This window comes from Nelumbo lutea, chromosome 7 (genome assembly GCF_056320005.1).
Source record: "Nelumbo lutea isolate HS-2025 chromosome 7, American lotus-T2T, whole genome shotgun sequence".
In the NCBI taxonomy this organism is placed as follows: domain Eukaryota; kingdom Viridiplantae; phylum Streptophyta; class Magnoliopsida; order Proteales; family Nelumbonaceae; genus Nelumbo; species Nelumbo lutea.
Genome location: NC_142690.1, coordinates 7,252,622 through 7,396,800, shown reverse-complemented (window position 1 = coordinate 7,396,800; position 144,179 = coordinate 7,252,622). Strand labels below are relative to the sequence as shown.

Below are 144,179 nucleotides of genomic sequence, written 5' to 3'. Positions count from 1 at the left end.
TGATTGGGAACAAGATGATGCACAGATAATGACATGGCTTTGGAACAACATGGAACCAAAGATTATTATGAACTTCATGTTCCTAGATACAGCCAAAGAGATCTGGGATTATGCTAAAAAGTTGTACTCTGGACAAGACAACACAACTAGGGTATATCAGTTATACCAAGAGTACTTTAATTTGAAGTAAGGAAGTCAAAGCTTAGAAGAGTATTATGCAAGTTTGAGGAACATCCGTAATGAGTTAAATGTGTATCACCCTCTAACATTAGATGTCCAAATCCAACAACAACAACGTGAACAGCTTGATGTGACTAGGTTTCTTGTAGGCTTGAAGGTTGAGTATGAGCCTGTCAGAGCACAGATATTGGGGGATCAGCTCTCCCCTCACTTGAAGTAGTTTTTGCCCGTCTTAAGAGGACATCCATTGAGCCGATGGAACATTCTTCCTTCTCTGATAGATCTGGTTTGGTAGTGATTAAAGGGAGTGGTCGTGGAAGTAGAAGTGGTGGTGGCAACAGTGGCCCTCCAAGCAACTGTGGTGGACACATGTTTAACCGGGCTAGTGGTCGGACTGGAGGCCGAGAGTCAGGGGGAGGCCGTGGAAAAGGAAGGGGTAATGCTCAAAGAAAATGTACACAATGTGGCTTAGAGGGGCACACAATTAATTTTGTGCTATGATTTGCGTGGTCTACCCAACACTTGGGCTAACCATGTTACATCTAAGAGTAGTAGCACAATTACTGAAAGCTAGCAAACTGCCCCAATCCCCTTCACACCCACTTGTGCTTCCGGGCAGGAAATGGTGAGTGTACTGCGGGCAATATATGAGTAGTTCCTTCAAACATCTCAGCAGAACACAACTACACTTGCCCATTCAGGTATGACTTGTTGAGCTTCCAAAGCCTCACCCTGAATCATTGATTCTGGAGCCTCGGACCATATGTCTGGGACTCTTGATGTATTTTCTTCCCTTTCTCGCACCTCCACATCTCAGACAGTTACACTTGCTAATGGTTCTACATCTCCTATTTGTGGTGTTGGTGATGTTGATCTCTCCTCATTGTCTTTTGCATCTGTTTTATATGTTCCTTAGTTCCCTTTTAACCTTATGTCTGTTAGCAGATTAACCATGTCCCTTAATTGTTCTGTAACCTTCTATCATTCTTCTTGTGTGTTTCAGGATCTCAAGACGGGAACAAAGATTGGTGGAGGGCATGAAGCCGATGGTTTGTATTACCTTGATGGTGGTGGCCCTCCAGTGGCTTTTCAGTCGTCTCTTACTCCTCTCCAATGGCACTGTAGACTTGGCCATCCCTCTCTCAAGGCTTTGAAGCTACTAGTTCCTTCATTGAGTCATCTTTCATCATTAGATTGTGAGTCATGTTAGTTGGGAAAACATCATCGCGTCTCATTTAATCCAAGAATTGATAGTCGTGTCTCAAGTCCTTTTGCTTTAGTTCATTCTGATGTACGGGGTCCAGTTAAAGTGGTATCATACAATGGGTTTAAGTATTTTGTAATCATTGTTGATGAATTTTCAAGGATGACATGGATCTATCTTATGAAAGACTGTAGTAAATTGTTCTCTATTTTTCAGAAATTTCATGCTGAAATACGCACTCAATTTGATATTCATATGAAAAAATACTTCGCTCCGATAATGCCAAAGAATACATCTCCTCATCATTTCAGCAATACCTAGAACATCATGGAATAATTCATCAAACTTCTTGTGCTTACACCCCGCAACAAAACGGTGTAGCTGAACGAAAATATAGACATCTTTTTGAAACTACTCAGTCCTTGATGATCAATATGCATGTCCCAAAGCATTTTTGGAGTGATGCTGTTCTTACATCCTGTTTTTTGATATATCGGATGCCCATGTCAATCCTTGGAAGTCAATCCCCTTTCTCCGTGTTGTTCCCCACTTTGTCTCCCTTTCCTCTCACCCCAAGAGTCTTTGGCTATATTTGTTTTGTTCAACACTTGGGGCCTAGAGTAGACAAGCTAGAAGCTCGAGTTACGAAGTCTATTTTTCTTGGCTACTCAAGGACTCAGAAAGGGTACAAGTGTTATAACCCTAAGTTTCATAAATCGTTTGTGTGCCATAATGTCACCTTCTTTGAATCAGTTCCTTTTTTCTTAGATGTCGGAGTCTCTTCTTCTCTTTCTGTGGCTCATCTTCCTGTTTCGGTTGTGGACCCCCTTCCCGTAGCTCCCATTCCTACTGCAGATGCACATCATATGCCTGTTACTACAGAGAGGCCGCCAATTACTCAAGTGTATACTCACAGAAGTGCTTCGGCTCCTCCTCCACTTCAGTACCTGTCGACAGATCCTGCTACTGCTCCTTCTCCCTCTGATCTTCATCTCCCTATTGCTTTGCGGAAAGGTAAACGTAATTGTTTCTTCTCATCCCATTTCAGACTATGTTTCCACTGCTCACCTTTCTACTTTTCATTGCAAGTTTATATCATTACTCCCATCGGTTCCCATTCCCAAGACTATACAGGAAGCCCTTACCTTCCCAGGGTGGCGGCAAGCCATGGAAGAAGAACTCTCTGCTCTACAACAAAATCATACGTGGGAACTCACCACCTTTCCTCCTGGTAAGCACATTGTTGGGTGTAAATGGGTCTATACAGTGAAGCATCTTCTTGATGGCAGTGTGGAACGATTGAAGGCACGGTTAGTGGCCAAGGGCTATTCTCAGTTATATGGTGTGGACTATATGGAGACATTCTCTCCTGTGGCTAAAATTGGTTCAGTTTGGGTGTTGATCTCATTATCTACTATGTATGATTGGCCTCTCCTACAACTTGACATAAAAAATGCCTTCCTACATGGTGATCTTGTTGAGGAGGTGTATATGGAGCAACCACCAGGGTTTGTTGCTCAGGGAGAGGCTGGTAAGGTGTACAGGCTCAAAAAGGCAATCTATGGACTGAAACAATCTCCTCGTGCATGGTTCAGCAGGTTCAGTGAAGTGGTGAAGGCCTTTGGGATGAAACAGTGTCAGGTTGATCATTCTGTGTTCAGCTATAACTCAAAAGATGGAAAAATCTTGCTAGTCGTATATGTGGATGATATTGTCATAACTGGAAGTGACAACAATGGAATTGACAGGCTGAAAAAATTCTTACAGGACCACTTCAATACGAAAGATCTAGGGAAGTTAAAGTATTTCTTAGGAATAGAAGTTGCGAGGTCAAAACAAGGGATCAACCTATGTCAGAGGAAATATGTTCTTGATCTACTTGAAGAAACATGGTTGTTAGGTGTTAAACCAGTAGAGACTCCTATGGAACTCAATGCCAAGTTAAGTGTGGATGCAGGTGAAGAGTTTGATGATCCTGGAAGATACAGAAGGTTGGTGGGAAAGTTGAACTACCTGACCATTACCGGACCAGATATATCATTTGCTGTGAGTGTGGTGAGTCAGTTTATGCAACATCCACGGGTTCCTCACTAGGAAGCTGTTCTAAGAATTGTTAGGTACCTAAAGGATGCTCCAGGTCGTGGTTTGTTATACCAAAAGGGAGGAACTCTTGAGATAGTAGGGTACACAGATGCTGAGTGGGCTGGCTCTATATCAGACAGAAGGTCAACCACAGGGTATTGTACCTTCCTGGGTGGCAATCTTGTAACTTGGAAGAGCAAAAAGCAAACAGTGGTGGAAAGAAGTAGTGCGGAAGCAGAGTACAGGGCTATGGTCCATACCACATGTGAACTAGTATGGCTGAAGAACCTACTACAAGAGATGGGTTTCTCAATTAACAAACCCATGAAACTATACTGTGATAACCAAGCTGTTGTTCACATCTCATCCAATCCTGTCTTCCATGAAAGAACTAAACATATTGAGGTGGATTGTCATTTTGTGAGAGAGAAAGTGATAAGTGGGGTAATAACTACATCTCATGTGAGCTCAGGAAATCAGTGGGCAGATTTCTTCACAAAAGGATTGTCTCGGGGAAGAATAGATTACATTTGTAACAAGCTGGGACTATATGATATATACTCTCCAGCTTGAGGGGGAGTGTTAGAATGCTCGAGTCAGGGGTATTTTGGTCATTCTGATGTATCTTATTGAAAGTGAAATGTCTATTATATCCGAGTTTAAGTTATGTGTCCCATCTTCTATGAGGGACAAAATTGTCTTTCTTGTAACTCAAGTTTTATGAATAAAAGTCAAGTGGGTCGGCTAGGAGAGTGACTTTTGAACATCCTCTCTTCTAGTCTGGCCAAACACTCTTCTCCTCTCCTTTTTTCTTTTTTTTTTTTTTCTTTCTTCTTTCTTCTTCTTTACTTTGACCTAGAATCAACTAGGGTTTATTCACACTAATAAAGATAGATACATGGGTAAAAGAATTGTTGCTTGGAAGCATGTTTATGCATTAAGTACCACCTTGAGATACAACTATATATAATTACTATAGCCCTCTAAATGCTCTTTTGTATATACCAAGATTTATAAATTCTACATAACTCATATCTGAGAGTAGCTGATAAAATAAGTTTTATTTGAGAATTTAGTTTCAAGAATCTGGAACTTAATTTTAATTCAAGAATCTACTCTCATATTTTAGGGTGCCATTTTATTTTAAGAATTTGTCTCTGAACTTTCAGGTGTATAGATGACAAGCCTTATATACCAACTTACCAAGTATCCAAGGAGTGAGTGAAGAGCTTGGGCCTTGAATTCACTCCTCTTGATGTGAGCCTCAAGGAAACTGTTGAAAGATTGAAGGAGAAATTTTTTGCTAGTATCTGAATCTTGGTAGTTCATATTTATGCAAATAAATTAGTAGCGTCATCATCAATTACTGATTATTCTAAACTCTTGAGATGAATAATCTCATGTTTGGGCTTGGGCTTATCAGTATTTTAGTTCTTTATATCAGTTTTCTTATTGCTGTCTTTAGTTATTGGATCCATTAGAGCTTTATGTTATGAGTCAGCTCACTAATCCGGGGCTTTCTTGTAATTTTATGTAATTTTAAACAATATGTTAATACAAGCCATTAGGGCCGGCTGGAGAAGATTATTCTGCCACCCCATTATCTCCATTTTTCTCTTCTCTTCTCCAAAGCCTACAACTCTGAAAATAACAACATCATAAAAGATACTGTTTATCAAAATTGAGTGAGTATTCTTTGGAGAGAGAACATCTTTTATTGGAAGTATTTCTAGGATATGAATAGGCACCCATGTTGGGAACTCAGTATCATTCTAGCTTTTTATTTTGTCATGGTTATCACACTAGATGCTATTAAACATGCAAGAAAATGTTCTTATCATGATTGAACAGGTTCAGGTTAATATTTTAGGCCTATTATTTCAGATCATTATTCCAAAATCTGAAGCAGAATATGGCCCTGAAGGCACTTGTTTGCTGCATCATCGGGAGTAGTTCTCTATATCAATGAAGTAACTAGCCTCTTTCCAGTAAGAATTCAATTCAGTTACCCAAACTTAAGAATTTATACAGCATCAAATTTTAACAAAATTTCAACCTGAGTTTGCTCATGTTGCAGCCCTACTTGCTAGAGATCCCTTTCAGTTCTGAGGCCTGATCAGGTCTTAAAACATATTTTTGAAATGCTATTTTTTGGTGTGGATAAACTTTCACATATTACTATGAAGTAATTTCTTAGCTATTAACTTACATAATAGAAACAGAAATCAAAAAGGGAGATGACAATAGTAGTTTGGAAGTGGAACTAACATATTCTTCATCTCCTCTGCCCCCACCCCTCCAAAACAAAAGTATGATCAAACCATTGAAAGACAAAATAAAGAAAACAATCCAAGAAACTTGAAAAGGGCATTCAGATGCAAACTTTAGTGTAAACACACAGATAGAAAGGGGGTGATTTCCTTTTCTAAATGATAAAATTGTGAAAGGGATTTGCTTAGCTGCTAATAATATAGGGAAAGGGTTTTTCTTAGCTGCTAGAGTTTTCATCTGGAAGCCTTGTCAATGTTAATTTTTGCAGGAAAATCTAAAGGATAAAATGCTCTTCATTTAGATTGTTTTCTTATAACATGAATGATGAAACTAAAAACTGTGCAAACTGTCTGACACCTCTTAATTTCCTAAACTGAACTTGTTAAACTTTGTTCCTAGCTCGATGTGTTTGACACTTGTTTCAAAAACATAAAATGGCTTTTCCTAGAAAACCTATTTCTGTTAGGCCAAACGGATTAGATATGTAAAACACAGACTCGAATTTGATTCATTTACATATCTGGAAATCTAGTTCGATTAAAATAAAACTAAATCTATAAAAAAATTATGACACGTTTACAAATTTAAATATAAAAAAAAAATATGTAGTACAGATAAAAAATAAAATTTTCAAAATCCAAAGTTCCACTAGTTTCAAAGATTTTTAATACAAAAAATGATACTTATTATATGTAGGTATGTATGTAATTGGATTGGATCCTAACCGATTTGATCAAGCAATATCTGAATTCATTCCAATTAATAAGCAGATATTATTCTGGTATCCAATTGATCCAATTATGGATAAATGAATTTCCAGATCCAAATTAAATGAATGGATTCGAATTTGAATAGGATTAAATCTGATCCATTTGCATCCCTATTTTCTCTATAATTTATTTATCCCTAAAAATAATTAAAATATGATGACAGTTTTTAACAAACATGACTATTATAATTAGCATTAGCCTCCTGGGGAGAGGGTGTTGGAAATTATTAGGTATTTACTATTGAGAAGAAATAGCAAAAGTTTATAGCTAATTCCATCTTAACAATAATGCATTTTTCCCATTCAGATATTGGACTGCATACTGGCACACCAAGATTGACTGTTGGCAATGATACTCGTAGATATTAATAAAAAAGCACACTGTTCCTGGAAAGAGTAGTTCATGTTATCTAGCATGCAGGTTTTACTTTTTACAGAGTATGCCTTGGTGGGGTAGCAACTTTCTCTCAGAAATTAAATAATGGAATTATTTTCTTTTGATAATCGAACTTGACAGCTCAGCAGTATGGATGGACCTTCAGAAAATTGCTACTAATCTTGTTTGAAACATGCCTACTTAATACATCAATAGGATGTTCCTTTAAATAAATATGTCTCAAGCATGGCATGCCAAAAGCACCTAGATAAATTGACTCATGATTGCTTTGATGCTAAAACTGACTGAATGTGGGTTCTCTGTAATGGATCTGACCTTATCAATGAAAAGGGAAGCAAAAAACTACAAAAAGAAGATAAAGATCATAATAAATGAAACCAGAGACATTAAACTAAAGAAATCTCCATCAAGCAAAAGAGAAATAGATCACCTTTAAAATCATTGGAAGTCAGATTTGCCTTGTTTTGGGTAGTCATCCATACACAAAAACTTAAAAAGGAGTGGAGTAACTATTTCTTGAACAAAAAATTATTCATTTAAGTATGACATTATTACTTGCATCATCCATATCACTGAGTAGCCTGCAAGAAATACCTTGGAACAAAAGGCATGGCCTCTCTCAACTTGAAAGAATCTTAATAATGTCATAATTTAGAGATTTATTGGTGATGACGTCGCTTCTTGTGGGACATGGCTTTGCCGCTTCCTACTTCCAATATTCTATCAACAATTTTATCTACAATACTGAAATAAGCATCACTCCATGGCCTTCTTACTGCTAGAACAAAAAAAGATACCAAAAGACCTGCGGAAAATCCCAGACCAATGCTCAAGTAAAACCATTTATCCTTGATTCCATTGCCACTTTCATCCTTAACAGTCACTTTTCTATTTGGATCTTCAACTTTGCATTTTATAGGAAGTGGAGGTCCACAAAGACCAGGGTTTCCATAGTATGAAGACTCATCAAAAGTCTGAAGCTGCCCTGGAAATGGGATCAAACCTGAAATTGTTGTTTGATAAGTTGAGATAACTCAAAGAAGCCATGGATGGCATGCTGGAAGGGATGACACCTGAGAGCTGATTATTTGAGACATCCAGAGACGACAGTTCATGTAAGTTCATGATTCCTTCAGGAAGGACTCCACTGATATAGTTCGTTGACAAGTTCAAAACTATTAAGCCTGACAAATTTATTATTGCTTCAGGGAAATCTCCATGTAAACTATTTTGAGACAGGTCTATGCAGGTTACAAGAGAAAGAGTTTTGGTGTATATGCGAAGCTGGCCTTTAATGGACATAACCAAGTTCTCTTCATAGTAGAGTCTCCTGTATTTTCCATAGAACAGATACCGGTTGACATATTGTGGATGGGCCATTGCTTTAAGACCTCCTAGGTTGGCAGGAATCCTGCCAATCAAATTGTTCTGTGCAAGATCTAAAACTTGTAATGAACTAAGATTGAAATTTTGAGAAGGAATTCTTTCTGAAAATGTATTTGACCTAAACCAGAGGATTCTAAGAACAGTCAGGCTTCCTCCAATCCAAGGTGGAATATCACCTGATAATCTGTTGTTGCCAAGATCTAGAGTTTCCAAATTTATGCAATTCTGCAAAGATAATGGAAGCACCCCTAATAGCCTACTATTGCTTAGGTGCGGTGTCTGAAGCTGCTTTAACTGACCAACTGACCACGGAAGTGACCCAGATAGATTATTCTGTCTGAGGTCTAAGGCCTTTAGTAATGAACAATTTCCTAAGCTTGAGGGGATACTTCCCATTAAATAATTTCTTGAAAGGCTAAGGACTTCTAGAAATATCATCTTTCCAATGGTGGTTGGAATTTCACCTGTTATATGGTCGCCTGAAAGGGAAAGAAAGATTAAATTTAGTAGTACTTCACCAATGTTTGATGGGATAGAACTGGTAAGTTGATTGTCAAAGAGATCCAACAATTCAATCTCGACTGTTGGAAGGGTTATGGGTCCTTGTAAGAGGTCGGATCGGAAATCAACATCTGCAAAGGGAGCAACATTGAGTGGGTTTGGCAGCCAACCTTGTAACTTGTTAGAGTACACAAAACAGGGGTATTTTGGTCATTTGGATTTATCTATTTGAGAGTGAAAGGTCTGTTTTATTCAAGTTTTAAGTTGTGTCCCATCACTTATGAGGGACAATATGGTCTTTCTTGTAACTATGTTATTGGAGATAAATACAAGTGGGTTGACTAGAGAGTGGATTGATTTTTTCCTCTACTAGCCAAACCCTTCTTCTTCTTCTTCTCCTTTTTCTCTACTGTAACATAGGACTAAATAAGGTTTTCACATGGTATCAGAGCACATGTAACAAGTTCAGATCTGCTCGTCTTGCTCTTTTATCCTGGTTCACCCAGTTTTTTTCGCCCTCCTCTCTAGGTTTTGCAGATTTCTCAAGAACCATTGGGAGATTAAGGGAAAGGCTGAAAAGGAGTGGTCATTTTTCTCTGTAAGAGGCCTTCATGCCTCCGGTTTGTGGTGCAATGGTTGTTTGTGATGATTGATAAGAAGCTCTCTATTCGATGGTACGAAGAGAGCAGGTTCGGGTGAACAATGTTCAGCTGAGTACAAGTTGGTTCTATAGAGTGCAGTGTAAGTGTTTGGTTTAATGGATGAGTGATTTCAGCCCTTGTATTTGGTGTGTGAATGGTTCTGCAATGTGCAGTACAGGTGTTTGATTTAATGACTAAGTGATTTCAGATTTTGTATTTGATGTGTAATGTATATTTGAAGAAGTTGGTGGTGCTGAAAATGAGATAAATTTTGTGGAGGTGCATGAGGTCATGCTGAATATTTGAAGGTGAATTAGTTAAGATGGCATCGATTGGAGATGGGAATGACAATAAAACAAGCGCTATAATTTCTCTAGATTACCTAAATGTTCAAATGACATCTATTAAGTTGAATGGTGAGAATTATGTGTCATGGGCAAAATCTGTGGAGTTGTTTTTAAAATCCAAGAAAAAAGTAAAACATGTGAGAGACTTGGTTGGCTTCCAAGCCTTCACACTGAATCATTGACTCCTAATGTATTTTCTTCTCTTTTTCAATCATCCACATATCAAACAGTTACTCTTGCTAATGGTTCTACATCTTCTATCTATGGTGTTGGTGATGTCGATCTCTCCTCCTTGTCTTTATCTATTTTATATGTTCCCAAGTTCCCCTTTAACCTTATGTCTGTTAGTAGATTAACCAAGTCACTTAATTGTTCTATAACCTTTTATCCATTTTCTTGTATGTTTCAGGATCTCAAGATAGGGATGAAGATTGGTGGAGGGTATGAGGCAGGTGGATTCTATTACCTTGATGGTGGTGGCCCTCTAGTAGTTTTTCAGTCGTCTCTTACTCCTCTTCAATGGCACTGCAGACTTGGTCATCCCTCTCTCAAGGCTCTGAAATTGCTGGTTCCTTCCTTTAGTCATCTTTCATCTTTGGATTGTGAGTCATGTCAGCTTGGGAAACAACATAGAGTTTCTTTTAGTCCAAGAGTTGATAGTCGTGTCTCGAGTCCTTTTTCTTTAGTTCATTCTGATGCCTGGCGTCTGATCAAAGTGATGTCATACAATGTCTATAAGTATTTTGAAATTTTTGTTGACGACTTTTCAAAGATGACATAGATTTATCTTATAAAAAATCACAGTGAATTGTTCTCTATTTTTCAAAACTTTTATGCTGAAATACATACCCAATTTGGTGTTCATATTAAAATTATTTGCTTCGATAATGCCAAAGAGTACACCTCAATACCATTTCAGGAATACTTAGAGCACTATAGGATAATTCATCAAACTTCTTGTGCCTACACCCCACAACAGAACGGTATAGCTGAACAGAAAAATCGACTTCTCCTTGAAACTGCTCGGTCTTTGATGCTTAATATGAATGTCCCAAAGCATTTTTGGAGTGATGTCGTCCTCACATCCTGTTTTCTCATCAATAGGATGCCCATGTCCATCCTTGGAAGTCAATCCCCCTTCTAGGTGTTGTTTCCCACCTTGTCTTTGTTTCCTCTCACTCCAAGAGTCTTTAGATGTGTTTGTTTTGTTCAAAACTTGGGACCTGGTTTAGACAAGTTAGATGCACGAGCTACTAAGTGTATTTTCCTTGACTACTCAATGACTCAGAAAGGGTATAAGTGCTATAACCCTAACTTCCACAAGTCATTTTTGTGCTCCGATGTCACATTCTTTCAATCGGTTCCTTTTTTCTCAGATACTATGGTTTCTTCTCCTTTCCCTATAGTTCCTCTTCCCGTCCCTATTGTGAATCATCTTCCCATGGTTCCTATTTCAGTTGAAGATTCACCTCACGTGCAAGTTACTACTGAGAGGCCACCAATCAGACAAGTGTATACTCACAGAAGAGCACCGACCCCTTCTCCAATTCAGCCCTAGTTGACAGATCCTAGCATTGTTTCTTCTCCCTTGTACCTTGATCTTCCTATTGCCCTGCGGAAAGGTAAACACACTTGTATTTCTCATCCTATTTGGCACTATGTTTTAGCTGCGAACATTTCTTCTTCTCATCGCAACTTCATGTCATTATTATCATTTGTTTCCATTCCCAAGACTGTCTAGGAAGTCCTTACCTCCCTAGGGTGGCGGAAAGCAATGGAAGATGAACTATTTGCTCTACAACACAATCATACGTGGGAACTCACTGCTCCCCCTCTTGGTAAGCATTTTGTTGGGTGTAAGTGGGTCTACATAATGAAGTATCTTCCAGATGTCAGTGTGGAGTGATTGAAGGCCAGGTTAGTAGCCAAGGGCTATTCTCAGTTGTATGGTGTGGATTATATGAAGACATTTTCTCCTGTGGTTAAAATTGGTTCAATTCGGGTGTTGATTTCATTAGTTGCTATGTATGATTGGTCTCTTGTGCAACTTGACATAAAAAATGCTTTCCTACATGGCGATCTTATTGAGGAAGTGTATATGGAGCAACTGTTAGGGTTTGTTGCTTAAGGGGAGGATGGTAAGGTTTGTAGACTCAAAAAGGCAATTTATTGAATAAAACAATCTCAACGTGCATGGTTTGGTGGGTTCAGTGAAGTAGTGATAGACTTTGAGATGAAACAATGTCAGGTAGACTATTCTGTGTTCATCCATGACTCAAAAGATGGGAAAATCTTACTAATGGTGTATGTGGATGATATTGTCATAACTGGGAGTGACAATAATGGGATTGACATGTTGAAGAAATTCCTACAGGACCACTTCAATACGAAAGATTTAGGTAAGTTGAAGTACTTATTGGGAATAGAAGTTGCAAGGTCAAGGCATGGAATTAACTTATGTCAAAGAAAATATGTTTTTGACCTACTTGAAGAAATAGGACTATTAGGTGCTAAACCAGTACAGAATCCTATGGAACTTAATGTCAAGTTGAGTGTTGATGCAGGAGAAGAGTTTGATGATCCTGTAAGATATAGGAGGTTGATGGGAAAATTGAATTATTTGACTATTATCCAATCAGATATATCATTTGCTGTAAGTACGGTGAGTCAGTTTATGCAACAACCTCGAATTCCTCACTGTGAAGCATTTCTAAGGATTGTTAAGTACTTGAAGGGTGCTCTAGGTCATAGTTTGCTATACAAAAGTGGAGGGACTCTTGAAATAATAGGGTATACAGATGTTGATTGGGATGGTTCTATATCAGACAGGAGATCAACTATAGGGTATTGTACCTTCCTTAGTGGCAATCTTGTAACTTGGAAGAGCAAGAAACAAACAATGGTAGCAAGGAGTAGTGCAGAAGCTGAGTACAGAGCTATGACTCATACGACATGTGAACCAATATGGTTGAAGAACTTGCTACAAGAGATAGGGTTCTTGATTGACAAACCCATGAAACTATACTGTGATAACCAAGTTGTTATTCACATCTCTTCCAACCCAATCTTCCATGAGAGAACCAAGCATATTGAGGTTGATTGTCACTTTGTGAGAGAGAAAGTGATGAGTGGAGTGATAACCACATCTCATGTGAGCTCAGGAAATCAGTGGGCAGATCTCTTTACAAAGTGTTTGTCTCGAGGCAGAGTAGATTATATTTGTGACAAGCTGGGACTATATGACATATACTCTTCAACTTGAGGGGGAGTGTTAGAGTACACAAAACAGGGGTGTTTTGGTCATTTGGGTTTATCTATTTAAGAGTGAAAGGTCTGTTTTATTCAACTTTAAGTTATGTGTCCCATCATTTATGAGGGACAATATGGTCTTGTAACTATGTTATTGGAGATAAATACAAGTGGGTCAGCTCGAGAGTGAATTGATTTTTTCCTCTATTAGTCGAACCCTTCTTCTTCTTCTTCTTCTCTACTGCAACCTAGGACTAAATAATGTTTTCACATAACTGATTGAAAGAAACATTTAACAAAGATAACCTAGAAGAAAGACCCCATAACCAGTTGGGAATAGGACCTGAAATACTAGCATTTGATATATCCAAATACATGACTCTACTTTGGGTTTCAAGCCAAGCTGGGAAAAGGGGGCCCAACTGGCAAGATATCATATCAAGATTATGAACTTGAAATGTGGGGGGGGGGGGGGGGGGCAGCTGTCAGTTGATTGGAGGATACATCCAAAATAACCAAATTGGAAAGCTATCCTAAAGTATCGGGTAGACTTCCATTCAGCTCATTCCCTCCAAGCCCCAAATCTTCTAGGAGAGGCAATCCCCCCAAGGTCGTAAGAATGGGACCTTTAAATAAGTTATATTCCAATCTCAGTTCTACAAGATTCACCAGTTGACCCAGCCATTTAGGTAAATTCCCAATCAGGTGGTTATTGCTCAATCTCAGGTGTATCAAATTTGGTAAGGGGCTCCGAGACATGCAATTTTCTGTTCCCTCAAGAAAATTTGGTAAGCTCTTGCTCAAGTTATTACTGGATAAATCCAAATTTTGCAAGTTGCATAGTTTACCGATGGAGCTTGGGATCCCTCCCTCAACAGTATTGTCAAATAAATCAAAGATGACTAGAGATGGCATATTTCCAATGGAGGCAGGGAGCTTCCCATGCACTCTATTTGAAGCTAAGTTCAGAACCTCAAATTTTCTCCAACTCCCCCTGAGAAGTTGTGTAAAACTAACAGAAAGATTATTGTTTCTAAAAAGATCCAAATATTACAAATTTGGAAGCTCAGAAATACCAAGGGGAATCTTTCCATTCAAACCTGCATTACTCATATCCAATGACAAAAGGCCGCTCACATTCATGATCCAATCAGGAAATTTTGAATCAAAGTTATTAAAACTAAGATCAATAACAGTGAGTGAAGTAAAATTTACAAATTGTAGAGATGGAATGGGGCTAAATATGCTACAACCTGATAAATGCAACTCATTCAACAGTGGAAGGTTATTTAGCACCTGAACTCAATCAGACCATACCGGGAAGAGGTCCACCCCATTCAATGCAAGGTTTCTCAGAAGACCAAGACCGACTACCCATTTAATATCATCAACATCCAAAGCAGAGAATCTAGAAGAGATATCGAGATAATGCAAACTAGACAGATTGCCCAAGTTAGGAGGAATTTTTCCAGTGAACCCAGCATCAGACAAGTTTAAGTAGCATAATCTCTTCAGAGAACCAATGAAGTTAGGAATTGGGACGCCTTGGAATGTATTGAGACTCAAGTCTAAGTAACTCAAGGACTTGAGCCTCAACAAAGCAGGATCAATCTGCCCACTTAAGTTCTAGAACCCACACCTTCTAGGAGAATCAAAGTTGTATGGATGTGGGTTGTGGAGATCAATTGCAATTACAACTCCAGTGCTAGTCACAACTCACCCCCTCCACTGGCAACAGTCATTTCCATTCCATGGGGAGAGCCAATTTTTAGGATCTCTCAAGCCATTTCTGAAGTCAACAAGTGCTTTCCTATCAGATTCTGAGCATGGAGTATCAACATTGCAAATAAGCTTTCTTGACAACAAACACAGAATTAACAAAATCTGGCCAAAAGCAGAAAACATTCCCATTACTTCAACAACCCTAGCTGACAGTCTGCAAATTAGTGTTGTTGAAACTGAAGAGAGGAGAGGAGACTTGTGTGTTTCGGCAATGAGGGTTCTGAGAAGAGTTTTCGAATTGTCTCTATCTCAGCCCTCTAACACTGTTTTATTAGATATATTTGAGTAATTACAAGGAGGCCCTTAGTTGGGCAAGAATTTACAAAGAACTTAAAAAATAACTTAATATTGACAGGATGGGCCCAAAATAACAAGAAGAATAAACAACCTAAGGGCCATTCGGCTCATCTTCTCTACACTCCCCCTCAAGCTGAGCATAGATGTCAATCATGCTAAGCTTGCTGGTATCATGCTGAAGTTTTGCCTTGGGAATGCCTTTGGTAAGAAAATCTGCCAACTGTTCTTCAGATGTGATGAAAGGAAGACACACTTCACCCGAAGATACCATTTCCCTAATGAAGTTTCGATCAACTTCAATATGCTTGGTTCTATCATGTTGCACTGGGTTGTGAGCAATGTTGATGGCAGCTTGATTATCATAATACAACATCATTGGCTTGTCATATTCAACTCCAAGTTCTTCCATCAATGATTTTAGCCATAATAATTCAGAAACCCCATGTGCCATGGCCCTGTATTCTGCTTCAGCAGAAGACCGAGCAACAACCAAATGTTTCTTGCTTCTCCAAAAAACAACATTACTAGCTACCAAGTTGTAATACCCAGAGGTAGATCTTCTATCATCAATGTTCCCGACCGAGTCATCATTGGTGTAAGCTTCAAGTTTCATATGACCATGCTTGGCAAACAGAATACCCTTTCTTGGGGAGCCCTTCAAATAACTTAAGATTCTCTCTACAGCTGCCAAATGAGTGTCTCGAGGAGCATGCATGAATTGGCTAATGCAACTGACTGCATATGCAATATCTGGCCGAGTCATGCATAGATACAAAAGTTTCCCGATAAGTCTCTGAAAGATTCCTTTGTCTTCTAACAATGTCCCTTCTGAGGCTGAGAGTTTATGACTCATATCAATAGAAGTAGTAGTTGGTCTAGCACCCATCTTTCCAGTTTCAGAGAGCAAGTCAAGAACATACTTTCTTTGGGAGATAAGAATCCCATCCTTGGATCGAGCCACTTCTATGCCAAGAAAGTATCTCAATTCCCCCAAATCTTTAATCTCAAACTCTGTATGGAGAAAATATTTTAGATCTTGAATTCCTGAGGCATCATTACCTGTCACTACAATATCATCTACATACACAATAAGGTATACTACCAGAGGTCCACTCCTCTTCACAAAAAGAGTATGATCGGACTGTGTCTGCACATAACCAAAGTTAACAAGGGCTGTTCTAAATCTCTCAAACCATGTTCTAGGGGACTGTTTTAGTCCATAAAAAGATTTCTTCAGCCTGCATACATTCCCTTTTGTATCAGTTCCATACATCCCTGGAGGAAGAGACATGTAATTCACCATTCAGAAATGCATTCTTCACATCCAATTGATAAAGGGGCCAGTCAAAGTGAGCAGCTAAAGATAGAAGAACCCTCACAGATGTCATCTTGGCAACAAGTGCAAAAGTCTCTAAATAATCAATCCCATATGTCTGTGTATAGCCTTTTGCAACCAGCCTGGCCTTGTACCTTTCAATGGTGCCATCAGCTCTGTATTTGATAGTAAATACCCACTTACAACCAATAGGATCCTTTCCTTCAGGCAAATCCACCACTTCCCATGTGTCATTTTTGTATAAGGCATCTATTTCAGATTTCATAGCATCCCTCCATTCTGGAATCTTAAGAGCTTCTAACACAGACCTGGGAATAGGATGAGAAGCAACAGAAGAGAGATAGGCAAAATATGAAGGTGAAAGCAAACTGTAAGAAAGGTGCTTGGAAATGTAGTGTGCAGTGCACTTCCGTTTTCCTTTTCTAACAGCAATGGGAATATCAAGGTCAGGGAAGGATGAATCCAAAGGTGCTGAACTAGTACTTGTTGTCTCTTCTGTGACTGGAAGTATAGGAGGCTCATGTGTTGTAGGAGAAACAACATGCACATTTCTGGATCTTTGCCTTTGATACACCTTGGGATTGAGAACAGGACGAGGAGGTAGGGTACCGGGACAAGGAGAATGGAACGACTGATCCAACCTTGATTCATTTGAGGGAGAGGCAGACACATCAAGGGACTCAACAGGGACAGGAAGAGGAAGAGCAAACCCCTGTGTCAAATTCTCCCCCTGTAGACAATGTCTTTCTGGAGAGGAACCATAAAAAGGGGAAGACTCGTCAAAGGTGACATCCATTGAGACATACCGATTGCCAGACTTTGGATCAAAACAGCAATAACCCTTCTGTTTGGGGGAATAACCGAGGAAGATACACTTTTGGGCTTTGGGTTCAAACTTATGCCTTTGGACACTTGGAACATGTACATAATAGGTGCAGCCAAAGACACGAATAGGAACAGGAAAAAGGTCTTTGTCCGGATAAAGGAGAGTGAAGGGAGACTTAAACCCCCAAACCCTGGATGGCATGCAGTTTATAAGATAGGTAGCAGTAAGTACAGCATCACCCCAAAACCTGGTAGGAACGTGTGAGGCAAATAAGATACTTCTTACAACCTCAACAATATGCATGCTTTTTCTTCTCAACAACCCCATTTTGTTCGGGGTCCTAGCACATGAGCTTTGATGAATAACCCCCATGTCAGAAGATAGCAGAATAGGTTTTTCTCAATGTATTCTTTTGCATTGTCCGATCTGAAGATTTTAATCCTGGTATCAAATTGGGTTAGAACAAATTCATGGAATTGTTTTACAAGTCTTGGAACTTCATCATGGGATTTCATCAGGAATATCCAAGTGAATCGTGAAAAGTCATCAATAAACATGATAAAATATTTGTAGCCACCTATGGAGGGTAAGTGGTAAGGCCCCCACACATTAGAATGCACAATATTAGAAGGAACAGAAGATCTTTTATTTCTCAAAATGATACTTGCTTCTACAATGCTTTGACAATTCACAAAACTCACAATGAAGACTGGACAGACTAATTCCCTTAAACAGTTCAGGGAATAGATGATTCAAAGCCGAAAAAGACAGATGACCAAAACGACAATGACACAACATAATCCGACTAACAGACTCTGAAGAGACAGATCCAAGAGCAACATTTCCAAGATGATCAGTGCATTGTCCCGGAGTATCAAGCAGGTATATTCCGTTCGCCTCATGGTCACTCTCAATCACCTTCTAAGACTCTAGATCCTGAAAAACACAGTAGGAAGGAAAAAAGGTTACACAACAGTTTAGTGACTTGGTTAAACTGCTCACAGACAACAAATTTGTATTTAGTTTAAGTACATGAAGGGCAGAAGGGAGGTACAAGGAATCCATAGCCTTGATGGTTTCCTTACTAGAGATAGGGGAAAATGAACCATCAGCTAAAGTGATTTTATCACGTCCAGGAAGTAAGTCATATGAAACAAACAAGGTAGATAGATTGGTCATATGGTCAAAAGCATCTGAGTCAATAATCCAAGGGATCTTGAGATTACCTGAAGAGGTAGCATGATTAGCAGAAGCCCTTATACCTGAATGAGCAAATGCTGAAGTAGTAGAATTTCCTGAAGGGTCGGTAGCAAAGGTCACATCACTCAGCTGACTGATCATCTTCCCAAACTTTTCATATTCTGCTCTCATGGCTGCCAACTGTGCGGAAGCAGACATCTCTTCACTATCTGGCCCGACAGCTACATTTGCACTTCTTGATCTTTTACTATCATATTTTTTCTAAAACCTTATGGGAACAAGATTAGGATGTAACTTCCAGCACTTGTCTTTGGTGTGCTTCGGCCTCTTGCAGTACTCACATACAACTTCTTTCTTTCCTGTGCCACTAGAAGTTCCAACATTCCCTTTAGGTTTATTCCCCATATTGGCAAAATGATCATTAATATCAGTCCCTTGAACCTGAACAGCCCTTCTGCTCTCTTCACTACTCACCAATGCATAAGCTTGTGACAAAGATACACACTCCTTTGAAAGAATATTATGTTTTGTGATATCATATTCCGTGTTTAGTCCAATTAATAACTCAAAAACCCTGTTCCTTTCAACCAATTTTCTGTAGGTCTCTGCATCATTAGTGGTGTTCCAAATTATAGCTTCTATTAGGTCAATCTCTTGCCATAAGGATTTCAGGGTTGGGAAATATACAACAAGAGGTTTCTCTCCTTGCCTTAAATTTTTTACATCACTTCTCAATTTATATGACCGGGCCACATTGAATTTTTTGGAATAGGTTTCTGCAACGCTGTCCCAAATTTCTTTTGCTGAATTCATCTATAGGTAGTGTTGACTGATTTGTGGCTACATTGAGTTCACAAGCCACCCAATGACCGTGTAATTTTCTTGCATCCACTTCTCGTAGAATGGATCATCTTCTGGGGGAGCCTTTTTACTCCCGAAAATAAACCCCCACTTTCCTTTACTACAAACATGAATCTTTAATGATTGTGACCATGCCAGATAATTAGTTCCATCTAGTTTAACTGTGGTCACAGTCAATAAGGAATCACTTAGAGTCCCCTGACCCAGTCCATATTCAGCACCACTTTTGTTTTCAAACTCTGAGGAGTACATCATGTAAACACTCCAAATATGATTTCAGATGACTTCTACAAGTATGCTGGATAAGAACAAGTAATAACTGAGTTTAGCCGACCACAAGGAGACAACACACTGAGTTCAGCCGACCACGAGGCAACACACTAAGTTCAGGCTTCAAGAAGTAATCAGAAACTCCTAGGCACTGTGCACTCAGCCGAAGTACCTTTTCAAGGTTGTACACTCAGCCAAGAAGAGTAAATACCAATCGGTATTGCTGATACCAAATAGGCCTTTTCACAAACATAATGTGAGCAATAGAGACAACTCCACTGTCAAGGAAGAGAAAAGACTCCAAAAACTGTTTGTACAATCCTCTAAAACAGCCGAACAAGAGTAACAATACACATCCTTGTTACAAGGATGTTTCGGCAGGTTTTAACAGTCCAAGAATAAGAGAAAAAACAACCCAGAAATTTCTGGGTTAAACCAGATTTAATGCAGTTGAAGGTAGTATAGAACAGTTAGGATTTTCGGACACTTCAATAGTCCAAACACAGTCGAAGGTAATGGAAAACAGAACCAGAAAACTGAGCACAACTTACAGTTTGAGCTTCAACAGTCCAAACACAGTCGAGCTTCAAAAATAGAACCGAGCAGTTCCCCTTCCCCTTTTTTTTTCTTCTTCACTGATTCTTCCTGGTCACCGAACCCCTTCTCCAAGAGATTTTAGTCTTAGGCTCGTCCAATGACTTCCAAGAATCAGGCAGTATGTGACTAAGCCTCTAGCCCTAGGACGTTCAAGTTTAGATATGCTCTGATACCATGTTGAAACTAAAGAGAGGAGAGGAGACGTGTGTTTTTCAGCAATGAGGTTTCTGAGAAGAGTTTTCGAACTGTCTCTATCTCAGCCTCTAACACTGTTTTATTAGATATATTTGAGTAATTATAAGGAGGCCCTTAATTGGACAAGAATTTACGAAGAACTTAAAAAATAACTTAATATTGACAAGATGGGCCCAAAATAACAAGAAGAATAAACAACCTATGGGCTATTCGGCCCATCTTCTCTACAAGTGTCAACCATGGTAGTTGATATTTCCAGATTTCCTTTCTGTTTCTTGAGTCACAAGAAACTTTGCCATTGTATTAACAAGATTTGGGGGCATAACAATTTGTCTTCATGAACATAAAAAGATAGTATAGATAAGAATCCAGTTTTCATAAGTCAAAAAAAGCAAGATATGAACTCATCTCTTTGAAGCTTGAAACAAATTTTATATTCATGAAAGCAATTTTGTATTCCCAAAGTTGGTGAATTATATTCATGAGGGCATAACAGTTTGTCTTCATGAACAGAAAAAGATGGTATAGATAAGAATCCAGTTTTCATAAGTCAAAAAAAGCAAGATATGAACTTATCTCTTTGAAGCTTGAAACAAATTTTATATTCATGAAAGCAATTTTGTATTCCCAAAGTTGGTGAATTATGGTTTAGACAAATAACATTCCAATTCAAACGGCTTTGAATATCAAGACTCAAGTTTAAAAGGAGAAAAAGCTCCTTTTGATAGTAAATAATATAACCACGTCATCCATGTTATCAGAGCACGGTTTCTAACAAAATGTGAAACGTGGCATTATTATCCACCGACAAAAGGTGCCAGTTAATTTTTGAGAGTGAAAGTTAAGCAAATTAACCTGCCACGCGGCGTTGGGACGTTGGATCCCATACACCTGCATCGAGAAGGATCCGAATCCAACACTGCAGATGTTAGTACCGCATTTTCAAGCCGTAAGAGATAAACGGCCACATTGGCGCCCCATAAAGCGCGCCCTATTTGGAGATATTCACAGTACACGGTTGGGATGTGCTGGGGCGCAGATGCCAAGGGAACGACTGACAACTGACACTGACAGAATGCGTTTCTGCCACGCTTCAGGATTCGGTCTCCGCCGTCGGCCTTTTTAACATCTTACACATTCTATGCATTCATACTCATCGTGAATCGGCATGAATTTCGAACCGACATCAATTCTGACCCTGAGCTTATCGATCATTCTCCCTAAACATCAATTATGATCCTGAGGTTATCGATCATTCTCCCTAAATAAATATCGGAGTCAGGCGTCAAGAATCAAGCATCAAAGAAAATGAGTGGTGCCGGCAAGCTCGTCTGTGTCACCGGAGCTTCTGGTTACATTGCTTCATGGCTGGTGAAGCTCTTGCTTCAGCGAGGATACACCGTCAAAGCTTCAGTTCGCGACCCAAGTCAGTAATAGCCACTCTTACCATCTATTATTCATGTTTCTGCAACAGAGATTCTATTGGTTTCCACTTTGGGGTTCTTTTGTTTTTGTTTGTAAATTCGTTAGGCCCTGAACTAGTTTTACTTCATCTTCTACTTCAATTATGGACAAGAACATCGGCATACCCATTTTAGGATTATTACGCTATTTACTTACTTGTTTGTGGGAGAGGGGAGTGGTACCCAGTTGAGGAACTTGTCTTATAGGCTCGGATTTCTTCTCTATCGGTTGCTCCGGTAAGTAAGGAGTGCCGACGGTTGCAAGGGATTAAATAGAAAGGGCAAGTTTGTCCAGTTCATTTGGATCAAATTTCCAAATACCCAGTTTGGGATTTAGTTATAATGATTATGAAATTTTATTAAATTCATTCTGTGGAAGTTCTGAGGAATGACATACTGATAACATGCCTTCTAGTAACTTTACTGCTTTTAATATGTGACTTGAAGACTTGTGGAACATTAAATGTTATGGAGGTCGTTAATGTAACAGCAAGTCAGTAACAGACTGAGGGTGCTGGTCTTTTTTTTTTTTTTTTTTTTTTTCTGTACTCTTCTTACAGATGATCCAAAAAAGACTGCACACTTACGTGCTCTTGATGGAGCAAAGGAAAGACTTCATTTGTTCAAAGCAAATTTATTGGAGGAAGGATCATTTGATTCTGTGGTTGAAGAATGTGAAGCTGTTTTCCATACAGCATCTCCTTTTTATCATAATGTCACAGATCCACAGGTTTTTTCCAATACTAATTCTGCCATACTAGCTGTAGTTGTTTGTTTCACTTTATTAATTTGATTAGGCATTAATGTTCTGAACCTGCTTTGTTTATTACCCTTTGTTATTTTAATTATTAATCTTTCATCTTCGTAATGAGATTTGTTTACAGTTCCCTGCTAGACTTTCTAGACTTTTCTTTGGTTGTCCCCTCATTTGGCATTTTTGTGCATAAATAAAATGGATCTTTTTTTATTTGTAACAATGAGACTTCATAGATCTAAATTAAAGAATGATATTTTTTTGAGAGAAGGTAAAGTATAAATGTATTAATATGAACAAAATACAGCAAGATGCTATACTCGGGGGCCCTAAAAATCTGTCCCCTCTGACCTCGACCCCCCACCCTTTACAAAAAGATTGTCATTTACAAAAAAGGAATCAAAACCTACTCCCTTAAACAACCTATGACCAGCCAACCATGAATACATCTTTCCCAAAATTTTCTGAAAAAAGCATCAGCGGAACTAGACTTGTTTTTGAAGACTCTTGCATTCCTCTCTGGCCAAAGACACCAAAATGCCACTGCTGGGGTAATATTCCAAATCATCTTTCCTCTTATGCTCAGCCCTTCCACCCTCCAGCCTCTAACAAACCCCTCAATTGATCCTGGGCAATGATTTTGAACTTCAAATAAACCTGAAACTCTGTTCCAAATCCCACTAGAGAAAATACAATGCAGAAAAAGATGATCTACTGTTTCCCACCATCCTTCACACAATACACAACAGTCTGAATCTAACACAAATCCTTTCTGTGCCAGGTTGTCACTTGTGAGTATTCTTTAAGGTAGGAGGACTATACAAAGAGAGAAATTTTTGAAGCACAGTTTTACTCCAAATGATGTGAGCTATGACTGGTTGTCCTTTTGCATTGTCCAATACCTTGTAAAAGGACTTAACTGTGAAAACTCCAGATTTCTCCCACTTCTAAACTCTTCTGTCAGACCTGCCAGCCTCCACCTGTATGTTATACAACTGCTGTAGTAACCCCATCCACTCATCCACTTCCCAATCATTTAAATTCCTTCTGAATTGTGTAGCCCAGACCACGTAATCATCTTGGATCTGCAAGTAATCAGCAAATTTGATTTCCTTGTCCATTGCAATTTCAAACAGGGCTGCAAAACTCTCAGCCAAGGATCTCTCTCCACACCAAACATCCTTCCAGAATTTGATGCGCTCCCCAAACATGTTATATGCCTTTTCAATTCCTTTCCAAGCTGAGCACCCATAGGATTGGTTTGAAGCCCCCAAATCCCACCATAAATTCCTTTTAGCATATTTGGCTCGCACCACTTTTTTATACAGGTATCTTATTTTATTTTATTACCTTATTGAATAATTTAGTCAGCCATTATAAGCCTACCTCTTCCATATATTTTCCCAGTTCTATTGGAATCTCATCAGGTCCAAATGCCTTTCTCTTCATCTTATTTAGTGCCTCCCTAAGTAATTCTAGTTTTATGAAGGTGCATATTATTTTTAACACTATTAAAATTAGAGTTGCTAATCTCTCCCCCATTAACTCCCTATACATGTTCATTTAATATTTTTTCAAACTAATTTTTTCCACATTTCTTTGATTTCCTCATCTATTACCAAGACTCTCTTTAGCGCACCTGACATGGTTTAAATCTTTGCCTTTCCTTTCTCTCATCTTTGTTAGTTTATAAATCACATTTTCTTTTCTCCTTCTTTAGTACCTAATTTATGATAAATCTCATCATATGCCTTAGATTTAACTTCTTACTTTCTTTGTTAACAAAGTGGTATTCTATAAAATCTCAAATCCCCCTCCAGTGGTGCTAACGATATTTTGATTGATGCTTATATGGACTTTCTATTTTAAGTTTGTATAATTTTACTTGTTCATTGTTGTGCCATGATGCCGTTCTTTTGTTTATGTAAAATAAATGAGTGTTCCGTCTCTGTTTCATTCTGTGTTTCAGGCTGAATTAATTGACCCTGCAGTAAAGGGAACTCTTAACGTTCTTGGTTCCTGCAAAAAAGCTTCATCTGTTAAAAGGGTGGTTGTAACATCATCAATGGCCGCAGTTGCGTACAATAGAAAACCTAGAAATCCTGACGTGGTTGTTGATGAAACTTGGTTTTCTGATCCAGAATTTTGTAAGGAGTCAAATGTGTGTAAATATTCTCCCTTCATTTTGATATTTTCTTTAGTATCTGATCACTTTTCTTTTTCTTTTATTTTTTTTAAGGAGATAAGAACTTGATTGCACCATGATTAATTGTTTTACACTTTTCTTTTTTGATCGCTAGTCTTACACACTTTCAGGTCACCAAATTATTACCAGTGAAAGTGCAATTGTCAAATGTTGAACACCTTCGTCAACAGACTTAGCCCAATCAACATCACTATAAACTTCAACCTAATATGCCCATGAACCATGATTAACATACAATATCCCTTTACCAAAGGTAGCTTTCTAGTTTCAAAAACAACAAGGTTCTCACTTTCTTCAACATGAGGGATTTATATAGCTAGTGCATGAATTAGTAGCTGAATGTGCTAGCAACCTATGATATGTTCAGTCAAGTCACATAGATATAGAACTTTTAATAAGCCTCTGATAATGTCCTTGTATTTAATAAGTTCCCCTTCACTAGCATCCACTTTGTAATTGGGATCTTATAGAGTACGCACTGGTTTAACTTTGGACTTGGTAGTTTCCTTCAATAAATATAGGGCATATTTCCCTTTTTTATCGGTAATTAGTAATCTTATTGGTGCTATCAAACTATACAGTAGGGGTTTTTAAGAAATGTACAGTTTCTATAATACATTGAAGTTGGCCTAAGTTACTCCCCCTATCCAATTAGAGCCCCACAAGGTTAACAATTCATAAACAATTTGTTTACCCAGTGAATGTTCTCCCCTCATTGTAGCCTCTCCAGTAACAGCTTCTTTGGTTAATGAGTTAGCAAGGGAATTGGCTGACTGAGGGGTCTAAAAGAATTATCTTGTGTGGCCAAGGTCCTAGCCTTTCCCCTCTTACCAGAAGATAGTAGTCTTGGAATCTTCTATAATGAGGCTTTGAAAACCTACATATAATATTGTTTCACTTTAATAAATCTTTGATGCTTGTCAAAACAGAATATCATATTAAGTTGTTGAGGTTTCCATTTATGTTACTGAGGTAGATTGAAGGCAACTTTCTTCTTTAAAAACATTAACATATCCATGAGAATTTTATTAATCAGAGAATGAAGATGAATCTGTACAATAAATAGCAGCATTCTGTAACTGGTATCTGGATTATGCACCATTAAAAGACCTTCAGCTCCCCTAACCCTTCTTACCTCATACCTTGTCCCTTAACCTACCCCTCTAGGGCAGGTCCCAAATAGAACTCCACCCAATCCACACCTTTCCTTGCAAGTGAATCAATAGGTACATTAGTCTCCTGATAACTCAATAAGAGATTCAAGTTGCAGGCCAGAAACCTATCTTCTTGAATGGTGTCTGAATTCCAAGGATGTATCTGGCCTACCTTATCAACTGTGATATCTCCTACCACCTCCAGTTTAGAAGGTTGTAGGCCAGAAGCAGCTTTTGCTGGGTCTTATTGTTGTAGGTTGTGATTGATGGGTTCATTCAGGTTGTTTGTTGGACAAGTTGTTCAGGCTCTGCTTTAATTAGAAAGGTTTCTTGATTACCCAGATAAAAATCCCAGGAACATGCAATGTCAGCATGATTTAAGCAAGTTGTGGCCAATTTACAGTAATGATATGGGTTTTCTGATGGAATGATCTTATTTATGACAATATGGTGAGCAAAGAAATGCTAATCATAGAGGGAGTTGGTGGTGATAATGTGAAGGAGGGGGAGAGAAAGTAGAGAAGGCATTGGCATCAGAGAGGGGAGAGAATGGTTCTGGGAGTTTGAAGCTAACAAAGGTCCTAATGTAGTTAGGCATTTTAAAAGTCAAAAGAATCAGCATCAGATTCAGATGTCAAAGGTATTCACCAGGCTGAAAGGGGGCTTCTCAACTGTGGGGATATTCTCTTGGTGTAATTTGGGGTTTTGGGGCTTTTGGGGTTTAGGTAGGGCATGTGTATTTTATCTGTTTGTGTCAAGGACGGGGTAATGTTGTAAGGGTAGGGTGGATGAAAGGCCTGAATTTGTATTGGCGAGTGGTAGTAACTAGTAAGTTGGTGCCTGCCTAGGGTTGATTTTGTGGGGTTGTCATCTCTCTCAGGTGTTTTCTTTTTTGGTACAATCTCTCAAATCACCTTTCTTTGTAACTTCTTTTTTCTTTTAATAAATTTTATTCTTACCTTAAAAAATGTTTTGGGTTGTAATCTTTATTAGGATTTATTTTGTTATTTGATTTTATTTGAGTTGTACAATTGTACTAATGTTTTGATTGATTTTTAACCAAAATTTTTTAAGTTAGAATTATCACTTTTACATACAAAAAGGTTGAGCTTCTGGAATCATCATATGTTGATATATGTGTCTACACTGGTTTTTTATCCCTCTTGTTTCTGGGTTCCAATAGCACTTATTTAACAGAATTCCACTATATCTTCTCTGAAATGCTACTTCATAAATTTATTGGCTTTTCTTAGGCTTGGTATTTACTTTCGAAGACCTTGGCTGAGGCTGCAGCCTGGAAATTTGCAAAAGAAAATGGGATTGACATGGTTACAATAAATCCAGCAATGGTCATTGGCCATCTTTTACAGCCAACACTTAATACAAGTGCAGAAGCAATTTTGAAATTAGTTAAATGTAAGCTCACTCCCTTACATTCTTCATCTTAATATGCAAATATACTCCAACAGCCCTAAACAAGTGCAAAATACAACAATTAAATTGCCTAAAATTTCTGCCTAGGAAAACAGATGTGAACAAGAATGGTTTTGTTCTGATCAATTGGAGCTTCTCATGAAATTTATAACTTGTATAACATAATAATTTTTTCATCTTGACCATTTCTTTTTCTTCATATTCAGTTTGATTCTAATGCGACTGCCAGTATCAAAGCAGTGTAGAAATCATTCCTTACCCCTGTTTTTCTTTTTTTTTTCTGGCACCCCTGTTTTTCTTCATTCACTGGCTTCCAAGATCAGTCAATTTTTTAGCAAATAGTTTCACAAGAATGGTTTTCTCAAGGAGGGTGCTATTTTGGCACATATCATTACCAACTCGATGGTTTCTTCTGTATATTTTGTTTGGGAGACCCCATTTACACCATTGAGCAGCCACCTATTCTCCTTTTTGTGTTAATTCTTGGGGCTCTGTGGTTTACATTGTAACCCACACCTGCATACATTTGTACAATGTGTTTAAAATATATTTTCTTTGGCTGCTCAAAGAACTTTTTTTTTCACTTTTACAATTCAGATCCATACCATGATTTAGCCCAAAATAATTTTTCTTTATAGGTAACTTCCCTGACCTGAAGTATGTTTTGACATTCCCTTGATGCCAGTATACCACTGAACAAGAATCTATAAAGAAAATCACTTTCAACAATGACACCCTTAGAAGTTAGAAAGGCTTATAATTGACCTGTAGAATATTTTCTACACACATACAATCAAACATTTTGTAAAATATTGGAACACAACTTTGCATGTTTTTATTTCCCCTTTCATTCCAATTTCAAGAAATTCCCCTCCCACCCTGAGCCCCTACTTTCTCTAATGGGTAAGAGAAGTAAATACTAAATAATTCATTAAAATGCCTTTGCTTCTGGTTACATTATTATTGTTCCCGAAATTTTGTACATTGCAGGTGCAAATACATATCCCAATGCAACACTTGGATGGGTTAATGTTAAAGATGTTGCGAATGCACATATTCAGGCATTTGAGATTCCTTCAGCCAGTGGAAGATATTGCTTAGTTGAGAGTGTTGTTCATTATTCAGGGGTTGTGAAGATTCTACATGAGCTTTTCCCTTCTTTCCACCTCCCTAACAAGTAAGTTTCAAAGGAGATATATCAAACTTTATTTTTATTATGATCCTTGACCATGTTAGGAAATCAAGAATCTCATGTTGTGATGGAGAAAATAGATATGCATCTCCTTTCTATATTAGGGATGAGCATTTGGTCTATTTAGTTTAAAACCAAACAGGATGAACCAAAACCAAATTAAACGTACGCCTAAGAGGGAAAACCAAAATGAAAACCAAATAAGCTAAAACCAAAATTTTTTGTTCAATTTTTTTTACCCCTAGTTCATATGGCGGCTTTATAATTGCTTTCAAGAGATTTCATTCATCAACATAGGAAGGGGGATTGAGCATCCCTATCCCCTTTTTGTTCACTTAAGTCGGGATATAATGCTGAACAAGCTTTCTTAGCAGGACAATTACTTCAGTGAATTTTGATTTAGGATAGCATAAGTTAAAGACCCTCTGCAGTCAGCAGTTTCTAAAGCTTTTTTTCTGCTATCACCATTGTGCATAAAGCACAAATTCTTGGTAATAAATGATATACAAGACTTAGATGGCATCTCCTCCAAGCCTATGTTACTTGGGTTTGGTTGTGGATGTTGGGTGTAGGTATAAGTCTAGGGATTAAATCCTTTTTTCTTCAAAATTGGACTAAAGATTGATCCACCAATTTATACAATACGTGGACACATACATTGGAGAAATAATGCCTGACTCAAGAAACCTATATTCAATATTTTATATGCACTTTAGGGTGGAAAAAATTATTTTATATGCACTTCATTATTGATTTAAGAAAATCATTAACTTGTCAGATGATAACTATAATATGAAGCATAGTTCTGTATTGGCATTTCTTTCTTGCTCGGTGCAATGATACGTCTTAGACTGTGACGCTAGAGATATGTGGGTTTGAGACTAAGAGCGGCCACTTTGTGATAAAATGCCAAAGATTAAGTCCATATCCAGTCCACCCCTCTCAATAATGATTGGGACCAGCATTGGGTAATGGCCTTTTATATCTCCAATCTTAGACTTCTGATTAAAAATTTGTGTTAGGTGCATGGCCAATTAGGGGTACTTGCTAGGTGTAATGGTAAAATCATAGGCTGACAGGCATGAGAAGATGGATTTGAGCCTGAAAGGGGCCAGTTTGTGCAAAAAAATAATGTCGAAGGTTAGGTATCCATTCATCCTACCCCTCCCAAGTCCCTGGACAACCAATTATTGAAACTTTAACCAACCAATATGAACGAGTTATTATTTGATAAAAAAAGCATACATGAATTTGATGGATCTGACACCTCCCAAACCCAGACATTGTCATGGTATGTCATGTCTGGCACACATACTTTTGGTAAACTGAAGAGGCTTGCTATCTCATGGACAAGAACACTTCAAGGTAAAAGTGACCTGTTTTCCTTTTTGTTAAGTCATTTTTAACTCTTCCCTTATTCAGATTTATGGTGAAATCACCTTTTTTTGGGGGGAAATGTGTCTAATTGTACATGGTTCCTTGACAAAAGGTGCTTCATTCTTGGCAGGTGTGCAGATGATAAGCCTCACGTGCCAACATACCAAGTAAGCAAGGAGAAAGCAAAAAGCTTGGGCATCGATTTTATTCCCTTCAAGGAGAGCCTTAAGGAAACAGTTGAAAGCTTGAAGGAGAAAAACTTTTTCAGTTTCTAAATCTTAGTAGCTGCAAATGATGCAATCAAACAAATGAAGGTTCATTATCTCCAAGTGCTCTTAAATTTGTCCAAGGGTAATATTTACAGTGACACAGTGAACTTATTATAATGTGTATTTGCATAAACTATTATTGATATATAAATACAAGACTATGACCCTAAAGCTACGTGCAGCAGTTGGTGGTATCCTGAAAGAGCAGGAAACTGAACATTTGAATGACACTTCAATGCCGTGATGATCATGCATTAACTTGATGCAGATTTCACTTATTTATATCACCCAAAAGTTTGGAGAATTATGGTTCTAGGAATAAGCTTTCATGGAGATCCAACATCCGGTTAGTTGCAATCACCTGGGCTATATTTGGTTTGGTAGAAAATAAGAGAAACAGAAAGTTAAAGGAATTTCATAAAATTTTCTTACTTCTCTCATTTTTTCTATCAAATCCTTGATTTCTTCCTGAAGAGTCTTTGAGAGTTGATAGGTTAGCTGTGACTTTTGGGGGGATTGGTACTGTTATTTTTTTTTTCCGTGACCCTTGTCTTCTGCTGAAGCTCTTCTTCCCTGTTCCTTCTGACTATACAAAATGTAGGCAAGTGCAATTTGCATTGTTGAATCTTTCAACTGATATCAATGGCTTTTATCTGGCAACTGGATTCCTTAGTTCAGCTCCTCTGGGCTTCCATATTCCTCGCAATGTCATGACTCATTGGGGGTCTAAAATGAGTACCCGATTTGAAGAATTTAGGCTGCATCAAGTCCAGGCTCTCAGGTCAGGACATTCAAATTTTAACAAATGCTCTACCCAAAACTTGCCCAAGTTGCACCTTAATCAGTACATGTGGTGCACGTATAGCCAAACTGTTGCAATATGTTTGATTGATATATTATGTTTCTGCTGGTAAATGATTATGCAAAATAGATGAAGTTTAGGATAATTGAAAACCTGGGGCTCAAGTTTTGCAGATGCCCTGTTCAGAACACAAGCATCCATATCAATGGTTCTGATCAACCACTATAGTCTATTGGCTGTGTCATACCATAGGTGACCTACTCATTGCTAATTTGCTATTTGCATATACACCAGTGGTTAGGGCCAGGATAACAAGTTGTTTGATAACAGCTGAAATGGCTTATTGCTTTGAATAAATCAATACGAATGGCTGAATAGCACGTTTGGTGGATTACTGTACCCTTAAATATTTGACTATGTAATTATTTATCCACTCACTAGTTACTAGTTGGGATAAAGCTTTGAAGATGATAACGATGATGATGATGTATGCTCTCATACCACATGTGACATTCATTGCTATTTGCATATACACCAGGTTATGGGTAGAGGTAACAAGGGATCATTTGGTAACAGCTGAAATGGCTGAATTAAATGACTTATTGCTTTGAATAAATCAACACCAATGTTGTAAGCTCCTTTCCTTTAGTGGATTACTTATCCACTAGTTGGGATTAGGCTGATGATGATGATGATGAATTATTGATTAGAGTTGTGCCTGTTTGAGAGGCTGAAGAGAAGCTTCTAGCTTTCCAAGATGGACCTAACATAGACATCTTATAAGCTATATTTGGTGGAAAAATTAGAGAGCCCTTATCAGATGTCAATCAGTCATTTGAAAAGCTGTACGCTTCAACCTCTTTGAATAGCTTATATAGAGTGCCTTCAAGATCAATTGAATCTTCAAACGGGCATTGAAGAGACAAAGATGACAGCTGAATTGGCTGAATGGAAACTGAAATTGGAATGACTACCATACCCTCAAACATTTTATTTATTATTTAATTATTTTATCTAAACGAAGCAATAAATCAAAAGGCTAGTCTCGTTCTTTTGTAATCTCACGAGCTCATGGCCACAGGGACAGCAGCAATTGTTCTTTATATAGTAGAAAGAATCCCAAATGTGAGAAACTGAGTTTAAAAAGCAAGCAATACTTAATTGCAATCCTATTTGCGTCCAGTCCACTCAGTTGTGTGCAAATGGCGACGTGTCAAATTACAAGAGGACAAAACATAAACAAGGATCTTTCTTTCTTGGGCAAATACAAGGCTGTTTGTATTGTCCTTTCGTGATTGGGCCTGGCCGGCTGGGTTCCCCGTGGTGCCCAGGCCCATGACGCTACCATCCATGATCCAACTAAACTCCTTTACGATTTGGGAGGTGAGTCATGACTCATGAGTGTACATCACAGAATACGGAATGTTCATTGCTCAATCGCGTGGTGGAAACTGGAATCCGTTACCCAGTACCACTTTTAGACCCGATAAACTGAACCGATTTCTGCCTATAATCGGATTCTTGCCCGTCCTTTAATCGGATTACATCAGCCCCCGCAGCCGCAGGCCCCGACAAATCATTCGTTCACGTTTGCAGCAGTCAGGCGTGAGCACCAACTCGACTTGATTCTCTCTTCTACTCCATCTTTAAAGCCCTAACCCTACGTCACTCTCACACATTCGCAGTTCGCACACTGAAACCTCTTTCACAGCGTCTCATCCATCAATGGCGATCTGCAACTATTCTCACTTCAAATCCATCTCCATCACTCCTTCAACCAACCGTTGCAGATACGATACCTCCACCCCCCGCGTCCCAACTTTCAGATGTAACAGTACCCTGAACTCAACTCAGCTGAGAGCCGAACCAGAACCGGTCTTCACCTCCGTCAAATCATTTGCACCCGCGACCATCGCAAACCTCGGCCCTGGCTTTGATTTCCTCGGGTGCGCCGTCGACGGACTCGGCGATTTCGTCAACTTGCGCGTCGATCCAGATGTTTGCCCCGGCGAAATCTCAATCTCCGACATCCATGGCACCGGAACTAGCGTCAAGAAGCTCAGCAAGAACCCCCTCTGGAACTGCGCCGGAATCGCCGCCATCTCCGTAATGAGAAGGCTCGGAATCCGATCCGTCGGTCTCTCACTCTCCCTCGAAAAAGGACTACCCCTAGGAAGTGGCCTGGGATCGAGCGCCGCAAGTGCCGCCGCCGCCGCCGTAGCCGTTAACGAGATTTTTGGCGGGAAACTGCCGGTGTCAGAGCTCGTCCTCGCTGGGCTTGACTCAGAGCAGAAGGTCTCCGGTTATCACGCTGATAACGTAGCACCGGCGATTATGGGAGGGTTTGTGCTGATTCGCAGCTACGAACCACTGGACATAATCCGGTTGACATTTCCGACGGAAAAGGAGCTATATTTCGTTCTGGTAAGCCCGGAATTTGAAGCTCCGACGAAGAAGATGCGAGCGGTGTTGCCAAAGGAGATCCAAATGTCGGATCACGTATGGAATTGCAGCAAAGCAGGGGCGCTGGTGGCGTCGGTGTTGCAGGGGGACTTGAGGGGATTAGGCTCGGCATTGTCGTCGGACAAGATTGTGGAGCCAAAGCGGGCGCCACTAATTCCTGGAATGGAAGCGGTGAAGAAGGCAGCAATGGAGGCTGGGGCGTTTGGATGCACGATTAGTGGGGCCGGGCCTACTGCGGTGGCGGTGACGAACGATGAAGAGAGGGGGAGGGAGATTGGGTATCGAATGGTGGATGCTTTCATGAATGACGGAAATTTGAAGGCTTCTGCTGTGGTGAGCAAACTGGACCGAGTTGGTGCCAGGGTTATCAGTAGCAGCTCCAGTTGAGAACAGAGGTTTGTTAGTCTCCTTCTTCGCTTGTAAGTTGTAAGAGGTGAGTGAAGGGAGGTGAAGATTCTGTTTTGGATTTTGGATTCTGTGAAAACCATAAACGCTATACAAAGAGAAGTAAACCGATTTGTTTCTGGAATTTCTTTCAGTTGGTTAACTTCTTTCTTGTTGCTTAAATGGAATTTCTTGAGTTGGTTAAAACATTAAAAAACCTGAGATGGAATTTGGCAGTTTCAAACAGTAAAAATTCCCTAACACCATGAAAGAGAGGTCAAACCCATCTTTCACAGTATTTCTATCCTGCTAATGGTGGCATCTGACTTCGAGACTTTCATGAAACTGTAGAATCAATCAATCAATTGTCTGATATTTAATAAAACTTGGCATTTCAAATTTCTACTTATAGCTCTGCCAAGAAGAGATTATTCATATAAACACACCAATTTGAAGGGCTTCTTTGGGACATGTGGGGTCATCCACAAATTGTAATCGGTAGGCATTGTAATCCCAATACCAAGATTTGCAGCACCCTGGGTATTAAACAGTACAGAATTTGAAATATCATTAGGCTTATGTACAAAAACTCAGAACTTTCTGTAGTAGACCGGGGCCGGACCTCGGGTTTAACTTTACACTGTTTCAGGCTAGGTTTATGGGCTGCATCTATTAGAATTTTGCCAAAAGCGAGCATGCCTCATCAACAGATCTATTGGGTGAATTTGGATTAGTTGAATGCCTTAGACGTTTTAGGTATGGATGGAGGGTGATTTGGCCCGACCTCGTAGCACGGGGACACGTGGGTATGACCTTGTTCAAGCGATGACTCAGCGTGACAGCACAGTAAGCGTAACAAAAACTCGGTGAGAAGGGCTCATCAAGTTTAATCTGACAACTCGGCGGGTTAGGCTACTCGCCAAGAGTCGTTTGCCTTGCATCTTCTTCCCAAGGCTGAAGTGCTCCGAGCTGCCTCCGAGCTCAGGGCCTCCTAACTTTTCCTAATGCTCGAGCTCCTCCCAGTGGGTTCTAGGCCACTCCCAAAGAAGGAATGCCCCGATCTGCCTCTAGTCACCCTGAGGTAAAGACACTTCGGGTCAGTGCCACTGGTGTAGCTTGCCACAGGCAACTCAGTGTAGCTTGCCACAAGCAGCTCGCCACTTGCAGGGTAGCTCACAAAAGAGCAGTTCGACATATCACAGGAAGATCTCTTGCCTGACAACTGTGCCCAACAAACCTAGAGACTACGATCACGTCTTTTTTTTATAGTGTCGTGCCCGCCACCTCTGGAAGATGTCTTACATCTGACAAGTACGTACCTTGCAATGACGGCCCCGGACGTTCCACCTCAGCCTTGGCTATAACGGCTATGATAGGACGACAGTGGCGGTTATACCTGCCCTGACAGAAGTAGGTGGGTCTGATTCGACAGAGTTCTGTTATAAGTAGCCCCAATCCCAAAGGGCAGAGGTAAATTTTCTAATACTCGCGCTATCTGCACTCTTAGCCTCCTTTACTCTCCTTGCATATTTCACAAACCTCTAACTTAAGCGTGGGAGTATTCCCGCTAGGCAAGCCTCTTGGGAATTCCTCATCTTCTCCATCTCAGGTACCACCTAGGAGCCACGTGCCCGCCAGCTAGGAGTGATCGGACCGCACACCATCATTTGGCGTCGTCTGTGGAAACGACTTCAAAAGCCTCCCCTCAGTTTCTGCAACTACCTTTTAAGACTTAGCATCCATGGTTCCTTCAAGCAACGTCGAACGTAGCATGGAGATGGACATCGCCAGGAAACAACTCCAGGTTCCCGTGGTCTGTATTGGGCAGTTCACCATCCCCCTCTCGGTGGACGGAGTCCCTAGCCTGAATGTACCACGAGCAGTGGCGCTTATGTGTGTTTCCCTTCCCCCCTCTTTTAAGACAACATTCGCTGAACCAACTGTTGTCCCTCTAGTGATCGGCCAGAACCAACTCGATTTGATGTAGTGCATGCGGGCCATGCAAGCCCAGATGCAGCAGCTTCAACAACACCAACTCTACCAGTAGCAGGTGCTGCATCATATTTCTTAGTATCACTATCAGCAGCAGTTCCCTCAGCTGCCTCAGCCTCAGCCTCAGCCTCAACTCCCTCATCGGCACCCAGCCTCACGACAAGCTAGGTCTCGTCGCCAGGATGAACGCCCTTCTCACCAAGAAGAGGCTTCTCAGAACCCCCCTAAAATCCAAGCCTCCTCCCGCGGCAAAAAGGGAAGACCAGCCACTCCAGTCTCGCCGCGGGCAGCCAGGTCGGGAGGATCCCAACTCGCCAGGTCTGCATCACTCCAACAATCAAAGTTCGAAGCCCCACTTATGGAGAACCGGTTCGAGATCCTAGCTATAGACCCTAAGCAGAACCCCTCTGTTCGCAGCCATCACCAGCAACCCGAGTTGCTTCCTGCGCAAACTATCCCTGATAGCACGGAGGTGAGCAGCACCAATGCGGAGCCCGCCAAGAAGCAAAGACGTCGTCGCCGAGCTCGCCGAACCACCACCCACAACCTGCCCGAACTCAGAGGCAGGGAAGAGGTAAGCTCGGGTAAAGTAAAAGCTCCCCTCCTTTCTGTTCCATCCCCCGTGTCTCCTGAGCTCCTGACTGTTCCAATGCCCAAGGACTTCAAACTCCCCCCTCTCGATAAATATGGCAGGTTGTTCGACCCGAATGATCATGTAGATGCTTTCCAGTCACAGATGCATCTGGCGAGGGCTAGTGAGTCTTGCATGTGCGTGGCCTTCTCCACCACTTTTAGAGGAGTGGCCTGCACATGGTATCGCAACCTTGCACCTAGATCGATAAGAAGTTGGGCACAGTTCGCGCAAGCTTTCACGTCCCACTTCGTCACCAGCAAGCGGTGCCTGCGAACTAAGGAGAGCCTTCTCAGCATAGTCCAGAGATCCAGGTGCGCCGAGGCAGGATTGACCTGCTCAGCATAGTCTTATAGATGAACTAAGGAAAGCCTTCTCAACATAGTCTTATAGACGGAGTTCATGATGCGTCGAGGCAGGTCTTCTATGTACACAGTTCTCATGGCGATATCATTGGTGCTGGCCAACCGGGACAGAGCGTCGGCCTCAGCGTTCTCCGACCTCGGGATTTGCCCGATGAAGTGTGACTAGAAGTTGAGCAGAGCCTCTCTTACTTTGGCTAAGTAGGCAATCATGGTTGGTTCACGAGCTTCGTAATCTCCTGTTACTTGGTTGACCACAAGCTGAGAATTGCTTCAGATGATGATATGCTTGGCTTTTACTTCTCTGGCTATAGCTAGTCCAGCTATCAACGCTTCATGCTCTGTTTCATTGTTGGATGCCACGAATTTGAAGTGTAGTGCGTACTCCAATTTCGTGCCACTTGGGCCGTGTAGAACTATTCTGGCTTCGCTGCCCTACTAGTTTGAGGAGCCATTTACGTGAAGGATCCAGGGGTCCTCATCCCAGTTCGCACTTGGCCTAACTAGGAGAGATGTCGTGCTGGCTACTGTCTCACAAGGCTCAGACTCAACTGGCATGGGAGCTCTGGGCTCACTCGAACCGGGGGCCTCGTGCTCAACCAGACTGGGGACTTTGGAGCTGAAAGTGCACTCCGCAATGAAATCTGCTAAGGCTTGGGCCTTAATAGCAATTCGCGGCTTGTATTGGAGGTCGTACTCGCTGAGATCAACGACCAACTTCGTCAATCGACCAGATACCTCAGGCTTAAGTAAGACTTGCCTCAAAGGTTTGTCGGTGAAGACGATAACAATATGAGCTTGGAAGTATGGGCGAAGCTTTGGAGTTGCGATGACCAGCACGTAGGCTAGCTTCTCTATCTCTGGATATCTCGTCTCTGCTCCCTGCAATACTTTACTAACGTAGTAGATGGGTCATTGGATCCGATCTACTTCCTTTATCAGTATTGAGCTAACCACTTCGTCACTTGTCGAGAGGTACAACTCTAAAACATCTCCCTCTTTGGGCCGGGTTAAGATGGCTACACTAGCGAGATATTTCTTGAGCTCGTCAAACACGAGCTGGTAGTCTTGGGTTTACTCGAACCCTTTGCTTTTGATTGCCTTAAAGAAAGGCAGACAGCAGTCCACTAACTTGGACATAAAGCGGCTCAAGGGCGGCTATGCAGCCATTCAACCTTTGAACCTCTTTCAACTTCCGGGATGGCCTCATATCTAGGATGGCCTTAATTTTATCCGGGTTGGCCTCAATGCCGCGTCGGTTGACGATGTACCATAGGAATTTACCCGAGGTAACACCAAAGATACACTTGTTTGGATTTAACTTCATGTTAAATTGTCGCAGAATTTGAAATACAAAATGTAAGTCTTGTATTAATTCATGTGAAAATTAGGTTTTGACAACCATGTCGTCTACATAACACTCTATTTTTCTGCAAATTAATGGCTCAAATAGTTTATTTACAAGCCTTTGAAAAGTTACCCCAGCATTTTTCAATCCGAATGGCATAACCTCGTAACAATACAGACCAAACTCTATTATAAAGGCAATTTTTTCTTCGTCCGCCAGGTCCATCCTGATCTTGTTATAGCTTGAATAGGCATTTAAGAAACTCAGCAACTCGTGCCCCGATGTCGCGTCCACTAGGCAGTCAATTCTAGGGAGGGGGAAGCAGTCTTTTAGACAGGTTCTGTTCAGGGCGGTGTAGTCGACGCACATGCGCCACTTGTCATTAGCCTTCTTTACCAGAACGAGGTTGGCTACCCAGCTCGAGTAATGGGTTTCTCTTATGAAGTCGGCTGCGATGAGCTTCTCAACCTCCTTGTCGACTGCTATCCATCGCTCTAGGGCTAGGCTGTGTTTCTTCTGTTTAACGGGCCTAACTACAGGATCAATATTGACTTTGTGAGTTATGAGATTAGGGTCTATGCCGGGCATCTCTGCCCCAGACCATGCAAAAACATATAAATTTTGAAGTAGGAAACTTACTAGTTCAGATCGCAGGGGCTCCTTTACTGAAACTCCGATCTGAAGTGTCCGAGCTGGGACTTCTGCTGAAGCTGGAATAGCAACTATTTCTTCCGTGGGTGCAGCTCATTCTTCGCCTTGCTCCGTAGGTCGCTCCAGTTCGAGATTGTTAGTCACCTTGGTCTTTCCCTTGAGGGTGGCAACATAGCACTTGCGAGACTCGAGTCGGTCGCCCTGCGCTACCCCCACTCCGAAGTCTGTAGGGAACTTCATTGCCAAATAATAAGTGGAAACCACCGCCCGTAGGGCATGGGTGATTGGCCGACCTATTATGGCATTGTACGGGAAGGGGGTCGTGACCACTGAGAAGTCATGGTTGAGCCTTACAACGTTGGGCCATGCGCCAACTTCCATAGGTACTATTATTTTCCCTAGGGGCCCGACTTCTTCTCCGCTGAAGCCTACTAAGGGAGTATTTGCGGGCCTCCAGTCACTCCCCTGCAGCTGAAGCTAGTCGAATGCGGCTTTGAAGAGGATATCCACCAAGTTACCTGAGTCAATGAGGATGTGCCTGACCTCAAAATCATTGATCCTTACTTTTATGACGAGCACATCGTCGTGGGGGTAGTGGACCCTGTGCGCATCGTCCTCTGTGAAGAAGATTGATTCCTCTATCTTCGGCCGCTTCGAAGGATTTTGCTCTTCTCTGGCAATTTCGCGAACTGATGTCCGAGCTGCCGCCGAGGTACAACCCGCAACGATCGAGCCTCCAATTATCATGTAGATGGTGCCCCGAACTGGCCTCTCTTCCAGGGGTTGCCTCTGTGACTACTCTGCCGGCATGTTGTTGGACTCGGGAACATCCTTACCGTGCTCCCCTTGCTGACCTACTTTATTATTATTATTATTATTATTATTATTATTATTATTATTATTATTATTATTATTATTATTATTATTATTATTATTATTATTATGTACAAAATTCCTCAGATATCTGCGACGAACGAGTTCCTCTATCTCGTTAAGGAGATTCTTATAGTTCTCGGTACTATGATCGTGGTCTCTATGAAAGCTACAATATAAATTTTTATTCCTCTCATTAGGATTCCCCCTCAGGCAAGGTGGCCACTTCACGTACGGGGCATCCTTGATTGCCATAAGGATTTTGGCCCGCTTAGCATTCAATGGGGTGTAGTTAGTTCGGTCTGCTATAGGGGCTCAAAATGGCTGACCCGGTTTGGCTCCCTAAGCTAAGTCCTTCTTTTGGTTGTCTCCTTGGCCGAAAAGTTTTCATTCTCTCTTTCTCTTCTCGGGCATGCCCTCGCCCTTCTAGTTGATCTCCTTTTCCAGGAAAGCCTTCACGTCCCACTCCATTGTTCAAGCAGAGCTGAGCTGGATTGACCCGCTCACGAGCTACGTCATAATAGACGAAAGGTTGTACCAAAGATTCTACACGCTCCCCTACCTGCGCTGCTTGCGACCTACCGAAGCCGAGCTCATACTCTACAACACTCATGAAGGGCTTTGCAGCGGACACTTGGGAGGCAGGGCCCTTGCCCAAAAAGCACTACGACAGGGGTACTATTGGCCAACAATGAAAGCAGATGCCATCGAGCTCGTCAGAAAATGTGACAAATGCCAGAAGCATGCCAATATCCACCATCAGCCCGCTACCGACCTCAAGTATCTCACCAGCCCGTAGCCTTTTGCACAATGTGGCGTCGACATACTTCGACCGTTCCCGCCAGCAATAGGCCAGAGGAAGTTCTTAGTGGTAGCAGTGGATTACTTCACCAAGTGAATAGAAGTTGAACCCCTCGTAACCATCACAGCCCGGAACGTTCAAAACTTCTTTTGGAAGAACATTGTGTGCTGCTTCGAGTTACCCCAGGCACTAGTTTCCAACAATGGCAAGCAGTTCGAGGACATCAAATTCCATAACTGGTGCCAAGACATGGGGATCCGACAGAATTTCACTTCAGTCGTACACCCTCAAGCAAACTGTCAAGCAGAAGTCACGAACAGAGCCATCCTCCACGGACTGAAGGCACGTTTGGACCAAGCTAAAGGATTGTGGGAAAATGAACTACCCAGTGTTCTATGGGCTTATCGAACCACGGAGAAAACCGCCACAGGAGAGATTCCCTTCAACCTCACTTACGACACTGAAGTAATTATCCCGACAGAGATTGAAGTACCTACGATGCAATTGGAAACATACAATGACAAGACAAATGAAGACGAGCTACGTACCAACCTCAATCTACTCGATGAAGTAAGGGACCTCACGTACATCAGGACAGCAACTTACTAGCAAAGAGTAGATCGGTACTATAACGCCATTGTCAAGAAGTGGAACCTTCGCGTCGGTGACCTGGTCCTTCGTAAAGTTATGGTACCCGAGCCCGGCGTTGACAAGCTCGGACTAATTGGAAAGGACCTTACTGAGTGAAGCGAGTGCTCGGGCAGGGAACATACGAGCTCAAAACCCTTGAAGGGAAACGAGTACCTCGAGCATGGAATATTGTCAGTCTGAGGCAGTATTACCTGTAGCCGTTGAGCAGACCACGAGTCACTTAGAGCCCAAGGGTCGAAACACCGAGCTAACATGAACCTCGGCAACACATGAAGACCAGTCGCCCCTTCGGTACGGGTAGATAGACTATAAGTCAACTTCACCTGGCTTAAGAGCCAAGAAGCCGAGCTAGTAAGATACCTCGGCGTCGCGTACAACTTAACCACCTCATTTTGGCTGAGCGAACACCAAGCGATACATAGCCCACCTCGGCATATTCCAAGAGCGAATATCAGTCGAGTAGACAGGTCGGGCACATGCCTTACTGTGTCCACCCTAACGTATGAAGTCTACTTGTAAAACTGTATACAGTCCAGAGAACAGCAAAAGAAAATCGTTCAAAACATGTACTTTCATTAATTCTACAAAATTCTTTACAAGGATTGAAGAAGGAAACAAAAACCAAGCTCACAGGCTCAGGATATAGGGACTGAACTACTTTGGGGGCTCACTGCCTTTGCTCGGAACCACTTTAGGGGCATCAACCGGATCGGTAGCCTCCACATCATCATCGACCCCTTCATCCTCAGAGTTCGGATCATTTGCTAGCTGACGCACCATGTCATCAATGATACGCGAAGTGGTGATGGCACTCGTATCAAGACCGGGGTAGGTATGCGTGATTAGCCACCGACTGAGCTTGAAGCCCTTACGGTAGGTCTCGGTCATCACGCTGTCAAACCTTGGAGACTTGACGTAGTCAATGACGGCCTAGACCTTTGTCTCCTTGAGGGCATCTTCGAAGATCTCGGTCTTCTCTTTGATGTCGCCTCTGAGGTTCTCCACCTCGTGCTCCAACTTCCCTTTTGATTCCTTAAGGCCCTGTACCTCGAGCTTTAGAGCATCCCAGTCCGCCTTGAGGCTGTCCACCTCGAGCCTCAAGGCCTCTTGGCCAACCTTGAATCCGTTCACCTTGGCCCTCAATCTGTCATTGTCTCATGCCAACTCACTCTTCTCCGCCAGCAGTACTTCGGCGAAGCTCTTTTGAGTTGAGGCATCACTCTACAAGCAGTGGATCTGACCACGAGCCACCCTCATTTCGGTGTGGGTTGTGCGGGATTACTCAGCTGCCAAAGCCCGTTTCAGGTGCCAATCAGATTGAAGGGTCAAGGCGGGCACGACTGAGTTCACCTACAAAAAGGAGACCGGTCAAAAAAAATGAGAGAGAAAGAAAGAGAATCCTTCGCAAGGAACTCACCACCATAGTATGAGAAGCAGCTCGGGCACCAAGCTGACTAGGAGTAAGATCAACCCATTATGTGACCTCCTCTAGGTATGTTGCCTCCTTACTCTTTTGAAGGCTGCATTAGGGGTTCAGAATGCTTTGACCCTCCTGACTCCCTGAGCTGGATACCGACATCTCTGACTCATGGGTGGACTCCTCGAAAGCTTCAGCGGTGACATCAGCAAGACGAGCTTCGGTTGTAGCCTTTGCAGGGCGAGTCTTAGCAGTAGTCTCTGTAGGATTAGGGATGGGCTCTACCGCCACCTCGGGCCCTTGAGGCGCCATGTCTCCCTCCAAGTCGATCACGGGGGGAGCGTCGGGGAGCTCGATCTCCGGAGCCGGAACCTGTGGAGGTTGGGCCTCGGTAGGAGTCTGTGGGGACTCGACGCACACCTTCTTGGCTACGCGTTTATTCCTCTTCATCTGGTGGTAGAGCCTCTGACTTTCTATCTTCTTCGCCTCCATGAGACCTATAGTGAAGCTCGACATTAGTAACATCGGGGCTCAAGCCAGCCTGGATGAGCTTCTCCTCGGCTGTGAAATCCTTGTAGTTCATCCCGAGCTGAGCCCATGACTGTAGTAACTTCTTGGTCTTCCTATCAAGGATAACATCGAGGTCTTGAACGGCCACCTTCCAGTCAATGGGGAAAGGCCACCCCGTGCCGCTCCAAACTACAAAGTAGTCTCACTTCTAGGTTGGGACTTTACTCAGGAGCTTGTGCATTAATTTAAAACCCGGGCGGGGAGACAGGTAGTAGGCCTGCCTATGCCCGGGGAGAACGCCCGAAGCGTTCTTCTTTATTGCTAGGATGGAACAAAGAATATCTAAGTCTATAGGGAAGGCGCGATCGAAGTAGGGGGAAATGGTCCCAACTACATTATGCATAGAATTCAGGTGGAGTTGGTCCAAGGTAATGTTGAAGTGCACCAGCACCTCAACAATCAGGGGGTGAAGAGGGAGACGGAGTCCAGTGGCCAGTTGCTCCCTGAAGACCATGATCTCATCAGGACCGTGATCCCATGGAAAACCGCTAGTAGGAAGGCTGTAAGAGTACTCCCTAGGAAGGTGAAACCTTTGTATGAGATCCTGAAGTCTCTCCGTGGGAGGTGGATGCCAAATGGCCCGAAGTCACCCGTACCTTGAACGACTGGGCGGCAAAAGAAGCACCCTAAGCCAAGGTACCCACCTCGGGCTCGTCTATAAGACTACACTAGACGACATGAAAGCACGGAAAGAAAAGAAAGTTTAGAAGAGAAAATGAAGCTCAGGGACTCACCGTAAAAGACGCAACCAGACTGAGGAAATGACTGAACTAGAAGACCCGAGCTAGGAGCCTCAGACGCGAGCTCAATACTGACACTGAAGACTTTGTGGCGAAGAAAATGAACAAGGTCCCCCACTATTTATAGCCGTTGTATCCGGGCATTGACGGTCGAGATTGAGACGATCCAACGGCTCTCAAAGAAATCGGCTACGGGCTCCTCGAGGTGAAATCAGTTTAGCGCATTTTTTGGCATCCACGAAATCCAAATCGCGTGACGTCCACACGTAAACCAAACGCGACCCGAGTTTCTTTTGATTGATTCAAGCACCAGACCTGTCCGGCTAGGTGAATCGCACGACGGAGTAGTATGAGTACTGAAACCAAATCCACTCGGCGCATCATGAACTCCCCGCACTAGGTCAGCACCGCCAGCATAGGGAGTGGGGGGCAATTGATGGATGGTGATTTGGCCCGACCTCGTAGCACGGGGACACGTGGGTATGACCTTGCTCAAGCGATGACTCAGCGTGACAGCACAACAAGGGTAACTGAAACTTAGTGATAAGGGCTCACTGAGTTTAATCCGGCAACTCGGCGAGTTAGGCTACTCACCAAGAGTCGTCTGCCTTGCATCTTCTTCCCAAGGCTGAAGCGCTCCGAGCTGCCTCTGAGCTCGGGGCCTCCTGACTTTTCCTAATGCTCAAGCTCCTCCTAGTGGGTTTTAGGCCACTCCCAAAGAAGGAACGCCCCGATCTGCCTCTAGTCACCCCGAGGTAAAAACACTTCGGGTCAATGCCACTGGTGTAGCTCGCCGCAGGCAGCTCGCCACTTGTAGGGTAGCTCACAAAAGAGCGGTTCGACATATCACAGGAAGATCTTCTGCCTGACAACTATGCCCAACAAACCTGGAGACTGCGATCACGTCTTTTATTTGACAGTGTCGTGCTTGCCACCTTTGGAAGATGTCTTACATCTGACAAGTACATACCCTACAACGACAGCCCCGCACGTGCCACCTTAGCCCTAGCTGTAACGGCTGCGGCAGGACGACAATGGCAGTTATACCTGCCCTGACATAAGCAGGTGGGCCTGATTCGACAGAGTTCTGTTATAAATAGCCCCAATCCCAAAGGGTAGAGGTAAATTTTCTGATACTCGCACTATCTGCACTCTTAGCCTCCTTTACTCTCCTTGCATCTTTCACAAACCTCTAACTTAAGCGTCGGAATGTTCCCGCCAGGCAAGCCTCCTGGGAATTCCTCATCTTCTCCATCTCATGTACCACCTAGGAGCCACGCGCTCGCTAGCCAGGAGTGACCGGATCGCGCACCATCAGGTATCATTGACAAATATACCTATAATTGGAATTATCATCAATACACAAATAGGTAGTTTTGGGTATCACCGACAAACTTACGTATAATTGGAGTTATCATCAATACACAATAGGTAGTTTTGGGTGTCATTGACAAACCTACATATAATTGGAACCATCATCAATCACATCAATAGCCTATCTCAACCTAAATAAATTGGATGAGAAAGGGAAAGTTATAGTCAGAGAGAGTTATTTAAAGTTATGTTGCAAGTTGGTCCAAAAATCAACAAAATTATGGCAATCCGGCTATACATTTGAAATTATAAAAACTCTATGCCATGTCATTAGAGGCTTATGTGGTTGTTACCAACATGAGACACTTAATCCATGTTGAACAAAGCAAAAAAGCCTATACCGAAAATAGGTTTTGAGTTTCTCTCCCTCTCTCACTCTCACAATCATATCTCGATCCCCCACTCTCTCAGCTTCAGTCTGCAACCAAATCAAAACCTCTCTCTCTCTCTCATTCATATTTTTTAATTTTTCTTACAAACGTATACAATATTAATTAAACTGTACAAAAAAACATAAGACCAACTTAATATAGTTTTAAAATCATTACAATCAAATTACAAAATTTCTATCAAGTTTGTGTAAATTTTATAACCAAAGTTTGGTGTAATAATTTTAGAACCTTACCAACTTGGTCACATATTCTTTTATATGGTTTTATTAATACCATATAAGTGTATAAGAAAATAAAAAAAAAAAAGAAAAAGAATGAGAGGAAGTGGGAGAGAGATTAAGGGAGAATGAGAGAGAATGAGAGAGATTGAGGGAGAACAATAGGGAGACACACATACACACACAGACATTGATAAAGAGAACGTAAATATAGAAACCGAAAACCATTTATGTATATATATGTATATATAGAGAAAGAGAGAGTCAAAACCCTTTTTTATTTTCAAATCACTCAACATTAAAGGGAAATTTTGATATAAGCTCTTTGTTATGTCCAACACGGATTAAGAATCTCATTTTGGCAACAACCACATAAGCCTCTGATGACATGATGGGGGTTTTTATAATTTGAAATGTAGAGCCGGTTCTTAGAGTTTTGTTGGTTTTTTGACCAACTTACATCTTAAATTTAAATGTACAGCCAACCCTAACTATTCAACCATCCTAATATTTGGTATAGCCAATGACCGATGTTGCTAATGGATGTATATAATGTATGTTTATATTTCTTAAGTTTCATCCATTTTGAACCTAATACAAATGATTTTCAAATTTTAGAATTTGTGCACTCTTACAAATTTTTCTTAGGTTATTAACTTCAATAGAAAAGCCTGAACTTTTGGATAAAAGTAGCAATAAAATGTTGTAATTTAAGCCAATAATAAAGGGCATGTTTGGTTCACTGCTCTAGGCATTCTTTTTTTAATTCTTGCTCATCATGTGCAAAAAATAGGCAATAATGAATAACATTAAGAGCTTTTGGTTACAAAATTATTGCCATGGGTTTCTTTTTTTTTTTCAAAATGAAAAATTAGCCCATAGCATAAGAGTTGAGGTAACCTCCATAATCATGCCCCATATTTCTCATTTTCATTCCTTAAAGAAACTCTATGCCCATGATTTTGGAGTCCCAGGCCAGTGGTTTATGACTACTAACACAGTTTTTTTAAGAATGAAAATGAGCAACATATGGCATTTGTCAATTTGGAAAGAATTCATTTTTCAAGAAACAAGTGTTTGGTTCATAGCAATATTTTCCATTCTACCCATTTTTATATATTCTTGTCCATTTTCGAATTTCATCTTGGATAAGAATGAGAAAGAATTAAATCACCCAAAATTTTCCACATTTTATTTCTTTTAGCACAGTAGGCATAATTCCTTAAAATTGGGGGGTTTTAATTCTTGAAACATCCCAAAATTTTCCACATTTCATTTCTTTTAGCACAGTGGGAAACGAGATTTCGCATAATTCCTTAAAATTGGTGGGTTCTAATCCTTGAAACATAGGGCAGGTGGCAAATTTTGTGGGTCCAAAGGGACATGCCGGTTTATGTCAGAGAATACTTGATTCCAGACCACCATAAATTCCATTTTCCTCTCTCTTTCCATTTAATTTTCTCTCTACTCACTATTTATGCCTCATCTCTCTCCTCTTATACGTGCAAATGGACATGCCACTTCACTTAAGTAGTAGTATCTAGGGTTGCAACCTGGCTGGGCCTAACCTAAGCCCGACTTGACCAAACCTGAATCTTGCTTTAGTTGGGCTTGAGTTTTCAGGCAGCAAGTTGGGTCTATGCTAGAAAACCGGGGCTTGACTTAAACATGGATTGAGGCCTTAGCCCAATCTTGGCCCAACCCAACCTGGGCCTGATCCAATTCAAACCCACCAAAATAAATACATAAATACATGTTTTATTTATATAAAAAATATCCTTTTTTAATTATAAATGAAATTTATACATATTTTCAATGAATTGTGCTCCTAAATTGGACCAGAAAATCCAACAAAAGATACCTATATAAAAATTCGTAAATAAAATTTTTTCAAACCTGACTAACCCCCTCAAATCCAACCCAAGCATGAACCCAAGTTAAGCTTGGTTTGGGTCTGGATTGATAAACTTGGACTTAACCGAGGTTGGACTAGGCCCAAGCCCAAGTTTAGGGTTGGCCAATCTAACCTAATCAAGTTGTACCTCTGGTAGTATTAAAAGTATCAACTTTTCAAGAATAGCTTAATTACCATTCGTCCACCTCTTTTAAGACAAACTGGTTGGTAAGGCCTCCTACTAGATATAGAGAAGGCTTGGATCAAATCCCACCTACACCAGGGTTAGGGATGGGTTACCTCCCTCCCCAATAAATCATTCAATTCAGCCACTTCAACTGTCATGAAGGGGCCCTTAGTAAACATCCTGAAATTCTAGGATACACAAATCTCAGCCTCACAGCTATAGAGAGAAAGATTTAAGAGAGAGAATGAGGGAGGAGAGGAAAGATAACGTGGTGTGAGTGTCACTTGGACTTAGCCCCATTTAAGCATATAAGAAAACTACCAAATCCCCTCACTCAGGGCTTGTTTTTCTTTTTCTTATTCTTTTTTTTTTTATTGGATTGTTAGGGGGAAATTTGGTATATGTTTGGCATCGATGCTACAGATACAACACCGTTTTCTCTGCTGATGTGTGGGTTGGAAGCATCGTTTTCTGATAAAATAGTGTCTTCTTTTTTGCTTGGAAACGTTGCTTGCTGCCAAGTATGACATTTCCTGGAGCAACAACAACATTTTCTGTTTTGTACCAGTGCTCCATGTCCGTTTTCAGCATTGGTACCCATTATAAGAAGTCCACATCACTGCCACATCACGCCTTCATTGGCAACAATGAGCTATAATATGAGAAAACGTCAAATTCGGTGTTGCTCCAAACCACACCTCAATTTCCAAGACGTAACTTGGAGCACTATTTTTTATGGAAAAACAGTTCCAAACAAACAAGCATTTCCTGGAGCACTGTTTTTTCCAATGTGGTGTTGATTTGTTACCGTTTTCTAGAGTAACGACATCGACGCTAAACAAACACTTGGTCAATGGGATTTTGGTTCTCATTGAGATACTAATGTTCTTTTTTATGGGACAAAATTGTCCCTTTTTAGAAATGGCTTTTTATGGCTAAAATGGTCATTGTCTTATTTACTTATAAAATAAAAGAACATAAGTACACTCCAGGATAAGTATTTCTTGGGATTTACTTACCTAGAAAATGCATTTATCTAAATAAATAACTTTTCAATAAGAGAACGGGGCCTTAGAGTTAGAAAAGGGCGTTAGTAAAATAGAGCTTTCACCTAATATTGGTGTAAGCAATATGAGCATTAGATTGAATGGGTATGGTCCTAAAAGTTGTTTCACAAAGGAGTCATCCTTAAACTCAAATTCATGTTTGTAGACCTGTTCAGGCTAGGGGTGTCCACGGTTTGGTTACTGAACCATGGGCCTTTTTTTATAACCAAACTAGTATTACCAGTTTTTGGATAACTGGTAACCAAAACCAATCAATTAACCGGTTGATCGGTTTAGTTAACTATTGGTTGGTTCGTTGATTTTTTGGATTTTTATTTTTACAATATATATTATATAAATATATAATAAAAATTTATAAATATACATATAATATTATATTTTAAATAATAAATAATATATCATATATTATAAATATATATTTATATATAATGCATATTTATTAATTTATAATATATAAATAATATTAAATATATATAATATATAATATACATGAATATATATAAAATATATAGAAATATATGTATACAGGTTAGTTCAATTAACTACCGGTTTTCTATATTGGTTAAATGCTGAAACCAAACCAGTACCTTCAGTCAGTTTTTTCGAATCAGTTCAGTTTTTCGGTTTTTTTTCTCACCCCTAGTTCAAGCTTGAGCTTAGCTTTTACCAAAATTTGAATGGGTCCGGTCCAAAACCTGAACCCAAAACAGTGTAAAACCGAGCCGAAGCCCGGTCCGTTAACAGATCTATTTGTCCGTCCCGAGATTAACAAAGTAATAATTTGGGCTCTTAGTCCTGAATTCCAGGAAACACAAATCTCAGCCCCTCAGGTATTATCTTTTCTGTACTTATATCCACGAGAGAGAGAGAGAATATGTGGTGTGAGGATCACTTGGCAGTCGGCATACTTGGCCCTATTTAAGCACACAGAAAAAATATCAATTCCTCGTCGTTCACAGTCACAAACTCAAAAGCAAGAATCTTTACAAGAAAAGGTATTGAAAGAGAAGATCTTTTATCCTCTCAGCCCCATCCGACTCATCATCCATTCCTCCTCAATTCAAGTTTGGGAATCCAAACCATCCAATGAGAAGGCAATGAACTTCATCGCTTTACATCTGAGGATAGATAAAACACAAACCCTTTTAAAAAAAAAAAAAAATCAGACATCATACAGTCCTTGTCAACCCACTTCTTACCACGTGTCCATCACTGCACCACTACCTGAATAAACCACTGCCTCATACCCCCTCGTTCACTTCTCGCCACACAAATGTACATAAACTTACCACCCTCCAACCTCCCAAGAAGAAAGAAGGAACTCTAGAAGAAGATTAACCAGAGAGAGTAGAAAAGGATTATTTTGTGTTTCTTTTCTATAATCCCTCTGTAAGCTCTCTGTCTCTGGGTCTGTTCAAGAGACAGCAGTTTTCTTGAGGCAAAAACTTCCAGCAATGGCGTCTCTAGTGTCTTCACCATTCACATTGCCTGCCTCCAAGGTAGACCACCTCTCCTCTCTTTCTCAAAAGCATTTTTTGCTTCATTCCTTCCTACCCAGGAAGCTAAATCAATACAGTAGCAGTAGAACTGGCTTAAGAGTGAAATGTGCTGCAACTGGCAATGGTTTGTTCACCCAAACCACTCCAGAAGTCCGTCGAATTCTTCCCGACCAAAATCCAGGCTTACCCAGAGTTAAAATAGTCTATGTGGTACTTGAAGCTCAATACCAGTCTTCCCTCTCAGCTGCCGTCAGGTCCCTCAACAGCAAAGGGCGGTACGCTTCGTTCGGAGTTGTTGGTTACTTGGTCGAAGAGCTTCGAGATGAATCTACTTACCAGACATTCTGTAAAGATCTTGAGGATGCTAACATCTTTATTGGTTCGCTTATTTTCGTGGAAGAGCTCGCAAGGAAGGTCAAGGCAGCCGTTGAAAAGGAGAGAGACAGACTGGATGCAGTTCTGGTGTTCCCTTCTATGCCTGAAGTGATGAGACTAAACAAGTTGGGTTCATTCAGTATGTCACAGCTCGGGCAGTCCAAGAGTCCCTTCTTCCAGCTCTTCAAGAAAAAGAAGTCCTCTGCGGGTTTCGCAGATAGCATGTTGAAGCTTGTGAGGACTCTGCCCAAGGTTCTCAAGTACTTACCAAGCGATAAGGCTCAAGATGCTCGGCTGTATATACTTAGTCTGCAATTCTGGCTTGGAGGATCCCCGGATAATTTGCAGAATTTTATCAAGATGATTTCTGGGTCATATGTTCCGTCTCTTAAAGGAGCTAAGATTGAATATGCGGATCCGGTTCTGTTCCTAGACACTGGGATATGGCATCCTTTGGCTCCTTGTATGTATGATGATGTGAAGGAGTACTTGAATTGGTATGGAACTAGAAAGGATGCCAATGAGAAGCTGAAGGATCCGAATGCTCCTGTTATTGGGTTGGTTTTGCAGAGAAGCCATATTGTTACCGGGGACGATGGCCACTATGTAGCTGTGATCATGGAGTTGGAGGCAAGAGGGGCCAAGGTGATACCAATATTTGCCGGTGGGCTTGATTTCTCCGGGCCAGTGGAGAAGTTCTTCATTGATCCAATCAGCAAAAAACCTTTTGTACACTCGGCGGTGTCACTTACAGGTTTTGCACTGGTGGGAGGGCCTGCAAGGCAGGATCATCCCAGAGCTGTTGAGGCATTGACGAAGCTTGATGTGCCATACATTGTCGCACTGCCATTGGTGTTTCAGACAACAGAAGAATGGTTAAACAGTACTCTTGGGTTGCACCCAATCCAGGTGGCTTTGCAGGTTGCTCTTCCTGAGCTGGATGGTGGTATGGAGCCCATTGTTTTCTCCGGCCGTGATCCTAGAACTGGTAAGTGAAGCTGTTCTCCCTAGTGTCTTCGGTCTGGTTTATTTATTTATTCCTTTGGCATATCTATTTAGTTGGCATTGTTATTTACATAATACGATATTTGGATGCTTTTGATGAACCGAGTTCAGTTATGTGATTTTTTTTATTCCTTTACTTACTTTTGGATAGATTCTCTTATAGAAATTTGATTTTACATTTGTTTTTCTCTGTTTGTTTCCTTCTTATACACTGCAACTTTTTGTTCTTCTTCTTCTCGAGTTCTGTATTTTGCTCTTTTGTTTTTTTGTGCTTTACATGGCGTACTAATAATTTTTTTTAGCTGATTGTTGGTGGGATTTTTTATGTAATATGTTCTGCAGGGAAATCACATGCTCTTCATAAGAGGGTGGAGCAGCTCTGCACCAGGGCAATCAAATGGGCCGAACTGAAAAGGAAAACAAAGGTATTTATTCTCTCAAAGATGCTAATATCACCAGGGCAATCAACTTTGGCTACCACAGGACTTTCATAATCTAAATCGGGGGTTCAAATTAGCATAATACCACCAACAACCACCTGCCAATATTACAGAGCAGGTGGTGTCACAACTCACAAGTTAACCATGAAAGCTACTTACTGTCTCTAGAATCTCTCTTTTTCTCTAATGTAGGAAGGTAGGTCGTATGGAATCTAGGTGGGCTGAAAATGTAGAGGAATGAATCAAGAAGATGAAAGGCAACTTTAGGAGAGTTTATTAGAAATATCTAACTATTGAGGTTTTTTACCCATACTGATGAAACCTCAGAAAACCAAGATTTAGGTGTAGGATTCTTCTTTGAAATTTTCTGTACAAAATTAAAACAGGGAGATAAAAAAGGCCATTGCTCAATGTTGGTCCCAGCTATTTGGGGCCTTGGAAGGGGTTGACAAGATAAGGTCCTAACCTTTGACATTTTTCCCTGCACAAAGTGGTCATTCTCAAACTTGAACCCATGTTCTCATGCTTGTGAGCCTAAGATTTTACCATTACAGCAAGCAATGGCCCCTAGAATAGGGAGATTGCAGAGGAAAATTTAATTTGAAGGGGGTTCTGAGTAGCTTGGGCACAAAAGGACAAAAAACACTGTTAATAAAATCAAAGATAAAACCTGAAAATTCTAGTAAGTTAGGATTTTAGGTTGAATTTTGGATTTAAAGTTGGAAGGGTAAATTATAACAGAGAATAGTGAAAGTAAATTAAGTTTGAAACGGATCTGAATAAATCTTATATAAAAAGATAAATTTCCCAAAGAGATAGTTAGAAAAAAAAAGAAGAGAAATAATTGAGAAAAGTTGAAATTAGGGAAGCTTATGTTTCCTTTTATGTTTACCGTTGATGTTTAGGGATTTGTTTATTACAGGGGTATGTTTGTCTATTCAGTTTTATTACGGGGGTACATCATAATTCATACAATCTTGGATAGATGTGTATATTGTGTATTTATGACCTGTGTACGACTGTACATGTTTTTTCTTTGAATAAGAAGATATGTGTACATGTATATTATATATTTATACCTTCATATACATCAATCATAGAGTATATTAATTATTTATAATATGTATATGATTACCCTAAACTCATACCCATGCAAAACATGTGGAAATGCCCGCATTTCATGTATTGTATTTATAATAATTTAGGTGATAATAATTTAACAACAGATATGACATTAAACATAATGGATGGAAAAATAGGATTCATGTAGCCAACCCCATATAGGTAGGATAAGGCTTGGATGATGATTATGATGGTGATGCATTTACAATTATATGTACGCAATGTACATATGTATATAGGCATTTATTTAGGGAATTTGTGCATGTTTTCAATCTAGTCTACTGCTAAATTGGGCTATAAAAGGTGGATGTGCACAACATATTGAAAAACCCTTTCAAACCCAACAAACACATCCAAGCCCGACCCTGAGCCTGGCCCCGGGATGTGTTGGGTTCATCTCAGATTGGGTCTGTATTGACCCTTAGCCTGATGCAACCCACCTAAGTTGCATCCCTAATTAAACCTGTAATACAAAGTGATTTAAAGAATTAAATCACTCAAAAAAGCACTTCCAGTTCATTCTTCGAATCATAAGGAATATTTAGAGAGAAATAATAGGGCTTGGATCACTGTTCGCCCAAGCTACAAAATTGCCATTGGCAAGCTTCAGACAAAAGAAAACATTACAATTCTTATTCTACTTATCCTATGACGGTGAAACTTAAAATACACCTTAAATAAGATCCAAAAAATTTACCTATCACACTAAATACCCACTGTCATTAAGTAAAATTACGAAGTACCTCAAACAGAGATCCAAAATATCAGATTTTTTTTTTAAACCATACCTCTCTCTAGTAAGCTATGTTCCACTAGGTAACAACATCATCATCTAAAGGGGTTAATATCAATAAAAATTGAATGTGAGATAATTATGGGATTTGAAAATGGCACTCGCATGCAACATGTAAAGTCTAGTAGAGAATATATTCTCATTATAATTAATGCAAAGTATCCTAACAACTCCAGAAGTATCCACATATTTAGAGTGATGGAGAATGATGTTGAGCATAGTAAGCAATCAGGAATACCTTGACTTAAAGAAATTCAATAAATATGAAAAAAGGTTCATAATGCTTTAATGATACTAGAACAAGAAAACAATATTTTCTTTGCTGCTTATGATTTCGTGATATAATAAGTGCTAGTGTGCATTGTGTTAATCTGATTTGGTTATTTTTCATTACCAATGTGTATTCATTTGGTTTAGATTGGCTTTAAGTCCTTAATACTTAGTAGATACATATTTAAGTATATTTTTACGACATTATGATATTGTTTTGTCCTTACTCCTTAATTGCAACCCTCCAAGAAAAATTTCCCAGTGATTATGCAGTACTGGTCAATATTTATCATGTAGTTAAGACAAGTGTATGTGTTTATCTAAGACCATGATGATCAATGACTGCAGACAGAGAAGAGGCTTGCAATCACTGTCTTTAGCTTTCCACCCGACAAGGGCAATGTTGGATCGGCTGCCTATCTCAATGTCTTTGCCTCCATCTATTCTGTCCTAAAGGATCTCCAAAAGGATGGATACAATGTTGAGGGCCTGCCAGAGACAGCTGAAGCCCTGATTGAAGATGTCATTCATGACAAGGAGGCACAATTCAGCAGTCCAAACCTCAATATTGCATACAAAATGGGTGTCAGGGAGTACCAGAGCCTCACTCCATATGCCACTGCTTTAGAAGAGAGCTGGGGCAAGCCACCTGGAAATCTGAACTCTGATGGTGAGAACCTTTTGGTCTATGGAAAGCAATATGGAAATGTTTTCATTGGTGTGCAGCCTACATTTGGATATGAAGGTGATCCAATGCGACTCCTATTCTCCAAATCAGCCAGTCCACACCATGGATTTGCTGCATACTACACTTTCGTTGAGAAGGTATTCAAGGCTGATGCAGTACTCCACTTCGGTACTCATGGTTCACTGGAATTTATGCCTGGAAAACAGGTTGGGATGAGTGATGTATGTTACCCTGACAGTCTCATAGGGAACATTCCCAATGTATACTATTATGCTGCTAACAATCCATCTGAAGCTACCATTGCCAAGCGCCGCAGCTATGCCAATACAATAAGCTATCTGACACCTCCTGCAGAGAATGCTGGGCTCTACAAAGGCCTAAAGCAGCTCAGTGAGCTGATATCTTCCTACCAGTCACTTAAAGACACTGGTCGTGGGCCTCAGATTGTGAGCTCCATCATCAGCACTGCTAAGCAGTGCAACCTTGACAAGGATGTTGACCTTCCTGAAGAAGGGGAAGGACTATCAGCCAAAGAGCGAGACCTCGTGGTTGGGAAGGTTTACTCCAAGATCATGGAGATTGAGTCCCGCCTACTACCATGTGGTCTTCATGTCATTGGTGAGCCACCATCAGCCATGGAGGCAGTTGCAACACTAGTCAATATTGCTGCCTTGGACCGCCCAGAAGAAGGGATATCCTCACTCCCAGCAATATTAGCTGAGACAGTGGGAAGGGATATAGAGGATGTATATAGAGGAAATGACAAGGGTATACTGAAGGATGTAGAGTTGCTACGTCAGATAACAGAAGCATCACGTGGAGCAATATCAGCTTTTGTTGAAAGGACCACAAATAACAAGGGACAAGTGGTTGATGTGGCTAACAAATTGAGCTCAATCCTTGGCTTTGGTTTGAATGAGCCATGGGTGCAGTATTTGTCAAATACAAAGTTCTACAGGGCTGACAGGGAGAAGCTTAGGACCTTGTTTCAGTTCCTGGGAGAATGCTTGAAGTTGGTTGTTGCTGACAATGAACTAGGGAGCTTAAAGCAAGCCTTGGAAGGTAGTTACGTAGAACCAGGACCAGGTGGAGACCCAATCAGGAACCCCAAGGTGTTGCCAACGGGTAAGAACATTCATGCACTAGACCCACAGGCTATTCCAACAGCAGCAGCAATGCAAAGTGCAAAGGTGGTTGTGGAAAGGTTGCTTGAGAGGCAGAAGGCTGACAATGGAGGAGAGTACCCCGAGACCGTTGCACTGGTGCTGTGGGGTACAGATAATATCAAGACTTATGGGGAATCATTAGCTCAAGTTTTGTGGATGATTGGGGTGAGACCTGTTGCAGATACCTTTGGCCGTGTGAACAGGGTGGAGCCAGTGAGCCTTGAAGAGCTTGGACGACCTAGAATTGATGTTGTTGTCAATTGCTCAGGAGTGTTTAGAGATCTATTCATCAATCAGGTATGTTTATTTAATTTTATGTTTCTCCTATTTGTTTGATATTGCTTGAATATAGTGCATGCTGGTAAGTAGAAAAACTGGTCAGTTTGCAGCAGAATCCTCCATTTAATTGTCTTACCCCACTTTGAGGACTCCTTTTCTAGGGTTTAATCCAATTGGATGATCACAACCATTTTATATATTTCTTTCTTTCAGTATAGCTGGAAGATCACAAACTTGCAACCATCCAATCTGGTCTACTTCTTGGCATGGGAGACATGCTATGTAGCCTTTATCTGATCCTGATTATGCTTCATATGATATATATGACTAGTAATTGGTTTTAGTTAGCCATCCCTTCAAGTGTAATCTCCTAAAAATCTGATTGACCTTAATGCTGGAACCTAATACCTGATCTTTTGTCGGGAACAGTAACAAAGGAGAAAAAAGACTGGTTCCTTGTTCAAAAGGGAAACCATTTTCATGCTCAGTAGTCAGTAGACGATTACATCTCACAAAGCCATTAATTCTTGAGGCTAGCTTTCAACATACTTTCAGTTTTTTGTTTGGTATAATCTTGGTGATTTTTTTTCTCTATTTTTTCCACAGATGAATCTCCTGGACAGTGCAGTGAAGATGGTTGCAGAACTAGATGAACCAGAAGACCAGAACTATGTCAAGAAACATGCAGTACAACAGGCACAAGCCCTTAGCATTGGTCTGCGTGAGGCTGCAACTCGTGTCTTCTCCAATGCTTCAGGCTCCTATTCCTCCAACATCAACCTTGCTGTTGAGAACTCATCATGGAATGATGAAAAACAACTTCAAGATATGTACTTAAGCCGCAAGTCATTTGCCTTCGACTGTGATGCCCCTGGTGCAGGGATGACTGAGAAGCGCAGGGTCTTTGAGATGGCACTCAGTACTGCTGATGCCACATTCCAGAATCTTGACTCATCTGAAATATCACTTACTGATGTCAGCCACTACTTTGACTCAGACCCCACGAACCTTGTCCAGAACCTCCGAAAGGATGGTAAGAAGCCCAGTGCATACATTGCTGACACAACAACAGCCAATGCCCAAGTTCGAACACTTGCAGAAACCGTACGGCTTGATGCACGAACAAAATTGCTCAACCCCAAATGGTATGAAGGTATGATGGCTAGTGGGTATGAGGGTGTTCGTGAAATTGAGAAGAGACTTACTAATACAGTTGGTTGGAGTGCCACCTCGGGCCAAGTCGACAACTGGGTATATGAAGAGGCAAACTCAACATTCATTCAAGATGAGGAGATGCTAAACAGGCTCATGAACACTAATCCAAACTCATTCAGGAAGCTTGTACAGACTTTCCTAGAGGCAAATGGACGTGGGTATTGGGAGACATCTGAGCAGAATGTTGAAAGGTTGAGGCAGTTGTACTCAGAAGTTGAAGACAAGATTGAGGGGATTGATCGATGAATACCTTTAAACTCAAAAAGCGCATGTACTAAAAATTTTAAACTTGGTTGGTTTTAGCCAGGCATGGCTTTTCTCTGTATTTATGTCATGGGAGATGAGTTACTTGTAGCTACCAAGGACATGGAAATGTGAATTTGTTTAGCAGTTTTACACTAATATGAATAAATTTTCCAAGGATGTTTTGTATACATTTTTGTTTCTGGTTAGAAGATGATTTTGCAAGTCTTTGGTTTGTAGTCAACTTTATGCAGTGTTTTGGTCATTTTCATCAAAACCACATCCAACAATCTGGTCGTAAGTCAAGACAAATCAACCACATCACCATTTTCTCTGCCATTTCTATTGTCACAAGCCCCTCTAGAATCCTTGAATTGACAGATTAGTTCAACAATCCATTGATGAAGGTTGATGTACCAGTGCTGAACATGTTCTTTACTTTTTTTTTTTTTTTTTTTTGTTTGGAGAGTACATTGTTTGTTACCATCAAATTGAAATCTTCTGAATCATCAGTTGGTTCACCTGAATAAACATTACAGTGTAGCAGTTGCAATGCTGAACCATTTGAGCCTAGTTTGTGAGAAGTGAGATGAATAAAAATCAGTGTATCAGCTGTAATTGTGTCAATATCTAGAGGCTATAGATTTAAAAATGGTGAACAAACAATGAATTCATCATGTGAACTTAAATGGACCCCAAGAACGTGAAGAACGATCTACAATTAGTTGGACAATTTTTCGTTGAACTATATCGAGATGCCATCAGGAGAAATTTGCAAAATAGAGTCCATTTATTGGATGACAAAGATTTAACAAGAATGTGCATTTCTTTTATCCATCAAAAGCACCCTAAACATTATAGCAATGTATTTCCCTCGTCTTTTTGTTTTCAAAAAATTTCTCCATTCTTCTTATTGCTTAAGGCTTTGGGAGTGCTTAAATTAAAAATAAGAGCTTATTGAATAAGTGCTTAAAAACAAGTACTTATTCAAATAAGCACTAATTTGCATTTGGCACCCAACTTTTTCAAGTGCTTATTTTTTAAAATCAGCACTAATTTTATATTGGGCATTTGGTAGTCTTTTTTTTTTCTAATAAGCACTTAATTAAGCATTTGTGACTTTTGTTCTTCATTTTCTTTCAAATTTTCAAAATGTACCCTTTGAAAACACTCTTATGAAAATACTTTTATAACAATACTTTTACAAAAGTACTTTTACGAAAACACTTTACGAAATCACTTTTCAGAAAGTACCCTTACAAAAGTACTTTTATGAAAATACTTTATGAAAACACTTTTTCAAAAGTACTTTTTATTAGTACTTTCATAAAGTGCTTTTGTAAAAGTATTTTTGTAAAAATGCTTTCGTAAATGTACTTTTATAAAATCCAACTAGGGATAATTTTATAAGCGGTGTTTTAAAATTCAACTAGAAATAATTTTGGAAGAAAAAATTGAATAAATGCTTATTGTATAATCAATTAAAAAAAGTTTAAAATTTGACTTAAAAAATAAGCCCTTATTTTTAAAATAAACATTTATTTTAAATTTATTTTTTAAATACCAATAAGTGCTTAATGACCCAAATAATCACTTATTTTAAATAAGCATTTATTTTTAAGCACTTCCAAATATGACCTAAATAAAATTTATACTGTGCATAAAAAAAATTACTCTACAACTAAAGAAGAGAGAACTATGGCATGACATCTATCATGGTATGAAGAGAGGTCAGACCCATATTTTAGTATTTCATGTATCCTCCTAATGGTGAAAATTTATTATACAACTAAAGATGAGAAAACTATGGCATCTATCTTCAACGCAACTGTAGAGCCAAATGTCCGAATTCTGATGATCCACACCATGTCTAATCAATAGATGTCTAATCAACATTAGGTGACATGAAAACAGTACAACTAATGGTTATGTGATTTAAAAAACTACTCCATGCTGTTGATACCAAAACAAAGTGTAGAATTGCCTAGAAAGAATTTTATTTGTAAGACATCTTTGAAATTAATAATACATTGTCAAAATGTATCATATGTACCATTTATGCAACAATTAATGATAGATATCATCATTACTCAAATAACTCACCATTAACTCACCATTAACCCCTCTTTTCTTTCTCATTAATTCCTTTCATTATCTATCCTCATTAATTATTCCATTAACTCTCTTTCTTCCAATAATTCATTCCATAAATTCTCTCTCTTTTCAATTATTAAATCGCTTAAAGTTCATTTACTTTTTTTCTCTTTTCCTTTTCCTTTTCCTTTTTCTTTTTTCCTTTTTTTTATTTTATTCTCTCCTCTCTTCATTAACCTAATAAACTAAAAGCAATTTGCTTAGGGTTGATTATTTCAGTCCGATCCACATCAAACCCATAAATTTCAAGACCAGCATGGGCCCTATCTAGCTCATAAACAAATAACAGCTTAAAAATAATTGATAAAAATATCATAAATAGTTAAATCACCTAAGAGAATTCTAAGACATAGGTCTCTCACCCCTTCCATCATTGACCTATTTTATCATATTCCTATAGGCTTCTTCCATTATTAGCCTATTGTATTCCAAAGAAAGAGAATTTTACTCTTATCCAAATTCCATTTATTTGTTTCATATTCAAGTTCTATTTAACTAGTTAATTGTCAAAAATTTAGAATTTGAAATCTAATAACTAAAACTAATAAAAAAATCACTAAAGTTAATAAAAATGTTAAACTTTAACAAGTTTTAGAATTAATAAAAATTAGTAGTTCATAAATTAAAAACTAAAATACATTTGAATTCTATTTAAAAAATAACTAATATTAATATAATAATTAAAAGTAATAATGACCCAAATAAAAATGCCATAAAACTCTTACTCAGGGATGATCGTTTATAATTCAAGGAACTATTTTCTTCTAAGCTAGGTCTACCTCAAATTTGCACCAAACCCACACATAATGATGCAGGTAGTAGGGTTGTAAATGGGTCATATTGAAATCGAATATGGCTACATCCGTATCGGCCGATTATGAAATCTCTAGATCCACATCCACATCCGATTATTATGTCGGATTTGGATTTAATTTGTAACTAGGCTATTGTGTTTAAAATGACCAAAAAATAAAAAAAGTTTTAAAAGACTAATATTTTTAAAGTATATATGTATAATAAATGTATATTAATTTAAAATGTTATATTTATCAATTATAAACTTTATATACGTATGCATAATATCTAAATGTATACATAATTATACTACATATATACATAAAATAATAATTTTTTATTGGATTTGGATTTTAGCCAATGAGATCAAGTCCACATATGATCCGATTATTAATCGGATGCATGTTCTAGCATCCAAATCCATGATAACTAGATTTAGAATTGAATAAGGTAACAATCTTTCTTTTGGAGTCAATTGATAGCCTTAATGAGAAGGGCCCGAGGTAAGCAACCCTAAGCTCGACCTAGAAGTTATATACATACATATTTAGATAATAAATTTTATATTAATATATAGATAATTTTTTTTATATATTTTTTATAATATACTAAAATTAAATAAAAATTTTAATTTATAAAAAAATTATGATTTTGTAATTAACACGGATCATATCCTTATCCTAAGCCCAAACAAATATTATTACACTTAAGGTGTGATCCAAGCTGAGCAAGGGAACCTTAAAAACTATTAAAACTCCCAACAATTAAAAAAACTTGGCCTAACTCAAGATATTACATTCCCAAAAGGGCAAATTTCTTAATCTATCCCTACTGTTTAATTAATTAACTAATTATATTCTTGCCGTTTAACTATTGCCTTTCACGACCCCTATTGTTTCTGATAATCAATATCATCGTTAACTGCTAAATTTTCTCTCCATTTTTCCTCCGTCTTATCTCCATTTCCGCCTCCGCCTCTGCCTTGTTTTCCATCTCCCTCTCCGTTCCATCTTCCACTTTTGATGAACCCTCAGCTACGAAATGCTGAGGGTTTCGACGAAGGCATGAGAACAATCAGCTCCGTGGCACCATTTCTTCATGACCGGATAACAGACAAGGAAATGAGGAAGGAACACAGCGGTAGGACCATTGTCAGATGGGATTACCATTCGTACATGATTTTGGTCACTGGAATACAGCGGTAGGAACACCATTTTTTATCCCAGCCGGAAATTTGGGGTTCAGTTTTGACTAAAAAATTGGGGATTTTTTAAGGGAACTCCTGTTTCTTTTCCCTTTCTTTGCAACGATCCATTGCTAACAGTCCAACGCCACCACACTACTCATTCCTACGGCAGTAGTCGGACTTTGCTGTTCATCTTCACCAAAAAGCACATGTTCATCACGTCAGCCTCAAAGGGCGATCCCCTGTTCTACCGCTACACAAGAACCCTCGGAAGAAGGAACCCCGGTGGATCATCTTACTTCCCTCGTCTTCAAAACTCTATGCCACGTCGACCCTTTCACTGAGCGAGAAAGCAAAATACTCCCCTCCTAAAAGGAACTTCTACAATCAGATCTCAGTCATTTGAACTGCACATCGTCGTTTTTTGCTGCTGACAACAATCATACCAGCTGCAGCTGTTAATCCAGTTCGTTATTTCTCGTTCAAGTAGTCCAGTCGGGTTTTGGCAACCAGTTGCCAGTGTGTAGGCCAAGTATACGGCGAGGGCATGAAACCGGTTTCAACGATTGAAGAATATCCATATTTATACTACACAGTTAGAAATCTAGCCGTGGATTAGTAGTTTAAACTAACAAAATCTCGAGAATTTCATCCACAAGAATCACCCACCATTAATAATAATACCGCTGCAAATAAAGGGAAAGCGTACCGACGAACGGGACCTGCTAAGTCCTGATCAAGTTCTCTGGTCTTTCACTTTGTTTAGTGATTAACAGATGACTGGGTTTCTTTCAACTCTCAACTCTCAAATTGCTTGTTGATAGTTGAAAAGTCACGTGAGTATCATGGAGGAAGCTGATAGGCTGAGGTTGAACACAATTAAGGAGCCAATGGGTATCCTCACACCATTGTAGGACGTGGACCTTCTCTGGTTGCTTACAAGAAGCCGCACCTCTCCATTCATGAGTGGGGAAAAAGAAGTGATCATCCGAAAGGGAGAAATTGTTAAGAGATGTATGTAGTTTTTTTACTTTCCAATTTTGGTAAGGAGAAATGGAACTAGAGTTCGCTTTCCAATTCTGCAACTACTTGTTCTCATCGACAAAAAGGGGAGTTGCAGTGGCCTAATGGTGAACCAAAAAAGAAAACAGAGAGAGAGTAGTATTAGGTTGAAGAGAAGGAACGGGGAAGTGAAGAGAAGAGGAATGGAGGGTGGTATTGGGTTTTAAAAAAATTATACATCTCATGGTGTCGAGTATATGGATTTTGATGAAAACTTTAACAAGATACTAACGGCAGAGGTAGAACTAGTCAATTGTCCAAAAACTTAGGGATACTCTAAGACAATAGTTAAACATTAAAGGTATAGTTTATCAACTAGTTAAACAGTAGAGGTAGTTTAAGAAATTTGCCCTTAATAAAAACAAAGAACTTGAAAAGGACCATCCAAAGGTCTGAACAGCTACCATTAACTTCACAACCATTCATAATTGATCTACTCAGGATGTGCAACAGCACGAAGGAGAAAAATATGAACAGGCTATAGAGTTAACCATAAATTTGATTACTATCTAATAAAGAAACATTCAGATGTACATGGGATTCAGCAGACATCTAAGAGAACGGCAACCAGAGAAAATGAATTACCACAATATAGCTGCTTGAAACAGGGGAACTGAAACTTATCCACATAGGGTACTGGTAATGGTTAATGGAACTTCCAACATAACATCTGGCAATTCCATAACAGTATGGAATCAAGAACCGAAAAATAAGTTCACCTATAAGAAGAGATGCATTTACCTTCAATTCAAAGATTAGCTTCCCTTGTGAAGTCCTCTATATTTTAATTGTACAGTCCTAGGAGCTGCAAGAGTTCAATTGACAACTTACAATTCTAAAGTTCAACATACAGTATGATAAAGCTTAATTGAAAAATGTGGCAAACCACCATAAATTAGTCATGACATGGCCATACCAATCCAAAAAAAAAGTAAATAAATTAGTCATAACCCAAAGAGACCAGTAGTTGCAAAGTCTACTCTCTCATACAATGCCTAACAGTTCACCAATTAGACAAATTAATTAATCTCCATTACAAGCCCAAAAAAATATTACAAGGAGAGTTCTTTACAGGCACTTAGAAAAAATAATGGCTATATCAAGGATGTACTCACTAATCAACATAGAAACTTGGGAACAAGAACTCACTTATCGGTGTACAAATAAACTAAATTAATCATGAAAAAAGCAATGGAAAGCCACTGGTTTATTAGCATGAATACAACAGAGAAGATAAACCTAACAATCAAGAATAAATATTTGTCGGCATGAATTCAATATGTAATATTCCAAGTTCAAAAAGAAGCAGTAATTCTAGGAAACATCAGAATTCCTTAAAAAATCAATTCTTACCTTGTATATATTCCATCTCTAGCCCTACTATCCATTTCACACAAGCCAATGCAACTGTGTTACCACTAAGACATAACAGACTTCCTTAATAAAACATCTCAAATCCATGTGTCACCATCATTACTGCACCATACAAATTGGCAACAGGGAGAATTCAGATAAATTGGTTCCCAAGATATGCCAGTAATCGAATTCTTGTGGCCCTGAGATGTGTAAAGCCATATATTAAATCTCTTAACAATAAACTGAAGAAGGGAATGTCAGATAAAATAAGAGATCATGGCCCAAGGAGGGTGGTAAATAATGTGGCAGAGGATGAAAGGGATATTTATATTGGCGTTTTGTTGGGTAAGGTAGTATTCAAGTCGGTTGAGGTGGTTTTCCTTTTGATGCCTTGGGTGGTGTAACCAGTTGAATAGATCTAATCTCTTTTGTTGAGTAGACCTTAATGGGATGGGCCAATCCTTTGGGGTTGTTTGCACAGTGTGAATCATGTATAGGGTTGTAGGTTGGAAGCATGGCCTTTTTTTCACTGTTGTGCTATTGCTCTTTGCCTTTGTTTCTGACTGCAAATAAGGATAAGTAAATTGCTTATATCCTTTCTTCTATTTTTACAAAATTTCCTCTGCTCTCTACATGATCAAAACAAACAGAGCTCCTTTTTTGAGTAAAAAAAGAAATTATATACAATAGAAAAAGCAGATTGCGTAAAGATGAAATCCTTTGAGGAAAGTTAGCCTTGGCTAACCATCTCAAAAAATACAAGATTTGACCCCTACAAACCACTTGACGTTTGTACAATTGCCCCCTTAATGTTTCTTCTTTTGCCAACCCATCTGCCAGTGCAAAAGCTGTTCATGGTATCAATCGCACTTTCACCCTTATCTCTTCCATTAGTCTTTATATTTCTCTCAAGTCATATGTATTTCCATGGGTCACAAACCAAAGTTTCCTCATTTATTCGTATTTCTAGTACTCGGCTCACCTAAAATTTGACATCTTGTTCCTCTGTCAACATCCACTCCTTCCAAGAATACTTTCAGAGAATTCAAACCAGCAATGCCTTCACGGAATGTGTTGTGGGATTTTGCACCCAGAGAACAGACAGTATAAGCAGTATTTAATAGCTCAAAGAAACGACCTGTTGATGAAACCTTAGAAGCAAGGGTGGATGCATGATTGTCTTTGTGATGAATACTGGCTTTGGCATTGAGAGCCCAACGTTTCATAATGCAACTTTCAGGGATGAGGCGAAGGTGTTCCACCTTAAACACAACAATCATATGAGCACAAGGAAACCCTAATTCCTCGAACTTTAGACATGAGCACTTTGCTTCAATGCTTGAAGAATCAAAGAAAACCCTCCATCTGGATTCTGGATTATACCACTTACAAACAAAATGAATGCGTTGGTGGTCATTTATGTGCTCAGTACGATCCACAACAAAGTTCGTTTCCTTATTTGCAATCATACAAAATTTCTCAAATGAAGCCTTTGTATACACAGAACCCATTTGTTCCTTGTATAACTTTAACTGTTCACCTATAATAGGCTTTTTCATCTTTGATTGAAAGTCTGCCTGCACCTCCCGCTGTCGGTTGTTCATAATTGCAATTTCAAAATTTCGAAAGAACTCCGTTAAGTTGCTTCTACTGGTTAAATAACACTTCACAAAGCCGTTCTGAATTTCACACCGTTGGGTTGTCCTCACACCAGCAAAAAAATAACCACGTAGATAAGCTTCAGCCCACTGTTCTCTTTTCCTATAAAGGTCATTGAAAAATTGTTGGTCACCTAGGTTGTCTGTTTTAATCATTTTATTCCAAGCCTCCTCAAACTGCTCTGGGGTACCTACCATATGCATACAGTTGTTAAAATCACCAATTATAGCTGCACAATGACTTGTTACATTCTGGCTGATATGCCAAGAACATAGGCGATGTCGGGCCTCTGGTAAAAGATTCTTGATGGCCTTTTGCATCGCTTCATCACAATCAGTGACAACAGAAATTGGTTTTCGTCCACCCATTGCCCTCAAGAATGTATCCAACATCCACATATAAGAGTCCTCAGTCTCATCTGCTAGTAGGGCAGCAGCAAATATAATCGTTTGATGATGGTTGTTCATAACAAGAAAGATGAGAAGAGGTTTTCCATAGACATTAGTCTTATAAGTAGAATAAAAAATCAACACATCACCAAAGCAACTGTAATCAAAACGAGACTTTGAATCCATCCACAATAAGTTTTGAAGATGACCATGCTTATTAACAGTGTGACTGTAAAAGTAACCACGGTCCTCTAAAGCTTTTGACTCCAAATATAGTAATACACTGTCAGTATCCACAGTGCTAATGGGATATCTTCGAACAGCATCAATATGATTATGTAAATCCCCTGCATTCCTCAAAGCAGCTACTTGAGCCTTATCACCATTCACTACCCTTCCATGCAAACGTAAGTACATAGAGCTAGGAGATGGGAGAAGATCATGACTGTGATCTCTAACAAAACATGTAACCACATATTTCTCTGTGATACGATCTAATTTCACCTGAAATGACGCATTGCAATTAAACCTTGTCAACCTCTTAGGTGCTCTTCTCCTGTTCTCTATGCTATGTCGTTCACCTTCAGCTGAACAAACTAACTTTTGAGAAACTTGGCATTCCTTGTAAACTTCCTTGTGAGATTTCCTAACACTGAAACCAATCTCACGTGCATAATCATAATAGAATTTGGCTGCATCATCAACTGTATCAAATTGCATTTTCCATATCTCCGCATCAGTTGATTCCCAAAGTGGCTTCTGACTATTAAATTTCAATGATGGGTTGTTAGTTTCTACCATTTCATTATCCCGGACGCTTTGAGATAAAGAACCTTCATTTGCTCCACTAAGGTTTTCGGCATTTGATTCATCATTGAGATTAACACATACCTGCTTGCCTAGATCCATACCTAACACAATAAAATACAAGATAGAAGATTCATACTCATCTACACATATCATGTAATACGATAAGATTACTGCAATGAAATATAACAAATGTAAACACTTGGGTAGTACAAATAACTACACGCATACGCTACCTTGTTAGTCGTCAGGGATTAACATAGTTTCTTAGCAGATCGTACATATGAAACAATATGGGAATTTTAATTACCAATATATAGAGTTTCTCCAAATCAAGTGTAACTATCATAAGGGGTGCAAGCTTGCCACTCTAATACCATTTACCATTCTAGCACTTGTAGATCTTACACTTAATCTCTAACAATTAAAATATAATTTCTTCACTAAAAGTTGGCATCAATTTGCAACAATCATGAAGTAAAGGCATGCTCACAATTCCAACTTTGGATACAACAACCAAATACACAAATAGGGCTGTTCACATGATGTTATAAACTGACCAAACCAGACCGAGATGATCGGTTATAAAGTCAGTTGGGTCACTTTTGGTTTAGAAAATGGTAAAACCCGACAACTCGGTTCAGTTGCAGGTTATGCCTTTATAACCTGATCCAAAACCAACCAAATTGACATAATCCTACTAAGCGTAGCATAGGTAAAGGCTGATCATAATCCTCTTATGTCACTTGCTTCTTTTGAAAAGCAACTGATGGAAACTTAACAAATACTCATATGGTCACTTGCCTCTTTTGATAGTCAATTGATAGGAATTTAATAAATATTCCGATGGACATATATGACTCACAAAAGTGGCAGTTCAATGAAGGAACGAAACTAGAGAAGCTGTTGACAGCTGGCGGACAAGATTAGAATAAGATTTTACACTCAATTTGATTCAGCTAATCAAGGTGATGGCAGACTCGGTGAAGAAGGAAAGAAGCATGGCATTGCAGCTATACCTATATAAATTAAAGAAAACTTTAGCTGTTCATCAACCAGGGCTGCAAACTCCGATTAAACTAACATCAAGCAAAATAAAAAATTGATATCGGTTTTACCTCTTTCTTGGTCGGTTTTGGTTGGCCTCAAAGTCAACCTGAATGACTTTGTTGGTTCAATTGACAAAACTAAGTGCAACCGAACCAAACCATGAATAGCCCTATACACAAACAAGTCGACAGCATGTTATCTATGTTTTCTCCCACATAAGCAATTCGTTTTCCGAAGCATATGGTTCAACTTCTTTTTTTCAACATTAAATCAACAGTCCAAACAGACGACTCGCCAAGAATTTATCATGACAGTTTGCATATGGCATGATAATAGCAATGGATAGTCAATAAGAGATCGTAGATGCTATGCTAAGGACACAATTGCAGGTTCATCATCATCATCCAAGCTTTATCGCAACTATATGAGATCAGCTACATGAAACCTGTTTCGCAATTGTGTTCTCTTTAAAGCTATATCCATTTTTAAACTATTGGCTCTTAAACCATTTCTTACCACTTCTACCATGTCCTTTTTGGTCTACCCTAGCCCTTCTAGTCCCTTCAACTTGCAACAAATCACTTCTTATAAGTGCTGTTGATGGTCTTCCGTGCACGTGACCAAACCATCTTTACTTTCTCTCATTTATTACCTATTGAAACTACTCCTCAGTTCCTATTACCCTCAAACTGAGAGGCAAACTGAAGTTGTTAATAGAAGCTTGGGTAATATACTTCATTGTATAGTGAAGGACAGGCATAAACAATGGGACTTAGCACTGCCTCATGCAAAGTTTGCCTACAACAAGTCTAGAAATTGTACTACTAGTATGTCCCCATTTGAGATGGTCCATGGAGGTAATCCCAACAATGTTTTAGACTTGATCCCAATTCCAAATCCAAGTAAACCAGCTGGAAACATTGCTGAACTTAGTTCTAAAGCAAATTGAGAAGAGCAATGTGGGATAATAAAAGAGCAGTAGATTCCAAGAGAAGGAATCCAATCTTCAACGAAGGAGATCTTGTGTAGGTTTACCTTCACAAGGGCAGAATCAAGAGTGGCAAGTTACCACAATGAAAGTTGGCCCATGCAAAATTCTAAAGAAGATAAATGATAATGCATACAAGGTAAAGTTGCCCAACAAAGTGAACACTTCTGTTGTGTTCAATATTGCTAGTTTAACTCTATACACAGAAGACGATGTCAATGCAGACTCGAGGTCAAATCTCTCTCAACCCAGGGAAGATGATGGCAATCAAGATGGGCCAAGTGAACCAAATTTAGAACAAGTGGCAACTTATGCAATTTGGGTTCTAGGCCTGAATTTGGAGACTTGGGAGTTCTAGACCAGCTTCATGGGTCATTGGCTACTTACTGAAATGGGCCTCCAAATAGTTGGGTCCACTAGAAGATCCATTGTTGGAAACAAAGTTGTCATTAATGCCATATTTTCCTTAGTTTAGTAGTTGAGAATGCATTTGGTGGCCCCATGTCTTGTAAATTATGGAGTATAGTAAGTTGCGATTGCATTAAATAGTCGATGTCTTGTTAATTGTGTTAGTCAAAAAGTCTTTTGGGAATCGAAGGATGTTGGGGAATGTGGAAGTATTTATAATATAGTTGAGTTCCCATGTAAGTGTCATTATTACTACTGTTGTACAAGGGTCTATAAAAACTGATGAAACCTTCCATTCCAACACTTCATTTTCTAGACTATCATTTCTAGTTTCTACAATTGTTGTGAGTTCAACTTTGCAGTTCACGGTATCCCAACTGTGCTTGGTTGTGGGTGACATTTCTCTCTCAGTTTCTACGCTAGAAACCATCTGGTTTTCACATTGAAAACCTACTGCAACTCTATTACACCTTCTACACCATTGTTGGTTCGCTGAAGAACCTGAAATCATACTAATTTCAGGCTTGGAGATCGCAACCATTACAACCGCAAGTTCTGTCCACATAAATGCTGCATCAGTTGGGGGCTCCTTAATGGATTAAGCTGAAGTCAGGTAGGTTAATATATTCCTTGAATATTTTGTTATTTGATTATTGTATCCACTAAAAGACAAAGAAATAAGTCATTCAGTTCAGCAATCTTAGCTGTTATCAAATGGCCCCTAAGTCTCTTGCTAGCAGTGTAATTATAAGGCAGTCTTTGTTTGCAATGCAAATCTGAATTGGACACAAATTTTGCACATGGTTCAGTTTTGCATCCATTTGTTTCTGATTATGAGTTGCACTCTTACTTGATGCAAAATTTACACTTTTTGTCTCATTTGCATCCATTAGCAGTGCAAATTTTGTATCTGAAAAACTGATGCAAATTTGGCACCACTTCCTCCTACCTTAATTTTCTCCCATATAAAGCGGAGACCACATCAACTTGCTTCCTGCTTTACTCCTCCAAACAAATAAACCTTCTACCCATAATCAGAAACAAATGGAGATGCATCCATATCTAGAAATAGTTTTTCTTATTCATTCACTTGGGAGGAAGGTACAGGAGTTGATTGGATTAAGCTTTATTGGGACCAGCCCTCCGAGTTAGCCTTGTATATATTGAGACCACCAAAATCATCTAAGCTTTATCCCAATTATATGGGGTCCACTACATGAATACGTTTCCCCATTCCATTTAATTATAGGTGCTTAAATTGTTTCTTATTATTTCCATCCAAGCCCTTATTGATCTTACCCTAGCCCTTCTAGCCCCTTCAACTTGTAATAGATGACTTCTAACAATTGCTCTAGATGGCCTTCTATTCATGTGACCAAACTTCTCTCATTTTATCACCTGTTGGAGCTATTCCTAAGTTCCTTCATATAGTCATTTCTATTCCTGTCCTTTCTGATTCTTTTTGGATTAATAACAGAAATGTTATTGAAATATAGAAGTACAAAAATAGAAATTATGTACAGATCATTTCAAAACCCACCTCTCATTACAACCCCTTGAATCCTTTAAAGGATTCCTCGCCCAATATTTACAGCATAGCCCAACAAGATGTTCTCTATTTACAACCCATTGAATCTTTTTTTTATTAATAACCAGAAATTTTCATTAATTAACGAATAAGATACAAGTGAGCATCCCGGAGAGAGATAAACTCTATTAACTCTCTCCAAGAAGACAAAAAATACAGCAATTACAGAACAGCCCAGAAGAGTTGATCCCTTCCCACCACTTGCTTTGCCAAAGCATCAGCAAAGGCATTTGCACTCCTTTTAACCCATCCTTTTAACCCACTGCGACTTGATCTCTATATCTTGTGTTAAATAATTAAACTTCCTCCTTCCATTGACAAATTTCCACAAGCCAGTCTCATCTTTTTGCAGCCAGCTAACTACTAACTTTGAATCCCCTTCTATGATTGATCTTCTTACATTCATCTCCTTGGATTTTTGGATCCCTTCCATCACAACCAAAATTTCTTCCCTCAAGGAGTCTCCCGCATCTATTGTTCCCAAGTAAAGGTCAATATTTTTTTTATCAGTATAAAGGGCAACAATTCCACCCTCCTCGTTCCAAAAATCGCCTCCAATGCCTGAATGGCCCGGATTCCCCTCACTACTACCATCGAAATTCATAGAATCTTCAATTGCATAGTCTCGGTATCCTGTTTAAATTTTTTTATTTCATTTCTGTACATCTGGAAAACATTTTCCGTTTTCAGCAACCAGCAAATTACAGTCTTTGAATCCCTTTCAATTACAAGTTTTTCCACTCCCAGCTCCATGGCCTTCTGGACTCCACAAACTACAGCCACTAATTCTTCCCTTGTAGAGTCACCTTCCCCTATATGCCCTGAGAATAAAGCAAAGATTTCTCCTCTATCATTCCTTAACACGTCCCCTATTCCAGATAGTCCTGAGTTGCCAAAACTACTGTCATCAAAATTCAATTTTAGAAAATCCCTTTTTCCGGAATAGAAGAGGCTAAATTTAACTTAAGAATGAACAGTATTTGACTATACAAATACAGATGCCCAACATTATCTCTTAATTACCACATTATCTCCCAGTCTATGTCCAGCCAACCAAACTAAAAGTAAATAAACAAACTAGATTAGCGTACTCAGTTGTGAAAATAGACAGGTAAATATATAAAACTCCCTTCAACAAGTTTTTTTTTACCGTTCGATTCTCCCAGAGTCGATTCTTCCATCTTTTTCTGCTTCTCTTCGAATTCTTCTTCTTCTTCTTCTTATTCCTGCACACGATTCCACCTTTCTTTTCAGCACCGTAGCATTCTTCCTCCTTTACTTTTTCATCATACTCGTGTATCCGATCCATGAAAATGCTATATGATATGGCGTAAAGACTCCACAAACTACATCCACTAATAATACAACCCCCGTTGTATTGGCGGCAAAAAGTAACCCCGTTGTCTTGGCGGCAAAAAATAACACTTGTATTGGCATACGTGCCACTTTTATGATCTTGTGTTCCATTTTATGAAAAATACTTAGGTTTAAAAGGCGTTTTATACAGCAAATTTAAAGTTTTAGGGGTCTGGATTTAAAGGTTTAAAATTTAGATTTTATGGTTTAAATTTTAAAATTTAGGATGAAATTTAGGGGTTTAGGGTTTAAAGATTTAGACCCCAAATAATAGGATTTAAGACTAAGGATTAAATTTTATAATTTAATGTTCAAATTTAGATTTTAGGATTTAGGATTTTAGATTTCAAAGATTAAATCTAAAAATCAAGTGGTAGATCGGTAGGAGATAAGTATTGCCCCACTTTATGACCCATGAAATGAGGGAGCGACCAATCAACCCCCCAAAACCAATGGTCGAATAGTTTTATTTCGGATCATTTTTTAAAACCTTAGTAATGCATGCTAATAACTAGTAATACTGGTGCAAATTGAACAAAAAATCATCCCCCCCCCCCCCCAAATTTTATTGTCCAACCCAATTTTTGGGACTCCTTTGCCAGGGTTTGATCTACTTAAATGATTTAAATCGGTCTATATATTGTTTTCGTTCAGCATAGCTGGAAGAACACAAATTTGCAATCATCCAATCTGGTCTACTTTCTTTGGCATGGGAGACATGCTATATAGCTTTTGCTTGATCCTGATTATGCTTAATATGATAAAATATATATGAAATAAATTGTTTTAATTAGCCATCGTTCAAACTGTAACCTGATAAAAATTTGATTGACCTGGAAGCCAGAAACTGACCTTTTGTTGGGGTCAGAGAAAAGGGCATTGGTTCTTCCATCCATCAGTCTTCAATTTATTGAAAAGGGAAACCATTCCCTTGCTCAAGATGGATTACATCTCAAATGGCCATCAGTTCTCGAGGCTATCTATTTTACCCATAGATGAAAACCTTGATTCAGACCCCACCAAACTTGTTCAGAACTTCAGAAAAGGATGGTAATTAATTTCTGACACAACAGCCAATGCTCAAGTTTTAACACTAGCAGAAACTTTGGCTAGCCAGTATGAGACTACGAGGGAGTTCTGGATTTGAGAATAGACTCACTAACACGGTTGGTTGGAGTGCCAAACTTCCACCTCTGGCAAAGTCGTCAACTGGGTGTATGAAGAGGTAAACTCAACATTCATTCAAGGTGAGGAGATGCTCAGGAGGCTCATGAACAAATGAACACTAATCCAAACTTGTTCAGGAAACTGGTACAGACTTTCCTAAAGGTAAATGGACGTGGGTATTGAGAGACATCTGAGAAGAACACTGAGGTTGAGGCAGTTATACTCAGAAGTTGAATACAAGATGAGGAGATGCATGGCTTTCTTTCTGTATCTCTGTCGTGGGAGATGATGAGTCACTTGTAAGCTTTTTATGGATGTTTTTGTACATTTCGTTTTGTTTACAAGATGATTTTCAAAGTCTTTGGTTTATAGTCATGACTTTCAACACCACGGCAGAGTGATCAGTGTGGTGATCGTTCTCACAAAAACCACTTTGGACAGTCTAGTTATTAGTCAAAGACAAACCAACCACATCACCATTTCCTCTGCCATTTCTGTTGTTACAAACCCCTCTAGAATCATTGAATTGATAGGTTAGTTCAACACTCCATTGATGAAGATTGATTTACGTCTTTTTCACTAGTACATTGTTCTTTACCATCAAATTGAAGGCTTTCAATCAACAGTTGGATCATCCTGAATAAACATTACATTGTGTACCGGTTGCAATTGTGTCAATATCCATAGGCCATGGATTTAACAAATGGCGAACAAACAATGAATTATTTATCAGGTGATTTTAAAGGACGTGTAGATTTATCATTGAAATATTGACGTGCGGTCAAAGGAAAGTTACAGAATAGAGTCCATTTATTGGATGGTCCAGATTGACAAGAAAGTGCATTTCTTGTATGTATCTTCTGCTTTGGGGGGTAGGGATCTGCTATCAACCCTGTTCCAACAGGCCACTAGCCTCATATTGGGAACATCTCCCTTAATCATTCAAGGGAGATGTCTCCAATGTACAGTTGCAATGGCTAGTTGGGACATTTTTGGCACCGTGTTGGTAGCGGAAAATTCTAAACTACCTAAGTGGGGTTTTGAGTGCAGATTAAAATAAACCTCGGCATGGAAATGACCAAAACAACGACATTATCCTTACCATTCAGGCATTGGAAAATAGATGGTGAAATTTTGTAAAACTGAGCAGCTAGCTGGGAGGGTGGTTTAGGGATGGGGCTTGTGGCCCAGTTGGTAGAAGTGTGATTTCATTGCTGCGGAGACCCGTGACCTAATCCGTTGCCACCATGGTTAGGGGGGTTTTAAGAGGTTATAAGGATTTGGGGCTAATTCCGTCCAACCAAACAGTTGGAATCAGATTCACAATAGCCTATTCCGATTCTGATTCCGATTCCAAACCCTATTCCCGTGAGCCAAGTAGGCCTTTTTTTAAACTGCTCAAAATTTTCCATTTAAGCAACTAATATAACTTGATGTACGTCGTGTGTAAGTAAAGGATAAAAATATAAATCGATATTATACAATTAACTTTATGTCCTGTACTATATAACCAAGGCGAGCAAAATGCATGCAACTTTGCTTCTCTTTATATAGCATGAGTGGTTGTTTGCATCCTCTTCAGTAGTGTTTGAATTCCAGGAACCAGTGGTGCCCACTTCGGCTCCACAATCTTGTCTGACGACAATGCCGATCCCAGTCCCTTTTATGCCCCCCTACAAGGAGGCTACAACACTGAGTCACCGATGCCACTGCTTTCTCAGTCGGGCACTCTGGCTCTTTCACCAAACTACCTAAAATGAAAGAGCCAGAGTGCCCGACTGAGAAAGCAGTGGCAATGTTTCCCCATATTGCTTGTAAAGGAGCCACCAATGTGAGGTCTGGGAGGGACAGATGTACGCAGTCTTACCCCTGCACATACAGAGACGCTGTTTCAAAAAATATATTGCTTGTATAAAAAATATAAATATACAGAAATATCAAGAAAAGAATGTAAACACCATGTGGAGAGTTGATAGGAGATTAGTCTCGCTACTGCACCATAACCATCAAACCATATAAAAGAAAATTACTTGCTTAATTTCCTCCGGAGGTGAAGCACACTGCAAGAGATTTAACCAGTGTCCATTCCCCTGAATCAAAACAAATGATGCAAGAAAATGTAAATCGGAAGTTAACAAAGTAGGAAAAAGGAGTTGCTGAAAACACCTGCAAATGGGGTACCACAATTATAGCTCCTTGAAACAGGGAATAGAAACCTATCCCTACACAGTACTGATAAGGGTTAATGGAACTTCCAACATAACAACTTGCAACCATATATTGGTATGCAATCTAGAGTTCAAAAATAAGTTCACCTAAAAGAAGAGATGACTTTACCTTCAATTCACGCATCAGCTTCCTTTGAAGTCTTCCGCATTTTAATTGTAGTCCTAGGAGCTGCAAGAGTTCAATTGACAACTTACAATTATAAAGTTCAACATACATGTAACAAAGCTTAATTGAAATATGTGGCGAACCACCATAAACTAGACATGTCCATACCAACCAAAAAAGTGAATAAATAAATTAGCCATACCCGAATGCAAAGGAATTTATGTTTAAAACATGAATATATGTACCTGGAGAAGGCACCATGATGGTAACACTCTTCAAAGAAAGAAAAGCTATTTAGATATTATAGATGAAGAACGAAATTTGAATGCTAATGGAGACAAGAGAAGGCTTAGTCACAAACTAACAATTGGGCGATGGAGTGTGTTTAGTAATGTAAAGCATGTTGCATAAGATGGAATAATTGTTATTTATATCCTTGGCCTACCCTTTCACTTGTGGACTGAGGAGATTATTCATCAACTATCCAGAATCGTGGAGGGTTGGCAGAAGAAATACACAGAAGTAGCTATCAATCAGTGAAGGTGAAGTTAACTGGTGTGAGAACAGAGAAGGTGTAGCACAATTATCAAAAAAAAAAAAAACAGAGAAGGTGTAGCACATGATTGAGTTGCATGTGGAGGAGATGGTGATCAAGGTGTGGATAGTCTCTTATGCTGAAGCTGAGCTATGGAAAGAAGGGATTGGAGAAGAAGATGATAAGATGGAGAGGGACTAGCCACGTGAAGAACAATGATTGGACAGTCAAAAGAAGAGTGGGTGTTTCAAGGAAAAGGAAAAACAAGAAAAGAGGGGTGAAAAAGGTGGGTGGCAGGAAGATGAAAGGTCATTTAATACTGAAGCTGATTGAGGTAGTTTCTTTTCAGTGCCTTTGGGGTTGTTTACATGGTCTGAATCAAGTATAGGTCTATAGGATTGTAGGTTGGCAGCATGGTCTTTTTTTTGTCGTCGTGCTATTGCTCTCTACCCATGATTTTGGCTGGAAATTGGGATCAGTAAACCACTTGTATACTTTCCTTCTATATTAATAAATTTCCTCCATTATCAAATATAAATGTACATGATCAAAACAAATATAGCACCAGTCTTCTTTTTATAAATAACAAAAGAAATTCTATTGAATATACAGTTAAAGCAAATTACATCAAGATTAAATGCCCTTGAGAAAAGTTGGCCTCAGCTAACCACCTCAAAAAATATAAGATCTGCCCCCTCTAAACCACTTAACCCCAATACAATTGCTTCCATAATGTCCCTTTTTGGCCAAACCATCTGCCAGTTTGAGAGCTTCTCATGGTGTCCATCTTACAATCACCCTTATCTCTTCCCTTGGTTTGTGTATTTCTCTCAAGATTTTCTGTATTTCCATGGGACTTTGTAACCATTCATCCACCCTACCACAACTTGTGAATCACCTCCAACTTCCAACTTGTTCCATGGTTTTTCACTATAGGTGGTTCACGAGCCAAAGTTTCATCATTTATTCGTATTTCTAGTACTTGGATGACCCCCCAAAAGATTTTGGCATCCTGTTCCTCTAGCAATATCCACTCCTTCCAAGAACACTTTCAGAGCATTCAAACCAACCATGGTTTCATTGAATGTATTATAAGATTTTGCACCCAGGTAACAGACAGTATATGACATATTTAATAGCTTAATGAAACGACCTATAGACAGAATCTTGGAAAAGGCATCAATGCCTCCTTGATGAATATTGGCTTTGGCATTTAGAGTCCAACGCTTCACAATGCAACTTTCTGGGATGAGGCGAAGGTGTTCCACCTTAAACACAGCAATCATATGAACACAAGGAAACCCTAATTCCTCAAACTTTAGACATGAACACTTTGCTTCAATGCTCGAAGAATCAAATAACACCCTCCATCTGGATTCTGGAATATCCCATTTGCAAACAAAATGTATACGTTGGTGGTCATTTATGTGCTCTGTACTATCCACAACAAAGTTTGTTTCCTCATCTGCAATCATACAAAATTTTTCAAATGAAGCTTTCGTGTATACAGAACCCATTTGCTCCTTGTATAACTTCAATCGTTCACCTATAACAGGTTTTTTCATCTTTGACTGAAAGTCTACCTCTAACTCGCGTTGTCGGTTGTTCATAACTGCAATTTCAAAATGTCGAAAGAATTCCATTAAGTTGTTTCTACTAGTTAAATAACACTTCACATAGGCATTCTCACTTTCACATCGTTGGGTTGTCCTCACACCAGCAAAAAAATGACCATGAAGATAAGTTTCTGCCCACCGGTCTCTTTTCCTATAAAGGTCACTGAGCCATTGTTGGTCACCTAGATTGCGTGCATTAATCATTTTATTCCAAGCCTCCTCAAACTGCTCTGGGGTACCTTCCATATTCATACAGTTGTTAAAATCACCAATTATATTTGCACAATGGCTCACTACATTCTCACTGATATGAAAAGAACATAGGCGATGTTGGGCATCTGGCAAATGATTCTTGATGGCTTTTCGCAATGCTTTATCACAACCAATAACAACAGAAATTGGTTTCCGTCCATTCATTGCCCTTAAGAATGTATTCAACATCCACATATAAGAGTCCTTGGTCTCATCTTCTAGTAAGGCAGCAGCAAATATAACAGTTTGATGATGGTTGTTTATACCAAAAAAGATTATAAGAGGTTTTCTATAGACACTACTCCGATATGTAGAATCAAAAATCAACACATCACCAAAGCAATGGTAATCAAAACAAGCCTTTGAATCTGTCCATAATAAGTTTTGAAGGCGACCATGTTCATCAATTGTGTGACTGTAAAAATAACCAGGGTCCTTTAAAGTTTTGGACTCGAAATATAGTAATGCACTGTCAACATCCACAGTGCTAATGGAATCTCTTCGATCAGCACCAATATGATTCTGTAAACCCCCTGTATCCCTCAGATCAGCTACTTGAGCCTCATCACCATTTGTTACCCTTCCATGCAACTGTAAGAACATAGAGCTAGGAGATGAGACAAGATCATGACTATGGTCTCTAACAAAACACTTGACCACATATTTTCCTGCTGTACGATCTAATTTCACCTGAAACGATGCAGTACAATTAAACCTAGTCAACCTCTTAGGTGCTCTTCTCCTATTCTCTCTGATACTTTGTTCACCTTGAGCTGAACAAACAAACTTTTGGGAAACGTGACATCCCTTGTAAATTTCCTTGTCAGATTTCCTCACTTTGAAACCAATCTCCCGCGCATAGTCATAATAGAATTTGGTTGCATCATTAACTGAATCAAATTGCATTTTCCATATCTCCGCATCAGTTAATTCATAAAGTGGCTTCTGAAAATTAAAAATAAATGATGGACTAATGGCTTTGAGCGTTTCATTAACCTGGATGCTTTGAGATAAAGAACCTTCACTAGCTCCCTCAAGGATTTCGGTGTTCAATTCATCATTGAGATTAACACGTACCCGCTTGCCTCGATCCATAACACAGTAAAATACAAGACATAAGATTCATACTCATCTACAAATATCATGCAATACAATAAGATTAATTCAATCAAAATATAACAAATGTAAACACTTGGGTAGTACAAATAACCACATGAATATGCTACCTTGTTTGTTGTCAGCATTAACGTGAAGTCTATAACATCATACATATGAAACAATATGGGAATTTTAAGTACAAATACTTAGGGCTTGTTCAAATCAAGTGTTAACTATCATAAGGAGTGTGAGTGTTAGTTTTAATACCACTTACAGATCAAACACTTGCATCTCTAACAATTAATATATAATTTCTTCACTAAAACTTGGCACCAAATTGCTATACCTACAAAGCAAGAGAATGCTTACAATTCCAATTTTGGATACAACAACCACATACACAAAAAAAAAAAAAAGCTGTTATCTATGTTTTTTTTTTCCACATAACCAATTTGTTTTCCAAGGCATATGTTTTGGCTTCTTTCTTTCAGCATTTACAAGATGAATAACAATTCAAACAGCTTAACAGCCGATCATGACAATTTGTATATGGCATGATCATGGCAATGGATGGTCAACAAGAGATCATAGGTGCTACACTTGCCAAGGAGACAATTGCAGGTTGACTACCTAAAGTCACATAGTTGAACCAAATGAAAACCAATCTGCTCCAGCTTGTTGTAGGGTTAGTGAGGCATGATGATAAAATATTATAATTGAAGCAAAGAATATCTGGCATCAATCTACTAATCTTAAAATTTGTACATTCTCATCTTTTGTGTTCGGTAAAGTTCTGTACATTGTCAAGTACACAAAATTTTTTAACCAATGATATCATTCAAAGAAAAGATGCTACACGAGACGATGTATGATGGAGAAACAAATAAGCTTTGTCCCAACTATATGGCGTCCGCTACAAGAATATATTTTGCCACTCCGTTGTGTCTAGTGCCATATCCATCATCAAATTATGGACACATAAATCAATTCTTATTACTTCCATCCAAGTCCTTAGCGGTCTAACTGTAGCTCTTGTAGCCCCTTCAACTTCTAATAGACCACTATTTCTAACAGGTGCTGTAGATGGCCTTCTATGCACATGAACCAAACCATCTAAATCTACTTTCCCTCATTTTATCACCTATTGGAACTACTCCTAGGTTTCTTCATATGGATTCATTGCTAACCCTTTCCTTTCTAATTTTACTATCTAAGCATTAATATTTATGTCACACTCATTTCTTGGACATGTTGTTTCTTATCCGCCCAACACTTTGCTACATACAACTGGCATTACAATTGTTTTATAGAATTTTCCTTCTAGCCAAAGTGGTATTTGCCTATCACACGAGACTCCGGATGCACCCTTCCATTTGCCCATCATACACTAATTCTATGGGCAACATCCTCCTCAATCTCTCCTTTGTTATGAATTATTGAACCAAGGTAACAAAAGAGGTTATATTAAGTTATCTTCGTCTCCGATCTGCACTCCGATTTACCCTCCTATATTATTAAATTTACATTGGAGGGTGGGCTTTGGCGCAACAGCTGGGTTTCTCCATTGCGACCTAGGTGACCAGGGTTCAAATCTTGGAAACAGCCTCTCTGTATGTGCAAGGGTAAGGTTGATACATCTTTCCCTCTCTAGACCCCGCATTGGCAAGAGCCTTGTACACTAGGTTGCTCTTTTATTATTAAATTTACATTGCATGTATTCTATTTTAGTCTTATTTTAAAGCCTCGTATTTCTAATGCAATTGCCCACAAACCTAATTTTGTATCTAATCCTTCGCTAGTTTGATTAATTAAGACCACATCATCAAAAGAACCAATTATTTAGTTGATCAAGTTTTTTAAACTTCTTAGTTAATGCAACTTCACTATATTAAATAATAATATTTTTTTATCAGTATGCATGAATTTTATTTAACTTTCATATTAGAAAAAATGTATACAACTTAGTGATGGGAGTGATGACACCTTTTGGGCCCTCTTTTCTGTCCCTCTTTACAATGCAGCCCAAAATAGTTGTTGTCTCAAATCTCAATGCCCCTTGTTTTGCTAGATAATCAGCTAACCCGTTTGCACTCCTTCAAGCCCATTTGAATTCAGCCTCAACTTCCTTTGCAATCTTTTCCACTTTCCTAATCACATGTTTAAACGTCCATAGGGTATGGGCCGTATGGCTGTTGTTTGTAGCCCAGGAAATGACTACTTTTGAGTCCCCCTTCCACTTCAATATTCTTGCATCTCATCTGTTTAGCTAGCTTCAAACCTTGTAGTAGTGCCAAGAGTTCAGCCTTCAACGAATTCCCTGCTCCAATCGGTCCTGAGAACATGGCCAATATCCTCCTTTTAGAATTTCTGAATACTCCGCCTATGCCTAATAGTCCCAAGTTTCAACTTTCAAGAGGACCACTTTTTGCACCATGAATTTTAATCGTTCCCTCCTCTATCCCATGCCACCATTCAAAAGGATGTTATTCAGAAGAGAAGAAGAAAGGAAGAGATAAAAGAGGAGAGAAGAGAGATTGAGAGTCAAAAGTCATGCTGGCAGCGCTAGCTTTTAGTATTTATACTAGGGCGACATAAAATAAAAATAAAAGATATGGAAAATACAATAGTATCCCTGTGGTACTGAACTTAAAGAATAACGAATTTTTAACACTCCCATCAAGTTGGGACATAGATGTCAATCATGACCAACTTGTCACATAAATCATGATGTCGCGAGTGATATAACCCTTTTGTGAAGATGTTTGCAAGTTGGTCTTCAAAACTAACATAGGGGGTACACACTTCCCCTGTAACAACCTTTTCTCTAATAAAATGTTTGTCAACTTTGATGTGTTTAGTTCTATCATGCAGCACTGGATTAGCAGCAATGTTTATGGCTGCTTTGTTATCACAGAATAGAATCATAGGTCCATCAACTGAAAAACCCAACTCACTCAAATTTTCTAGCCACATAATTTCAGACACTCCATGAGACATTGCCCTATATTCAACTTCAGCACTAGACCTAGCTACCACATTCTGCTTTTTGCTTCTCCAGGTAACTAGGTTCCCTCCCACAAAGGTACAATAGCCGCTGGTCGACTTCCTATCACTCAGGGATCTTGCCCAATCTACATTGGTATACACTTCAACTTTCAAATGCCCATGCTTTTGAAACAATAAACCTGCACCTAGAAACTTCTTAAGATATCCGAGAACTCTTTCAACTGCTTCAAGGTGGATAGTCTTAGGGGCATGCATGATTTGGCTAAGAACACCCACTGCATAAGCAATGTCTAGTCGGGTCATAGAAAGATATAACAATCTTCCTACAAGTCTCTAGAACTGTTTCACACCCTCGATGGGTTCACCTTGATAGTCACCTAATTTGTAATTAGGATCAATAGGAGAATCAATAGGCTTCACTCCCAGTTTTCCTGTATCCTGGAGTAGATCTAAGACACACTTTCTTTGGGAAACGAAGATACCCTTTTGTGAGCGGGCAACTTCAATCCAATGTTTTAAAACGCGGAGATGAGACACGAGGCGTTCCATTACCTAGAGGCGTGAGGCGTAGTTCAGAACGCAAGAGGCGTAAGCCTCCCGAACACATACGCCTCCTTAAGAGGAGGGTGGTTAGAAGGAGGATGAAGAGGAAGGGGGGATCTCATTTTTTCTTTATTTTTAATAAAAATCTTTTATATTAAGAAGAATAAAGATGCATAAGGCTAGTTGAAAGGGGGGGATCTTGTCAAAGTGGAGGCGAGCAAGCGAAACGAGCTTGATCGAAAAGGCGGGGGTTGGGGGGCAGGGGCAAACCACTTTCTTTCCCCTTATATTTTCTTCCCTTCCCTTTCCTTTCCTTTTCTCTTTTTTTCTTCTCTTTCTTTTTCTTTCCCTTCCCTTTCTTTTCCTTTCCTTCTTTTTTCTTTTTTTTCTGTCCTTTTATATCAGATGTGCATGAGGCGTACACCTCTAGCACGCCTCATGAGAAAAGCGCAAGAGGCATACGCCTCAAAGGTGTTAGCGCCTCTGGCATACGCCTAAGGGTGTTTTGGGAGCACCTCACCTGAAGGTGCGCCTTACGCCTCCCACGCCTTTTCAAACACTACTTTAATCCCAAGGAAGTACTTTAGAGGACTTAGATCTTTTACTTCAAACTTGGTAGCAAGAAATCTTTTCAACTTTTGAATTTCATCTTTCCAATCACCAATGATAACTATATCATCAACATATACTATCAATGATGCAATTTTTCCTTCCCCTCTTTTCACAAATAATGTGTGATCAGATTGACACTACTTGTATCCTCTTTGCTAAACAGCTACGTGAAACCTATTGAAAAAGGCTCTCGGTGATTATTTCAGGCCATATAATGATTTTTTTTAACCTACACACTTTCTGTTCATTAACTTGAGCCTGAAAACCAGGGGTTGTACCATGTACACTTCCTCTTCAAGTGGAAATAAAACTATTTACTAATGTTGTTTTACATTAGGAAATAAAAGGTGTACGCCTAGGCTGAGGCGTGCACCTTACGCCTCACCCCCTATTTGCTAACGTTGTTCATTCATTCATTGCAAAAAAAATATCTTCTTAAAAGGTAATGAAAGTTATAAAATCATTATTTTTATGTGAGAAATAAGAATTTTAGACCCTAACATAGACTTGTTCAGGCTTGCTTAGAGGGGCGTGGTACAAAGGCAACTCATAGAATCAAGAATGCAATATGTTTTTCATCACATTAGCTACTTAAAGCAATGCAATTAAGGAGAAAAAGAGATTGCGGGTTTTACATGCTTGAAAATGCTTTATATGTTTGCTTTTATTTTTAAATTTTCATTTGAATAAGCTTTACATGTTATGTTTATGTATTTTAATTTTAAATAATAGGTTTTCTAAAACATTTATTTTAAAATTTAAGTTTATATTTTTATTAACATTGTATTTAATATTATTTTTTGCATTTTTTAAATTGTTTGGCATTTTTTTGAATTTTCTGACTTTTTTTATTTTTTAGCAATTTTTGTAATTTTGCGCCTTTCTTAAAAAGGCACGCACATCGCCTTGCACCTTGCATTTTTAAACACTGGGAGAAATGCAAATACTCATTGTTGGGAAACAAGTTCCTTGTATGCTTTTGCATCTTTATCACACTTCTAGTCCACACTCTGATAATGATCTAACTCCTTCCAGACAGAGGTCAAGTCTGAATAGTACACAGAAAAATTCCTCTCCCCCTGTTTACAAGTGGATGATTCCGCCTGTAACTAATAGATTTTTGCATAGTGATAGTTCAGAATAGGTTGATTTTGCCTATTCCTGAATCTCATAAGCCGTTTCAGCCTGCATAAAGTTCTTTCTCACTTGAAGTTGCAGACACTAAAAACCAGGACATGACCATGCTGTTTTCCTTGTTCCATTTGTTATACTCAACACTCCCAAAATTAGGTTCTTTAATTCTCCCATTTATATATCCTATCTTTCCCCTTGGAGTAATGTATAACTTGATCCCTCTCGACCATTCTAAATAATTTAAGCCATCTAGGAGTATGACATCCATAGGGAAGGATAGATCCACACCCCCCCCCACTCATTCCATTCTACATTGAGGAAACACCAGATGTGGCGGAGTCTTCACCACTCATGATCACAGTTTCAGGTCACACTCAAAATGGGCACAAAAATCCTTAAATAGAGCAGTCTAACACCCCCCCCCCCCAAAAAAAATAATAATAATAATAATAATAATTTTTCACCAGGAGACCAAAGACAACCACTCCCCTCCTTTTCTTTTTTTGAAACTCAGCTCTTCAATCAAAAAAGGATGTTGTTACAGCACTAACAGGTCATCACTGGCCAACAATAAATCAGATATGGCTGCTGTCGCAGCACATACAGGTCATCTCTTGACCTACAAATCAGATATGGCTGCTGTCGTAGCATATACAGGTTATCCCCTGACCTACAAATCCATCGTAAGGCTGTTGTCGCAGCATATAAAGGTCATCACCGACCTACAAACTACACAGGGATCAGCCGATCCCACATAAAAAGGAAAGAAAGGTGCTGATCACCTCACATCCAACAAGCAAACCTACTCCTGGCACACGGCCAGAAAAAATGAGGAACGAGGAAGGGAGAGAAGGTACTTCAGTCCGATGCAGAGAAAAAAAATCTGGATCTTCAATAAACCAAACAGTAACTGGCAAAGGGAGAAGACACAAAAGAAGCTTGCTCGATCTCTCCTTTCAGATCTGATAGTCCCGCTCTGATACCATGTTATTCAGAAAGGAAGAGAGAAGAGAGAAGAGAAATTGAGAGTCAAAAGTCATGCTGGCGGCGCCAGCTTTTAGTATTTATGCATGGGCGACATAAAACAAAAATAAAAGATATAGAAAATACAATAGTACCCATGCGGTACTGAACTTAAAGAATAACAGATTTTTAACAGATTAGAACAAAATCACAACCATTGGTTGAACTTTTATGTTGATTAGATAGTTATGGATGGATGTAGGAAAAGAAAATTCTTTAAGAATTGCCACAAAGAATCTGGAAGGGAAGCTTATACTCAATGTCATATTTATTCATAGGGAGTGTGAAATAATTCTCTCAAATAAAAACATACTAGAGAAGTCAGCAACTAGTAGTAGTGCCTTGGAAGCATTGCATTTGGAAAAAAGTGGGTTAACCTCTATAGTCCAATATGATGACTATTTTAGGGCTTTGTGTTTTGAAGACGACGATAACTTTAGCAATCACCTATAGGAACTCGGTAGTCCTGTACAGCAATTGATATATTCAAATGTTAACAAATATAGGCCAACATCTAACAACATTAACCATCAGAATTTAGCTATAGAATTATAGGTGATTAACATTATTAAGTCTCCCAGTGTGTGTCTTCAATTTAAATGTAAACAAACGAACTAGACTAGCGCATTCAGTTACAAAAATGTATAGGTAAAGATATAGAAAAAAAATCAACAAAAATTTACATATCAAACAGAAGCAAACGTTGCTACTTATACAAATGCAGATTCCCAGAGTCTATGTTTAACCAATCAAACTAAATGTACATAAACGAACTAGACTAGTGCATTTCAGTTATGAAAATAGACAGGTAAATATATAAAACCCTTCAACAAAATTTTACCGGTCGGTTCTCCCAGAGTCGATTCTTCCATATTTTCCTGCTTGTCTTCCTATTGTTCTTCTTCTTCTTCTTCTTGCACACGATTCCTCCTTTCTTTTCACTTTTCAGCACCGTAGCAGGACTTCCCCTCTCTTATTCCTTTACTCTTTCATCTCAAACCCGTGTGCCGTGTATTATGAAAATACTGTATGATAAGGCGCGAACTGTGAGCCACACAACACAACGAGAAAACTTTGGCTGTTCGAGACAAACAGCTTGGGCTGTTTCCTGTTTGGGAGCTCCCTCCGTGGGACACAGCACCCCATCTGGTTGGTCTCTCGGCTGTATGCTACCGGGTTACCGGGTATTATAGGTTGTAAGCACGTGATCTGAGATGAGTAAAAAACATATATTGTATATGCTCAACCACCCACTGGGCCCTGGCCAGTGGCCACTGTGTAAAACGCGCCGTACTGAGCCGGTACGGCACAGTCCACGTGCGGCCAAAGTGTTGGCGTGGCCGTGCCTGTGATATTTTAGGAGTCAGTCCGGTATGGCCCAAGGTTCGAATTTGTACGGGCCTGTTGCAGGAATGTTGTACCACGGGTTGAATTGGTCCGTAGATTGAGTTAAAGTTATTTATTTAAAAAATTAAAAAAAATCTTAAAATTTTTATTTTATATAAATTTTAATGAATACAATTATTTATATATATAATAGTTAAATAAAATAATATAATAAAATTAAAAATTATTAAAAAAAAATCTTAAAATTTTTATTTTATATAAATTTTAATGAATACAGTTATTTATATATATAATAGTTAAATAAAATAATATAATAAAATTAAAAATATTTATTTTATTTTATTAATATATTATATATTACATATTATTATATAATTATAATTTATATAAATATATTAGGATAAATTATAAAGACCCCGCTGTACTATAGGGTCTGTGACAAAAAATCCCTATACTTTCTTTTACAACAAAGACCTCTGTTCTCTGACTGTGAGACAAAAACCACTTTTCCTTAGTTTTCTGTTAAAATCTATCGTTATAATATTTTTTCATTCCCATGCTACCCTTATAATATCTATTTGAACAATACACTATTCATCTTCTCCGACGGATACACGAACAGCAGCGGCGATAATCCCTTCTAAGTGCCGCTGATGTTCGTGTTCGTGTATCGTGAAGGATGGAGACAAAAAAACCCCTTCTAGCACCTTCAATGACGACCATGCCTTGCGTGAAAGGGTTCCGCTCATGGCTCCGTCCTTCACTTTCCAGATCAGGGTCATCGGATTCTCTCCTCGGTGAGCTCGTGAAACCCCGTACAGGAGGAAGAAAGAGAGAGATCTCTATTTCTACTACTGATTAGTTGATTCAGAAATGATGCCTCGGACATTTTTGGTTCGAAGGCCATGGATGATAGAGGAAAAAAATCAGAAATCAGTTGAAGAAAGAGGCAACGAGAAAGATGACGATTGTTAGATATTTATTAAGGAATAGAGAAAGGGGGTGAAAGGCGGAAAGGTAAAAATATAAAGACGATGAGAAAGAGAAACGCCCACAGGAAATAGGAAGGTTGTGGAAATATCTGGACAATACGCTTTTAGCCCCGCTAATAAATAATGTTCACTGTTTACCAATCTTGGAGTTTACATGATTAAAATGCCTTTTCGCTTTTAGCCCCGCCATTTCATTTATTATATTAATTTAATTTATGGCCTTTTTCAGAATAAGATATTTTCCTAAGGGAGGAGGAGAAGGAGAGAGAGACGGTGGAGGAGATGGAAGTGGCGTCCTCTATTTTATATGTATACAGTCGGCAGAAGAATGGATTGGGATTAGGATTCCGTTAGCGGCGGTAATCCCAATCCCTACTTTTAAAAGAGATTACTGCAGTTGTTGTTTGTGTATCGTGAGGTTAGGGAAGATGAATAGTATTTTTTTCTTAATTGCCTTAAATAGATATTATAATGGTAGTATAAAGATTAAAAAATATTCTAATGGCGGATTTTAACAGAAAACTAATAGAAGGGGTCTTTGAGTCAGTACATGGGGGTCTTGTAATATATATAAGTATATATGGGCCGTGCTGCGAGCCATAGGAGCACAACCCACACTTTCGAGTTGTATCAGTACAGCCCGTAGACTTGAAACCTCAAGCCTAATATGGCCTATACAATTGTACCAGGCCATGGCACGGCTTATAACTGATGGTGTGCAATCCGGCCGGTCCTAGCTATCAACAATCTTGCCTCTGAACGGAGCTACAGGGGACCCGAAACGGAGAAAATGAGGAAACTTCAGGGGGGAACCCGGTGAGATTGCTCTAAAGCTCAAGCTAGAATTCTCTCAAAGGCAAGATAAAACCAGATGGCACAAAGTTCACATACCTTGTTCTTGGGGGGTAGGGAGCCTTTTATAACCACTTCGCGCACTCACTCTGAGGTTTCTGTCAGGTCGGGTATGATTACTTCTGTGTTCTGCTAGTTTGGGTGTCATCCCCTCTACTAGGACAGAACCGCCACTGCTCCTTGTCGGAGCCGTTTCTATAACTGGAGATGGCGGTGGCAGGTGGTCGTTTGAAGTGCGGCTGTCAAGCGTCAGATCCCAAGTCAGTCAGGTGAGCCGCCCCTAGATACGAACTTCCTCGGTGTCATGCATGGTACGGTTGTTCAGTTCGGCGTCCTGGAGGCAAAGTGCTGGAGTGGTGAGCGAGGTGAAGTCTTGAGTTCGGATAGAGGTGTGTCCCGAACTGCCATGGGGCAGGCCAGTTCGAGTTATTGCCCTTTGTGTTTGGCTCGGGGCCTAAGGAAGAGTTCAGGCTCCTTGTAGGGAGTTCGAGCTCCTAGTAGGGGGTTCGGACTGTTGGTAGGGAGTTCGAACAGCTGGTTCCTCCCTTTGGTGCCCGTGCCTTGGGCGCGCTATTGTGTCGAGCTGTTGCCTTTGCCACATGTTGCGTAATTACGAAGTCGGGCCAAATCTTCCTTCATCAATTGCCCCCCACTCCTCGTGCTAAGGGTCTTGCCCTGGCGCGGGGAATTCGCAAGGTGGCAAGTGGATTTGTCCCGTACTTTGAATTTCGGTTGACAAATAGCACGAGGTGTTTGTCTGGATTTTTCGGGTTTCTCAAGCGGGGAGTTCACGACGGGAAGCACGACACTGTCTAAAAATGCTGAGAGACGTGGCGGTGCGCGCTTATTTCAAATTTCAAAAAGGCGCGCCGCTAGGAGACTTGACAGCGGGCGTCTTTTCAAATTTGAAAAAAACGCGCCGCTACCACCTTTAATGCGAGGAGACGTGCGCTAGTGTTCTGTCAGTTTTGGAAAGACGTGCACCGGCGTTCTGTCAGTTTTAGAAGGGCGTGCGCCAATCACGTCTCGGTCTCAGGGGACGTGTGGTCAGTGTGACTGTAGACCGTCGGATTGACTTTGATCTCTGTTGTTGGTTCTTGGTCACTGTGGATATAAATAGTGGGGGACCCTAGTCGCTTTGTCACTTTTGCACTTTGCTTCTTGAGCTCACGTCCAAGCTTTTAGTTCGCATTCAATGTTTTTTTGCTCGTGTTCCAGTTCCTGTAGTCTACTCGAGCCTTTTTCTGGGTGAGTACTTTCCTGGAATCCATCTTTTCTCCTCGATGTCTAGCTCGGATAGCTCAGACGGTTCTTCAAGTGGGTCAGATGCAGGTTCTACGAACCGAGTTGTATCCCTTGGTGGTCCTAGCGAACCGGAGGTAGAGCTCGAGGAAGAGTTCGAACCCGTAGGCCGAGTCACCTCGGGTAATTTGGCGTCCACCTCTCGTCGAGGTCGGATGTTAGACAAGTTTGGTCCCTCGACCATGACGCCTGGGGGCTCCAATCCCTTATTTCCTATTGCAACTTGCCTGGGGAGTATGCCTACTTCATACCTTCGGGCAGCTTTCTTTGGGAAAACGGTCCTGAAGAGATCGTGATATTCCGAGAGCAACTCGCTGCGGGGCTGCGACTGCCTTTCCACTCCCTTCTTGTCGAGGTCATGAACCACTTCAGCGTTACTGTCGGCCAGCTTCACCCGAACTCCATTCGTAACTTGGTGGGGACAATCTCCCTATTTTGCGAGCAGGGCTTCCCTTTAGACTTGGAGATATTCTCTTCTATTTTAATGCTTAAGAAGCAAGCGGGTCCCCTTCCTGGGCGTAGGTGGGCGTATTACCTGTCTCCTCTCCCAGGTTTTAAGCTCTTACATGAACTTCCCAACAAGGTCCCGGCATGGAAGTGGGACTACTTCGGGGTGCGAAGTGTACTGGGGTGGCCGTTCCAGACCGGGTGGGGGATGGCCGTCCCTGACTCCGGTGTTACGCTTGACAAAGAGACGGTGAAGGGCCTCCGACAATGGGCACGGCTTGGGATAAAATGCCATCAGTATCTGACGGAGGCCAAGCTCATTATGGCCGGCCTGAGTTCGGGTAGGTTCCTTGCTCAGAGGTTTTGTTTTGCTTTGTTCTTTTGTTTTTTCTGATGTCAAACTCGCTTTTGAAGGTGCGATGGATTCAGAAAGGACTCGTGGTGGGCACCTGTTTCAACGCATGAAGAGGAGGAAGTGAGTCGCCAAGTAAACTCATGTCGAGCTGCCTCAAGATGCGAAGCCCAAGGTAGCAAACTACCCGTCAGAGGATCCGCCAATGGAGCCCGAGGTGGCTCCTCCAATGCAAGAAGCAGCAGGGGCCCCTTATGCCGAGACTACTTACACAGGGGCTCCCGCCTACTTTGGTGCTCCCGCTTACTCTAGGTCCGCTTATACGCGAGCTGGGCCCTCTGGCTCTGAAGCCCAAGGGGAATTCAAGAGTGTGTTGTCGCCGAACTATGCTCTTCAGAAGAGTAGGGAGGACATCTTCCTTGAGGAGGTCGCGACGTAGACCGATCTTCCTTTGAACCAGGTGGCCTGTGGTGCTGCCACTCATGCCATGGTGGTGAGTCAAATTTCTTGTCGGGCTTCTTTGCTTTTATCCCTCTTGCTGTCGGTTCTTTTAATTACTTGTTCTTTCCTTTTGGTAGGTGAACTCTTCTATCCATGCCTTGGCGGCCCAGGTGGAAAGATGCTTGAGGCAGGCGCAAACTGCTGAAGAGGCTCTCCATGTTGCCGAGACGACATCCCGAGCTATTGAGGCGGCTGCTCGCGTTGCACAGACCAGGCAGGCGAGGTCTCAGAGAGATGCTGAGGCCATGGGAGTAGTGGTGAAGCACATGGCGGACCTGAGGTTGGATCTGCAGCATCAGATTGAATACCTTCAGGAGGACATTAGGGACAGGACACAGATCATTTCCCAAGGCAATGAGGACACTAAGAAAAGGTCGTCGATGAATATATCGCCTCGCCACGCTTCGATGACTTGATGGTGGATTCATACAGGAAGGGCTTTAAACTAAGTCGGTGGATGATCCGGAATACATACCCCGAGCTTGATATTAGTGCGATATCCACTTCGCGCATCACTCAGGAGATGGTCAGTGCTGTTGATGGTGAGCCGGACTCCGAGGGCGAGGCAGGACCTTCGGATTTTGTTGAAGTGCCTTCTAATGAAGAATAAGTACCTCCGAGCCTGCGAGCTTGATTTTTTTTTTGAAATGTACACTTGTTTTGAAATGAAATGACTTGGTTAAGTGTTGGTTGTTCTTTCTCCCGAACTGACCGTATTTGCCAAACTGATCATATGCCCGATCTGTTTCTTGCCCGGATCAATGCACTCGCACGACCTGTTTTGATGTTTAATATTTAGTCTCTGCTTCGCCTGAGCCTTTGGTTGACACTTTTCTTTGCTTGCCTATGCCGAGGTTCTTTCGTTAGCTCGGCATCCTAGCCCTTGGGCTCTGGTAGCGATTTCATCAACTTCGCTTTGTGGTCTATAGGTAATATCGCCTCAAGTTGACAATGTTCCACGCTCGGGGTGCTTGTTTGTCCTCTAAGGTTTCGAGCTCATATAACCCCTCGAGCGCTCTCTTTACTCTGTAGGGCCCTTCCTAATTTGGTCCAAGTTTTCCCACGTCGAGTTCGAGCACCATGACCTTACGGAGAACCAGGTCGCCAACGCGAAAGCTCCGCTTCTTTACTTTGGCATTGTAGTACTGAGCTACTTTTTGCTGGTAGGCCGCTGTCCGGATGTGCGCGAGGTCTCTTACCTCATCCAGTAGGTCGAGGTTGTTATGTAACTCATCTCCGTTTGTCTTATCGTCATATGCTTCTAGTCGTAGTGTAGGTATTTCGATTTTGGCTGGAATTACCATTTTAGTGTCGTAGGTGAGGTTAAAGAGGGTCTCTCCCGTGGCTATTTTTTTCGTAGTTCGGTGAGCCCATAGAACACTTGGTAACTCGTCCGCCCACAACCCTTTAGCTTGGTCTAGTCGTGCTTTCAGTCCGCGAAGGATGACTCTGTTCATTACTTTTGTCTGACCGTTTGCCTACAGGTGTGCGACCGATGTGAAGTTTTGACGAATTCCTATATTTTGGCACCATTCTTGGAACTTGATACCCTCGAAATGCTTGCCGTTGTCGGAGTACAGTACCCGAGGTAGCCTGAAACGACATACTATGTTCTTCCAAAAGAAGTTCAGTATGTTTCGGGCTATAACTATTGCTAGAGGTTCAACTTCTATCCACTTTGTGAAGTAATCTACTACCACCACTAGGAACTTTCTCCCACCTGTTACTAGCGGGAATGGCCCCAGGAGGTCGATGCCCCATTGTAAAAAGGGCCACGGACTAGTGAGGTACTTGAAGTTGGCAGCAGGCTGATGGTAGATATGGCATGCTTCTGACACTTGTCGCATTTTCTGACAAGCTCGACAGCTTCTGCCTTCATCGTTGGCCAGTAGTATCCTTGTCGAAGTGCCTTTTGGGCGAGGGCTCTGCCGACCAGGTGTCTGCCGCACAGACCTTCATGAGTGTCGCGGAGTACGAGCTCAGCTTCAGTAGGTCGCAAGCAACGCAGGTCGGGGAGCGTGTAGGACCATCGGTACAACCGTTCATCTATTATGACATATTTGGCTGCCTGGCACTGCACCCTCTTGGCTGCATTGCGGTCTGCAGGGAGGGTTCCATCTAGCAAGAAGCTCGCGAGTGGGTCAATCCAGCTTGGCTCTGCTTCAAGGACAGGAGCGACCTCCTCTGCCCCATCGAGAATGCTAGGCCGAGGTAAGTCCTTTATGTACACGGTTCTCATGGTGTTGTGACTCGTGCTGGCTAACCGGGATTGGGCGTCAGCCTCAGTGTTCTCTGACCTCGGGATTTGTTTGAGTGGTGAGCGAGGTGAAGTTTTGAGTTCGGATAGAGGTGTGTCCCGAACTGCAATGAGGCAGGCCAGTTCAGGTTATTGCCCTTTGTATTTGGCTCGGGGCCTAAGGAAGAGTTCAGGCTCCTTGAAGGGAGTTCAGGCTCCTAGTAGGAGGTTCGGACTGCTGGTAGGGAGTTCAGACCGCTGGTTCCTCCCTTTGGTGCTCGCGCCTTGGGCGTGTTGTTGTACCAAGCTATTGCCTTTGCCACATGTTGTGTAATTACGAGGTCGGGCCAAATCTTCCTTCATCAGTAACCATCGAGATGGGTAGGGCCACTTAGTTCGATTTACACCTCCACTGCCGATTTATGTTTAGAAGGCTAAATATCATATCATAGAAATGTTTTCTATGTCTCGATTGCATGTATGGCTAGTTGCTATTTCATTACTTAAATTTTGACCTATTTATCTATATATAGATAGATAGATAGATAGATATAAGGTACTTTTGTTTCTTTTCATCATTAAATTCTATTAATTAAATCCAAATATAATAAATTAATAATTTTAATAACATAAAAAGTTATATTTTTAAAATCTACCTGAAAAAAAAATAGTATTTTCATTTACATGGTGGTAAGAAATTAAACCATTTTGGGTCAAATGGGTCAATCCATATTGCCACAATTAAATAATAAAATTAAAAATAGATAAAATGTAAAAAATATAGAAATTAAAAAAAATGAACATTTTTAAGATTATAAATTCGACATATAAACAATAATAAGTATGATAAATAAAAAAATGTTTTTATTAATGATGGAAATGAATTGTAAAATTTAGAACCAAGTGGAAATAAACTATTTTCCTATTCTCTCTCATTAAATATCATATATAAGGTATATTCTCTCATTAAATCTTATATTTAAGATATATTTTTCTCATCATTAAATAATTAAATCTATAACATTAATTTTAATAGTATAAAAATAAATATTTTAAAAAGTAATTTGAAAACAAAACCATTTTCTTCACTCCCATTGGTGGGTAAGCAATTCTACCATTGGATATCAAATGGATTAATAAATAATGTCATAATAAATAATAAAAATTAAAATATATAAAATATATAATATAAAAAAAATAAAAATAGCTTGGCATATATCTAATATTACATATTCATTATACTAAACAAAAATAAATATGAAATGTAAGAACTGTTTTTATTAATGATGAAAATTTAATGCCAATTTTAAAATCAACATAGCAATGAAATGATGTAATAGTCAAATAATAAATTTTTAAAAATAGAAAATACAACACAAAAATAATAAAAAATAGAGAAAATTTTTGGTACATATTTAAGAATTCAAATTAGCTAAATGCTTTAGTTGTTTAGCAAGTTGTGAAACCAATAATGAGGTTCCGTGCTAGTATTAAATTCATGGGCCCCAATAGAAAAGCTGTGGGCTCCCTGTATTTAATACTATCATGGAACATTATCATTGTTTCCAAAGCCTATTAAACAACTAAACCTTGCTCCATATTTAATGTTATATATTTATAAAAAATATATCAGTGGGTATACCTTTATTATATACATTATTTATATTAAACAAAAACAAGTATTATACATTAGAAATAATTTTATCAACGATAGAGATATAATACAAAACTTAATGTCAACCTAGGAATCAAACTATTTTCCTCTTTGGGTGGTGGGTTAGTGGTTTGGATTAAATGGATTAATGAATGATATGATTGTTAAATAACAAATCTTTAAAATTTAAAAAAGTACAAGTAATCAAAATAATATATAACATTATATATTAATTATATCAAACAAAAATTGTGATAAGTATAAAATATTTATATAATGCAAATGAAATATATAATTTAAAACTAATATGAATGATAATAATAATTGTTATCGTAATTTAAAATTTCTACATGCAATGCACATGCACATTTACTACAAGCATTTAAATATGTTTTTAATCATATTATTACTTTTATTAATTTTCAATTTCTATCGTAACTATGATATATTTAAAATTCATGTAATTAATATGAAGAAAATTTTCTCACATACAACACAAGTGCTTAATTAGTATGCAAACTTCCAAAGGTGATAATTTTATGCTTAATTGTCCAATTGGGATGATTTTTATATTGTAAGCATAATTTTTCAAGATGTACATGTGGTCCCTTGCCCCACTATTTTTGCCAAATAATATCTTTTTTCTAGCTTCATGTCTAATTTTTAACATTTTTATAAATAAAGATTAAAACCCAAAATATAAATATAAACTAAACACAAAATAATACGTATATCTATATATAATATATTACATGTATAATATAATTTTAAATTATTTTATTAATAAAATACATCTTCATACATACATACATACAGTTTGAGTTGCAAGTTTGAGGCAAAAATAGTTTAAACTTCGTATTTATTTTCAAATTAAAACATTGGTTTTTTTGGTAGCAACACAGAACTGGCATGTACAGAGTGGAGCAGTGAACCTTAAAGAACGATAACACATAACCTACAACCCTAGTAGCAGAACAACTCAACAATGAGATCAACTTTTGTCAGAGCCAGCCCGTGCCCACTCCGTTCCAACAACCTCTTGTAATCTTGCATTGAGAATATCTCCCCATGAAATAAAACATATAAGTACAAAGATATTCGCGATGCAAGGCAATAAAGGCTACTCAAACAGGCTTTGCCCTGACCGAAGCCGAACTCCTCAAGGACCCCACTGATTTTTGAACATGCCAGTATTTGGTGAAAAAGACAATATGACATCAACCCAGTGCCTGATTAAAACACTGATGTGTTGAACAATCGCTTGGGGGTCGTTGAGTTATTCTACAATCCTAGTCAGAGCCTCATAGGTTATGTTTTCTCTTCAAGAACATGATCGACCTAGAATTGATGTCGTTAGTCAATTGCACAAAGTCTCTTTTTTCACTTTGTTTTTTTTTTTTTGCCTTGAGGAAAGCTCAGAGTCACTTTTTTCGCCCATTTGCTTCAATATAATGCACACACGGGTAAGTGGTAGTACTGATGTAGTTTGCAACAAAAATCTCCCATTTTTAGACATGGCAATTGGGTTGGGTGGGTTGGGTCAAAAACACTTCAGATTGATTTTGGGTTGTGTTGGATTTCGGGTTGGGTTGTCAAGTGCTAGACCCTAACCCTAAATGTTTAGGTTAGGGTTGACCCCATGGGTCAATTCAGTCACTCAGGTCATCTCAAAAAAATAACTTAAATTTTAAAACAAATAAAGAAAAATACATGAAAATGCCAAAATTAAAGGAATTAACCTTAAAATTCCAAAAATAAAATAAAAAACTTGAACATTTAACAATTCAAAGAGTAAACAATAAAGAGTAAAGACTAAATAGAAAAAATTACAGAGTGGAAACTTCTAACAAAGCATAAATAGTCCCTATTAGACCTGACAATCGGGTCAATGGGTTGACCTATGACCCAACCCAATTTTTTTCAGGTTGAGTCAGGTTAGGCCATTCTCAAATTCGGATAGCTAAATATGAGACCTAACCCTGTTTTTTTGGGTTGGGTTGAGTTGAGTTTGCAGACTCCTTTGTTAGGGTTTGATCTAATTGAATGATCACAACCATTTTATATATTATTTTCTTTGAGCATAGCTGCAGAGAAAATTTGCAATCATCTAATCGGATCTATTTCTTGGCATGAGTATGTAGCCTTTGTGTGTGTGTATATATATATACTATCTGATAAAAATTTGATTGACCTTGTTGAGTTGGGTCGATTTCAAGTTATTGGGCCTAGTCATTTATTTATTATTTTTAAGTTGTTAGGTTAGGAAGTTATTGGGCTTTAGGCCCATTAGTTTATGTTTTTAAGTTGTGACTATTCAGCTACTTAAAGTAGTTGCCCTACTAAGGGCATTCTTATAATTTTTCATTATTTTATTTTAAGTATATAATTCAAAGAGGGGTTGGCGACCTGATCTATTCAATTCTGGCAACATCCCACTCTCTTTTCTTCTCCTCTCTTCTTCTCTACTACTAAAACCTTTCAACTTTTTCTTCACAAAGTATTCATCTAAAACTGTTATCAGCAACTTCTACTTGGTATCAAAGTAGGATGAAGGTTTCTTGAACTACTCTATCATGCAGCCCTAGATCAATCGACTGCATGGTGATTTGAGAGGCTAATCGAAGATCTCAGGTAAGCCCAGTTTTTGTATTTTTTTTGCGGATCTATTTTGCCTTGTAGCTGGTCTAGGGTTTTCCATCAAATTCAAGAAGAACTGGAAAAAGGGGGAGAGTCCTGATTTTGTAGGACTCTTCAATTTTGACCTAGGAACTGGCACCCTAATTTTTTAGGGTTCCTTGCAGTTTTTTGAAGAGGGCGGTTCAAGTCCTACCTTTTTTGGAGGTCTCTGGAGAGAGTGACTACCTCTTCTCTCTCTTCTCCCATCCCATAGAAAGGGAACCTTTTGTGAGATGATCATCTAGGGTACCAAAAGGGTGTTTGTGGTACCTAAATGGATTTATTTCATATTCTTTCATCTTAAAGTAACGGAGCTGAAAACAAACCCAGGAGTGAAATGAGACCAATGGGAGGTGTCGGAGACCTTCTCGGGGTTGGAACCATCACTACAATTAAGTTAAATGGTACAAACTATTTAGAATGGTCACAATCTGCAAAGATGGCCATTGGTGCTCGTGGAAGGTTGGGGTATATCACTGGTGAGGAGTGAAACCCGATACTATCAACTCCCGGTGGGTATAGGAAAATTATATGGTAATCACTTGGGTGTGTAATTTGATATTGCCTCATATAAGTAAAATTTTTTTGTGGGCAAATACAACTAAGGAAATATGGGATGGAGTTGCAAAAACCTACTCACAAAGTGAAAATGTTGCTAGGACCTATCAGTTGAAGAAACAGATTATTACTACCAAGCAGGGAGATAGACCTATTGTTATTTATTTTTCGGCCCTTAAAACCCAGTGGCAGGAGATTGACCATCTGGAGACAGTTGTTTGGGAAACGACTAAGGATGTAGCTCCCTACCAAAAGCTCTTAAAGAAGTATAGTCTTTAAATTTCTTGCTGATCTTAATCCAAAATATGATATTGTATGGCAACATATCCTTTCCAGGGACAGTGTTACTCTCTCTCAGGCATATGCCTTTGTATCAGAGGAATAAAGTAGGAGGAATGTGGTGATGAAGAATTCTGGTTTTGAACAATCAGCCATGGTCAGTATTGTGAAACCTAAATAGAGTGGAGACTGGGGTGGCAGTGAAATCATGAATGAATATAATAATGATTTGATTTGTGATTACTATAAGAAGCCTAAATACACAAGAGATACCTACTGAAAGCTCCATCCTCATCTTGTGCATAATAGACTTAAAAACAAGAAGGGAAATGTTAACATGGCAGTCACTGGTGACATACTTGGCCCCCCTACTACAGCTTCGTTGGAGTCTGTTGTAGCTATTGCAGTGAGGGCTGAACTCGAGAGATATGGGTAGTTCCTAAATCAGCGAGATACAGTCAGCCCTAATCCAGTAACAAGTGGACATCTAGGTACGGGTGGTTCTAGTGGAGCACATTCTACTTCCTTTGCTCATACAGTTAGTTCACATGCCACTACAAATTATGTTTTCACTACAAGTAAAGAGGGACCTCCTTGGATTATAGATTCTGGAGACTCATAACACATGACCCATGGTTCCACTATTTTTTCTTCTTACCAACTCTGTTCTGGTAGAGACAGAGTCTTCACATCCGATGGATCTCATATTCCTATTGCTGGGAAGGGGTCTACCAAGACTACTGCTTCCATTTCCCTACCCTCTGTCCTTCATGTTCCTAGATTGAGTACTAACTTGTTATCGATTAGTAGTTTGACTAAGAGCTTGAATTGCTCAATGATTCTTTTCTCATAGTCATTGTGTTTTACAGGATCTAGATTCAAAGATGACAATTGGGAGTGGTCATAAAGTAAATGAAATGTACCTCCTGGATGCGCTTCCTCATCATCGGGGTCATCATGTTAGTAGGGATATTGAGTCAGTCTGTGAGTCAAATTATGCTTTGGCATAATAGGTCATTTGTCTTTTTCTTCTTTGTGTTTCTTATTTTCAAAGCTATTTAAGTCTGTTACTTTGTCCAGTTTAAAGTGTGAAGGTTGTTAGGTTGGAAAACATTGTAGACGTTCCTTTAAAACTAGTAATAAAAGGTGTTCATCTGCCTTTGATGTTATTCATTCTGATGTGTAGGGACCATACCATGTTCCTTCTATGGGTGGCTATCGATATTTTCTTTTATTTGTAGATGCTTTTCTCGGTATTCTTGGATTTACTTAATGAGATCTCATGATAAGGTACTATCCTTGGTTCGGCAATTTCATCAGATGGCACTAACACAATTTGGGGTACGAGTGAAGGTGTTCAAATCAAACAATGCTAGGGAATATTTTGAAAAGAACCTTGCTTCATATCTGTTAGAGTGTGGAGTTATCCATCAGAGCAGTTGTTTTTACAGTCCAAAACAGAATAGTGTTGCAGAGAGGAAGAACAAACACATTGTTGAGATTGCAAGAAGCATGATGATCACATCTACTGTTCTAATTCAGTTTTGGGGTGATGCGGTTCTCATAGCAATCTCCCGGATTAATAGGGTGCCCTCTCGTATACTTGGATTCTGCACCCCATTCAGCCTCCTTTTTCCTGAGGGGGAGATGTTCCACATTCCTCTCAGGTTGTTTGGGTGTGTTTGCTTTACACATGTTCTTGGTCATCACCGATCGAAGCTTGATCCAAAGGCAACGAAGTGTGTTTTTCTTGGATATGCAGAAAATCATAAAGGGTATTGATGCTATGATCCAGTCTCTAGGAGTTGGTATGTTACTTGGATGTCACCTTTTCTGAGTCAACATCCTTTTTTCTCAAAGGATCATTCTCAAGGAGAGTATTTTGGAGAAGTGAATGAGCAGTCTATTCCTCTTCTAGTTCCAGTTCCTGTGCCCACTCCTGTGTTTGATCATCCTATGTCACCTATCTTACCACCTCCCTTACATCCCGCTTCTCAATGTTACTCACGATAGCGACTCCACAGGGAGGTTGATCCCACTGCAGAAGAACTCACATCACTTCCTACCGATTCCTTGGAGACTCCAAATTCAGCTGACATGGATTCAAGTATTCCTCTTGATCCCTCTAATGTTTCAGTTCCTATTGATTCTACTAGTCCCATTACAGATGACTTGGAGCTTCCTATTGCACTTAGAAAAAGGAAAGAGAAAGTATACTACTCATTGTATTTCACAGTATCTATCCTACAGTGGACTCTCTCCTTCCTACCGTGCTTTCCTTTCTTCTCTTGACTCTATGTCTATACCCAAAGGTGTCAATGAGGTTCTCTCCAAATCTAAGTGGAAGACAACTATACAAGATGAGATGAAAGGCTTAATTAAGAAATAGAAATGGTAAATTGTGGATCTACTAGAGGGAAGGAGACTGTTGGATGCATATGTTTTATGCAGTTAAATACAAGGCAGATGAAAGTATAGAAAGGTATAAGGCCAAACTGGTTGCAAAATGGTACACCCAAACCTATGGCATTGATTACTTAAAGACCTTTGCACCAATTACAAAGATGACTTATGTTCGGATCCTTCTCTCTCTTGCTACAACATACTCTTGGCCCCTATTTCAACTTGATGTGAAAAATGTTTTTTTGAATGGAGATTTGCAAGAAGAAGTGTATATGGATCTTACTACTAATTTCTACAGTGATGCCGAAAAGGGGAAGGTATGCAAACTAAAAAAGTCACTTTATGGTTTAAAACAATCTCTCAGAGCATGGTTTGACAGGTTCAGGAAAGCCTTAATTGCATTTGGCTACACTCAGACTCAATCAGACCATACTTTGTTTGTGAAGCGGAACGGGTCCTTGGTGTCAACCCTAATTGTTTGTGTGGATGATATTTTTGTCACAGGAAATGACCTAAGTGAATTGATAGTTTTAAGAAGAATTCTTGATAGTAAATCTGATTGAAGGTCACAACAAGAGAAGAAAAGATAGGAGAAGAGGAGAGAAAAGAAGAGAAGAGAAGAAGGAAGAAGTGTTGAGGCAATGGAACAGTGTTGGCGGCGCCAACTTCATTATAATATATAGGGCGAAAAAAATAAGAAGGGAAATGACCCTTGTGCCCCTACTAAGTGATAGTACAATAATAGATTAAAATAAAAAAGGCTTTAATCAACCAAGCTGACCCTAACAAACCTAACAAACATAAAATCAATTATTTTAACACTTTCAACGCTCCCCCTCAAGTTGGAGCATAGATGTCAATCTTGCCCAATTTGTCACACAAATCATTATGTCGCACATGATGAAGGCCTTTGGTGAAGATGCTTGCAAGTTGTTCTTCTGATCTGACATATGGGGTGTACACTTCTCCACTTACAAATTTCTCTCTAATAAAATATTTGTCCACTTCAATGTGTTTCGTCCTATCATGGAGAACTAAATTAGCTGCAATGTTGATAGCAACCTTATTGTCGCAATAGAGTGACATAGAATTGCTAACTGTAAAACCCATTTCTCTTAACAAATTTCTTATTCACATGATTTCAGACCAGTACGAAGTAGCAGTCCCAGCCTACTACTTTTCTCAGTAGGTCTACAAGCAATAATCACAAGGGGAGATCCTTACACACAAGGCATCAAGCCAGCAAGTAGAGAAAACAGGTCATACATGACCTACAGTAGCCTTTCACATGTACAGGATCACACAATCCAAAACAAGTAGAGGAAAAACCTCACAAGGGTGTGCCAACATTCAGTGGTTCAGGTCCATTCGTTTTCCTCTTGGTACATGACCAAGGGAAGAGAAGAAAAGAAAAGAAAAAAAATGGGGCGGTACCAGTTGCAGGTCTAATTCGAACAACCCTGATGTACTCCTCTGTTCCGCCCAGATTCAACAGCTTGGAGAAGACACTTGACCACCCAGATTCAATGGCCACGCTCCGATACCATCTTGACAGTAAATCTGATTGAAGGTTACAACAAGAGAAGAGAAGAGAGGAGAAGAGGAGAAAAGAGAAGAGAAGAAGGAAGTAAGAAGAAGGGTTGAGGCAATGGAATAGTGTTGGCGGCGCCAACTTCATTATAATATATAGGGCAAAAAAAATAAGGGAAATGACCCTTGTGCCCTACTAAGTAATAGTACAGTAATAGATTAAAATAAAAAAAGGCTTTAATCATCCAAATAGACCCTAACAAACCTAACAAACATAAAATCAATTATTTTAACACTTTCAACAGAATCTACACAGAGAATTTGAAATTAAGGATCTTGGGGAGTTGATGTACTTCTTGGACATTGAGGTTGCAAGATCAAAACATGAAACTTTTATTTCTCAGAGGAAGTATGTTCTGGACCTTTTACAAGAAACAATGAAGCTTGGAACAAAGACTACTAGTACTCCTATTGATTAGAATCACAGAATTAATGCATCAGAAGGTGAGCTGGTAAAGTACATTGGGAGATATCAGAGACTTGTGGAGCGACTGCTATATTTATGTATGATAAGACCAGATATCTCCTATGTAGTGAGTGTGGTGAGTCAATACATGCATGCCCCACAAGTCTAGCATTGGAAAGCTATTGATGGGATTCTTACTTATCTGAAATGACACCCAGGCAGAGGCATACTATTTGATGACTATGGACAATTGAAGCTAAAGGCTTATACAAATGTTGATTGGGCAGGATGCCTTAATGACAAAAGATCTACATTAGGAGTCTGCACTCTTGCTGGGAGTAATCTAGTCTCGTGGAAAAGTAAGAAACGGACAGTTATAGCAAAATCAAGTACATAAACTGAATATAGAGCCATGGCACATGAAGTTTCAATATTCTCTGGATCCGCTCCTTGTTAGGAAAGATTGGTGTTGAGGTAGAAAAACCTATGATGTTGTACTGTGATAGTTAGGCAACAATTAACATTGCCCACAATCCAATTCAACGTGACAGGACAAAGCACATTGAAGTGGATAGACATTTCATAAGAGAATAGATGACTTCAGGGGAAATTTGTCTTCCATGCATTGCTTATGATTTGTAACTTGTTGATGTTCTCACAAAACGTGTTGTAAGGAACAAGCTAGAGCATGATCTACACAAGTTTGGAATGTGTGACATTTCCTCCCAACTTGAAGGGGGGTATTGAATTGGGCCGATTTCAAATTAATTGGACTTAGTCTTTTTTTTTATTATTTTTAAGTTGTTAAGTTAGGAAGTTATTGAGCTTTAGGCCCATTAGTTTATGTTTTTAAGTTGACTGTTCAACTACTTAAAATAGTTACCCTACTAAGAGCATTCTTGTAATCTTTTGTTATTTTAGTTTAAATGTATAATTCAAAGAGAGATTGGCGGCCAAATCTATTCAATTCTAGCGACATCTCCCTCTCTTTTCTTCTCCTCTCTTCCTCTCTACTGTTGAAACCTTTCAACTACTACTTTTCTTCACAAGGCATTCATCTAAAACTATTATCAGCAACTTCTACTCTTAATGCTGGAACCCAGTACCTGACCTTCTGTTGGAGTCAATAAAAAAGGAGAAAGAATACATTGTTCCTTCTTCATAGTTTTTAATTATTCAACAGACACGGGAAACCATTCCCTTGCCTCAGTAGATGATTACATCTCACAAGCCCATCAATTCTTCAGGCTACGTTTGAACATAATTTTATTTGTTTGTTTGGTACTATCAACTATTTTTTATCCATATGAAAGCATCGATCCAGACCCAACTAACCTTGTCCAAAACATCAGAAAAGGATGGTATGAAGCCCAATACATACATTGCGGACACAACAGCAGCCAATGCCCCAAGTTCCAACATTGGCAGAAACTATAAGGCTTGATGCACGCACCAAATTGCTCAATTCCAAAGAGCATGAAGGTATGCTGAATAGTGGGTATGAGGGTGTTCTTGAAATTGAGAAGAAACTCGCTAATTCAGTTGGTTGTAGTGCCACCTCGGGCCAAGTTGACAACTGGGTGTATGAAGAGGCAAACTCCGAAAGTCAGCATTCATTCAAGATGAGGGATGCTCAACACAACAGGCTCATGAACACAAATTTAAACTCGTTCAGTAAACTGGTAAAGATTTTCTGGGAAGCAAATTGACTTGGGCATCGATTTACTTTAGCCATGCATGACTTTTCTCTGCATTTATGACTTGGAAGATGATTTGCTTGTAGTCATAAAACTTTAAGCACCATCATGCAGTGTTGTGGTCATTTTCATCAAGACCACTTTCAACAGTCTAGACATTAGTCAAGACAAACCAACCACATCACCATTTCTTCCCTCTATCTCCATTGCTACAAACTCCACTAGAATAATTGAATTGACAGAATAGTTCAACAATTCATTGATGAAAGCTGATTTATCAGATTTGCACCAGTACATTGTACTTTACCATCAAATTAAAGGCTGCCAAATCAACAGCTGGGTCATTCAGAATAAACATTATATTGTGTACCAGTTGCAGTGTTGAAGCCATTTGAATGTAGTTTTTGACATGAATAAACATCACATTGTATAAACAGAACAGAATGATGAAAAATGATTCATGTAACGGATCACATATAGTTTGGATGGGGCTTGCATGATTATGATGATTGTGTATCAGTTGTAAATGCATCAACATATATATACCATAAGGATTTAAAAATTGGTGAACAAACAATAAATTCATCAAGTGAAATTAATGGACCCCAAGGATGTGAAGAAAGAACTACACATGGTTAGAGAGTTTATGGTTGAATTATATTGATTTTCCATCTCCTACCCTGCTACCCAATTCAGACAAGTCACTGCAAGTGAACCACTAAGACAAATAACAGATTTTCTTAATTAAACATCCCAAATTCACGCATCACCATTGATACTGCAACTTACAAATTGGTAACATGGAGCATTCGGATGAACTGGTTCCAAAAATATGCCAGTAATCCTATTTTTGTAGCCCTGAGATGTGTAAACCCAGATATTAGATCTCTTAATAACTAATCAAATAAACCTCAAATTTGCAATACAAAAAAGTAGAAGGGAATTTCCAAAAAATAAGAGATCATGATAAAGGAAGGGTGGTGAATCATGTGGCAGGGGTTGAAAGGGGTATTTGTGGTGGCTTTTGCTGGGTAAGGTATTACTCAAGTTGGTTGAGATGGTTTTCTTTTTGGCACCTTTGGAAGTGTGATCAGTTGAACTGATCTATTCTCTTCTGTTGGCGATTGTATTGGAAACCTTGACAGGATAGGCTATTCCTTTGGGGTTCTTTACTCGGTGTGAATCATGTATAAGGATGTAGGTTGACAGAATGACATTGTTTTCACTGTTGCGCTATTGATCTTTGCACTTATTCTTGGCGGAAAATAGGGATCACTAAATTACTTGTATACTTTCTATTTTAACAAAATTTCCTTAATTGTCAAGGAGATATGTAAATGATCAGAGCAAACATAGCTCTTGTCTTTTTTCTTTTTCAACGAGTAACAAAACAGATTATATTGAATAAAAAAAAACAAACAGGTTACATTAAAATCAAATCACCTTGAGGAAAGTTAGCCTTGGCAAACCATCTCAAAAAATACATCTGACCACTTGACCACGGTACAATTGCACCCAATATCCCTTCTTTAGTCAAACCATGCATCAGCCCAAAATCTGCTGATGGTCTCCATCACACTCTCACCCTTATCCCTTCCATTAGTCTTTTTATTTCTCTCAAGACATATGTATTTCCATGGAACCTTCTTGTTGTCATTCATCCACCATACTATTACTTGTGAATCACCTACCGCTTCCAACTTGTCACCCTTGGTTTTCAGAGCATTCCAACCAACCATGGTTTCATAGAATGTGTTATGGGATTTTGCACCTAGGTAACGGACAGTATAAGCAGAATATAATAGCTCAATGAAGCAACTTGGTGACAAAACCTTGGAAACATGGGTGGAGGTTTCATTGCCTTTTTAATGAATATGGGCTTTGGCATTTAGAGTCCAATGTTTCATATTGCAACTTTCAGGGATGAGGCACTGGTGTTCCACCTTAAAAACAGCAATCATATGAACATAAGGAAAACCTAATTCCTCGAACTTTAGACATGAACACTTTGCTTCAATGCTCGAACAATCAAATAAAACGTTCCATCTAGATACTGGATTATCCCATTTGCAAACAAAATGTATACGTTGGTGGTCATTTATGCGCTCTCTACTATCCACAACAAAGTTTGTTTCCTCATTTGCAATCATACAAAATTTCTCAAATGAAGCTTTCGTGTACACAGAACCCATTTGCTCCTTGTATAACTTCAACTGTTCGCCTATAACAGCCTTTTTAATCCTTGAATGAAAGTTTGACTAAACCTCCTGTTGCCGGCTGTTCACAATAACAATTTCAAAATTCCAAAAGAATTCCGTTAAGTTATTTCTACTAGTTAAATAACACTTTACATAGGCATTCTCACTTTTGCAACGTTGGGTTGTCCTCACACCAGCAAAAAAATGACCATGTAGATAAGCTTCTGCCCATTGGTCTCTTTTTCTATAAAGGTCATTGAGCCATTGTTGGAGACCTAGGTTATATGTATTAATCATTTTATTCCAAGCTTCCTCAAACTGCTCTGGGGCACCTTCCATGTGCATACAATTGTTAAAATCACCGATTATATTTGCACAATGATTCACCCCTTGCTTAGCCAAAGCATCCACCATCCCATTTGCTCACCTCCTCACCCATTGTATCCCCAAATTCATATTCCTGGTTAGCCATGTAAATCAAAATTATATTTGCACAATGACTCACCCTTTGCTTAACCAAAGCATCCACCATTCAATTTGCTGATCTCCACACCCATTGTCTCAAATTCATATTCCTGGTTAGCCATGTGAATTTTTTCATTTCACTTCTTTAACCATTCTACCATCACTTTTGAATCCCCTTCAATCACCACATTTGTCAAGTTTAGCTCACTAACGATCTGCACCCCTTGAATTGCAACAAGCAGTTCCACTTTGAGGGAGTCACCATACTCGCAGTGCCAAAAAAGAGTGCTACCTCTCAAAACCCCTCCTATTCTAGAAGGGCTTGGATTACCTTGGTTACTCCCATCAAAGTTCAATTCAACAAAACCTTCAATTGGTGGTACCCAAACAAGCTCCACCCTATCATTTCTATTAGAGCTTTTAGCAATTGCTTCCCAATTCCTCCAAATATCATCAAAATAAAACTGGGAAAACATCTCCAAAGTCTTGATCCAGTGGATCACACAAATCCTAATCTCTTCCTTGCCTCTCCCCTTCTCTGAGAAAATTCTTGCATTCCTCTCTTCCCAGATGGTCCAAATCAGGGTTGCTCTAACATATCTCCACATTATCCTTCCTCTCTTCTTTGGCCAAGTAAACAAAGAAGGATCAAATAACATATTAACCTCCGCTGGTAAAGGTCACCTGCACCAAAACAAAGAAAAAAAACAAAGCCACATATCTACAACCAAAGGGCAAGAAATCAGTAAACGAAGGCAACTCTCATTACTAGGTTTGCATAAGACACACCAATTAGGGAAGAGACAAGAATTAGGTTTTCTCTTTTGTAGCATCCCCATAGTATTTATCTTCTGTGAACTACTTCCCAATAGAAGGCTCTTACTTTGGGTGGAATGGGTCTACACCAAAACTCTTTAAAGGGAAATGAAGAAACTAAGGAATCAGAAAAGGTCTTGAACAAACCCTTAGGGTGGGGGGTCCAAATATGCTTATCAGGTTTACTGGGGTCCAAGCAAACATTTCGAAGAAGTTGTAGGAGATCCACACAAGCCAAAAGTTCATTATCCCTAAGAACTCTGCCGAAACCAAAGTTCCAACTAATACCCACAGGATGTATTGGAGAAACAATGAATCTAGACACACACTCATTTTTGTACAATGAAACCGAGTATAAGGGAAGAGCTCCTTTAGTGGACAAGAGCCAACCCAAGTATCCTCCTAGAATTTAATAGAAACCCTAGAGCAAACATCATACCTGACAAAATGAAGAAAGTGAGGCAGAACGCTATGAATAGCTTTCCAAGGCAAGGCTAGAGTAGCTCTGTTAGATACACCTGCATCCCAACCTTCCATGTATGCTGACTATTACTTCATGCCACAATCTATCCCTTTCCATCGGCCACCTCCAAAGCCATTTCCCTAGTAAAGTCTATTCTTTTTATCCATACTTCCAATACCCAAACCTCCCTCTTGAAGATTCCTACACACAACCTCCCATTTAACCAGGTGATCCTTCCATCACCCGGATCCCACAAAAAATCCCTCTTAACCTTCTCAATTTTCTTGGCTTCCTTTTGAGGGATTCTAAAAACTAACAGAAATAGATTGCCAAATTAGCAAGCATGGATTTAATCAAAGTAATCCTTCCTCCTAAAGATACATAATTTCTCTTCCAAGCTGCCAATTTCTTTGCACATCTCTCCACTATGGGGTTCTAGAATATACTCTCCTTAGGGTTTTCTCCTAGAGGAAGTCCTAATGAATCTATTTCATTATTCATCAAAAAAAATTGTTAGTCAATATAGAGGAACTTCTTTTTGTACTCCTTTCTTTGCTACTAGATGACAATGTATTGAAACAAAAAAAAAAAAAAAAAAATAGCTAACTAATGTAGAGGAACTTCTTTTTTGTACTCGTTTTTTTTCTTAAGTACTATGTGACAATGTATTGAAACCACAAAATTTGGCTAACTTGGTGAGATGTTGAGTGAAATTAACTCATGACTCAATGTAATAACATTTTGTTACAATAAAAAGTTCAATAAGGTGTAGAACCCCTATTTGCAGAGATTTTTTTATGAGATACTTTGCAGAGAAATTTGAAGAACAAGCCTTTGATTTGCACATAAAGAAAAAGATTTCTTGCTCATTCTTCTATCATCATCTTCTTTATTTCTTGTATACTACTCTTTGCATTGGTATCAGGTTTGAAGAATTAAAGGGCATTGTTGAAAATTGAAATTGGAATGTATTGTGTTCTTATGCTTTTCCCCTTTTGTTGTTTCTCTATCCACCCTCTTTAATTTGATTTAGAAAAATTGATGCTTCACTCAATTTAGTTATTTACTTGGCCAACCATTGATCTGTTAAGTCATTTACCTGGTTAGGGTCAACACTTCCTGATAAACTTGATCTGAACAGGGACATCCTTGATTTGATCGTTGAGATTTGAAACACTTATGTGGTATCTCCCTTATGATAATTTCAGGAATCTTTTGGGGGAGAAACCAAAATATAGTGAACAACTTTTTTTGCATCAGTAAAAAATAGAGAACAATTGAAGGAGTAAAGTTTTGTGCCAGAGAGATATCAAATAAAAGAAAATTTGCTTCTGTGAAATACTTGCAGGCACTTATTGGATATTGGGAATTGATCCCCATTTTGACTCAACAGTCAACAAGAAAAAACTCTCCCATTTTGACTTCCATTTTTCTAACTACACCATAGTGAAATTTAATATTTACTAATGACTCTTCATTTGGCTAGCTATATTTAATAATTAATAACAACTACAAAACAAAGAACTTGGCACACATTGTAGATAGAGGGTACAAGGATATTGGATTCGTTCTCTCTAATCAAGCAAATTAAATTAAAAGAGCAATAAAGGAAGTAGCTTTGGGTCTAAGCAGCAATTGACCCATTACTGGTATTGATAACGCTTGCAAAAACAGCAGTTGGAAGAAGATAAGAACAACAGAACTATTGACAGTAGGTCTTGTGAAGGCATTTTCCCCCTTCTGCTCTGTGAAAGGTCAAGACAGAATCAGATGAATTTCCAACTGATGAAGTATAATCTTCATCCTTTCATGTGCTAATTTTAAGCATCACGCTTGTAACTTGGCTGGTTAGAAAAAGCGTTAACAATAACCATGTGGATATATTCTTTCCTATCAAAAGCAAAAATAAAAAAGCAAGAACCATGTGGATAAAACGTATGGATCATGTCCCAAATATGATTGTCATGTGCCAAAATTTTGATGATTCATTTTAAAATTGCCACATGTGTCTTGAACCATGCTACATCATCACACAAAAAGTTTTTATCCATGTGGACAAACACAGAAAACATGTGTTAATTAAAGTTTCCATGTGGGAACATCTATAACGCATGTTGTTTTTAAATTGCCACATTTGCCCTGAACCATGTCGCATCATCATATAAATAGAAAACATTTTCATGTATAAATGGAAAAAAATAAAAAATACTTGTAAATCATCATAAATTTTATCACAAAATAAACACTGGTGGCTAGCTAAGAAAATAAACTTTCTTTTTTTCCTACCATCTTTTCTCAGCCATATTTTGTCAGCAATCAAACAGAGCAAAAGTGTTAGACAGTGTATGCCCTTAGCTCCAATTAGAATGATGTACATTATGACACTTAACGTAAATGAATAAAATACACATTTGATTCATGCTATCATAGTGTGTTTCTGTGTAATACCCTTAAACTGGACACATATGAGACTCGTGTTAGTTTAGAATCTTCACATCCATTGGATAGATCTAGGGAGATTTATCCTGCCAAGATTGACACTGATGTGCCGCCAAGTTGGTTGGGGTGGCTTGTCTCAGCTGCCAGGGTGAGACCCGAGGTACATGCAGTGTGGGTTTTCTTGAAACCCTAAACCGGACCAAAATTCCAATATTGCCTTAAACCTTGGAGATAGATAGAAAAACAGGAATGTTACACCTGACCCCTAGACTCGATTATGATACTACACTATGTGTCGGATTGGGTTGTCTTTAATATGCCAATCAGTGAGATCCTTAGAGGGGGTCAAAACCTAGGTATGTTGGGACTGTTCGAAAATTCATCTGAGTGGGTGATCATAGTGATAGGATCAGCCCCTTTGTCGGACAAAGTGAATGATCGGGGATGCACTCTCTCTGATGGAAACCAAAACTGTCGGCAGTTGATTTCAACCGTTAAAATTTGTTTTGCAAAATATATTTATATAGAGATATACATATATATATATATATATATATATATGTATATATATATATATATATATATATATATATATTATGGTTTCAAAATGTTTGCAAAGGTTTTAATTCTTGGGATCCATGTGAGTAAAGAGTGCAGCATTGTACCTTGTAGTCGAGGGAGAGGTCTTCTCTTGTCGAGCAGTGTTTGATCATTATGGGCTCAGAGGTTAAGTATAAATCATTGAGGGTAATACCTGATGAGCTAATCTTGCATCTGCCCACAGTTCTTGGGTTTTTATAAGGTGGCTTGACCTAAGAACCATTTAGTGTAAATGTTGGGCCCATTAAAAGCCCATGGTGGACTCAGGGGTTCACTGTCTCCTATAGTGAATTCGGCCAGGCCTTGTAACAGAGGCTGGTCTGAACCCATGTGGTTGATGTGTAGATCAATGTTTGGGTCCCATGCCATACAAGGATATCCAACTAGGCAGCAGTTTGGAGGGTAAGTAAGCAGATAGACTTAATGGGCCTAAAGCCCAATTCGAACTGCTTAATGAGATTAATTAAAAAGGAGCGGTTCTAGAATTTAGATCAGCAGATAGGATAAGGGATTGTCTCTATCCACTCAGAGAGTCCAGATCCAAATAGAGATTTGGATCAGGAAACTCCTAATTAGATTAGGAGGGCTGATCTTTATCTATAGATAAGGGATTATCCTTATCTCTTAAAGAGAGTTCAGATCCAAATACAAGATTTGGATTAGGAAACTCCTAATGGGATTAGGAGAACCTCTCTTTTAAGGCTATAAATAGGAGAGTTGGGCGAATCCTCCGAAAACAACAGAAACCAATCTAAATGTTGAATTCAGAGAGAGACAACACAGTTAGACTGCATTGTCTCCCTCTCTCCTGCTCTTGCTGCCATACCAGTTTGATCTCCACCTGTGGGAGCGATCAAGAAGTGCTCTTGATATTACCTTTTGGTAGAAAAGGGAATCAGAAGTCGTGCTCACTAGCCCTCCATCAGATTCTTGCTGAAGAGCCATCCTGTTGATTCTGCTTCATCCTGCACCGTGTCATCTTCGGTGGAAGCAGTCTTTGGATCTTTCCTTGGGCATAAACACCTTCATTGGAAGTTATTGTTACTTCGTATCAGGTATAACCCTCCACTCCCTTTTGGTTTCAGATCTGGTCTGATTTAGGTTCAAAATTAATCCTTGAAAACGCAGTTTTCTAAAATAGGGAATGTGATAACCACGTGGGAGAGAAATTTTTGAAATTTCCCCCAACCCTCCTGCATGGTTCGGCCATCCATATGATGGATCTCTCATCCCTTCAAAAAGAACGGGGAGATCCCTAATCACATTCGTTTTGGAGATCAAACAAGACAATAATACAAATAAAAGAGGAATAAGGACACAAAAAGAAAAGAATAAGGAAGCCTAACAATAAAAATAGCTATGAAGAACAGTCCAAAAAGGTCCAGATTTATAGAAAGAAAAGAGAAATAAGGATACCACAAAACATAGAGGAAGAGATATTTTTACCTCCAAAGTAAAGATGGCAACAAAATAATGGTTTTATATATTCTCACTGTCTTTACCAATCAGATAACAATAGATCCAGTCTTGCTTCTGACGAGATATGAAACCTCAAAACTTCAAAAAAAGGGTCAGTGCCTGTATAACACCAACAGATATCATCAGATCTAACATTGTCAATGATAATGGAGTTCTGTTAAGGATTGTGAAAGCCATCAGTCGCTCAGATTTCAGTTGATGTCACAGGATCTTATCTTTTCTTTGTTAGAATCTTGACCTCAGAGGTTGCCAACAGCAGATTGCTTAGATTGGAACTAGCTGTTGTTGTCCCAAGATATGCTAGTTATCCGATTCTTGTGGCCCTGAAATGTGTAAAGCCAGATATAAAATCTCTTAACAACTATTTTAACTAACATCAGTTTTGCAATACACAAAAAAAAAAATGTATGTCCAATAAAATAAGAGGTCATGGCCCAGGAGGATGAGGAATCATGAGGCAGAGGATGAGAGAGGTAATTGTGGTGGCTTTTTGTTGGGTAAGGTAGTACTGAAGTTGGTTGAGCTGGTTTTCTTTTTGGTGCCTTTTCTAGTATGATCAATTGAATTGATCTAACCACTTATGCTCTGCTGAGGATTGTATTGAAAACCTTACTTGGGAAGGGCCATTCCTTACAGGGTTGCTAGTATGGTGTGTATCATAACAATGACCCTTGTTCATTGTTATGATTCAACTCTTTGCCCTTGTTTTGGCTGCAAATAGGGATCAGTGAATTACTTCTATACTTTCTTCTAATTTTAACCAAGTTTTCTCTACTGTCAAATAGAAATGGGCATGATCAAAATAAAAATAGCTCGTCTTTCTTTCTTTTATTTTGAGGAGTAACAAAAGAAATTCTACTGAATATTCAGTAAAGGCAGATTACATAAAGATGAAATCCCCTAGAGGAAAGTTAGCCTCTGCAAATCACCTGAAAAAAAAAACACAAGATATGACTGCTTTAAACCACTTGACCCCGGTACAATTGCTCCCTTAATGCCTCTTCTTTTGCCAAAGCAGCCGCCAGCCCAAAAAATGCTCATGGTATCCATCACACTTTCACTCTTATCTCTTCTATTACTCTCTCTCAAGACATATGTATTTCCATGGGGCCTTCTTGTTTCCATTCATCCATCTTACTACAACTTGGGAATCCCCGTCAACTTCCAACTTGTTACCCTTGATTTCCACTAGGTGGGTATGGGTAATGAACCAAAGCTTCCTCATTTATTTATGTTTCTAGCACCCGGCTGACCTCCAAAAATGTTTTGAAATCTTGTTCCTCTATCAACATCCACTCCTTCCAAGAATATTTTCAGAGCATTCAAACCAACCATGGCCTCGGAGAATGTGGTATGGGATTTTGCACCTAGGTAACAGACAGCATAAGCAGAATTTAATAGCTCAATAAAGCGACCTGTTGATGCAACCTTGGAAACAAGGGTCGAGGCAATATTCTCCTCTTGATGAATACTGTCTTTCACATTTAGAGTCCAACGTTTCATAATGCAACTTTCAGGGATGAGGCGAAGGTGTTCCACCTTAAACACAGCAATCATATGAACACAAGGAAATCCTAATTCCTCAAACTTTAGACATGAGCACTTTGCTTCGATGCTTGAAGAATCAAATAACACCCTCCATCTGGATTCCGGAATATCCCATTTGCAAACAAAATGTATACGTTGGTGGTCATTTATGCACTCTGTACTATCCACAACAAAGTTTGTTTCCTCATCTGCAATCATACAAAATTTCTCAAATGAAGCTTTTGTGTACACAGAACTCATTTGCTCCTTGTATATCTTCAACTGTTCACCTATAACAGGCTTTTTCATCTTTGATTGAAAATCTGCCTCCACCTCCCGCTGTCGGTTGTTCATTATAGAAATTTCAAAATTTCGAAAGAACTCTGTTAAGTTCTTTCTACTAGTTAAATAACACTTCACATAGGCATTCTCACTTTCATGCCGTTGGGTTGTCCTCACACCAGCAAAAAAATGACCACGTAGATAAGCTTCTGCCCACTGGTCTCTTTTCCTATAAAGGTCACTGAGCCATTGTTGGTCACCTAGATTGTATCTATTAATTGTTTTCTTCCAAGCCTCCTCAAACTGCTCGGGGGTACCTTCCATATTCATACAGCTGTTAAAATCACCAATTAAATTTGCACAGTGACTCACTACATTCCCACTGATATGACAAGAACATAGCCGATGCCGGGCATCTGGCAAAAGATTCTTGATGGTTTTTCGCAATGCCTTATCACAATCAGTGACAACAGAAATCGGTTTTCGTTCATTCATTGCCTTCAAGAATGTATTCAACATCCACATATAAGTGCCCTTAGTCTCATCTGCTAGTAAGGCAGCAGCAAATATAACCGTTTGATGGTGGTTGTTCATACCAAAAAAGACGATAAGAGATTTCCTATAGACATTAGTCCGATATGTAGAATCAAAAATCAGCACATCACCAAAGCAATAGTAATCAAAACGAGCCTTTGAATCCATCCATAATAAGTTTTGAAGGTAACCACGTTCATCAACTGTGTGGCTGTAAAAATAACCAGGGTCCTTTAAAGCTTTTGATTCCAAATATAGTAATGCACTGTCAGCATCCTCAATGCTAATGGAATCTCTTCGATCAGTGTGATTATGATTCTCCCCTGCATTCCTCAGAGTAGCTACTTGAGCCTCATCACCATCTGTTACCTTTCCATGCAAACGTAAGTGCATAGAGCTAGGAGATGGGGCAAGATCATGACTATGATCTCTAACAAAACATGTAACCACATATTTCCGTGTCTTACGGTCTAATTTCACCTGAAATGATGCATTGCAATTAAACCTAGTCAACTTCTTAGGTGCTCTTATCCTGTTCTCTTTGAAACGTCTTCGTTCACCTTGGGCTGAACAAACAAACTTTTGGGAAACATGACATCCCTTGTAAACACACTTGTCAGATTTCCTCACACAAAAACCAATCTCACGTGCATAGTCGTAATAGAATTTGGTTGCATGATGAACCGTATCAAATTGCATATTCCATATCTCTGCATCAGTCAATTCCCAAAGTGGCTTCTGATTATTAAATTTAAATGATGGATCATTGGCTTCAACCATTTCATTAGCCTGTACACTTTGAGATGAAGAACCTTCACTAGCTCCCCTAAGGTTTTCGGCATTCAACTCATCATTGAGATTAACACATACTTGCTTGCCTTGATCCATACCTAACACAATAAAATACAAGACATAAGATTCATACTCATCTGCACATATCATGCAATAAAATAAGATTAATGCAATGAAAATAATAATAAGTGTAAACATTTGGGTAGTGCAAATAACTACATGCATACGCTACAATATTTGTTGTCTGGAATAATGTATAGTCTATAAGATCACATATATGAAACAATATAGGAATTTTAATTACCAATACATAGAACTTGTAAAAATCAAGTATAACTGTCATACGGGATGCAAGATTATTAGTTTTAAAACCACTTAAATTTCTAGCGCTTACAGATCTAAATCTTACATCTGTAACAATTAAAATATAATTTCATCACTGAAAGTCGGAATCAAATTGCAACACTTATGAAGCAAAGAAATGCTTACAATTCCAACTTTGGATACAACAACCAAATAAATAAAAATAGCATGTTATTTAAGGAGAGAATTGCAGGTAGACTACCTAAAATCACTTTTTTTTGGAAAAGAGATAAAGTATCATTTCATTAAAACAGAATAAAACCCAAATACAACCAGCAGCTGTACAATGGGAGAGTATAAAGCAAATTAGACCACTGTCCCATTTGATATTACCTAAAATCACATAGTTGAACCATACCAAATCAATCTGCTCCAGCTTGTTGTAGGGCTAGTGAGGGATGATGATAAAAGATTATAATTGAAGCAAAGAATAGCTGGCATTAATCTACTAATCTTAGACTTGTAAATTCTCATTTGTGACTGATAAAATTTTGTAAGTTGTCAATTACAAAAACATTTAACCAAATATATCAAACTCTGCCTTGAAAAGGAACTAAATATAATATATGCTGCACTTGCCTCCTCGGATGCAGAATGCCTTTAATTACTAGATACTAATTGAAAATTTTGACAATTTGATACTTCTACTCAAACCTGCATGTAAAAGGAAAAGCATGTAAAGTCACACATACTTGTAAATTTGAGCATCAATTTGGTGAACTGCCAGATTTTTTGGGATTGGTTAATCTATAGTACCAAATCAATTGAATTTAGATGCTCAACAATTCTTTTGGACCATATTGTAACTTTGTTGACTATTAAATGTCTGATAATTGACTTGTGATATTCGTCAAAATTACATCATCGGATCATCCACAACCACAGGTGGTTGTTTTCTATGGTGATATTAATGAACAAGGACGTTTCTTTGGCCTATGCAATTTGCATAAGCTAGAAATGTGTTATAGTGTAGAAGAACACTTCTTCAGCCTATGTGTGAAACTGTGAATACATAGAGATTATTCATAAAGGAAGCTTACACAGGATATAATAATGGATATCATGAAGGCTATGGGGCTGTTTTATAACAACTGAAATAGCTGAACTGAAAATCTTAACGCCTTTTTCTTTTAGTGAATAAGATTTTAAGGAGGTTGGGGGCTCCTTAATGGCTGAAGTTGAACTCAGGTAGGTTAATATACCCAAATATTTTGTTATTTGAATATTTTATCCACTAAAAGACAAAGCAATAAGTCATTCAGTGCAGAAACATTAGCCATTATCAAATGAACCACAAATCCCTTTCAACAACTGTGGCATAAAGCTGTGTTTGTTTGCAATGAAAATCTGAATTGGAAATTATCAAAAAAATGCAAATCTGAATTGGAAACAAATTTTGCACCTGGTTCTGTTCTGTATCCATCTGTTTGTGACCATGAGTTGCACTTTTACCTCATGCAAAATTTGCACTTTTTTGTCGCATTTGCATCCATTATCAGTGCAAATTTTGCATCTTAAAAACCGATGAAAAATTTACACCACTTCCTCCTACCTTAATTTTCTCTCATATAGAGTGGGGGCTGGGGACCACATCAACTTGCTTCCTAACTTACTTCTCCAAATGAATAACCTTCCTCCCACCTCATTTCTCTTTCATATAAATTGCAGACCAAATCATTTTACTTCCTATTTTACTTTTTTGGACTTTTTTTCACATGGGCCTACACAATGAGGGTAGCCCATAACCCCCCCCCCCCAACCCTGGTGATAGAAAAATTTGATCCTAAGTCTGCACTACAACAAGCCAGAGACTTCATGCAAAAGCAAACCAGGATTTACACAGTCAATTTGCACTCCTACACTTTTTTTAGATGATTAACTAAATATTTTATTAATGAATCAGAAAATTACAAACATTACAAGCATTACAAGCATCCCAAAGATAGAGTAGGAGTTACTACCTTATCACTACATCAGTATACATGTTATAAGCAAGCCTAATACAGCTGATTTCTGGTTTGCCCTTGTTTAGATAGCTAGAGTGTCGGCCAACCCGTCTTCTGTTCTCAGCGCCATTATATCTTTAATCTTATAATCCTTGTCAGCCAATTTATTTGTTTCATTTCATTTTGTAACTCCATACTGCTTTCTCCCTGTTTTCCAACCAGCCAATGACACTCCTTCCACTATCAAGTTGTTTATATTCAATTCCTTGGCCCAGTGCAGTCCTCGGAGTACAGCAAGGAATTCAGCCCTCATGGAGTCCCCTTTACCAAGAGGTCCTGAGAACAAAGCAATGATATATCCTTTTTTATCTAAAGACACATCCCATACCCGATGGTCCTGGATTTCCATACTGCTTCCATCGAAGTTTAACTTGATAAAACCCTCATCAGGTGGTGTCCATTATTTATGGACTTTAATTTTCCTCGAAGAATAAGCAACCACCTCTCCCCATCTCCTCCAAAAACAATCTTAAGCATAAGAAGAAAACAACTGTAAAGACTTTACCCAATGAAGCATTCTAGCTATCATGCATTCCACCACTGCCTCCAGGCTCCTTTCCTTTTCATTGAAAATTCTTGCCTCTCTCTCTCTCTCTCTCTCTCTCTCTCTATAACTTTAATTTACTAATTAAAAGTACATAAGAAGCAGCCCAAAAGGAATGCTGAACCCTACAAAATAGGCACCCATGACAATGCTGTCCAAAAGAAGTCAGCCATAGTTTAGACTTCTTTAGCTAAACCATCGACCAAGGCATTGGCTGACCTTCTAACCCAATTAAAATTTACATAAATTTCCCTTGTCAGCTACCAAGTTTCTCTTACAGCTTATCTATATGTTCATACCCCCAAGCCTCCTTCCTGCATCCATCCTATTACAAATCTTGAGTCCCTTTCTACTTCAATCCAATGGAGGCCCAATTGTTTAGACAATCTCAACCCATGTAGGAGGGTCAACACCTCAGCTCTTAGTGATTCTCCTATGCTAGTTGGCCCCAAGAATTGGGCTAATAGTCTTCCATCTCCATCTCTTAGAACCCCCCTACCCTTTAAGGCCTTGGATTGCCAAGTGAACTCCCATCAAAATTCAGCTTAATTCTTTGAAGTGTAGAAGGTGCCCAACTGTCCTGAACTACAAGTTTATATCTTAAAGAAGCTTCTATTGCATTATATCCCCCGGATATATCACCAACTGAGAACTCTTTAAGTAAATCTGTAAATTTCACCCAATGTGCTACCTTGATGGTAATGCTGTCAATCGGTTCCTCCTTTAACTTTTCTTTCCCTTGAAAGATCTTGTCGTTTCTTTCTTCCCGAACCACCCACAAAGGTGCTGCGCTTGTTTCTCTTCAAAGAGTTCTTCCCCTTTTCTTCGGTTGTCTAAAAAAGATTGCATCAAAAAGGCATGCCGCACTAGGAGGAATTCATCTACAACCAAAGAAAGAAAAAAGCCACTCCCAAATACTAGACACAAAAGAGCAGGAAATTAGTAGGTGTTCAGTTGTCTCACCAATCACCGCAATCATGGCATAGGACACAAACATGAGGAAAAAGGCACCAATTTGGCCTTCTTTTTAAAAAATGCACCTCCAGAAAGATCAGGTAGGAGGGGTACTGGTCGTCCCTTTTTGTGAAGGGTGGGAGAGCGAGACACTTTGGACAGGAAAGGTAGAAGGTCCTTCACAGAAGCGGTTAAGAAGAATACTTGGACGTCTGAAGGCGAGGCAGAAGTGCGGGTTGGGAAAGATGATTTTGTCGTTGTGGCTGGAGATTGTGAAAAGGAAAGAAGAGTAGATTTCCTTAAGGCATGCCTAGTTGGTGCAGGAAACTAACCCAATCTTTGCTCGAGCTAAAGAACTGGGGTCAGAGAAAATGTGGGGTAAGAGGTGGTTTGAGACTTCAGTGGCTGTCATATTCTAGAATCTTGTTTATTTTTGCAAGTCCTGAAGAAGCTAGGAGAGTTTGGCTCTTTGGGAGTAGAAACATCGAAGGAGAGCTCCTTCATCTGGTCCCTTGGTATACGACAAGCTTGCAGTAGAAAGAATAAGAGCGGAAACGGACAACTCTAGTCATGCGAAAGAATCAGCTGACTGGATACGCATTAAAGTAAGGTGGAAGGGAAATCCACCAACCGCGGTGTAGATTGTGGATGGAGAGGAGGTGCTGACAGTGACACTGTGGCTGGAGTTCCTACCTGTGAAAAAAAAGAGGCCAATGGCTTGCGCAGAGACTATTGTCGCTAACCAAAGTTGGATCTGGAAAGCTTTGGCTGGGCAGGATGTACCAGAGGAGATAAGGAGGAAGTTAAAAGGCAAGGAAATTGCGACGAATGGGGATGACGGGGAGTTGATCGGAAGTGGGGAGGTAGACGAACAAGAGGAAGAGTTCCTGTCTCCTGGGAATCTTCGCAAGGGATTTTCTTCCCTTGATGTGGCATGCATCGAATGACCCTCTCCTGTGGATCTCTTGGGAAAATCAAATGGGACTGCTCTGGTGGGGCACGTGAGCCACTTGGAGATAACCAAGTGAAGCGGGATGTTCAAATTTTAAATGAAGAAAGGCTCATTGAAGAGGTAGTAGCCCAATGTTTTGAGAGGCTAGCCCAAGTGGGGGCAAGCAGGGAAAAGAAGGGGCGTGAGCAAGACCTTGTTGGGTCAAGGAGTAACCAGCTATAAGAGGTGAGGCGGCGAAGGTAGTTTTCGTCTAAGGGCCTGAAACTGACTCAATTTTTCCAAGTGTAGGGGAGACAGTGGCCCCCAAAGACGAGTCGAACCTGATATCAGCCTCTGATCCAAAACCGAGCCAAGTTGGTTCTGAGGATTCAGACCCAAGAGGTCCGCCCCTCATTCTGTTACCGCAAAGTTCCACTCCAGTGCGTGACAGTCCATGAAGTTTCTTGCCAGCTTTCTCGCAAAGAAGAGGAGGGAAACTATTTGCTGCAACGTTGGCAAAGGGAGGTGGTGCTACTATAGGTGGAGGAGAGGAGCAGGAGGAATCTAGGGTCTCAGTAGGAGAATTTAGTGAGATGACGATCCACGAATTAGGAGCAGTGCCGGAGACGGCTATGTTGGTTCATGAAGAGGATAGAGAGGATTCAGAGGTTTCAACAAAGGTACTAGACTACAGTCCTATTGCAGTGTTACCAGCAAGCGATTGGCCCACTCTAGGGGAGACGTCAGCCAATCCGCAAAGGGAGAGATAGTCATCAAGTGAGGGGGTTTCTATGGGGGAAGGAGGGAATTTGATTCAAGAACCTTCCACTTGGGTGTTATCCAAGTTCATGGAGTTTGGTGCATTCCTGGGGGTGTCTTTTAAGGGCATGAAGGAGCTGATGAAGTCGTATCTTGTAGAGGTGGAGAGAAGAGTGCGCGAAGAAAAAGGGAAGAAAGGGAGGAGGACAGAAAGGGAGCTATTCAGATTGCCATGGGGTCTTAACGAAGTTGTTGGGGGTGTAGCGAGGGGCGGAAAGGAGGGTTTAAGGGGTAAGGCTTAAGGGGAGGGCGAGGATGGGAATGGACTAAAAGCTGAACCACTGTAGTCGAAGTAGCAGAAAAGAGGAGAAGAAGAAGAGATGCTGGAATGTCGAACTGTACTTGTAGTCGACCATGCCTTTATTTATATATAAGTGAAGTACAAAGTACAAGAAATTACTGGGATGCCCCTGATTAGTGATGGGACACCTAGAAGACTTAAGACATAAACAAGATTAGGCCCATTACCAAAGGCCCAGTTACAAGATAAGTTTAACATAAGAATGGGCTAATAGGAATTCTTATCAGCCGAACACACTCAAGCCTTCTAACATATCATTCTAACACTCCCCCTCAAGCTAAACATGGATATCAATCATGTTTAGCTTGCCAAGTATGTCCTTGAACTTTGTAGTTGCCAGCCCTTTTGTTAATACATCTGCAATATGCATTTCTGATGGAGTATAAGGCACACAGAGTTCCCCTGAAACAATTCTCTCTCTTACAAAGTGTCGATCAATTTCAATATGTTTTGTCCTGTCATGTTGTACTGGATTATTGGCAATGTTAATAACAACTTTATTATCACAATACAACTTGAGAGGACCTTCAGTCTTGATACCAAGCTCATTAAGGAGAGTTCTGAGCCATAAGAGTTCAGCAACCCCGTGTGTCATAGCTCGGTATTCTGCTTCTGCACTTGATCTAGCCACAACATTCTGCTTCTTACTGCGCCATGTGACTAGGTTTCCTCCCAAGAATGTACAGTAACCCGAGGTTGACTTTGGTGAGTGCATGAATTGACTGACAACATGCACTGCATAGGCAATGTCTGGCTGAGTGAGAGATAGGTATATCAGTTTTCCTACCAATTTTTGGTACCTTTCCTTATCACAGAATTCCTCACCCATTGATTCTTGTAATCCATGGTTCGGTTCTATTGGTGTGTTTGCTGACCTGCACCCCATCATGCATGTTTCTTCTAGGAGATCTAGCACATATTTTCGTTGATATATGTAGATTCCTTCTCTTGATCTAGCAACTTCAATGCCGAGGAAATATCTCAGATTTCCCAGGTCCTTGATCTCAAATTCTGAAGCTAAGAACTCCTTCAGCCTCTTCATCTCTTTCACATCATTTCCAGTAATCACCATATCATCCACATAAACAATGAGAGTTGTAAGTTTTTCATCCTGTCTCCTTGTAAACAATGTATGATCCGCACTGCTCTAAGTGTACCCCACTTTCTTCATGGCCGTACAAAGTCTCTCAAACCATGCCCGGGGAGATTGCTTCAAGCCATACAAAGCTTTCCTTAGTTTACACACCTTCTTTCCAACATTATATCCAGGTGGGGGTTCCATGAATACCTCTTCATGTAGATCACCATTAAGGAAAGCATTCTTCACATCCAGCTGATGAAGTTCCCAAGAGAATTTTGCAACTAATGACAGTAAAACCCTGATGTTTGCTACCGGGGCAAAGGATTCCTTGTAGTCAATTCCTTCCTTTTGTGTAAATCCCTTTGCCACAAGTCTGGCCTTGTATCTTTCAATTGACCCATCTTCTCTGTGCTTTACTATGAATACCCACTTGCACCCAACAGTGCATTTCCCTTCTAGCAGGTCCACCAATTCCCACGTTCTTACTTTCATTAGGGCTTTCATCTCTTCATTCATGGCTTCTTTCCATCTTGGATCAGATACCGCCTCTGAATATCTGGAAGGGACACATACAGAGGAAAGAGCAGACACAAAGGAATGATAGGCATGCGATAAATGTGAGTAAGAGACATAATCAGCTATGGAATGCCGAGTGGGGCAAGAACGAATAGGCTTACGGAGAGCAATGGGAAGATCCAAATCTGAATTGAGAGAATCAGAATTACCTTGGATTGCAAAGACAGATTGATCTGAGTCTAACTGGTTGCAATCATGAGGTTGAGGGCCCTTCTTCCTTCTATTGTATGTATCTCTTTCTCTTGCCTGCTGGAATCATCAGGAGCATCAGTTAAAGCTGGAGATGTAACTGGCACAGCGGAAGTCTCACTAGGTCAACCCGGAATGTTACAGCTAGGAGTAGTGGAAGGTGATGAAAGGGGAACAAAAAAAAGGGAGAATGAGAATCCTCTTCCATCCCACTAGTCTCACCCTGAAGAGGATTCTGAGAAGATTGGAAATAGGGTTGAGAATCAAAAAAGACTACATCTCTAGTGACATTTTTTTCTTGGAGACAGGATCATAACACTTATACCCCTTTTGCATAGGAGAGTAACCCAAAAAAATTCCCTTTGTAGCCTTAGGATCCAGCTTGGTTTTCTTTGGATCCTTCACATGTATGAAGCATGTACATCCAAAAACCCGTGGGGGAAGAGGAAATTCTGGAAGAATGGGACACAACACAGAGAAAGGGGTCTTCATACCCAGTACCTTAGATGGCATCCGATTTATCAGGTATGAAGCAGTGAGGACAGCTTGAGACCAATTTTTCTTGGGCACATTGTGCTGGAAAAGTAGAGCTCGAGCTATCTCCATTAGGTGCCTGTTCTTGCGCTCAGCAACTCCATTTTGCTGAGGGGTGTAAGGACATGATGATTGATGTAACATGCCTTCGTCTTCCATGAATGAGTTCAAGGATCTTTCAACCATCTTGCAAAACATCATAGTTATCCGTGGAACTTCTTCACGTCCTTTTAACAGATAAATCCAAATGCACCGAGAATAATGGTCAATAAAACTGATAAAATAACGGAAGCCATCAATGGAGACAATGAGTGAAGGACCCTAAACATCAGAATGGACTAAATCAAAAGGGGCTTGAATTTCATTACTAGAAATGGGATACATTGATCTGCATTGTTTTGACATTTGACACACATCACAAACTAAACTTTGACTCGGAATGCCCTTACATAAATCGGGAAACAACATTGCTAAAGAAGAAAAAGACAAATGACCTAGCCTAGCATGCCACAAGTGCAGCCTAGCTCTTGACTCCACACTTTCTGGACTAGTAGTAGTAGAAGATTGCAGTGCTGAACTGACATCTGCATCAAAATAGTAGAGGCCCTCATACTCATGACCATTCTCAATCGTTCTCCTCGTCAATATGTCCTAGAAAACACAATGAGAGGGAAAAAAAGTTATACTGCAGTTCAAATTTCTTGTAAGCTTTGAAACAGACAACAAATTTGATGTAAGACTAGGAACATGTAAGACTAATTTAAGAGAGAGATCCTTGCTTAGGTCAACCACTCCCTTTCCCAAGATGGTGGAGAGGGACCCATCAGCTACTCTCATCTTATCCTGGCCAGACAATAAATGATATGAGGAGAATAATGAGGACATATGTGTCATATGGTCAGTGGCTCCTGAGTCAATCACCCAAGAGCTAGAATTAATGGAACTAGTTGCACTAAATGCAGAGGTTGTACCTGATTTGGCAAGAGAGGTGGAAGTTAAAGGATTGTTCTTCAGACAGGCAAATGCCTGGTTGAGAACCTCTACCTCACTAGCTATAAAGCCCAAGGTACTTGGTCCAAAGGAATCAGCAACCTGCTTTGTGGTGGAAGAGGACACTGGCTAAGTACTCTGTGAGATGTCACTACTGCTGTTGGTGGCAAGATTCCCACTTGTTGTGTGGCCCTTATGTTGCCTTTCTTCCTTTCTCAAAGCAGCTAGCTTCAGATGAGGGTATAAGACCCAACATTTCTCCTTTGTGTGTTTCTCACCACCACAATGGGTACACTTGAGGGACTTCTTGTCTGAAAATCTGCTTCCCTTAGTGGAGATTAAGGCTGAATGTTCTCCAGATAGTTCTATTGCTTGTGTCTGGGAGTCGACCTGCATCTCCTTTCTCCTTACTTCTTCATTCCTCACCAGGTAGTAAACATGATGAAGCTCAGGTAACTCATCTCTCCCTAGAATCTGTGACCTTACACCTTGTAGGGTCTAAGCCTGCTAGGAACTTGAAGGCTCTGCCCTCCTCAATCTGCTTGTCATGCCTCACCTTATCCCTGGCATTTTCCCAATCCAAAATCATGTGATGGTCAAGCTCTTCCCAGAGACCTTCCAGTGTTGCAAAGTATGTTGCCACAGACATGTCTCATTGCCTTAGGGCTGCAATGTCCTGGTTCAGCCTATAGATTCTAGCATTATTCTTCTTTTGGCCATATGTCTTAGATACTTTCTCCCAGATTTTAGTGGCTGTAGGAAAATGATGAACAGTTCTGGCCACCCGAGGAGTCATGGAGGCCAGTAACCGAGACATAACTATGGCATTTTCCTTGCGCCACACAGTGTATTCAGGGCTGCTGATTTCTGGTTCCTTTTTATCTCCATCCAAATAGCCTGTGAGGTCACGAGAGGTAATGAACAGTCTTGCTGAGACAGACCACTCTATAAAGTTATACTCATCCAATAGCACACTTGTAATCTGCAAGCTATGCAGATTAGGGTTCTCCAGGTTTGAGGACCATATAACAGGTCTGTTATCTTTAGAAGAAACTTCACCGGATAGTGATGACATCCTAATTTCGATCAAGGAGTTGTTCACAGTACTGGTTAGGGCTGGCCGAAGTAGTCACAGAGTTCACAGTGCTGATAGCACACCAGATAGGCTTCACTTGGACTAAACCAGTTCGGGTACAGCAGCAAGGAAAAGTCTGTAACTAAACCAGTTCACAGAGATGGAGTAGGGCTGGTAACCGACCTGGAAATGATCTGTAACAGAAGTCGCCACAGTTCTGTAAAGGTCTTTCTGAACCAGTTCTGATGCAGGTTCTGATTAGCCTAAGTAACCTCAGCAGGCCCTAACAGCTTGCAACACAGTTTCAGACTTGCCGAGACTGTCACAGTTCTGATGCAGTTCTGTTACAGCAGCAACTGTAAAGGGAGTTCCCCTCCTTACAGACAACACTAGGACTGCTGAAATCAGTCCTCAACTAGGTCTGTCCTATACAGACCTCTTCTTAGCAGCCGAATAGCTGCTAACTACTAGAAACTAGTAGGACTCCAGCTTCAGGGTCTTACCTCCCTTGCGCCCTACAACCAAGGGAAACCCTAGGTCGAACCTTGTGTTGCTCTCCTACAACCCTAGGGTTTCACAGCAGCAACCCAGATAAAAAAAAAAGTGAAATACAGCAAGAAAGAGGAGTGGCATCAGCAGTAACCAAGAAGGTGCTCAATGCTCTGATACCATGAAAGCTGAACCACTGCAGTTGAAGTAGCAGAAAAGAGGAGAAGAAGAAGAGATGCTGGAATGTCAAACTGTACTTGCAGTCGACCATGCCTTTATTTATATATAAGTACAAAGTACAAGAAATTACTGGGATACCCCTGATTAGTGATGGGACACCCAGAAGACTTAAGACATAAACAAGATTAGGCCCATTAGCAAAGGCCCAGTTACAAGATAAGTTTAACATAAGAATGGGCTAATAGGAATTCTTATCAGTCGAACACACTCAAGCCTTCTAACATATCATTCTAACATGGACCACCAAATCAATCTCTCTTCTTTCAATGAAGACCGTCTTGGAATATCAGAGGTCTAAACTCAAGCAGGAGAATGGTGGTGGCAGGGGCACATATAAGCAAGTGGAAGGCGGACATCCTTTGTCTCCAAGAAACCAAAATGGAGACTTTGGATGCCTAAAAAATAAGAAGTGTTTAGGGGGAATGTGATTGTGATTGGAAAGCTTTGCCAACAGTGGGGACTGCAGGTGGGATAGTAGTCATTTGGGATTCAAATGTGGTAGAAGTGAAGGGTAGGAAGGTGGGTCCTTTTTCTATTTCAATTTGGTTCCAATTGCTCAAAGATGGTTGGGATTTTGTTTTAACTGCAGTATATGGTCCAAATGTGAACTCCTTGAGGGATTTTTTCTGGCAGGAACTTGATAAAGTAAGAGAAGAGTGGAATATGCCTTGGGTGGTATGAGGGGATTTTAACACTACTCACTTTGAGCATGAGAAAAAAGGGGAAGTGAGGTCCAGGAGAGGCATGAGGGGTTTTGCCAGTTTTATGGAGAGATGGGAGTTAGCGGATCTTGCTTTGATTGGAGCCAAATTCACGTGGACAAACAATCAGGAGGACGCTACCCTTGTGAAGCTAGACCACTTTGTGGTGTCTACTGAATGGGAAGAGAAGTTATCTATCTGTCCCAAGAGGCCCTTCCTAGACCTTTATCAAACCATATTCCCATTTGCCTGGATTGCGGTGGCACTCAATTCAAGCCAGCGCTTTTCAGAATCGAAAACTTGTGGCTTGAAGAGGAAGGTTTTGTGGAGCAGCTGAGAAGTTGGTGGGAAGGTGTTTCTGTGGAAGGAACAACTAGTCATGTGTTTGGCAAGAAGTTGAAGGCCTTAAAGGAGAAAATTAAAATCTGGAAGAAGGGCTCTTTCAAAGGGGTGGAACACAAACTGAAAAGTTGTTTAGATAAAATAGTCGAAATCAACAGAGCTGAAGAGGAGAGGCAGTTAACTCAGGAAGAAAAAAGGAAGAGACAAGGAGCCAAGCTGGATTTCGACAGAACAGCCTATCAAGAGGAGACAAAATGGAGGCAGCGTTCGAAATGTTTCTGGTTAAAAAAGGGTGATAACAACACACAGTTTTTTCACAAATTAGCTAGTGCTAGGAGAAGGGAAAATATGCTGAAAAAGTTGGTTGTGAACGGTGTGTTGGTGGAGGAGGTAGACAGAATGAAAAGCCATATTGAGGAGTTTTATGAGAACCTTTACAAGGAAGAGTGGGTTAGCAGGCCAAAACATCATGGCCTGGAGTTTGATGGCCTCTCAGAAGAGCAAGCTGCAGATCTGGAAAGAGAGTTTGAAGAAAGGGAGTTGGGAGGCTTTAAAAGAGATGGAAGGAGATAAGGCTCCGGGTCCAGATGGGTTTACCGTGGCATTCTACAAACACTGTTGGGATTTTCTAAAGAATGATGTTTTAAGGGTGTTGAAAGAATTCCATGACTTAGCAACTTTGGAAAGGAGTTTAAATTCCACTTTTATAACTCTAGTTCCAAAGAAAAAAAGGGGCAGAGGAAGTGGGAGACTTCAGACCAATTAGTCTGGTTGGAAGTATATACAAATTAATTTCCAAGATTCTGTCTAAGAGGCTCAAACTAGTGATGGGGACCCTAACCTCAGAAACTCAAGGTGCTTTGTGGAGGTTAGACTCATGGTAGATGGAGCGTTAGTAACGAGATGATAGATACAAGACTGAGAAGTGGGAGGGCTGGGATGCTCTGTAAAATCGATTTTGAGAAGGCTTATAATCATGTCAACTGGCAATTCCTAGATTACATCCTAAGAAGAATGAATTTTGGTTCTAAATGGCGAAATTGGATGAAAGTATGTGATGAGGGCGGATTTGGCCCTCCAATAACCTCATGATACATGGCATCCCGAAACAGCTGGACGACACCCAGATGCCACCTAGCGATGATTTGGAGTCCCAGATCGTAGTTCGTCTTCACCCCGACCTGGCGACCTGCCTTTATCGTTGACCTGGCGACCTCGACCACAACTTAGGTCGGCTTGCAGCACCTTGTCCAGGGCCGTCCTGTAGCACCTCGTCACTGGCTGAAGTGACCTCAACGCGAGGCACGACCTCGCTCGAGGGCTTGCTGACCTAACTAAGGACCAGGCGGTAACCTGCGATATGTGCTCGCCGACAAATTCGGCATGCATACCCCGACACTCCCAGGTCTCTCTGAAGTTGGCCCACATACCAAATGTTCCGGAGGATGGTCAACGTGCATAGCGGTTACCTCCAAGGATTTCGGACCGATAAGGCACGACCTCTCGGAAATCTCAGATGCGGTGCGTGAAGCCTACGCTAAACAATGCCTATATAAAGGCACCAACCCCAATGACACAGGGCACGCATGATTTCTCTACTCTCTAGCTCTCAAGCTCTCAAATTCTCAAAGCATTCAGCCGCATATACTAACTTAAGCGTCGGAGCGACCTCGCCGGGTTCGCCACCACGGGTTCTCTGATCCATCATCTTGCAGATTGATCCAACTCGATGCTCGATTGGAAGCCAGATCACCCTCCAGCTGGGTGTAGTCAGATCGCGCTACATCAGTATGCGTGACTACTCCCTCGTTCTCAGTCCTGGTAAATGGGGTTTCCTGTGGTCACGTTAGGAGTTCTAGGGGCTTAAGGCAAGGGGATCCCCTTTCCCCCTTCTTTTTTATATGTGTGACTGAAGCTCTAAGTAGAACGATGAAAAGGGTCATGGCAGGGAGTTTCATAGAAGGTTTTCAGGTGGGAGCAGAGAGGGTGGAGGTTTCTTTGTTGCAGTTTGCAGATGACACTCTCATATTTTGTGATGCTTCAATTGATCAGCTTGGTTATGTAATGGCAATGCTGCAGTGGTTTGAGGTTGTGTCAGGCCTCCATGTAAACAGGCATAAAACTGAACTGGTTGCAGTGGGAGATGTACCAGAAATAGAGAGGTGGGCAGAGGAGTGGGGATGTAAAAGAGGTAAACTTCCTTTGAAATATCTGGGGATGCCTCTAGGCACTAGGTGCAACTCCAAATCAATATGGAGCCCATAGTGGAGAGATTAGACAAGCGTTTGGCTTCTTGGAAGTCCAAGTACTTATCTTATGGAGGTAAATTAACTCTGCTGAAAAGTGTTCTATCTTCCCTCCCCTTGTATTTGCTCTCTTTATATCCAATTCCTAGTGAGGTGGTTGAGTCTTTGGAGAGAAAGATGCGGGAGTTTCTGTGGAAAGGATGGAGGGATGAGAAGAAAAAATTCATGCTGGTTAGCTGGTCCAAGATTTGCAAACCCAAATCTCAGGGGGGGCTTGGGTGTTAGAAGAATAAAGGATCTCAATTCTGCTTTACTGGGGAAGTGGCTTTGGAGATTTGGGGAGAATCAAGGTGGTTTGTGGAGAAGGGTTATATAGCAGCCAAATATGGTTATGGGATCTCTGACTGGGTCCCTGGTGAGCTAAACCAATCTTATGGATGCTCTGTCCAGAAAGGGATTGGGAAAACTTATGGTCCATTCTCAAATGGAATTATATTCAGGGTTGGGAATGGGAGGCAAGTTCTTTTATGGAAAGATTTATGGTGTAATAATAGACCCTTAAGGGTCTCTTACCCTACCCTCTTTGATGTAGCAGCAGACAAATATGCTCTGGTTTCAGACTATTTGCAGATGCAGAGTGGAAGTACTGTTTGGGCTCCTATCTTCAGGCAAAATCTGAATGATTGGGAAGTTGAGTCTCTAGTGGAATTGCTGCATTTGTTGTAGAGAATCCCAGTGGAATTAGGGAGAGAGGATAGAAGAGTTTGGAAGTGGGAAAAGTCTGGAGAATTCTCAGTTAGGTCCTTTTACAACAATTTTTCCAGATCAGAGGATGAGCCAATCCCAGTTAAGTCTGTAAGGTGGCATTTTTTGTATGGACAGCATACTTGAACAGGATTTTAACTAGGGACAATCTGGAGAAGAAGGGTATGCTGTTAAACACAACTGTCTGTGTGCTTTGTCAGAATCAGACCGAGTCAGTAAACCACCTGCTACTCCACTGTGTTTTCTCCTGTGAAATCTGGAACAAAGTAAAGAATTTATATGAGGTGAACAGTTGCTGCCCTGAATCAGTGGCAGATTTTGTGAAGAGTTGGAGAGTCAAGGGTCTAACTAAAGAGGGCAAATTGGCTTGGAATCTGACTCCTGCTGCGGTTTTCTGGTGCATATGGCAGGAGAGGAACGCAAGGATTTTCAAGAACCAACACAGCTCCTCAGGTACAGTATTTCAGAAAGTAATGGGAAAAATGTTTTCCTGGTTAGCAGTAAACAACGTTTTAAAGGACAGAAATTTTAATTCCTTTTTTGTGGTTGGGTATCTTTTTGTAAATCAGGGTTTAGGGGTCTAGCTCTGCTGGTGCAGTTTTTGTAAATCCCTGTGTACAGCTTCTTGTTGTACATGTTTTGTACTTTGTCTTAATGAAATTCTTACTTTACCTGTTTCAAAAAAAAAAAAATTATGAACTGCTTCACAACAAAAAGCCCCAACTTTAGGAGACACTAGGCTGCACCAAATTTCTTTAGCTAAAAAAGGCACTATAAACTAGAGGAATGAAGTACACTGAAAAAGGAGGAGCATGAGAAAAAACCCGAGGGGAAGGATGACCACATCCTCCTATCCTCACAAGAAGGGTCCAGAAAAAAACTGAATTCAAAAGGAAAAGATGCTCATCGATTGCCTCCATTTCAACCTCCCTTAGCCCTCTCCTCAGTACCAAGTCCCAAGAATCCCCAATGACAACATAAAGTTAGGGCTTTACATTGTTGTCCATATTTTCCACGCTAACACTGTCCTTGTGCATCTCCACATAATCCTTCCTCCTTTTCCTTGGCCAACTGAAAGTTTCTACACGAAATGGTCTCGCCACACTTTGAGGTTCTGTCCACCTGAAACCAAAGAGAGAACCTTTCCCAAATATTGATAATAAAAAAGATAGAATATAAGTAAATGATAATAGGTCTCACCAACAACCTTACAAAGTGTGCACCGATTTAGGGACAAACATTAGTTTAGCATTTTCTTTTGTAGCATGCCAATATGTTGATCTTTGCATAGTACACTTCCCAACATAGTGCCTCAACTTTGGGAGGGCAAGGTTTGCCCCATATTTCTTTGATAGGGAAGGATAAGAGAGAAGAACATAAAGGACTAAGAACTTTGACGAAAGATGCACAAGTGAAAAAGCCCAAAGGATGAGGACTCCAAATCCTCTTATCTGGTTGTGACAGGTCCAAAATGACTCCATATCTCCATCTAATATTTTCAACAAATTAATTGCACTAATTGCTTCATTATCCCTTAGCCTTCTTCGAAAGCTCAAATCCCATCCGTACCCTAGAGGTAAAGATGAAGATGAAGATGACATCAAACTAGAAATTGGTTCTTTTTTAAAGTTGGAGATGGAATATAAAGAAGGAACAGGTCCTTTAGAGTATACCTACCCACCCAAAGGTCTTTCCAAAAAGAATTTTATCTACAGAGTACAGAACAAGCATCATACCTAATGGATTTTAGGAATTCTTGGAGTATTCCATGCATTGCTTTCCAAGGAGATGCCAAAGGAGCCCATCATGATACACTTGCATCCCAACCATTACCTATCCGTCTATGAATGCTTACTATTACCTTGCTCCATAGCCTTTCTTTCTCCACAACCATTTCCCCAATATAAAGATAAGTTCTTTAATTTCACCTCTGATTCCTAGACCTAGGGCTATCAACGGGTTGGATCCAAATAGAACTAAAACCAGCCTGACAAGAAATACCAAAGACCCATAACTGAACCAGACCCGAGAGGATCTGTAATTTTAGACCCAGAACCAAACTGATCAGTGTTTTGGAATGGTAGAATACTGATATATTTCATTCTATTGCCAATCGGCATATTTATACAGTAAGCTGCTGCAATAAATAGAAAGAGAAAAAATAGAAAGAAAAGAAAATAGAAAGTAGAAAAATCGAAAGAAAAGAAAATAGAAAGTACAAGAATAGAAAGAAAGAAATAGAAAGAAAAACTTTCTAAATCAATCCTTCCACAATCCTAGGAATATATACAATTCTATTTTTACACAACTACCAAATATAGATCTGCACCAATAACCCCACGTTTTCCAACACTCCCCCTCAAGCGGGTGAATAGAGATCCTCCATTCCCAGCTTGGCTATAATTCTTCGAAATTCTGCACTATTGAGCCCTTTAGTAAGTACATTGGCCAGTTGTCCTTTTATAGACACATAGGGAGCACAAATCAACTTGCGGTCCAGTTTCTCTTTTATAAAGTGTCGATCAATTTCGATGTGCTTCATCCTGTCATGTTGAACAGGATTGTGAGCAATATTGATGGCTGACTTGTTATCACAATATAGTTTCATAGGCTCTTCTCGTGGAATCTTCAGGTCTTCTTAAAATATCTTCAACCAGGGTAATTCACACACTCCTTGTGCCATAGCCCTGAATTCTGCCTCTGCACTTGACCGAGCCACTACATTTTGCTTCTTACTCCTCCAAGTGACTAAGTTTCCTCCCAATAAGGTACAGTAACCAAAAGTGGACCATCTATCTACTGGAGATCCTGCATAATCAGCATCTGTATATGCTTCAAGAGCCAGTCCCCCATTTCTTCTGAATAAAATTCCTTTTCTAGGATTGGCTTTCAAATAGTGCAGAATTTGATGAGCAGCCTGCAGATAACTTCTTTAGGATTATGCATAAACTGACTTATTACACTTACGACATATGTTCGGTCGTGTATGTGCAAGATAAATGAGTTTTCCAATTAGTCTTTGGAACATCTCCTTGTCTACACTTGCATTCTCGTTGGCCTCTCCAAGTTTATGATTGAGATCTATAGGCGTGGAAGCTGGTTTACATGCCATATTTCATGTTTCTCTCAAAAGATCAACAACATACTTTTGTTGAGAGATAAAGATGCCTTGTTTAGAATGTGCAACTTCAATTCCGAGAAAATACTTTAGTCTCCCCAAATATTTTATCTCAAATTCTCTGGCAAGGCAGTTTTTTAATGCTTCCTTCTCCTTTTTATCATTCCCAGTAACGATTATATCGTCCGCATAGACTAATAGTGCAGTAACTCCCCCTGAGGTTGTGTGTTTGATAAACAATGTGTGGTCACCTTGACTTTGCTTGTAACCTGTACTAAGCATCACCTTCGTAAACCTTCCAAACCATGCTCTCGGAGATTGTTTGAGACCGTATAGTGCTTTCTTCAACCTACAAACTTTGTTCCCTTTAATGCCTTCTCCAAAACCCAGTGGAATGTCCATGCATATCTCCTCTTCTAGATCACCATGGAGAAACGCATTCTTTACATCAAACTGTTGCAAATCCCAATTATAGTTAGCAACCAACAACAATAACACCCTTACTGTATTCATTTTAGCTACAGGGGCAAAAGTCTCCTGATAATCTACCCCATAAGTCTGTGTATATCCCTTGGCTACCAGTCGTGCTTTGTACCTTTCTAATGACCCATCAGATTTGTACTTAATTGTGAACACCCATTTACAACATAACGTCTTCTTGTTTCTTGGTAGATCCACAACTTCCCATGTGTTATCTTTTTCTAGTGCCTCCATTTCCACTCTCATGGCTTTTCTCCACTCCTTATTAGAAAGTGCCTCAGCTAGAGTATTAGGAATTGGAATGGTGTTAAGGTTGGCTAGAAAACTTTTATGGGATTTAGAGAATCTTTGGAATGATACAGATTTGGCTAAAGGGTACAATGGGCGTTTGGTACATTCTCTGATTCCTTTTCTCAATGCAATAAGTAGGTCATACTCATACTCAGACTGTGAAGGTGTAGGTTCAGGTTCTGAGCATCCCTCAGTTCTATAGGAGTTGAATCTTGGACTTGCACAAGTTGAGGATCCGGATTTCTTCTCCTAGAGTAAACCTGCATATATCTCACATTACCATGCACATCATTTGTGGGGTTAATAGTGTCCGAATTTGGTTCAATGGTCGGGTTGTTTGACTCTTGTTGAGAATTGGGAACGTGAGGCTCAGAGGAATGTGACTCAAAGGGATGTGATTCTTGACGATTGGATGTCTGTGAGGAGGATAATACATCTAGGGAGAAAGGACTTGTGACCCAAAGATCTGAGGCCTTATCTTCCATTAATGAGGGCTCCCCCTGAAGATAAGGTTGAGTGAAAAAAGATTTTCCTTCCTCAAATGTGACATCGATGGAGGTGTAGAATTTTTTGGTGGCTAGATGATAACATTTATAACCTTTCTGGGTTGGGGAATATCCCAAGAAGACACACCTGATTACTCGTGGGTCTAATTTTCCCTTATTATGGACATGAACAAAGGCAGTGCAGCAAAAAATTCTTGGTGTGAGATTATTTGAGGTTCGAATATCAGGGTAAAATTGAGAAAGGACTTGTATTGGACTTCGGTTGTCAAGAACTTTAGATGGTAGTCTATTTATGGTGTAGGCAACAGTAAGAACAGCTTCCCCCTAATATTGTTTTGGCACCTGATTTTGAAAGAGAAAGGCTCGGGTGGTTTGCAAAAGATGGCCATTTTTTCTCTCAGCTATCCCATTCTGTTGGGGAGTGTTAACACAGGAGGATTTATGCACAGTGCCTTCTTTCTGAAAAATGGGAACAAATTTTGATTAAAATAATCTGAAGCATTATCGATCGAAACCTTTTAATTCTCACACCAAACTAAGTTTGGACCATATTATGAAAGTTGGCAAGAATCGTACCCACATCAGATTTAGACTTAAGAAGAAAAATCCAAGTGACCCTAGTGCAATCGTCAATAAAGGTGACGAACCATCTAGAACCAAATATAAAGGAGTTGAAGATCTTTTATTGCTGATTGGGAAAGAAACCCTTTTGTGCTTAGCAAGTTCACAAACATCACAATGAAAGGTTTCAACATCAATTCCTTTAAACAAGGAAGGAAGCATTGTTTTTAAAACAGGAAATGAAGGATGACCAAAACGGAAGTGATGACGCCAGATTAAATCTTTATTGGAGGTAGATAAGAATGACTCGTGTGACATGCATAACAGTGTGAGATGATTTGCTGGTTGCTTCAAGGTAGTAAAGTCCATCCCTTTCCTTAGCAAGTCCAATCTTCTTCCCCGAAACCTGGTCCTGAAATACATAGTAAGAAGGAAAGAACACAACATTGCAGTTCACATCTTGGGTGAGTTTATGTATAGAGATAAGGCTAGTGGATAACTTAGGAACATGAAGCACATCTTTAAGCAATAGGGATGGAGTAATTTGAATATTCCCAATCCCTGCCACTGTGGTGAAAGAACCATCAGCAACAGAAATTTTTCTATTACTAGGACAGGGTGTATAGGTGAGAAAATGTAGTGAAGAGGGTGTCATGTGGTCAGTAGCTCCAGAATCAAGAATTCATGGAAAAACACTAGCCGAGGCATGTAATCCTAGAGATAAAGACTCACCTGAGAGAGCAAGAGAGGTAGAACCACTTCCTGGTTTCAAGGATTTCAGGAAGCTCCTTAGCCTTTCAATTTCTTCATCATTAAATGGTCCCCGATTTGAGTGTTCTTGCTGCGGAGTTGTGGAGACATTATGGGCCTGTTGAACTCCTTTTGAAACTCCTCGATTTCCCCATTCCTTGCTGGATGTGGGAGGTTTCCCATGAAGTTTCCAGCACCGATCTTTTGTGTCTGGGCTTCTTGCAATAGGTGCACCAGAGGTTATCGTTAGAGTCACAGGTAGTTGTGTCACGAGCCAAGTTGTGATTGTTCTCACCCTTTGAACCACTGTAACTTCCTCCCCTTGCCACCATGGCTGAGCCTTCGGGATCTTTAGGCTCAAGCATGATTCCACAACGGCTTTCCTCAGCTCTGACAAGGGCTATGAATTCATTCAATGGAGGCACTTCTTCTTTGCCAAGAATTTGTATTCGGACCTGATCAAATTCAGCATTCAATCCGACCAAAAAATCATACACCCTATCTCTTTCAATAAAATTCTTCAAGATCACGGCATCATCAGGGCACTTTGTCTCAAGAACCCGATAATGATCAATCTCATGCCATAAATTTTGCAGCAGATTTGCATACTCTGTAACACTTCTGCTCCCTTGTTTGGCCGCCACTGTCTTCACTTTGACCTCATAGACATGAGAAGCGTCATGGGCTTTGGAATAGGTTTGTCGGACAGCATCCCAAATAGCCTTTGCAAAGGGAAGAAACATACAAGTATCACTGATCTCGGGTGTCATTGAACTCCACAACCATGACATAATCATGGAGTCCTCTTTGTCCCAAGCATCAAAATTTGGCTCGTCCAACTTTGGCCCTGTTCCAAGAAGGTGACTAATTTTTCCTTGTCCCTTCAAATAGGTACGCACTAGTTGTGACCACTTCAAATAGTTCTAGCCATTCAGTCTATATGTTGCCTGAATATTCTGTAAATCACCAGTGTGAGGATGAGAATTTGTTGCTCCTTCATCGGTTTGGACGGGAGCACTTGTTGTAGTCATGTCGGACATTGTTAATGGAGGAAAAATAAGGCCAGCAGGAAAGGAGAATAAAGGAGGGAAGAACTGGCTGGAATAAAGGAGAATAAGGAACACTTCTGGTTACAGATCAACAATGAAGGCCAGAAGAGAAAAACACGAAAAACTGGCAATGAAGGCCGAAAAAAAATCTCAAGGTTAACAAACCTAGAGCTCTGATACCATGTTTTGGAATGGTAGAATACTGATATATTTCATTCTATTGCCAATCAGCATATTTATACAGTAAGTTGCTGCAATAAATAGAAAGAAAAAAAATAGAAAGAAAAGAAAATAGAAAGTACAAGAATAGAAAGAAAGAAATAGAAAGAAAAACTTTCTAAATCAATCCTTCCACAATCCTAGGAATATATACAATTCTATTTTTACACAACTACCAAATATAGATCTGCACCAATAACCCCACGTTTTCCAACAATCAGTTCTCGGGACAATCAAGTCTAACCCGATGGGCCCAATTATAATAAACATGCTAAAAATACCATATATTATATTAATTTATTTAATATATATGTATAGCTTGGGTTGGGTCTAAGTTGGTTCGGGGCTGGGTAAAATCGGTTTCAACCGATAATAATCGGCACAAAAAATCAGGAACCGGAACCGATGGGTCGGTTCAAGTTCCTGGAACCAAAACCAAACCTAATCAGTTCGGGTCCGTCAGGTCAAACCCAACCCATTGACAGCCCTACCTAGACCTCCTTGGCTTTTACTCCTGCTGCACCAAAGGATCCTTCTTCCTTTCGCCCAGTTCCCACCAAAAAAAAAAACTCATTATTCTTTCCAACTCCTTTGCTATCTTGCATGGTACTTTAAACACTAAAATGTAATAGAATGGAAGGTTTACCAAGGCAGATTTTATCAAAGTTATCCTACCCCAAGGAGATGTAGTTTCTTTTCCATGATGTTAGCTTCTTCTTGGCCCTCTTCAAGATAGACAAGTAGAATTCCAAAACCTACTCTCCTTTTAGGAATTCCTAAAAGATCCTTAGTTCATCTTCCTCTATATTAACTTTGGCAAGACAGCTTTTAGCAAAGCTTATCTTAAGATTGAACATCCTCTCAAAAAGTCTTACAACTATCCTCAAATTCCTAACCTATTGGCTATTATTGCTCATCGTTATCCTCACAAAATGATAATATCATCAACAAATTGGAGGTCTGCACCCACTATTCCGTCTCTTCCCACTCTCTAACCCCTAATCAGTTGCATACTATCAGCCCTAGAGATCAAATTGCTCAAAACATCTGCTACAAGGGTAAAGAGAAAAGGCGAGAGTGAGTCTCCTTGCCTAAGGCCCCAACAGAATGGAAAGAAATCCCTGGCTACCCCATTTACTAACACCAAATGATGGCAAGTTTATAGGCAGACCCTGATCCATTTGTACCACCTATCACCAAACCCATACTCACTCAAAATTTCTATCAAAAAGGGCTAGTCTACTAGATCATAGGCATTTTCAATGTCCAACTTGCAAACCAAACCTTTCCCACCCAATATTTTCTTTTTCTCCACACACTCAATGGTAATCAAAATTTGATCCATAATTTGCCTATCCTAAACAAATGCACCTTAAATTACGGTCGGGAGTACCTTTTAATCCTCAAAGAAAGAGACTTTGTAGTTATCTTGTACAAGATATGGACAAGGCTTATTGGTCTATACACTCCTAGGAGCAAAGCTTCCTGGTTATTTGGTACCAACACTAAAAAAAGTACCATTAACTCCCTGACTTATGATACCTCTTTCAAACAATTCTTTGAAGACCTTAACCAAATCTCCCTTCAAAATTTCCCAGCAATCCTGATAAAAAGCCATTGCAAAGCCATTTGGACCTGGAGCTTTTTTTCTATCCATAGAGAAAACTGTTTGCTTTACTTCTTCCTCCTCAAACTCCCTTTCCAACACCCAATCAAGTTCCCTTCTAAGGTAGGCCATTCCAACCCTTCCACCACCACGGCACCACTCTATCTTCTAGTGGCCTTCTGTAGATTGGCTTAAAGTGGTTCACAAACATCTCTGCTATTTCCTCTTGAACAGTTATTATCCCGCCTTCCTTTCCAATCTGCATACATAGTTCTTCCTTCTAGCATTTGCAATTGCATAAAGTTGGGAACTTTGCATTTCCATCACCTTCCATGAGCTATCTATACATTTTTTACCACCAAAAAAATTCTTCCTTAAGCAATGAGTCCTCTAGCTCCTTTTTCAACTTCCATCTCAATTCTTTTTCTCCCTCATCTAAAGGCCCTAGAGATTCTTTCCCATCCAGTTGCTTAATCTAACTTATTATAAGCTCCTTCTTCTCCTCAATCCTCCCAAAGTGCCCCTTATTCCAATCCTTTATTTTACTTTTTAGCCTCTGTAGCTTTTTATGAAATTCAAATACCTTCCGTTTTATATTACTTAAATCCTCCTACCACCACTCCTTCACCAATTGTGTAAGGCCTGGATGAGATAGCCACATTCTCAAATGTAAAAGGTGTCAGTCCTCTCACAAAGGCTTCTTGACCTATCTTAACAGGGCAATGGTCTGAGTTTAACTTGGTTAAGGCTCTAGAGCTTAAACCCTCCCAATGTTCTTCCCATTCTAAAGAGAAAAAAGAATCTAACTTAGGGCACCCAAGGTTTTCCTACACATTTAAAGAAGTGCAAATTTCATTTGCATTGCAACCAAATGTACAGGAGTTAATTGGATTAAGCTTTATGGGAACCAACTCTCCCAGTTAGCCTTGTATGTATATCATCATCGTCGCAATCATCTAAGCTTGTCCCAACTATATGAGGTTTGCTACATGAATTTGTTTTGCCATTTCGTTTTGTTCAATGTCATACTGATCATTAAATTATGGGTGCAGAAAGCATTTCTTGTTACCTCTACCCATGTCCTTATAGGCCTTTCCATAGCTCTTCTAGCTCCTTCAACTTGTAATAGATCACTTTTTTTAATAGGTGTTGCGGTTTGTCCTCTTTGCATGTGAGCAAACCATCTCAATTGATTTTTACTCATTTTATCATCTATTGGATCTACTCCTAGGTTCCTTCATATGGCTTCATTTCTAACCTTGTTCCCTGTCCTTTCCAGTTTTACCATCCATGCATTCACAATTCTGCCACGCTCATTTTTTGGACATGTCGTTTCTTAAATACCCAACATTTAACTCCATAAAACTGACCTCGCAACTGTTTTATATAATTTTCCTTTCAGCCAAAGTGGTATTTGCCCCCATACACATAGAACTCCAAATTCACCCTTCCATTTGCACATCATACTCTGATTCTATAGGAGACATCCTCCTCAATCTCTCCTTTGATATGAATTACTGAACTGGGTAACAGAAGAGATCACATTGAGTTATCTCTTGGTCTCCAATTCTAAGTGTGCTCTGATTTGGACTCCTATAACTATTAAATTTACATTGTGCATATTCTGTTTTAGTCTTACTTTTTAAAGCCTCTTGTTTCTAATGTCATTCTCCAAAAGCCTAATTTTGCATCTAATCCTTCACTAGTTTGATTAATTAAGACTAGGCCATCAAAAGAACCAATTATTAAGCTGTTTAAGTTTTCGCAACTTCTTTGTTAATGTCACTTCAGTATATTAAATAATAATATTAGGAAGACAATTTTTGCACCATGAATTTAAATCATTCCCTCCTCTTTCCCATGACACTATCCAAAAGGGTGAGAGCAAAACCACAACCACGGGTTGAACCTTTATGTTGTACACCTTTTCTTGTTCCTTTTCCTCTTTTGTTGATCAACTGCTTCATATTGGATTGGATAGTTATGGATGGATGTAGGGAATGTAAATTCTTTACCGATTGCCACAAAACATTTGGAAGGGAAGTTTATACTCAATGTCAAATGTTTTCATACGGAATGTGACAGAGATAATTCTCTCAATAAGAACATTTAGTAGACAAGTCAATAACTAGGAGTGTTGGAAGCATTGCATTCGGACAAAAGTGGGTTAGCCTCTATATTCCAATATAGTGACTGTTTTCAAGATTTTGTATTTATGAAGACAGATAATTTCTAGCAATTACCTATAGGAAGTTGGTAATTCTGTACAGCAATTGATGTATTCCCATTCTAGCAAATGCAACTAAACATCTAACAACATTAGCCATCAGAATTTAGCTATAGAATTATTGCTTAACGTTATTAAGTCGAGTGTATGTTCAACTAGACTAGTTTATTCAGTTACAAAAATATATGGGCAAGGAAAAAAAAAAAAAAAAACTTGAACAAAATGCTACATATCGAACAGACAAATGTATTCCGATGTGAACCAGTGCAGGTAAACCCAACAACATTAAGCAACAAACGTTGACCGTACACATACACATGCTTAGCATTATCTCCTGATTACCCAAAAAATAAAACATTATATCCCGGAGTTTTAGCTCAACCAATCAAACAAAATGCAAACAAACGAACTAGACTGGACAGGTAAATACATAAATTCCCTCTTAACAAAATTTTACCCGTAGGTTCTCCCTGATTCGACTCTTCCATCATTTTCTGCCCCTCTTCTTCTACTTCTTGCTCTTCTTGTACACGATTCTTCCTTCCTGAACTTTTGACAAATGCTCCTATGTGTGAATACTGTTCACACCATATGATATGTCGAACTGTGAACCACACAACCTCACTTTATTGGCATGCGTGCCACTGTATGGCCCCGGGTCCCACCTATTCCTCTCCCGTGCGTTCGATCTTTTGGCGTAGGATTTGATAAATGATACCGAAAAAACTTATAATCAATCTAATATTATTTATCGTTATGAATTTATCAAAATTCACGGAGGCTTTTTGATTGAGTAATGCTCTTCCGAATTCCGATATCATACACATCCAGTTCTAGCATCATAGATAATTAGATATTTCTGTCAGGCTATCTGGTGCCTTAGTTCTTTCTCGGTTGTAACTTGTACTGTTTGTATTGCTACCGCTACCGAATACCGGCCACCGGGTATGTCATCACTCGAAAGAGAAAGGGTCATTTACAAAAACATCCCTTATATTTTCACGGATTTTTACAAACCTATTCTGTAATTTTGGTTTTTAGTAAAAATACCCCGTGCTATCAACCAAA

The 144,179-nt window shown here is 39.7% G+C and overlaps 5 protein-coding genes and 1 pseudogene across 43 annotated transcripts; 3 read left to right on the top strand and 3 right to left on the bottom strand.

Moving 5' to 3' along the window:
* Positions 1–7,419: 7,419 nt before the first annotated feature.
* Positions 7,420–15,012, bottom strand: LOC148844886 (receptor-like protein EIX2; annotated as a pseudogene).
* Positions 15,013–21,353: 6,341 nt separating this feature from the next.
* LOC148844885 (phenylacetaldehyde reductase-like) lies at positions 21,354–30,411 on the top strand. The gene is made up of 6 exons (XM_088954802.1): positions 21,354–21,817; positions 22,415–22,584; positions 24,578–24,769; positions 27,222–27,384; positions 28,393–28,579; positions 30,102–30,411. The coding sequence occupies exons 1-6, from the start codon at positions 21,700–21,702 to the stop codon at positions 30,244–30,246; spliced, it is 975 nt and encodes a 324-aa protein (XP_088810928.1). The 5' UTR covers positions 21,354–21,699; the 3' UTR covers positions 30,247–30,411.
* A 1,668-nt stretch (positions 30,412–32,079) lies between these two features.
* Positions 32,080–34,043, top strand: LOC148844884 (homoserine kinase-like). Its single transcript, XM_088954801.1, has one exon. It carries the CDS (start codon positions 32,768–32,770, stop codon positions 33,890–33,892), a length of 1,125 nt encoding a protein of 374 aa, XP_088810927.1. The 5' UTR covers positions 32,080–32,767; the 3' UTR covers positions 33,893–34,043.
* A 16,275-nt stretch (positions 34,044–50,318) lies between these two features.
* Positions 50,319–58,344, top strand: LOC148844883 (magnesium-chelatase subunit ChlH, chloroplastic). Its single transcript, XM_088954041.1, has 4 exons — positions 50,319–51,920; positions 52,280–52,362; positions 54,911–56,713; positions 57,302–58,344. The coding sequence occupies exons 1-4, from the start codon at positions 50,513–50,515 to the stop codon at positions 58,154–58,156; spliced, it is 4,149 nt and encodes a 1,382-aa protein (XP_088810167.1). The 5' UTR covers positions 50,319–50,512; the 3' UTR covers positions 58,157–58,344.
* A 6,949-nt stretch (positions 58,345–65,293) lies between these two features.
* On the bottom strand, positions 65,294–73,006 carry LOC148844882 (protein FAR1-RELATED SEQUENCE 5-like). The gene is made up of 2 exons (XM_088953319.1): positions 72,746–73,006; positions 65,294–67,665 (listed from the first exon to the last, which is right to left on the bottom strand). The coding sequence occupies exons 1-2, from the start codon at positions 72,774–72,776 to the stop codon at positions 65,657–65,659; spliced, it is 2,040 nt and encodes a 679-aa protein (XP_088809445.1). The 5' UTR covers positions 72,777–73,006; the 3' UTR covers positions 65,294–65,656.
* Positions 73,007–75,646: 2,640 nt separating this feature from the next.
* LOC148844881 (protein FAR1-RELATED SEQUENCE 5-like) lies at positions 75,647–143,936 on the bottom strand. 39 transcript variants are annotated; one of them, XM_088955475.1, is made up of 11 exons: positions 143,569–143,936; positions 118,101–118,175; positions 114,953–117,256; positions 113,991–114,346; positions 106,353–106,421; positions 86,649–86,737; positions 79,852–79,987; positions 76,456–76,515; positions 76,285–76,340; positions 76,077–76,208; positions 75,647–75,987 (listed from the first exon to the last, which is right to left on the bottom strand). In XM_088955475.1, the coding sequence occupies exon 3, from the start codon at positions 117,252–117,254 to the stop codon at positions 115,245–115,247; it is 2,010 nt and encodes a 669-aa protein (XP_088811601.1). In that variant the 5' UTR covers positions 117,255–117,256; positions 118,101–118,175; positions 143,569–143,936; the 3' UTR covers positions 75,647–75,987; positions 76,077–76,208; positions 76,285–76,340; positions 76,456–76,515; positions 79,852–79,987; positions 86,649–86,737; positions 106,353–106,421; positions 113,991–114,346; positions 114,953–115,244. The 39 variants fall into 39 exon arrangements, 37 of the variants coding, with proteins under 37 accessions (XP_088811601.1, XP_088811564.1, XP_088811563.1 ...); XM_088955438.1 differs by lacking the exon at positions 118,101–118,175 and adding an exon at positions 80,228–80,299 and having other exon boundaries at positions 79,852–79,935; positions 143,569–143,934; XM_088955437.1 differs by lacking the exon at positions 118,101–118,175 and having other exon boundaries at positions 86,585–86,737; positions 143,569–143,934.
* Between the last annotated feature and the right edge of the window lie 243 nt (positions 143,937–144,179).

Bases quoted from the DNA above. Each gene is read 5' to 3' on its own strand.
- LOC148844882 (XM_088953319.1), bottom strand. From the start codon at position 72,776: ATGGAAGAATCGACTCTGGGAGAATCGAACG. The intron at 67,666-72,745 runs GTAAAAAAAAAC...TTATTGTGTTAG, and splicing joins GACTCTGGGAGAATCGAACG to GTATGGATCTAGGCAAGCAG.
- LOC148844883 (XM_088954041.1), top strand. From the start codon at position 50,513: ATGGCGTCTCTAGTGTCTTCACCATTCACATTGCCTGCCTCCAAGGTA. The intron at 51,921-52,279 runs GTAAGTGAAGCT...TATGTTCTGCAG, and splicing joins CGGCCGTGATCCTAGAACTG to GGAAATCACATGCTCTTCAT. The intron at 52,363-54,910 runs GTATTTATTCTC...CAATGACTGCAG, and splicing joins AACTGAAAAGGAAAACAAAG to ACAGAGAAGAGGCTTGCAAT.
- LOC148844881 (XM_088955437.1), bottom strand. From the start codon at position 143,602: ATGATGGAAGAGTCGAATCAGGGAGAACCTACGG. The intron at 117,257-143,568 runs GTAAAATTTTGT...TTATTGTGTTAG, and splicing joins GAATCAGGGAGAACCTACGG to GTATGGATCAAGGCAAGCAA.
- LOC148844885 (XM_088954802.1), top strand. From the start codon at position 21,700: ATGAGTGGTGCCGGCAAGCTCGTCTGTGTCACCGGAGCTTCTGGTTAC. The intron at 21,818-22,414 runs GTCAGTAATAGC...CTCTTCTTACAG, and splicing joins AGCTTCAGTTCGCGACCCAA to ATGATCCAAAAAAGACTGCA. The intron at 28,580-30,101 runs GTAAGTTTCAAA...CATTCTTGGCAG, and splicing joins TCTTTCCACCTCCCTAACAA to GTGTGCAGATGATAAGCCTC.
- LOC148844884 (XM_088954801.1), top strand. From the start codon at position 32,768: ATGGCGATCTGCAACTATTCTCACTTCAAATCCATCTCCATCACTCCT.